This window comes from Trematomus bernacchii, unplaced genomic scaffold (assembly GCF_902827165.1).
Source record: "Trematomus bernacchii unplaced genomic scaffold, fTreBer1.1, whole genome shotgun sequence".
NCBI classification, from domain to species: domain Eukaryota; kingdom Metazoa; phylum Chordata; class Actinopteri; order Perciformes; family Nototheniidae; genus Trematomus; species Trematomus bernacchii.
The window spans coordinates 21,026,154-21,159,570 of NW_022987739.1; the positions used below are offsets into that span (position 1 = coordinate 21,026,154).

Below are 133,417 nucleotides of genomic sequence, written 5' to 3' on the forward strand. Positions count from 1 at the left end.
ACCATGCTCGGTTGCTGATTTACACCACCGAGAATTACAGGTGGTGCAGTCAACATAAAGACATACTGTAGGAGGTACAGATGAGGGGGAGGATGTACAGTGAGTCTCACATACCACGAGAGACGATGATGCAGGTCAACTAGCTGGACTGATCTGAAAAAAGTCACAAACAGCATCCTAAGGAGAAAAAACCTCAATGTTACCACTGTTGGCCAATATCCAATTATTTCTGCCAGCAGACTAAAATGTTCTGAGCTAGCATAAGATTATTGATCAACACAATAGCAATCCATAATATGTTGCATCGTTATCAAATAAAATACATAGTTAAGCTAGGCCATTCAGGGCATGCAGATCTCTGCCAAGGCTGTTGCCATGAGAGAAAAAATAATTTGTGTATCTGCCCCGTGATTCGAATCCGCTGTAAACTTTTATGGGATCTTCCTTGGACCATGCTACACCCTTCCAAAGACTTTAATTATATCTGGGTTAAATCGTTTCTCCGTTATCCTGCTGACAGACAACGGTGGTCGGCAGGGGCAAATGCACTACAATGGAACAAAACACTTCCATTAGGAGAAACGGGCTGCACCTACAAAAACTATGCAAATATAAAAACACAAATGTGCCAAAACACATGCAAAAAAAAGAAACTTCAACAACTTGGCAACACATGCACAGTGTTTAGAAAACTTCAAACGAAAAATGCGAATGGTTTACTTTATAATACTTTATAAATGTTGTAATCCCAGAACGTCAACAAGCGCTCCAGTACAAGCTGTGTGCATCACTTTTTAGTGTCCCCGTTTTGGTTGTGTTTTGAATTTCTTGCAGCAATTTATGTTTGAAAGTGCAGCGTGTTTCTCCAGTGTTTTGGCCCATTGAAGCACGTTTTACCCCTGTGGGCCACCGTAGACATCTGAAAACCTCCTTCAAGTTTTCAAAGGTTTAATGTCATATACAACTACAGTGTAGTTGTGTATATGACATTAAACCTTGAAAAACTATGCAACAATGCAATATAAATATAAACAAGACCTCTTATGACCTGTGGGATAAAACTGTCCCTGAGTCTAGTGGTCTTTTTCCTGATGCTGCGGTTTCGCTTGCCAGACGGCAGCAGACAGAACAGTTTGTGGCTGGGGTGATGGGGATCTTTGATAACCCGGAGGGCTTTCTTCCTGAGCCGCTGGGAGTAAAGGTCCTCCATGGATGGCAGCTCCGTCCTGGTGATGTTCTCTGCAGTTTTCACCACCCTCTGTAAAGTCTCATGATTGAGGGCGGTGCAGCTGCCGTACCAGGCCGTGATGCAGCCAGTCAGGATACTCTCTATGGTGCACCTGTAGAAGGTCAGGATCCTCTCTATGGTGCACCTGTAGAAGGTCAGGATGCTCTCTATGGTGCACCTGTAGAAGATCAGGATCCTCTCTATGGTGCACCTGTAGAAGGTCAGGATACTCTCTATGGTGCACCTGTAGAAGGTCAGGATACTCTCTATGGTGCACCTGTAGAAGTTGCAGAGTATCCTGGAGTCCATGTTGAACCTCCTCAGCCTGCGGAGGAAGAAGATCCGCTGTCGAGCTGTTTTGGTGATGGTGTTTGTGTGAAGAGTCCATGTCAGGTCCTCAGTGATGCTGAGGTTTAGATGAAGGTTGTAATCCTGGCACCAAGATGTCAGGGCTCTGACCTCCTCTCTGTACACCATCTTGTCGCCGTCAGTGATCAGGCCGATGACGGTCGTGTCGTCAGCAAAATTGATGATGGTGGTGGAGCTGTGTTTGTCAACACAGTCGTGTGAACAGGGAGTAGAGGAGAGGGCTGAGCACGCAGCCTTGAGTGGCTCCAGTGTTGAGGATCAGGGTGGAGGATGTGATGTTTCCCACCCACACAGCCTGGGGTCTGAAGATAATTAAGTGAGGTTCGATTCAGGTTTCCTAAACAACGGAATATAGCTTCAAACTTAATATGAGGAGCAGGGGCGTGTACATCTTATATCTTTTTAATTATCTTAAAATATTGATTTGCTGATACGAACCCAGCCCCGTAAATGTGATTTACAATAATAACTCAGTTGTCTCTTAAACTTTTGTTTAGCTTTAAAAAGAAATCTGTCACTGTTAATTTTAGGGACCTTCTAGACAAGTAAGAACATCTATATTTCTTTGGCATCATAGCAAACTTAATCTTCTAATGATAATTTTGTGATACAGAACAAGGGGGTAAGCGGAACTTGAGTATAGATGATGTTGTCAACTTAAATTGACTTGTAGCCACAAGAAAGATGACAATTCCAACCACAACGCAGCTTCCGAAGGATCCCATATATATATTAGGGCTGTCAGTCGATTAAAATATTTAATCGCGATTAATCGCATGATGTCCATAGTTAATCGCGATTAATCGCAAATTAATCGCACATTTTTTATCTGTTCTAAATGTACCTTAGAGGAATATTTTTCAAGTTTTTAATACTCTTATCAACATATGAGTGGACAAATATGCTTTATGCAAATGTTTGTTTATTGTCATTGGAACAATGACAAATATTCTCCTGAATATTTTCAATACAACAACCTGGAACCTCTCTCTCTCTCTTATGGCTCATTCCCACCATGGCACGGAGCGCGGTTTAAGTGTGCCGTGTCGTGCCGTGTCGTGCCGGGCCCGTTTTTGGTTGCGTTTCCACTAGGCCTAGTTCCGGCCCGGGGCTACTTTTTCACCTTTTTTCTGGCCCGACAAAATCGTGGTTCTATCGGGGCCAACAAGCGGGCCAACAACCGGGCTGAATATGCTAAACTAGTGACGACTGCTGATTGGTCAGAGAGAATCGTCACAATTCTCGCGCGAGTTAATCCCTAGCGTCGCATATATTAAAGGACGCTTGCAGCATTTTTGAAAACAGAGAAGCTAAAAGAAGAAATGGCAAAGAAAAGCACACCGTGGTCGATTGACGAAGTTACGACGTTCCTCCATCTGATTGCAGATGATAAAATCCAGCGGGAGCTCAACGGCGCAACTCGCAACCTAAACGTTTTTCAGGAGGTCTCTGCACTGTTGTCCGAACGCGGATTCTCAAGGACTTTCCAGCAGTGTAGGGAAAAACTGAAAAAGCTTAAAGGCCCTGACACACCAAGCAGTCACCAGAGAACTCGCCGACGCCGACTGTTGCGTCGCCGTGTTCTCCTGCGTCTTGGCCATGTGTCGCACTGGAACACACCGCAAAGACTTCAGCCGAGCACGTACGAACTGCGCATGCGTGAGTGGCAATAACTCTCCTTACCAACAGGCGGCGGTAGTGTGTATTCGTCATTCAAAAGAGGCAACAACCGAAAGACAGAGAAGAAGAACAGACTGATATAAACAAACAACAAATAGCGTGTGCGTTCCATTTTCACTCTCGTCCATCGAAAACATGTTTCGTGCGGTACTGGAGCTATCAGCCATTGGAGTGTTGCTTGTGGAAGACATTCTCAAGCAACAGTCTCTCAAGAGGCGGAAGCGAAGAATTAGGAGAAACCGCACTAAATGGGTGAAATCAAGAGTGAGTATAGAGCCATCAAGGACCACAACGGCCGGAGTGGTTCAGATAGGAAAAGCTGGAAGTGGTTCGACCTGTTGGACGCCATTTACGGCTAGACCGGCCAACGTTGGGAGGGAGGGAGGCCTGGACTCTGCAACCGCTACTGGAGTCCCTGCATGGTAAGTCTTTGCTAACGCTCTGTTATTTGCTTGAAAGCGTTGTGTCCCTATCTGTTCTAAAGCTCACTTCTAACAAACAAGTCTATTGTATCCTTACATTTATGTTCGACAACCCATGCTTTTATGGAGCCCCGAAGAGCTACATAGCTAGCTAAGGCAGATAGCATTAGCTAGAGCTATTGTTTGCTAACACCACATGTGCCATTGTTTACGTTCAGTTTTTCTTTTCTAGAGTTGTTGTTGCTATTTAGTATTGTGCTGCAGTAGTTTGTGGAATCAACAAGTCATGTTGCTGTTCTAGATGATGCCATTGGGACTAGTGAGGAGGAACAGTCCCGAACAACGGGTGATGGCAGTGTTCCGTCCACAACATCGTCATCGAATCCAGAACGGACCCCAACTCGACCAACTCGACCACAGACACCAGCCGAAGAACCGACACCAACTCAACCACCAACGCCGAGTGCCATCACGACACCGCAGCGTGTGGTTCTAGGTAAGAAATAGGCATGGCAAAACGACTGGAATTGTGACTTTTTTTAAACTTTAGATCATCCATCGTCAGTAAGTAAAATAAGCTATACCACTGTGTGGAAATGCTCTGTTACAAGTAAGTAACTAGCTAGTAAGCAGCTAGTACAATTGTGTGTGACATTGTGTATACATATATTAATATTCATTATCAACAGGCTGGACATAATGTAATTCACTTTCACAATCATTGTAAACATCTAGGGCATAACTGTCTTTAGTTCATCCTTACTGTTGTTCTGCTTATACATTTTATTCTTATATCCTTGTGTGACCTGTACCTGTCCTGTGTTTTTCATTCTTATTGCTATAATTATCTTATCGTCATACAGGCAAGAGGAAACGAGGAGGAGACGAGCACCTAGCACAGCAGGAACGGCACCTGGAACGGAACCTGGCCCAGGTGGATCGGCACTGGCAGCTGACCATGGAGGCTGCTGCCCGGGCGAGGGAGGAGGAAATGGCCTTGAGAAGGGAGGAGAACGCTCAAACTCAGGCATTTAACCTCGCCTTCCTGCGCACTCTTGGCCAGGTTCTAGGGGGCAGCCGACGTGGCCCGTCTCCTCAGGAAGACGAACCACCTCTGTAATTTAATATTAATATTATTCAGTTTCATCTCTCTTGTTTTTGTTAATTTGTAAATGCAACATTTGTACTTTCTTGTTTATTTCTTATCTTTCCTTCTTTTTTTTTTATAATGCCATGTCTTTTTATGCTGCTGCAATACAAACATTTTTTTATTTTTTTATTTGTATTGTACAATGCCATGCCTTTTTATGCTGCTGCAACAAATATATATATATTTTTAATTTGTATTGTACAATGCCATGGCTTTTTTATGCTGCAACAAAAACACTTCCCAAATTGGGATTCAATACTTCTCATTTTATCTCTTGTTGATAAATGCATCATCTGATTTCCTGCCATAATCTGATTAACAAACTGATTTTCGTGAGCATGTAAACAAAGTCACTGGGTTGCCACTCACACACAAACACACAGTTTTGGAATCCAATCATAAACTGAAATGAAATGTACACGTTTAATTAAAGGGCTTTAAATCAGCAGAACAAAAACACTGAGAATTGTGTCGTAGTCCAACGTTTAAAAAAAATTCAGATTCACATCATTTTGAGGCAGAAGTTATAGGCCTATATTTTTTCTAAATAATAATAAAAATAGGCTACTACAACTAATACCATTACTACTACTAATAACATGTATGTGGATCTTTAAAAAACAAAGGAAGCCTACAATATCATTCTCAAAAACAATTGTAAAAATAGCCCAATTAAGATCTAGAACTGAAGATATAAACATTATACATGAATTTATAAAGCAATAAGAAACACCATCAGTTAGGAAAAAGCCCATAAGATAAAAGTTAATTTTAAGAAGAGATTTAAAGCAAGAAATTGAGTTTGCTAGCTTGAGGTCCTCCTCTAAAACATTATTTGGTAACTGACACATATCATTACTTAAAGTCAAAGATTTCCTTTTATAAATAAACTGGAAGGGGGTATTTAGAAAAAAAACAGAAAGAGAAGGAGGATAAGAGATCATTTGTATGTATGTTTATAGTTTACTTTGATATTTGCTTAATTTATTAGAGAGATTTTCTTTTTATGATCTGATATTTTCTCAAATGTTCTTATGGGGCAGTACTTACTGGTGCTTGAAATTCAAATATTTACTAAATAGTCAATTCTGATAACATTTTTTTGTTTAAATCATTTGACAAACACATGTATGTGAAAGAGAAAAAAATATTTATTTATGTTCAATACACACTGACGGACACACACAGCGTTGAGACCGGTCGGGTAGAGACCGGTCTCCAGTCAGCACCGCTGCAGACTCGCTGTTTGAGGGCTTGATAACCCACTCCCCCTCCACACCGCTCCACACTCGTTGGTTTGGAACAGCACTTAATGTGGCGGACCCTCCGCGAACGCGCAAACGGAGGGGTAGTGTGTAGGGGTAGGGTGTAGGGGGCGGTTTGGGATTGGGCCTTAGCTATTCAGGTAGCGCATCAAACCCTCTCGTATTTCAGTGCCCTCCTCCTCTGCACCTTGTGCCACTGCTACCCCAGGCTCTGCTACTGCTGGTGCATCCCGTTCATCATCATAGGCCTCTCCATGACTCTCGCAGAGGTTATGCAGAGCACAGCATGTCACCACCATAGAATTGACAAGTTTCACATCAGAGTCATTTCTTTTCATGAGGCAATGCCACCTTCCCTTCAGTCTACCAAAAGCGTTTTCGACCACTACCCGTGCTCTGCACATTTTCTTGTTGTAGATCACATGTTCTGCTGTCAGCCGTCCATTGTCAGGGAACATTTTTATCAAGCGATAGGCATTGTCTCCCAGGATGTAATAGCCAGCATTCACCCCACCAATGTTCCTGGTGCAAGGTGGAAAGTAGTTGCCACGACTGGCCAACTCCCACAATGAGGACAGCCTCAAAACCTGAGCGTCATGCAAGCTCCCAGGCATTCCTGCAAACACATTCCAGAAATGTCCCTTTCCATCTACAACTCCTTGAATGATGATGGAGTGCCAGCCTTTACGGTTGAAATAGTCGCAGTGGTATTCCTGTGGTGCCAAGATGGGTATGTGTGATCCATCAATAGCACCTACACACTGAGGGAGCCCCCACCTGTTCTCAGTGTAGTCGGCCATTTCTGCAAACTTCTCCCTGTCTGGTGAAGGAATTAGTTCCGGTACTAACAACGTCTCTGCAGCAGCACAGAAGTCTTGCACACACCGGCACACAGTTGTGTTGCTCACTCCGAAAAGATGTCCAATGCTTCTGTACTCTGAGCCGGTCGCAAGCTTCCACAGTGCGATGGCCACCCTCTTCTTTAGAGGTATACACTCGCGGAATGCTGTATCCTGTCTCTCCATCGCTGGCCGCAGTTTGTTGCACAGGTAGACGTAGGTTTCCTCTGACATCCTGAAGTTCTCCACCCACTGAGTGTTTGTGAAAGATGGAACAATCACACCCCACCACTCGGTAGCTCGGTCGAGCATCCAAACACATGGTCTGCGGCGGCGACCTAACTTCTGAAATACACAAACAAAAGCATACATATTTTAATATGGAAAAGTGGTAGCTTCAATTAATTAAATACTTGAAACACTTTGGTCGTATAGTGAGCGTGAAACACATTGCTCGTTAGCGAACGTTAGCTTACCGAGTAGCGTTGTCGTTTAGTAGTGATTAGAGTCGTCCTGGAGTAGTCTCTGCCGCATTGTACGATTCCCATAAGTCTCTCGTCAGCTTCTTCTGTATTACGTCTTGCTATAAGCAGCCTTTTCCGAAACAAAGTTTGCCTTCTTGCTGTGATAAAAAACCACATACCAAGAAGCAAGGAAACGATGGCTTCCACATCCTCCACTGTTGTGTGTTTTGTGAGTTGTGTCGCATTGAAGATGACGTCACGGCAGTTTTATGCAGCGTCGCTCCGCCCGCCAAAAAGCCGATCGCCCCGCCTACACTGCGTTACTATAGTAACTACCCCAGTTCCTAAACTGTAATGGAAGCGCAGCATTAAAGTGAGCCGGGCCTAACAAGGCCTAACAAGGCCTAACAAAACCGTACTAAGTCGAGCGAGGCCTGCGGTGGAATTGCGCCATTACACTCTCTCCCAACCCTGTCTACTTCTTTGCACTGAGCCAGTTGCTCAAACAGATAAGCCTGTTTACAGTTGTCGGCGAAAATGCCGCTCCTCTGTCTTCATCTTCAGTCAAAGCATGAGACTGAAGTTCCCACTGTGGGTCAAAATAATGCGCTGTGATGTGCAGTCGACACGTTGGATGCGATCCGAATGATCTAACGCAGCCCCTCGTCCTCCACAATGTTAAGCTGTAGCCACCCATTTAGCTATCGCTGTTGTTGTCCAGGCGTCTCCCCGGCAAACTTTCAAGCGTGGTCTGCCGCAAGCGAGCGGCAGGAGCGGGGCTGTCAGCATCAGCTGTGGGCTTGGCTTGCTGTTTAAAACACCTTTTTTTGTATCCATATCTCTCACTAGAATCTCCCACCATCCAACTAACAACAACAACAACAACAACAACAACAACAACAACAACGTCAAGCCTTTGGGCTCTGAAACTACGGGGCGGGCCGAGGACAAATACACATGCGTTAATCGCACGTTAAAATAATTAGTGGCGTTAAAAAAAATTGACGCGTTAACTTGACAGCCGTAATATATATATATATATGTACATATATTTATATATATATATATATATACACATACAGTATACAGTAGATCACATATTTTGTATTCCAAAGCTTGTATACCTACACCACCTGTGTTAGTTATTACTGTAGGAAACTTTACAATAGAGGGATAAATAGAAGGGAAAATATGAAGTGAAAATAGGAGTTTGACATTAAAGTCTGAAGTCTAAATTTGACCAAAGACTGACAAAGAGCCTGAACTAACTTCAACACCGGAGCGAATGAATTCAACAGAAAAACAGTGAACCAAAACAGAACAATAAAGCCGGATATAACAGCAAAGGCTACCACAACAGCAGCACTGTGAAGGAAGAGAACATTATCAGTTAGAGACAGAAAGAATAGAAGAGCTGGCCCCAAACTGCCAACATCTCTCACCACAAAAAATACCTCTAAATGAAAAGGCAACATGTCAGACAAGTAGCTCCTCTCTTTCACAAACTCCCTTTAGTTTCTCTCTGTTTCTACCTCCTCCTCGCACCTCTCTGTCACCGAGCGAGGGCTGCCATGACAGTTTCAGCACCACGTCTTCTCCGCATGCCAGCGGCGGCAGCGCTGAGTCTGCACTCCTTCACCACAAACACTTCTTCATGCTGTTTATTTCTCCTCGTCTTTCCCTTCCCGCAGAACGATTCCTCTGCTCGGTATTAAAAAGGCTAAATGAGGGCATGCTTTTATAAGGCATGAGCTTTGAGTGTACCGCAGTTTAAGTTACAACGCAGAAGAAAGAGGACATTGTAGCGACGCTTTCTGTTACTCCGACAGTCTGTCAGATACTTGCTTTCTCTGTGATACTTTTATACATTTAATTGATGAAAACTTTTAGGAGATACGTACACCAAACTTCTACCAACCCAGGTAGAACTTTAATATTCTGAGCCTGTTTTCACTAGAGAACTGGTAGCATTAAATATTTGTTCAAAGGACATCCCATGTTTTCTTGACAAGGGAAATAGTCGATCATTCTTTTCCATATTGATGGAAACCGATAACAGTTTGTTGGAGCTATTAACAATGAAAGCATCATTCCCCTGTGCAGAAGCCAGAACAATGGCGTCAGACACAAACATATCGACAAACAAGAATGAGGTTGATGTGGTGGTTTCAACCCAAAATACAGAAATGGTCATTTGTTTCTACATATGTATTTGATTCACATGACAAATGTTAACTCCCAATTAACTGTAGCACAGCTACGTCGATGAGACATATGTGTCATTTCCCTCTGAACAAGATATCAGATCCTTGTAAAGGTATATATCATCTGAGGTTGCTATATACAGAAAAACTGGCAGAATGTGTGACCTCGCAACTAATTATTATTCCCAACTCATCAGATACGACGCTTAGAAGGGAACCTTTAGTGTCACCTTTTATATTGCAACACTTAACTTCGAAGGGACTTGCTCTGAGTGTCTAGCATTGGCACAGATGGGTTCAGATTGGAGTTAGAAGAAAGTGCAGAGCACCTCAAACAGACATTGTGCCTTCTGTGTATCAGACTGTAGCAAACACTGGTATTTCACAACGAGGGAATAAGAGCTCCACTGTAACGCCAGAGACCTCAGTCGGCTTTTCCACCTGAGATCAACTTAACCAAATGTTCAACTAACTTGGAGCCAAAGCTAAATTGGAACAAACTGAGAAAAAGATTATAAAATTAGGAAAAACTTAGCTGAAATGTAGCTAGCTAGTCAAATACCAATCCAACATCCAAACATCTTTCAGTATAGAAAGCTCTGAATGTCCATTGTAATGTTGTCAGTGAAATTCAGAAAGAAATGTTGGGTTAGCATCAACATAAAAAAACAAAAAAAAAAACACTTATATTATTATTATTGTATATTTAAACCCTTATTTAGGCCAGATTTCACATGAATGTCTGCTAGTTCCCAATCTACTGACTGGGTCTGTTAGCTGTGTGCTAACTGGAAATGTAATATTTTGTTGACTGTAGATGACACGAGTTGTGGAGGACAAGCATCATCAGACTTCGTTCTGAAAGAATATCTCGTGGAAGGAGGAATTTTGTCTATTGCCCCTTTAGATTCTGCATATAAAACATTTCCTCCTCCATGACAAATAAGACAAACAGTTATCAGACATAACACATACACGCAATCAATGTCCCTCTGTGTGTGAGTGTGAGTGTGAGTGTGTGTGTGTGTGTGTGTGTGTGTGTGTGTGTGTGTGTGTGTGTGTGTGTGTGTGTGTGGTACCTTTTAGATGTGCATCAGTCCGGACAGTGTGTGTCTGCCTCTGGGTCCAGGTCCTGAGTGTGTGTGTCAGGCTCAGTGACACCTCAGTCACTTCGACTCTGCAGCAGCACCGTCGTCCCCACCATGAGTGCCTGCGCGGCATTTTGCGGGTGCAGAAGGTGACAGGGTGCATGACAGCGGGCTGCGTAGTACTGGCACTCCCATGTCAGCTGGGAGAATCTGTTAAGCAAACAGAGATCCACCCTCAGGACTGAAGAGGAGTCCCTCAGAGAGAAAAAACTAATCCTGTGGCAAATGTGACAAAACTGTGTTTAAAACCTGTTCAGGTTCTCATGTACTATGACACTTATACAGCCACAGGGAAAGAAGAGGATGTAAGTGAACACAATAGACTAGAGAGTGTTTTATGTTAAGGACCAACACGGAGGAACAGTTCATCACAGCATCAGCTTTACAGTAGCAGATTTGGTCCCATTGCATTAGCCATGAACACATATGTACAATGAAAACGCATTTTCATGAACAGTGTGATGTCTACAATTGTAGCTGTAATGCCAAAGAATCCCCTACGTTAGCACATCCAACTAAATAAGGCCCTATATCCTATATTGGAAAATTCTGCACCTTACATTTTATTTTGCGACCAGTCTTGCTCACTTTTACAACTACGGGCAATAAAGGGTCAACTGTTATTTAACCTCCATGTCTTCAGATTGTGGGACCCGTTGGTTTGCCTAACTACCTAGTACCTACCATGGTTTAATAAAACAATATAGTATTTAGACTGTAACTTATCAAGTAAGGAAAGGAAAGTAAGGTTAAGCTGCACATCACTTGTACTTACCCTAATGACTTTGTTAATATTAGCTAATGTTGGTTAGTTAATGTCGGTATCATCCAGCAAAGCACAACAACAGGTAAACAATGAACAAAGCTTAATGTTATGATTTCATTCAAAGTTAGCAAAAGATTAAGGATGAATCTTATTTTACCTTGGTTTAATGTTCGAGATTTTACTTCAAATTAATAACAATATGCTTTAGTATGCCTCTGGTGAACACAATTTGACGTGTGAAAAAGGAGGAGGGTCAAAGCCTGGAGCTCCGCAACTAGGCCCGTTCAACTAAGCTGGAGACCCCAAAGAAAACATGCAAACTCTAAGAATAAGGAGCTTTTTGCTTAGAGTTTGATCAGGCCCAATGGCTGGCCAGTGGGTTCAAACTAGGGACTCATATTAATATTTTATAAAAACATTTTTTCTTGCCAGGGAACTGGGTGGATTTTGGTTACTTTACATCAAATGAAACACTTCACATTGTAGGATTTAATGGGGTTAAGATGTGGGCTTTTAGGTATATGTGTAAACTAGAGACTGAAGGAATATAAGTGTACAGTGTCTTTCAACGTGAGTGTGTGTGTGTGTGTGTGTGTGTGTGTGTGTGTGTGTGTGTGTGTGTGTGTGTGTGTGTGTGTGTGTGTGTGTGTGTGTGTGTGTGTGTGTGTGTGTGTGTGTGTGTGTGTGTGTGTGTGTGTGTGTGTGTAGGAAGTGAGTCTGTGGTATGGCTGCTGGCCAGGCTGAGTGGAATAATTGATTGCTGATTGACCCTCCACTGCCACTGAGGACAGTCCTCTCTACTGCATTACTGCACACACATCTGGTCAACAGCGTGTGTGCACCTTCACAGCCATGTGTGTGTATGCATGTGTGTGTTATCCCTCTGCCTACAAACCATAGGCACAAACTGTTATGAAAACGGAAAGAACTGAGGCCTGTACTACGAAGCCGGTTCAACATAACCTGGATATGTTTGAGTTACCCGGTTTATCTAATCCAAAACAAACGCGCTCTCGCTAAACGGTCCTACGACGCTGGTTATCAACTCGTTAACTCAAGCCAGCTTTGCCCTATCTAGTTATGTGCGCGTTCACATAAAAGGGGCGGGGTTAGCAACATTTGACCAATCACAAACATGGAGAAGCGTACTGACAGCGCAGCGTCATACTTCCTGAATGAAAAGTAAACTATAATATTAGACAAATATTAAGACTTTAAACATCCATGACTTAAACACGGATACGGCTCAAGAAGCTGACTCAGATAAGGAAATATATGATACATTATGATGTGATATGAATGATAATGGGACACATCAACGTCTGCACTCACAGGACTGTAGGTAATGTTACTTTGATCCGGTTACTTATGTTAACTTGTGGCAGATATTTAAGTAAGCTTTCTTAACGCTAATGTTATATTAGTCAGATTGCTCTGAAGATTGGAGGTGACATTCTATTCATTTTCACGTTCACACAGTCAGTTGATTTTTGCCGGCCGTCTTTCCTGCAACGGCAGTTTTTCTGTATTTCCTTTCTCCTGTAATACGACGTGATAGCTTTAAACTCTGCACACGGAGCTCTGATTGGTCAGCACTGAGTTGATCTCTTATTCTGGAACCTAACCTGCTCCGGACCAGGCTAGCCGTTCAGCATAAGTTACCATGGAGATCTAGCCCACTAAGAAGGGAACCAGCGCCGTAGGACCGGAAACCCAGAGTTTTCCCTGAAGTTAGCTCGCTAAGCGAAAATCCGGCTTCGTAGTACAGGCCTCTGTGTGACCTGGCTGTGACACAACAAGAATAATCGTTGGAAAATGAATGACTGGTTGATTCAGACAAAATGCTGAAAAAACACACACACACACACACACACACACACACACACACACACACACACACACCACACACACCACACACACACACACACACACACACACACACACACACACACACACACACACACACACACACACACACACACACACACACACACACACACACACACACACACAGGGAAGTGAAACATGAATGGAAGTGATAGTGGTGGTTTGAGGGATTCAGCAGGAACTCGACCCCTTGTTAAAAGGTTGACTCAGTAAATCGCCTTGTGACCACCGTCAACAGGAAATAAAATAACAGGAAAGGAAGTTCTCTTTAAGTGAATCCCTGGCAGCTCATAATGAGCTCAAACCACCACGGAGCAAGGAGGAGATATGAAAGGCACAGAAACAATCTACAGCACACACAATATGGAATTATAGTATAGCGACACTTTTACCATTGTTTGTGATATTGCAAATTACCTTGATAACAGTAATGTGTGCTTACTTTAATAGCAGTTTTACAAAAAAAAGGCCAGTCGAGCCTGACATGAAAACAGGGCTTAGACCTCAGAGAGTTAAAGGGAATATCTGGAGCTAATTTCCACATTATAGCACATTTTACCTTCTTTCAGGGGAAATGTAGCCCATTTTCTGTGATCCACCTCCCCCTCCTTGTTTAGAGATCAGCACATCATCCCGCCGCTCTCATTTATTTGTTTGTTGCCGGTTAGGTTTGTTTATTACTGTATTTTCAAAGCACGGGACAAGGTTAGATTTGCTGTTTGGGCATATTTTCTCCTGTGATAGCATGTTTGAATTTGTCTACTCAGCATGCGGCGTGTCAGAGAATGTGTGTGTGTGTGTGTGTGTGTGTGTGTGTGTGTGTGTGTGTGTGTGTGTGTGTGTGTCTCAGTTGTGTGTGACAGTATGGAGCGGGTGGAGGCAGGGCATGCGTTCAGGGGTCGCAGCAGCAGTACGGCGTCACCGGTGCCAAATTGCTTTCCTGGGTGCGTTGGGTAGGGCCGGCAGTGTGGAGCCCCCCCCTCCTCCCAGCTCTCTGCTCCAGGGGGGGGGCTCCTGGCCCCCGGGTCACTAACTCAATCACCAGATCAGGAGTAATAATTATTAATACCCCGTGAGCGTTACAAGCACGCAGGTGATTTATCAAAAATGTCGATTACATTTTGCGCAGGTTGACAACTTTTTGAAGCTGAACTCCTCCCTGGGGAGCGGGCCTAAATGGAGCACCAAAAAAAACACATCTACTGTATGAAGCAGTTTCTGCTTAATACAAAGGCCTGGCACCAGGGGAGATGTTGTTTATGACAAATTCTTCAAAATAAGAGCATCTATCACTTTCATCTCCTGGTTCTTAATGGGACAGTTTTGATCATCTGAATTTTGGATCAAACATTTCTCGAGATGTAGACTGGGAGAGGAAAACAACATCCATAGATGAAGTTGCTAGGGGCCCCTGATGATCACCTTTACCTATAGTTGGTATTCACTGAACGGGCCCTACCGGGTCACAGGCAGAGCACCTTGTGACCTCCATTGGCTTATAGAATAAGCATATTTGAGCCATTGTAACACCTAGATTAAGATCTGGCAGTCATGCAATATTGTACTGAAACTACTGCTGGGTTTTTACTACTACTACTACTACTTTCAATGTACTGAGTCTCTTTAAAGGTCCCATGACATGCCCATTTCTACTGATCATAAACGCATTGTTGAGGTCTACTAGAATAGATGTACATTGTTCAATGTTCCAAACTCACATTGGTTTCTCATACAGCGTCTCTGTATAGTATGTGTATTCACTCTCTGTCCTAAACGGCTTGTTGGAGCTCCTGACCCCCCTCCCTGTGAGCCCAGTGTGCTCTGATTGGTCAGCTCGCCCACTCTGTTCTGATGAGTCCACCACCGTTACAGCGGAACATCAGTGATTATGTGTTACAATGGCGTTTGTTAGCAACCAGAAAAGGACACCAGTAATGACAAACATATGAGAATGCTGTGTGAGGTCTGGGTGCCGTGTTGGCGGGACGTTGTGGGGCTCGCTGCTCCGCCCTTTGAGGCACGAGGAGCGGACAGTGTGAGCTGGATTACTGGTGTCGTTTCCTGGTTGCTGCGTGGGGCCTGCGAGACAGCGAGACACCGCGGAACTGAGCCTGAGCACACACACACACTCACAGCCAGGAGATCCACGGAGCCGCGGCTGAGAAAAGATAAGGCTGAATGTGTGTGCCGGCGAAGCTCCGCGGAGTACCGCGGCTGAGAAAAGACAAGGCTGAGTGAGTGTGTGTGAGGAGCTCCACGGATTGGTCCATTTGGATCTGGGTATCGTTACGTCACTATGACCAGGAAGAAAAAAATGGAAAAAGAAAAATCTCCAACGAGGCGTTCTGGGGCAGCATAGACAGGTCTTTTCTGTGTTCGAGTTTTACTCGTTACAGGGTGTACTTTGAGGGTTTGTGACTTTGCAGACCGTTTACATGCAGAAAAAGCTACATAACACACAAGGGGACGGGTAATAACCGGAAAAGCATGTCATGGGACCTTTAACATTTTGACAAATTCCAACTTCAAACGCTCCTTGATGTTGACAGTCTCCTTTTGTCAAAACAGTTCCAAACAAATGAATATGTTAAAGGTAGGTGGGACATTAATATGTTCTGCAATGTTCTTCTAAGTAGTGGACAAGTAATGATGCTACATCATAGATTTACAAGGCAACACCAAACAGATTTTCTTTTTTGGTCTGCAGAATTGTATTGCTGGATTTACTGTATATAAAGACAAACACATTTTGTTTAAGTGAACCCTACAGACTGGAACTAGAGCCAATCAAGAAAACAACAAAGTGGCTCTAATTTACCAACTCATCCACGGGGGAAAGGCCCAGGGGCACTAGGGGTCAAAGGGCCTATATAACAACGAGTTGCTGAATAGAGAACACAAATTGATTACAAACAGACCTAAGACCACCATCTAACCAAAAACGACTAAAAGGTCAGTACAATTTACCACAACGAGAACCAAAGCTAAAGAGACGCAAAATGACTTTAAAAAGATGCAAAACCAGCACTTAACGATCACAGAGGTGCAAAATGACTGAAAACAGACACCAAAATGACCTACAATTACTGAAAAGAGACACAAAACGACTAGAAACAGATGGAAAACAGTATCACAGTAATGAAAGAAAGACTAAAAGAGGTGTGAAAAACTAAAATAAATGCAAAGCGACACATTTGACATAAATGAAACGACTTCTTCAGTTTGGCTGTCTATTACCGAGGGTGGGGGCCTTCCTACTAGTTTGTGCACAAGAAACCAATTCTCTCATAATCTGTCTATGACCACAACATCATATGGGACCTGAATGAATTGCACGTAAGTGGTACAAATACCCTAATTGTCAAATAGTGAACCTAATGTGTTTGGGGGTGTAACCTCAGAGGGAGTTGCCTGCTTTGCCCTGTCCGTTATAATAAAAACAACAACAACAACAACAACAACAGGTAGAGGAGGAGGCTGAGGTTATTATCACTCTTATTAAAAGGATGTGAGTCTATATCAGCTGTGAGCTGCTTCCACAGTGTTTGTCTGGACTGTGTGTGTGTCTCTATGTGTGTGTGTGTGTGTGTGTGTGTGTGTGTGTGTGTGTGTGTGTGTGTGTGTGTGTGTGTGTGTGTGTGTGTGTGTGTGTGTGTGTGTGTGTGTGTGTATACTGTAGGTAAGCTGAGCCGAAGAGACGCTGACTGTGTTGAATCTCAGCAGCTGCAGCTCCAGACGCCAGAGACACACTGCACCGCTCTCTCTGAACGTTATCCCACCCCCACTCACTCTCTCCATCCTTTTCGCATCTTCACTTGTTTTGTCTCTCGTATGGGGCTCGGATGGACTCTGCCCTGATTTATGGATAGAAAAGCACACAGCGTAGTCACGGTGATCTCTTTCTCTCTGTCTCACACACACAGCACATGCCTGGTCCTTCATTCCCCTGCATGCTATCTCAATCCCTCTCTCTATGTGTGTGTTATATGCACACACACACCCTGACTCCCAGTGAGGTGATGGCTGTCACACTGCTCAATGTTTCCTCTGAGTCAGCAAAAACAGGAAGAGGAGGAGAGTGATGGAGAGGCAGAAAGGAGGGAGAAAGAGGAGAGATATTAAGAGAAAATAAAAATTTAAGTTGAAAGCTGAGTGTTTTGCACCCAAAAAAGATTGCATCACTCAGCAATTTAATCAGTTTAGGAAAGTTGGTGATATGAACGTTATGTAGTCTAACTTTAAGGAAATTGAACAGCTTGTATTGGTATGGCAAGGCGCATTGCATAGAGTATAAACAGGTATATAAAGGTCCCTGACATACAATTTATATGTTGTATGTCAGGGACTACGGATGGAAATTAGCTCAAAGCTAAAATCCGGCATATTTACACTTGAAGCATTATTTGTCTAAAGTGTTCATTAATGTGCATTGTCCCTATATTCAAATAAACGATTAAATGAAAAAATGAAAATAAGTGCATGTGAATGGAAGTGACGCAGTGTTTGGATAAAGGATTAATATCTGTACAGACAAATTATTTAGTTATAGGACAGAAATGTTCAAAATTACGTGTTGCAGGGACACATATTTAAAGATAGGACTTTTTAATCTTTTTTTGGAAAGACAAAAATGCAACAGTCTATTAAAAGCATCATAATAAAGATACTTTCAATACAACTAAATCTAATCAAATAAGATAGTTGTTGGGGTCTATATTGAGCAAATCTGACAGCCTGCAAGAAAATGTTTGGAATTTCTCTCATTTGACACATTTTTGTGACAGCCTTACATATTCAAGTTTTAAATATCAAGATATGCATAAACAGGCTTAAATTCACATATATCGCTGTGCAGTTATCTCACTTCCTTATATTGACATCTTACCGTATACTCTCCTTCACTTGCATGACCCTGCAGCACACACACACACACACACACACACACACTCTGTCACACACTGAATCACGGTGAGTTATGGTGTTTGAAGTGAGCCGCCAGCCTCCGGGTCTGACGGCGGTGTCACATCAGCAGCAACACGGGGTGGCATCTGTGTCAACCCGCCACCCGGAGAGGAGGAAGGAGAGAACACTTAAAGCAGTTTAGTGCGCGTGCACAAGCGCGCGAACACAAAGTGGACATCGAGGGTGTCATGCTCGCTCAAACATGCAGTGTGAGAGTTTAGCTCACCTTGTTGTTCCGTGCATGATGGCATAGAGGCCGGCTCCATCCATCCATCCATCACCGGCTGATGGGAGTAGAGGGATCCGCTGACAGGCGTCCGCAGCCCGGGCAGCGGAGCGGAGGAGCCGGGCGGCTGGTGGAGCCTCTCACAAACAAATTATAGCCGAAAGATATGACCGATGAAGAATAAAATATAGCAGATGGAACACCGACAAATTAATTAAGGAAATCACTAATTAAGAGACAAACGAGCATCAATTATTGTGTATATGTTTTCGTCTTGAATAATAATAATAGGCCTTGTAATAATAATAAAAACAACAAAATGTATAGTCTTTCAAAATCTTTACATCATTATTTTTGACACACTCGTCAACTGTCGTTTCAGATTATTTTATACTATCATAATGCAATCAATTTGATATGACATATTAATAATTCTGTTAGCCTATAATAATTAGGCCTCAATAATAATATTATAGATTATTTTACAATTAGCCTAGCCTACATACATATATTTTATACACCATCAACATGTCCGTTGATGCAGTTTAAACTCCAGTCACTGCGTTAAACTTGATTTTGTTTTTCTCTTTGTCTTATATGAACAGACTTATTTACGTACAATAATAGTAAACATTATACATTTATAAAATGCTATCTAACGGGCTTTTAGGGTGTTTAAAAAAAAAGACATTCTTAGAGCTGCAACGAAACTCGGCTGGCCTTGAATAAGAAACGAATTCGTGACAATCTTACATAAAGCCAATGCTTTTAATAATTTAGTGGCAGGAAGCCTTTTTGTTTGTTGTTTTCAAAATAAAAACCTTTTCTGCAACAATGAGGGCAGCAGCAGGCTGACAGATTTGGGACAGAACTTTTTATTAAACATTATGAAAACAAGATTCTCAACAACGTTCCACTTGGTAGGTTTTTCACTTGTTGACACGTTAGGACACGTTCATTGAATAAATATAGAAATTATATGTACAGATATACATAAACAGCACTGTGCAGAAGTTTGCTCATAGTTCTTTAAAATCTAATTTATTGTAAATAATTGCAAAACGTTGACGTCATATAAAACCAATTAAAAAAGAAATACAATAAGTAACTGAATAAATAATTGTTGGTACCTAATTGTTTTCAAAAATGAATTTGTTACAAGATTCGTTGTGATAATTTTTGTTCTTTTACTGCACGTAAAAGATCGAATATTTGGAGAGCAATACAACACATCTCATATTTATTTACCATTTTCAACTGTGGCCTTTTGATCTACAATTTCCAGCCTGTCTTCCTGTCAGTGCTCGCCACTCAACAGGTAGTCCAATCATCGGACACTTCTGCACAATATTGCACATATATCTAGGCAGCAGAAAACACACGTCTTATTGACAGAATAATGCATCTCCAAGAACAGTAAGCTCTACCGACAGGCAAAGTCTCTCCTCTTCTCAAACCAGCAAGCATCCTCCTATCAGACACAAGCTCTTATTAAGACACCGGGCTGCAGAATAAACCCGCAGGCCCTTAACAAATTCTACAAATATCCAAAGTAAAAAATAAATAAAATCGTTAAACTAATATTTTTCATCATCAGGTTGGTGCATAGAGTTTTAGCAGCGAATGCAGTCCTTGTCCATCAAATAAATGAACCTTTATCAAATTTACATCCGGGTTTTTTAACAGATCAAAGGTCCTATGAGTAGAAAACAAAACGCTTGTCCAGTTTGATCTCTTCTTAGTGCAGTATAGGCTTGCCTTTGACATTACACATGTTCAGTAGGAGGAGGATACCATATACGATTTGCATGCTGTAACATACAAACATTTGTATTAAGACATTTCGAAGAATCCAAGCAACAAAAGCTTTAAAAAGGAGAAAAAGGTAAAATAACACAGGTAACTGTTTTTTTTTTCTCTACACATTATGTACAGGTGGAAATAAATACAGTCTAAAATCTGGCTCAGTTAATCTCTTTTTGTCGTTTTTCTTTTCATTTTAAAACAATAGAAAAATTGATTGAAAATAGCAGTTGAAGACGCATCCATGTTTTTTTCTCGCAGTTAGCAGATTGTTTATGCATTTTTGTCCGCAGTCCTTGCACCTTTCCAGGGGGGAAAAGGTGGCTTTTTTCATACCCAGGCCTTATTGGTGGCAGAGGAGGAGGAGGGAGGAGGGGAAGCGTACCATGGGCCATGCTTTCCATACATGTGGAAGGATTCTGGGAGATGACTGGAGGTTACCATACATGTCCTGCATGCAGGGTTGCAATAAGGGATGGGAAACTATAGACTTGCAATATTGAAATGTCTCTTCTCCGCCTCACTTTCACAAAAAACAGTCTGTTGAGCTTTCTGGAGCCAAAGATAGGCGGTGTATTGCTTTTTCTGCTTCAGTCCAATCTCTCTTTAAAAAAATGCACCGTTCCCCTCACTTTTAAGACAAAAGCATTCTCTCTGAATTAAGACAGTCATGTTAAATGTCACAATGGTTCAATAAGACCAGGTTTTGTTGCACCAGAGGAACAGTCTACAGGCTAAGTGATCCCATGTGCCCAGCTGACAGGTTGCAGCGAGCTTACAGAAGTTCAGCCAAAACATCTTTAAGACTCAAAAATGCGCACAAGGATTACTTTTGTGCACATCTAATGCGTATTTGTTTACTTGTGTTTTTCTTCGAGGGAATAACTGTAAACAAAATACTAACGCAGAAAAAATATATAAATAAAGGTTCTTTTTTTTAAGTGGGGTGCTCAGTCTGCGTTTCTTACATGAAGAACTCGGTGTTGGCCTGTTTTCCGGACGGATCTCTCGTGTTCCCACCGGCCGTGTAGGTCCGACTGGCCAGCTTCTCGTACTTCTCCTTGTAAAGATCCCTCTCCTTGGCAAGGCGCACCACGTCCTGCTTCAGCTGCTCCACCTGGCTCAGCAGCGTGCACTTCTCGGACTCTAGAATGTGCCTCTGCTGGACGCGCTTGAAGCGGCAGGACTGCGCGTAGCCCCGGTTCTTCAGGGTGCGCCTCTTCTGCTTCAGGCGGATCACCTCCTCCTTGCTGAAGCCCCGCAGCTGCCGGTTGAGCTCCCGCACCGTCATGCTGACCAGTTGCTCGTCAGAGAAGCGGTCCTCCAGGCGCGCGTGATGGCCGTGGTGGTGGTGATGGTGGTGGTGGCCCTGGTGATGGTGACCCACAGAGGCCGTGGACAGGTCCTCCCCGACGTACTGCTGCCCGCGGAAGCCCTCGTAGGCCGGGTGGTGATGGTGATGGTGGTGCGCGTTGCCGATGAGGGCCTCCACCGCGTCCTCCGGGGTCAGGTTGAGTGCCTCGGGGTTGATGTGGTGCTGGTAGCTGGGGATCCAGTACAGGTCGTCCAGCTGAGGCTTGCCCGCGTTGCTGTGATTGTTGTTGCCGCTGCTGTTGTTGCTGCTGCTGCCGCTGCTGCTGTTGACCCCGCTGGTGAGGCTCTGGTTGGGCGGCGCGCCCGGGCTCGGAGCGCAGAAGCTCGGCGAGGAAGGCACGGAGGAGCACGGCGTGCTGATCGGGGTGGAGGACAGAGAGCCCGACGGGAGGCGGTGGCAGTAGCGGTCGGCCTCCGGTGGCTCCTTCTTCACCTCAAACTTCATAAGGTCAAAGTCATTGACATACTCGATAGCCAAAGGGCTGTTAGGCAGCTCTGCGCTCATGGCGAGGTCAGTAGCCATGTCTGTCCATGCGACGACTCCTCACAGCCAAACCGACGGCGGGCAGCCCTCCCGGTTACAGATAGCAAGGAGGAATAACAGCCTGTATGGTGTATATATAGACACGCGCACACACTCGGTGCACAGAGTTGCTGCAGGGCCGGCGGGTGGGTGGAGGAACTTATTAAAGCTGCTCGTCCCTAAGACAACTTCTATATATAGTGGCGTGAATATACGTATGCATGTAAATGAACTTGTACACCTGCCAGTTCGCGTCCGCTCGCTGCTCTTGTTGACAACTTATCCCAGGTCAAATGCGCGCTTTAATACCAGGAGCCCCCGGGGCGGCTGAAACTGGAGCCCGGTGAATTTGGAAACACCAACCTGTCTTGTCCTCGCTTCACCTCTGCAGCCCACTTGCTTCCCGGTGATTTACTGTCCTCGCTGCTGCTCGATCAGGTGACAAGAGAAGACTTCTTCGTCTTCTCCTGCTGTTGGGGTGTGTTATAAATATTTTCAAAGCATCCTCTTTCGCCCACCGCTGATTACAACTTCTATAATGAAGTCCCAGGGAGAAGTCACTGCAGCATGGCCCGGATTAAACGTTTCTCACGCACTCAGATCGGTGCAGGACAGGCGCTGCAAACGTGCGTAAAAGTTGTGCCAAAAAAAGTCCCAAGGAATACAATATACAATGCCACGTGCACTCAAAGTTAATATGCATGTAATATTAAGCAGTAGTTGCAGGCATGTGCTCCTTCTGTGAAGTAAAGGATAATCTGCTCCGGTTTGTTGTGGTCCGTCCAGAAATGTTTTATTCAACACAGCCTCGGTCCCCACGGTGCTGTCCCTCCTTACAGGGGCGCGATGCTGACCTTACGTGTTGACTGTGTGTAATATTATGCAAGAGGTGATAGATTCCAGTAGGTTTTCTCTCTCAACTTGTTTTCTAAGAGCGTCACGGTGCAGCCAGCAGTGTCACTGAGACGCTGGAAGGCACTCTCTGCTCTTATAGAGACAGCGTGGCCCGCGACCCTCCCACACTGAGGTGCGACGGGCCAATGGGAGGAGATCTCAGCAGCGCGTTTGCATTCTCCTATAGCAGAAGACTCCACCGGCAGCCGAGCAGAGCCGACAGGAGCCGAAGTGTGCCGGGCGCGCAGGGAGAACAGGTGCAGCAGCAGATCCCCCCCTCTAGTGACCGAGCGCAGGCAACTGCACCGGGCGCGGAGTAAGATGAGAGCTCCGGGAGTTTCTAAGAGAAAAATGTTTACTTGGAACTCAGTTTTAACAGTTCTAAATGTTGTGTCAGTTATGTAACGAGTCTGTCAACATGCATTTAGATTTCACAAGGAATGAACAGGACGTAGATTTTGTTCATTCATAGTATTTGTGAATACATTTATGAATTAATTATAGGGACTTGATTGAATTGATATGTCAGCCTCTTAAGAGTTTTTATTACCATGCGACATGAAACAATTTCAACTTGTAAAACTATATTTGAAACATTTTAATGACAGCAATCTTCATATGTGTGTTAACTTACATTTAATTTAGTATTATACTAAGTGTCGGCTTATGAGATCTTTATTGTATGAAAGGAAGCAAATCAAATCAAATTGTTGACCCCTGAAAAGGATATCCTCGAGGTTAAATTAAATCATTAGCAAGTGAATTGGACATCTATGCTGACACATTGAAAACATATGACTGATGGTTGTCAATGTGTTCTTACACGTTGAAAATAACTCATGCTTTGTATAAAAAATGTGATTCCAAATAAATCCAAATATATGTTTTAAAACTTGTTCAAAAATTACACCTACATAGGAAAGCGTTTAAGTAAGGCAAAAGGTAAAAACACTCTGCCTTATAAGCTTTATTAAAAACAGCTTAATGTATCTGCTTTACTCATTTAGGTCTCTGAAAGGACGCTTCTGACACCACAAACTACCAGATCAATCCATATGGATCGATTTAAGGCCGCGCGCTCGTCTGCCAAAAAAATCAATCCGCATTTCCGCGAGGCCTCGCGCTGGCTGCGCGCGGGTTAAGTATGATTGGATAGTCCTGGCGGTAGTCGACAGCGTTTTCATTCGCAATTAACCACAAATTGCATCCCGTCTCATCTCCACGGATCGACGGATAATTAAGCCCATCCACGTGCGTCTCCATTCTGGACACTTGCTTCCTTTATCCCGAAACGAGAGACAGAGGGTTCTGGGAGCAGGAAGTGTATGGTATCATGGGACTTAAACCCAGACACCGCTGCACCTGACCCGTTTAGCCTTTTCAGCAGCATTCGCCCTCAGGAGTCCCATCAACCCACTAACATGTGAGTGATATATCTGCGGAATAAAGTGCCTTATCTGCGAGAATAATAAAAAAAAAAAACAGGTGGCAGTAAGTTTAACTTGGTTTAACAGGAAAACCTTACACAACTGCTGAGCTTAACTTCCAGTCCGAAATGGCCATGAAATACAACCCCCCTGCCCCCCATACTCAAATCTGCTGGCAAGGATGAAAGGAAGTGTATGAGGATGGAAATCATATCAAGGTATTTTAAGTTTAGGTGCGCTAAGTCATTAGAAGAGATTTCTTCTCAAATAAGCAGGAGCTGGCCATCAAACGCCAAGCTAAGCACTATGCATTGAAATGGCACCTTTAAGAAGATCTGCTGTGGTCCATTCATTGTCAGGGGAAGGGGAGTGTCTGCGGCCGAGGGCTTGAGACATAAATTTGGAAGTCAGGGTTTTCATTGTTCCTTTGCATATTGGGACTTCGCTGCAAGTGCAGTTCTACCGATTTAAGCAAAATGGACATCAGCAAGGTGGGGGATCGTCGGTGGGCTTTCAGCCGGCCGGCAGCGAGCTTTGAGCCAAAGGTAGCCAGCATCCAGGACCAGAAAAAAGGGCCAGCTTCAGGAGGTGGCTCAGGGTTATCTGAGGCCCGGGGGGGTTTTGTCACTGGCATTAAGTCAGTAATGCCGCTGTGGAGGAATCAGCTTTAATTGTGCAGGGATGTGACACGCACGCATGCATGTGCACGGACAGGAAGATAACAGGCAGGCTTACTTTAGAAATCAGGAGTTTCACCACATGTACGAGGCCTCGCTTGTATAGAAATCATGTTTGTTCACCAGAGTGATGGAATGTTTTTGATCTCAAAAGGAGTGAGAAAACAGAATCTGGTCTAAAAAAAGGGAAATTAGAAACTAAACTTCACTGGTTTGTAGTTTTAGTTTTGACCCTGTACTCACCAAGGTCCTGGAAACATGATGACATCCATAATCAGCTGTGGACAGGCCGAAGGCTTTATATTACACCTACAAAGACTGGACAAACAAAAGACTGGGCGATCTGTAGGTTAAGGTAGCTAAAACCTGGAGAACAATGACGCAGTTCCATTTCAAGTCATAAGGAAAAGTGACATTTGCAGGGAGCCTGAAAAGAAATGGAGTTCAGGTAAAATGTTGCTCTAAACTCAAACGTGTGTTCCACGCAGTTTGGGTATTACACATGATGTAAAAGGAATACTTTACCCACAAAATGACCATTTGTATCTATCATGAATTCTTATAGCATGGCTCAATATTGGATGATGAATCAAAAGACAGAGAAAAGTCTTCGTGAATTTCAATAAATGCGGCAAATATTAGCAAAACTGTATCAAAATACCCATTTACTAACCCTCAACTTTTGCCATGTATTCCAAGTCTTACTTATCTTGTATTTTCACTATTTTGCAGTGACATGGATTAACACTAAAACCTTACCATTTAATTTAGTTACACATCGAATGAGTAGTGCGCCTGCCCAAGCCTGACATCTAATTGAAGAAAGCTAGAAGCAAATCAGAAAGAGTGACGGTGGGGTTATCGGGAGTTCCAGAAACATCCTGGCGGGTCAGTACCGTGCGAGCCGATGTGGGTGAACTTAGCTTTACATAAGAGTTTACAGGATTACTAACACTTTGCTGAAGAGAAGAAATGGAACAGCCATAACAATAAAATCCTTCAACACATAATGTCATCTCCTGATGGTCAACACCAACTGAGCCAGACTGGAACAGGATCAGTCCAACTTCGTCACAACAGTTTTCACATCCAACTCAACTATTATCAGCCCATCAATTATGAAGTGGGTCACCATCTTAAAAAAAAGAAAGACAGGGAAGAAAATAATCTGACAGTAAGGTCTGATATGCTTTATTGAGGTAAAGCTTATACTGAAATGTGAATTATCCATGATTATTTTCAGATTAAATTACGTACAATTGTTCTTTTCTGTCTAGGAATCTTTTGGTAGTCAGTTAAAAAGCTGTGACCTTGTCTTATGCTTGAGTATACATAATGAACAAAAGGATGTACAAGGTTAAAGCTAGCACAATAAAGTTGTGACACGCAATTCATGGCAAAAGAGCCATGAGGAAAGGAGGTCTGAGATCTGTAGCTGCTTAAAAAGGCCAAAGACGTGTAAAAAAACGATATTCGCAAATCTAAGGAACTTATCAATGATGTGATATTTGCATTTGATTTTGTTGCGTTTTAAGGCATCTCTCCATCTGGATGAGTACAATGTTATCATGACCAATAGGAAAGATGTCCTACATGCTGTAAATAAGATCTGCGTTGTAAGAAAATGCACTTATCTCTCAAAGAAAGTGAATTTCAAAAGGTAAATCAGCATGGAAAGAAAGGAGAACTTTGAACACACACACACACACACACACACACACACACACACACACACACACACACACACACACACACACACACACACACACACACACACACACACACACACACACACACACACACACACCCACACACACACACACACACACACACACACACACACACACACACACACACACACACACACACACACACACACACACACACACACACACACACACACACACACACACACACACACACACACCAGCTCTTATCAAGTCGCTCCAACACACACACTCACGGGCCGTCTCCACGGCAGCGTTAAAAAATCTTGAAACGCTTCTGCCCATTCACTTTGAATGGGGTGACGTCACTTTTTTTCGCTTTCGCCGAAATGCATTGTGGGCAGGCGAGCGGAAATTCTCAGGATTTTGAAGATCCAAAGTTGAACAATGTTCAACTTTTGAAGCTGAGGAGGAAGCGTCAGCCAATCAAATCCCGTGTACGCAAATCTGACCGTTCAAGCTCTAGCCAATCAAACGGCGTGTATGCTGGGAGAGAAATACCGCAGGTCATTTCCTCATATTCCAAAAAATGGAGGAGAAATTAGCGGTAGCGAATCAATCACCCGGTGCTTTATGACCAGACCTACCGGGATATAAACCGGAGGAGCCAGGCATGGAGGGAGGTGGCAGAGACAGTGGTAGGTTTTCGCCTGTTTTGGGGAGTTTATATCCAGTCGCGGGCGGGAGATTCATGTGATTGGTTGCTCGCAAAAAATCCTCAAGCTTCAGATACGCCCACCTCCAAGATTTTTTTAACGCTGCCGTGGAGACGGCCCGTCACACAGTGAAGAATCACAGTTGACCTTTCCCTTTGTCTCTCCGAGTCTACGCGGACAGATGATTTCTCTCCCTCCGTCTTCCCTCCGTCTCGTGCGCTTTTACAAAAAATTGAAATATTGATCTTAATTAGAGTTTGCCGAGCTCAGCAGCTCGCATTGAGGGTTTTAGACAAGAGGCAGCAGACATCTGTCTAAGGCACTTACGTCTTCAGCGCAGGAGAGGAGCATCGTGGGTGAGGAGGGGGAGGCCGGGGAGGAAGGGGGGGGGGACGTGTGGTGAGAGGAGAAGAGTGATGGCTCCCTGTCTCCTGCCTTTTCTGAGAAACATGTCGAGCTCTCCATCTCCGCTCGCTGCTGTCAATACATCTGAGAGAAAATCGAGTACACACACACACACACACACACACACACACACACACACAATGTGGTGAACCGGGCAGTATGTGCCAATCTGTATATGGACTCAAGTTTTCAGATCATCAACCCAATGATCTATCTTTTGTGTTTGAGGTTAGGTCGACCATAATGATGACACGTGTAAATGCTATCTCAAAATATGCTTTTTTGGAATTTGCTTTGGGTACAGCATGGTGTGATCGCTTTCTTTCCTAAAAAAAGAAAAGAGGATTGATATTAATCTCATGTCTTTGCATTTAGCTGGAGTCAGGGGAAAGCTAGCCTGGCAATGTTAAAAGTAAGAACATGCACGTACCAACTCCAAAATAAGTGTATCTCTGATGCCGTTTGCCCAGTTAGTGTCCCTGAGACGTCTGATGATTTAAGTTCACCATTCGGTTAGGACATATAGAGTAAAAGGGACTAGATTTAAAAGTTTATCATAAAAATGTGGCACAAAAATAGATAGCAGACAGCAACAACACTGTTGCATGAGCAAAGAGGATACGTCGTTATAAGAGACCAACCAAATCAAACGCACCATAACCTTGATTGAATTGCGGATTTCTCTAGGTTGGAACATTTTTGGAAATATTTTGGATAAGGTAAGAACACAACGAGAAGAAACATTCCAGCAAGGAATTTGTCCTATTTTACCAGATGGCTGCCATTATGGAAAGATTTCCTGTAGCTGACCCAAGTAGAAAAAAGTACAACTTTTTTTTTATCGTTATAACATTTCACTCTAAATGTGCATAACTACAAAAAAATAAATAGAAGTCAACCTTTAATAATGTACCCAAAACCTACATGTAAATTGTGTGTTGCAATTTTTGTATATTCAACCATTGACTAAAAAAACATGCCTAAACCCACACAGGTACCCTCATGAACACACTGTTTCTTTAAGCCTTGGCCCTAATCTCATTAGCATGGAGGCAGTACATATGCCTGTGTGTATTGTGTCCTCCTAGGTGTGTATTTGTGTTGCAGGCCCCCTGAGTGTCATACTCCTTGTTTGTCGCCGTGACAACTCAGTTAAATAGCGTGGTAATGCTGTAAAGATAAGGCTCCACGCTCACACACTCTCACTTACACACAAACAGCGTATTAATAGATTTATTAGCACAGGTCTGTACTAACTGCAGAGCAGGGGATGAGTTACTTATCCCAGCATCCTCTCTGTTCCACTCTACAGTCAATTATATCACATGCAAACAGAGATGAAGAAATAAATGTTGTGAGGAATCAAGGTACAAATCTTTTAAACTGTCATGCCAAAGAGGATCCTGCTGACGAGTTTACTCTTAGAAAATCTCGTAAAATTGTCTTCAGTTAAAGATAGGGTAGGTCATTCACTTCAGAAACACTTTTTGTTATATTCCATGGAATGCTCTTAACATCCCGATAGCAATGAATAAATTAAATGCTTTGACAATAAATATATACAAATATTTCATCTGTGGAAGCCGTGGCGCTGTAAAAAGCTAGACCAATCACCTGCTCCGGCCCGCGGCAGATAACTGGATGGCCTACCTGCCTGTCAGCCTTCCATCTTGTGCACAAACTTATTTCGTGCCCTCATTGGTCATGTGTGCGTTCGTGTGTGTTGGAGGAGGGGCTCTGTAAGGAAGTCTGAAGGAAGGGGCAGATTTTTTTCGGTTGTGTACTTTCAAATTCTAGCACACTCGAGCTGGTTTCTCCATTCTTACCTACCCTACCTTTAAGATTATTTTGCCAAACAATTTCTAACATCAATAGTGAATTTTTATTAAAATATTTAGTTCCTCATCCTTATGTTGGCAACAATAAAATACATTTTGGATTACTGCTTTCATTTTGGTTGTAATGTAAATCGGCATGTTTCATACTCATTTTTTAATTTATGGGACAGAATTGGTTAGTTTAAAAAGACCCATCAGTGTCAGTAACTGATGTTCCAATGCATCATAAGGTGATGTGCGATTGTAATATTACATGTGCTGGTTAGTGATTTTAATTCCGTCTGGGGCTTACATTTGAGTATAGAGTGATGCAGGGATGACATTTTTCTATAGGCGAACCCAGCAGATATACAAGGGTTGCTTTTTTTTGTTAGATATTGTATCATTGCAGAAAATAAGGTAAATTGCAAAATAAAACATTAATGATATTTAAACATCTTGTTCAGCAAGATAATCTTTACAATCGAACACCACTTTTATAGTTTCTTTTAAGCGTAAATGCTATTGCCAGAAGTGAAAAACTATGGTTGGGATATAGACGAACTACATGGCGGTTGCATGACTTCCCATCACCACCAACTTGTAATTGGATTTTGCATCAATCGATCAAAAAAAGGATTGGAATTCTATATATATATATATATATATATATATTGATAATTCTACAAGTTTGAGAATGTTTGGGAAAAGAATGCAAAATAACTAGCGTGAACACAAAGATAGGGATGTTAAATCTCTTTTGCCACGTTTTTAGCGACTGCCTTTTTTAATAAAAGCTGTAGGGGTTATTTACTGCCATTTTCAACAAGTTTTAATCTCCTTAAACATTTGTTTAAGACCCTGTCCGAGAACCTGATTCTGGTGTTTAAACAATACATTAATAAAACAATAACTTTGAGACAAGGGGACCGCAAGTACAACAATGCTAAATTATATTTAAGTTTTAGGACTTTAAATCTTATCTGGTATTCTGATTATTTTGCATGAATACCTGCTTGTCCTACCTTTATATTTTGTCAGTTTAGTTTTAGTATCTTTACATTTTGTGCAAAATTGAAGAAGACTTGAATATTTCTGCTAATCACATAGCCAAAACATGTTAAAGCCATCATGGAAGCCCATAAGGGAACAAATGGGGAACATTATAATATGTTGCTATGGTTAAGGTGCTGTCCCGAACAATGATTTATAATATATCCCTTTATGATGTAACTACCATCAAATAAGGTTTTAAATATACTGTATGTGATTGATGGTATTTTTTATAGAACGCAGAAAAAGAGACTTGTTTCAGTGTGTGCACGCATCCTCTTAAATCACACACACTCACAGCATGGTGCGGATGAAGTCACCGTCAGGTCATGTGTCTCGTCCTCCAGGCTTTAAAGTGAGGGGCACTGCTGCTTCTGTCACCACCTTCCAAAGGAAAACTCTCACAAACACGCTCGGGTCATGTGACGACACGGCCGCTCCCAAACAGAGACACACTCGCAGCCTATAAACACTCTCACAGCGCTGACACAAGTCAAAAAGAGTCTGGGAAACACCACAGTTACGAGTTCACCTTTTATTTAGTATTTTTTGAAATGTACAAAACTTGATCAATAAAATCTGCACTGTAAAACACCCAAATTGATATGTAAAACAGATAGATATATATAAAAAAAAAAACGTTCAGGCCCTGAGTGAGTTCATAGGACAGAGACACAGACACACCTGTCAGGACAAACCTGGAGCACAGAAATCATTGCTGAGTCTTTATTTTACCTCTGGTGCGTCTTTTCTCTTTTTCTCACAGCCGAGGCTTGATCTGCAGCCTTTTCTCTGCGGAGGAAAAACAGGAAATGAGTAATGGCAGGAAGATACAAGATGTGTGTATCTGACTCTTATCTTCTGTGTGTTGAATCCTGCTGAAACCCTGAGTGATGACATCTCAGCTGATGAGTAAATGAGGAAGAGGTGTGTGGAGGTGTGTGTACAGGAAATGTGTGTCTGCGTGTGAGGTCGCAATCTGGCAGTGATACATTGCGCCTAAGCTAATTTATGCAAAGTGAAGAGGAGCTTGTTTGGCTGAGTTCCACCTTTAATGAGGCTCTGGGCGGCGCAGTGTGTAAGTGAAGCAGCAGAGTGTCATCAGTATTACTTAAGAGCACAAACTATCCGGACAGACTGAGAGGAGGGACGACAAAATGATCATACCTATGTTTGAGAGTATGTGTGTGTCACAGGGAGAGCATGTAAAGTAAACATGAAGACATGCGGCAGCCCGCCAGATAAGTTCATTTAGACCAGATAATATCGTTAAAGCCATGACTTAAAGGGGCACTTCGCTTACCTGTAGTGTTATATAGGTTTTTGTGCATGTAAATGGTCTGCAAAGGCTAAAATACAAAAGTTCTCTCCAGAGGGAGTTTTCTCCCAAACACTCCCGCCCCCCTGCCTGAAACGCCTTCATTGGACTCTTTTGTTTACTTCCGTTACATAATGACATCACTATGTAACACTCGCTTCTATTGGCTAGCACTCCAACAAATTGTAGGCTAAGTGGCGGGACATCTCTAAGCGGTTGACCAATCTCAACAGAGCAGGCAAGCTAACCAATCAGAGCAGACTGGGCTCTGGTTTCAGACAGAGGGTGAAAAGAGGAGCTGCAGCACAGGCAGTATGAGAAAAATAAGGACCGTTTTGAACATCAAAGGATGTAAACATGTCACAATAGAAGAATAAAATCCCCAAATTAAGCCTGACAATTAGCATAATACGGCCCCTCTAAATATATATTATTTTCCATGACTAAAACACGATGATGCTGACAGTGTTCCTTTGGCAACATGCAATATTGTTGCGACTTTTTGAGCTAGACTAGATTAGCTAGACTGAGATGTTCAAAATAATCTCATGATCAGCGATGGTCCGAAAAAAAACACTTCCCTTTTCTGACTCATAATTGCATTCTGCGGGAAGGTGTTAATGACAAAAACAGTTTAGAAAAGGAATAATGACATGCATATTCATTGGAGGAAAAATACACCCCTGGTTTGTAAAGTCCTTAAAATATAAATAAAATATATTAATAAAAGATACAAGTCTAACACTATGTTTGACCCTGCCATCCGTTAGCTCTTTGCTGCTTCTTACATTTACACTAAGTAAATAACACAAGTATCACATTTACTGGTAACTTATATACGTATATAATAAATGCTTTCCATTCCTGAAAAGTTAGCTAGCAATTTCCAAGGATGTGTTAGAACCATGCCAAGAGACACGAGCAGCTGCAAAAAACTTAGATGTGAGCAGGACATCCTTCCAAACTCACTGGATACCGACATGAAGCAAACACACTTAAATGCAAAAACATAAACTAAAAAACTCTGAGGACACAAGAGAAAAACATTTACTGCACCAATATGATTATATTGGTGTGTGTGTGTACTGTGTGTGTGACTGGGGAAAGTCGGAGGTCAAGATGATTCGGGCCAGGTCAAAGCTCCTGCTCGTTTCCAAGCAGAAGAGACTAAATATAAAATCATGAAAGAGAAGCAGGATTATCTAGAAATGGAAAAGTAAGAGTGACCACTAGGATGCAAATCTTTAAACATTTTTTTAAAGATGATTTCCCCTAAAGGTTTTTCTTCTTTACATTCTTAGTGTCCTTATTTAGAAGCTGATTAGGTTTGGAAATACCTGTGTATGTTAAGACAAGAATGAAATATAGAACAATTCATTTACTCATTAACTTATTAACTGTCCAAATCTCATAACTAACTGCAGTTAAGATGAGATTGATGATCCTCCTCCAGCTTTCCACAAAGGCATTTACAAATCTACCGTGTCTCTTCAAATAAAAACACCTCTGTTGTCTTTTTTTTCCCCCAGATAAAATATTATATTATTACTCCGATTGCTTGACCAAATTCCGCAATAAACCTTATTTATTTGAGCAAATCCTACAAAAACGACTGAAGAACATTTTTTTCTAAGGAAGCAATATTACAATATTGATAACTGAAGTGTTTGGTAAAGTAGTGCGTGGTATAACCGGTTAAATTCATGTGAAAGGGATACAATTTTTCCTTGCGAGCCAGCATGTGTGTATCTATGTCAGTGTGTGCATGTGTCCAGCAGTCAGGGGCAGGTGGATGGTCGTGCCTGGTGGGAGGATGAGGGGGGGTTGGGGGAAGAAGAGGTTTGAAGAGGGGAGGGTTCCCTTTCTCCTAATCCTCTATCTGTCATGTCTGTCAACAGAGAGCTCAGCTGTGCCTCGGGCCAGCCTAAAACCTAAATATTATTACCTCTGTCCTCTGAGCATTATTACTCCTCCCCTGAGCATCATCACACTCCACAGCGCGGCTCTGATCATCATTATCTGTCTGCAGCTCAGACGAATCACCACTCCCCATTCTCATGGACTCTGGGAATGATCCTGGGGCTTTCAGGACAAACATGATCCTTCCACAAAACGTCTCCGGACAATTACACTCCACACTCAGCACTTTTACACTGAGTGAAGCAGTTAGTCCTCTTAAGGAACATCCCATTTGTTGACAACCTACATGTTCTTTTTCCATATCAATTAAAAAAATGTATTTGCCAATTCTGTAAATGTAAAATCCAAACATGGTCAGAATTGGCAGTTTTTATTAATCTCAACTATTCTATTCCTTTTAATCGAGTTGAGAGGGATGTGCATCATAGTTTCTCAGAACTATTAGTCGCTGATGTCATAAACAAACCCTAAATATTTCTGATTAACTAAATCTGGTGAAGAAGATGGAATTGAGTGCTTTTGTAATATCAGTAATAATCCCCACGGCACAGGAACTAAATGTGTGAACAACAATTGTATGTAGGGTAGGATAAAGTTGAATTAACTTAACAAAGAAAATGTCAAAGTTGGCCTGATTGTTTTGTGTTTCGGTCACCTTTAACCTGTGAGGTCTCAGACAGCAGCGTGACCGGGGCGTCCGCATCCTCTGGAGAGCTGGAGAGGGAGATGAAAGAGGGCAGTGCCAGAGGACCTTTGGTGGGCGTCCCTGGATCTTCCTGAGAGTCCTGAGGGATGACCACAGACAGGCGGGGCCTAGGGAAAAAACAAAAACAAAAACAAAAGAAAACAACAAATTAAACAGGATGTTAAAAGATACTAAAGATATTTGTATTGATCTCTTTTTGTACTTTTTTTCTTCTCTTATGTTGGTTATGTAGATACAGCTAAATGAAAATGGAAAAACTGTTGACCAAAATATGAACATGTGTGTATAATGAAACTGAATCTGAAATAAAAAAAATAACAAAATAAATAAAAAGATGCCACGTCCGCTGGCCAATTTCAATCGATAATTTAGACTAGTAAGAAACATCCGCAATACATACTTGGGTGTTTATTTTATAACACTTTGTCTAGTTGCCACTGTAGAATGTTCTTCCAGTAAATGTACTTAGTAAGAATTAGATAATGCGTCATTTGTACATTTTAACCAAACATTTCAGAGAATGTGTAATACAAAAAATATTTCTCCAAATGTAAGTATGTTTTAGGCTGGTATATAATAGTTCTTTATTTCTACCCTTTTTTTACCCGTTTCGACCTGCAAAATGTTATAATACTTATCTTTCAGGATTTTTTTTTCAAAAACAGTATTTTTCTCGTAATCTGAGCCATCCAATGTTTGCATTTCTATTCTAACAATAAAAGCAATGCCTCATTTGCAAAACTTGTAACAAAACAACATTATTGTCTTTAGGTAAGTAAACAACTGAATACGTTTAATGGTGGCATCTTGTAAATAAAGTGTTTACCCTATTCCCCTCCAGCGCTTCATCTTAAACGTATTCAATTCATTTAAATTATAATTCTCGCCAATTATGAGTGATATCTGTAAACTCTGCCTCCCTGACCTCTTAGCCGGCTCCTTGTTCCGGCCTCTCTTGGCCGCGGTGCTGGAGCTGTTGCTGGCACTTCTCTTGGCTCGTTGGTGGTGCTGCAGTTTGCAGCGGGCTCCTCGAGGGCAGGATCCCGACTTAGAGAAGTCCGGACACACCAGAGTGTGTTTCTTCTTACACTGGGGGTTAGAGACGGGCACATTTAGACACAAAGCCACAGGTTTGTCTTGTTTCAGCTAATACTTAAACGTATGGCTCGAAGCTGCTTGTGCTAAGTTAATAACCTTTTTTTCCAAGACCATTTGCAACCAACAGAACAAGTGTGCACTTATAATCATAAAACCTAAATAGATTGCATTTATATAATGGCCTTCCAGTTTGTGTCACCTCTAGACACTTTCTGCCATTGGGAGCAACTTGGAGTGAAGCATCTTGCCTAAGGAGACTTGGGCTAGGGATAGAACCACCAACTTCTGTTTGGTTGACAACTGCTCTACTTCCTGAGCAACAGCCACCCTTCATGCCCCTTTGTGATATAATAACATCATTGGTTTCATCATAACAAGGATGGAGTGCAGCACTTTTAAGTCACAGATCTAAACACTAAATAAAAGATACAGGCGTTGGGCGATTGGACAATTATATGGTACTGTTGTTTTGGGGTGATTTTGAGCACTTTCCCTTGCTAATTTCAGGGTATATGCAGGAATCCTGAAGTCAAATGTAATACCTTTTAAGACCTTTTTTAAGACCCTTTTCATACATTTTAAGACCTCATCGCCACTTCGAGTTTTAACCGGTTACATTGGCGACACACTTTACCTGACATTTACTATATACAGTATTGATTGTCCTTCCTCCTTATCTTCCAACCATTTGGACGCAGACTTGCATTTCCCCATAACGATGTTGTTTAACAACCGGCGTAAACGGACCTTCGCGCGCTATCAAGCAGTGAGCGTGCGATGTCCTGTTCAGATGACGTCAAATCCAACGGGATGCCATAAATAAACTACACAGAATCACACTACACACCTACGCAATGATTACATTCAGGCAGACTTTAGAATACAACCTCTTTGGACAATTTATATACTTATTGAAAACAAGCTACAAAATGTAATACCTTGGAAAATGCCGTTTAATACTTTTTAATAGCCTTAATTTTCGCTAAATTGATTTATCAACTTTAATACTTTTTAACACCCCACAGACATCCTGAATTTAATGGTGTGACTCTAAAGAATGAGTTAACTGCTTTACGTCAGCTGGCCCAGAAATCAAGCAGAGTGTGGCGAAAGGTCTGGCTACGTGAAACCTTTCAGCAACTTTCGCAATGGTATGCCTGTTCTACAGGAAGGCAACAGAAGACGGAGAAACCAGGGAAAAACAGGGAGTGGAGCCGTCATAACTTTAAATAAAAAAATTGTTGAATTAAGGGTTAAGGGTTTCGCCCGGAGAAAACATTGGGAATTCTTGGGAAACAGGGAAGGACTAATCCAAATAGTTTAAGGCGTATTCTAAGATGCATTAACATTTAAGCTAGTCATTGGTGTACAGTTGTATTTTTTTGTTAAAGATAAAAAATGGTACGAATATTTCACACACACCCACGTGAGACTCGGGGCAATGGTTGGCTTAAAACGCCCGACCCAACCTTTTAGAACGATGTTCTTGACCATAAAAAACATTCCCTCAAAGAGATTTTCTTTCTTGAGAAGCGCTCCAATGATCTCATCCCACTATGTTAAACACTTGTGTGACTGTTTTTGGAAACTGAGGACATAACCATTCTTTTGTAAGTTTCTACTTTCAAGAGATACTCTTTCAGTCACCCTCTCCTCTAACATGCACATTGAGCAAAGTGGGTCACTGTTAGCGTCATTCTGGCGAGTATTGTGCATGAGAGATTGAGCTTTCACATGCATGTTTGCAACTTGAGTGGATGACAGTGTAATACGGGTGTAAATTGGTAGCTTCATTCTCCACGAGATCCGATCCCTCCCACCTGTCAGAAAAGCTAATTATATTCACTCTGGGGTGCAGGCTGCGAGGAGTGTGTGTGTGTGTGTGTGTGTGTGTGTGTGTGGGTGTGTGTGGGTTGTGTGTGTGTGTGTGTGTGTGTGTGTGTGTGTGTGTGTGTGTGTGTGTGTGTGTGTGTGTGTGTGTGTGTGTGGTGTGTGTGTGTGTGTGTGTGTGTGTGTGTGTGTGTGTGCAGGGGTGAGGAGTGTGGTACTGGGGAGCAGATTGGTCCTGAAATAGAGTGTGTATCGGGGGATGTGTGTAAAGGATCTGGAGATCGATTTTCTGGGACACCGTGGACTCTTAGTAAATTCTCTCTGGGGCCCAGCAGCCCTGACTCGCTGCCACCAGAGCCCCTCTCAGGGCTCTCACACCCGTGTTTCTGCACCCCTGGGTGCCAGGAAGGCCCAGGGTCAGCTCGTGGACAAATGTTTCTCTGGATCATCTTATAGGGCTGCGGTTTTGACACTACATTTCGCTCCCTAAATCAGACCTCATGCCGGTGTCGATTTTATATTTGGTGTCTGACATCGCTGCTGAGCCTGTCAGGCCAACACAGGGCTAAGAAATACGCTAATGTTTATTATTTTCCTGTATTAATCGTGATTATTATATTTTTCTTAATATATAAAAAGATAGTTTTCAAAGATGCAAAAATTCTACTTTTTTAAAATTCTGATCCGATACCGTGATCCGTCTTTGGATATCTGCCAACACCAATATAATTCTGAAACCAAATAAATCGTAAATAGGATTCATCTTAACAGTAAGATTTAGTAGTGTAATAACATTACATTAGATTTAACTTATGCTTCAAAAGTCATAAAGATACAAAATCAGAACAGCAAGAAACCTGCATGTACATAAGCTTCAAATAAGCCAAACTATTTTAAGTCCTGGTGCATGTTCCAAAAAAATCATCTAAGTATATACTACAACTTATTTAGCTTATTTGGTTTTAATTTAGTGGGGTTTGAGTCTCTGACAAAAGATGTGTATTCTTTGGCCGTCTTTGGAGCCCAGAAAGCAAACATGCATCTTTTCAATTGGCGTTTCCTTGGTTCAACTTGCAGTGAGGCAGTAGGGAGTCAATTAGTTCAGAGCATGTGCACATGCTGGAGTGTATGGCTTCAGTGTATGGAGTGCAAATTGCAATGGGCGACTGTGACGTAAGTGCGATATTCGATGAGTTCTGTTAACTGTTCATTACTGTTTTTTAAAGTTACAGTTCCTGTGTCACTTTATATTTCCATATAGGATAAATGTGATCCTGGATTTTAATCACAAGCGACCAGTAAAACTTGATCTGCTGTGATACTGATGCTTTACCTCCACTGAGGTGCAATTAAAAAAAGCATTTACTGGCCCCAGGTACAATTAATGAAAAATCTAAATATTCTAACTGATTCTGTGATCAAAAACTCTATATTTATTAAATTTATTTAATTTATTAATTGCAAGCTGTGCCCTTCACATTATTATACAATTATCTTTAAGTCATGTATGGCTTTAAAAAGATAAACCAATGAATATTAACATGTGTTGCTGTTTTTATAAAATTGCACACTTTCAAAGATGGATGTCTTGTAGTGAATACAAACTGGGATCTCAGTATTGCGCTTCTCATTATTCTGATAACCATGCAGTCCAATGTGTCGCGGTACAACCTCACAATTCTGAAAGCAACTTTGCAAATCTTAAAACTGAGTGCATATCATACTTATTCATCAAAAAATGGTCCAGAGAATACTTCGAAAGCTGCTGCTATGCGGAAACCTAAAATATTCACTTTAATGTTGATGTGCACCTTTACATTTTTTACTTTAAAAAATGTATGCGTTCTATTCAACAGATAAGGGTGACGGGAACAGGGGTTCACAAAGCTGAAGCACTTTGAGTGTGAGAAACAAATTGTAAGAGAAATTGACTGTAAAAGCTCAGTCCTCTCCCTACATCTCCATTCATCCTCATTTTCATAAAAAGAGAGAGAGCTGGGAAATGGGAGGAAAAAGCTAAAGTGGACAGAACATCTTTATCCCACACCAAGTTAACAATTTTCCACTTGATTTAAAGAATGCTGGGATGTCTCTGGGGCCTATTAGAGAGCTCTCTGCTGTGCCAAAACCAGGAGGAGTCAGCACATTTACGACGAGACTGAGAGAATGAGCAAAAGAAGCAAGAAAGGAAGAGGGAGGGAGGGAGGGAGGGAGGGAGATAGAAAAGACAGTAACATAAAAAATTGACATCACATGCATTTACATCTTGGGCATTAAGCCGACACTCTCGTCTGAAGCAACTTACAGTGGGTTCAATAGAACAATAAATGAGTTCAGGTTGCTAGGGCAGCAACAAAGAGATGGTAATGTTAAGAAAATGAAAGTTCACACTGTCAGTAGATCTTAGGTCGTGTTCAGACTGATATTAGCATTGCATCAAAAAAGGCAGCCTCCTCATTCATTTCAATGAGACAGCTATTGATGCATGGGAATTGGACACAGATGCCGCTGGTGAATTATTAGCACCAGAGTTGTGTAAAATCTTCCCGAACCCAACAAACTCCAGTTTTACTTCAGGTAGCCAGAATTGGGGACGAGGGTGGATGATAAATCAGAGACCCGTAAACAATTCCGACCTTAAGCAGTCTGTTTTGTGTTCTTAGTTTCAGAGGTTGTAAATACTTGCTAACGCAACGCTGCTTAGGATAACATGACCGTGGCTAAGGAGGATCAAGGGAATTCTTGTAGTCATATCATTCCGCAAATATAAGTTTCGTCGAATTAACATCATTTTTATATTTGTGGAGAGCACCAAACTTTGGATTCATGATGGCTAAACTGTACCACAAACAGAAAAGAAAAATCAGTGCAAGAGAAGGAAAGAGGACAAAAGACAGAGCGTTGGATGTCAGAGAAATCGACAGAAGAAGACAGACAGGAAGTAAACACTAAAGGAACACAGTATGGGCTCTGGTGTTGTCTAAAGACTGGTTCATGGAACAGAAAATGTGAGCAGACTTGGACTGCAACAGAAAACTTCAATCAGTGATGCCATCATTTTAAATGACATTGCTGTCGCCGCAGTTCAAGCAGTTGGTACGCTGTGGAATGGACTCTTTTTTTAATACAATCATTTCTAAGTCAATAAAATCCTTTTTAATCAATATTGTGAGTCAAGTCATTGGAGTATTTAGTATGTGGCCGCGTAATAGGCTTCGCGTTGGGCTCAATGATCAGTGTTCTTTTTTCATTGATGACCGTAAAATAGCTTTTGCGGCAATTATCTATAAACATCTATTGTAAGGTACTTAATATTCATTGAACATGTAACTGAAATTGTAATACAGCCTACTTATGTCATTGTTGGACAAAGTTGACTCGCCTACATAGTAAATCTAAATAATTGTACACAGTGTAAGAAAATAAAAAGAAGGGTAATGATGATGTGAGGTTAGTTGGTTTAAATGTAAGGGGAATAGGAAGCGGGTATATTGTTTCCTGTATGTGAATGTGAAAGGGGTGTTTAAGTACAGCCCTGGAAATTAAGAGACCACTCCAAATGTTTCTTAAATCTCAATCTCTACATGTATGGCATCCATAACAATCCAGTGTTTGTGGAATTTCAAAACAGAGAAATTATGGTAGTAGTAGTAGTTCATAGAATAAAATAATGTACATTTTACTGAAGGACATACCTATAAATAGTCAAACCTGATCATTTTGCAGTGGTCTCTTAATTATCCAGAGCTGTGTATCATAGAAATTAGCGGGCTTTCAAATAACAGGGACAATATGAATGGCTGGAGTAACTCTCAGTCATACATGTGCACTTACAGAACAATATTTAGTTTAAACTGCCTACAATTGAAAATATGTATTTCAAAAAATGAAGAAGGCCCTGTGACATTTCTATTTGAGGGGTCCAATTAAGATAAACTGCTTTAAGAAAGGTGAAAACTACAGATTAATTTGGCTAAACAGCCAATCTGACAGCTCTCTATTCCTGTTTCAACATGCTGAATCAGTCGAATGGCCATTGATCAAATCCATTAAGAGATGACTATGGCCAAAACTATGGATGGCAGTTGGCCACAGACGCTCTGATGGCTGACTGTCGGCTTATCGTGTCAAAAACTATATGAGAAAATGGACCTGATACCGGAGCCCCATTTGAGTTAATTGGAAAATTGGAAATAGTTAAAAAAACAGCATGAAAATGTATGCTGTGAAGTAAAAAGAAAAAAGGGGACAATTATGATACCAGAGATGGATCCCGGGAGGTGGAGGGTGAGCGTGAGACAAAGCCAGGATGAGGCAGGAGGAGGATGGAGGAGGATGGAGGCGAGGAGCAGACTTAACCCCTGAGCTGCCGGAGTGTCTGCCTGGCCCATAGTGCCATCCTCAGCAGTTTTCCCATCTATAATTACTGCCTGCTATCCATCATAGAGCCACCAGAGCCTCACAGCACAGCGCTCCATAAACACACACGCAAACATACACACACACAGGGGGGAAAATCACAGACCTAAGCACTTCAGCTAATAGAATAAATATTAATATCCCTTTTGTTTTCTATACCCTCATTTCCCCATGCACTATTTAAATGAGGTCTGACAGTGTGAAAAAGCATCTGTTTCACACTCCGCGCTCCAAAAACAAGCGGGGAAAGGGGGGAGACAAAGGGAGGTGAAAACCCAAGAGGGGGAGGAGTGGAGTGTGTGTTTGAGGTGGCCACAGGGACAGTGTGTTTGTGTGTGTGTGTGTCGGGGGGGGGGGGTCATGTGTAGGTGGCTCTCTGTTACCCATCAGGCCCACAATGTGTCACTCAGACACTACAGTTATGCCATTATGGACCACCACCCTCTGCAGCTGTTGCTGCCTGTGTACATGTGTGTGTGTTTGTGTGTGTGTGTGTGTGCTTGTGTGTGTGTGTGTGCGGGGAGGATTGGTTACAAAACCACTTGTTTACCTAAGCCTCAGTTAAACTTCAGTGGAACTGTATACGTGTTGTACAATATAATTATACGTTCAAATGAAGACAGCTTAGACGAATAATTGTACTTTAAGTGTTGGCATCTACGCAGCGCTAAATACAGCTCGGAAACACTTTCTATGAAACCCATGTCTATAATGCATCAGAGACATACCCATAATGTTTTATAATCTGGGTTTAGAACTGTTTAATACTAGTTTTGAGAACTAATATATGCTTTATGACAACAATTTAAACGACTCATAAAGTATCATTATACTCCACAATTTCTGGTCACACGGATATGTTTTTGCAAGCAACATAGTGAATTATACAAAAATAAATACAATATAATCCCTTTATAATGTATTTTAATAATTACAATGATGCATTGAAGTGTGTTTATAAGTCGCTTTTTAAGTCATCATAAAATAATTTCACTTTTGTGTGTTCTGCACACTGCAGAAAAAGTGCTGCAAAATATCATAGAACGTCACCGTCACCTCACTTAACCTTTATACAGTCAATATGAATATTTATGATTATAATGTGTTTATCACCAGTGTTTTTAACTGTAATTATATAGTTCTATAAATGGAACAAAATGCATTGTGAACATGGGCGTAACAGAAAGTGTTAACTAAAATCCTAGTGAGGTCAAACCAATAGACATTGTATAACGAGAGCGGAAGCAATCACGTGTATTTCATTATACCGCAGTGATACAGGTGACGACAGTCTAACTGAATGGTTCAACACGTGTCAGCTGACCAGTGTCCAAGACCCCGCTGTGACCTGGACTGAGCGCCGGTCAGATGGTGAACAGGTGTGTGTACTTGGAATAGAGGGAGATGTGAAAGTGAAAGCCTTCTTCATGTGGGGCTTTGAACTTTATTGCTTTTTTAGCAGAGCGTCTTCTACATTTACACATGTGACAACAGGAGGGTACCCTGTGACATCTTTCTCATATGAATGGGTTATACTACATAATGGAACTAGGTTGTTATTGAGCAGTTTAGAAGAGGGACTTTTTTCTTTGTAACAAACTTCACCCACAAACTCACAACAAAACAATTGATAGAATTGGTTGATTGTAAGTTTGTTGCTCTGGTCATGCCTGGATAAAGAAATGCTCATAAAGTAATGTCACATTGAGCCTGCCTCAGATGGAATGTTTCTGGTGTGTTGTGTGCTACCTTCTCTCCTTCAGGACAGTAGCCTTTCACAAAGTCCTCACACACTTCGGCTTTTCGGGACACGTAGACGTGGCTGTAGGGACAGTCGCTGTTGTTACAGATTCCCTTCAGGAAGTAGGAACACACCGGCATCTGGAGAGTCAAACACATTTATGTAAGCAATCTAAGGATGGAAAATGTTTCATATGACTTGACCAAGAGATTGTGAAAAGAGGTATTCTATCAACAATTACAAACATTCTACTATATGAATCTTTAAATAATAACATAGACCAACACAGAGAAGAACATGGGGGAATATGAGTAGATTCTTCTTTAGATATGTCAAAATAAAAGGACTGATCTGTTATATGGAGGGGCTGAAGTGTCTTCCAGATTACTGGCAAAATGTTGAATAAATTAAAATGTGGGCATCAATCTGGATCAGACAGAATCAAGTACTATTGATCCTGAGCATTCTTCCTCAAAAACATCAGACATTAAATTGAGATTAAGAAAGTTTCCTGGTAAAAAAAAAAATCTGACATCCAAAGTTGGGCCAATAAAGAAAAAGGTTAAAATGGTTTTGTATCATAGAGAAGCTTACACAAATAAATCAGTAAAAAACATTGTTGCTATTTTTTTTCTTCTTTTTAATCTTCAATTTTCCATTTGACTTTTATCCTCCATGATCGTCTCCCTGTTAATTTGTCCAATTAGAAAGTAGCCGATGTAAATACAAATAACCCACAGAGAGCAGTGTTAAATGTGACATGAGATTATACGAGTTTGTTAACAGACATGCTGTTCTAAAAAACCCCGTCATGTAGAGTTCAGACATGTCCTGTGTGCCAAGCAATGTCACGCTGAGCAGTTAAATGACCTTAATTGCAGTTGACAGCAGCAGAGTCAGAGTGAATGTGTGTCTTGACAGCATGTGCGCAGTGTGTGTGTGTGTGTGTGTGTGTGTGTGTGTGTGTGTGTGTGCGCAGAGAGATCTACTTGTTGGTGTGCAAGGGCATCCTAGTGGATGCCGGTCTAAATATACCTCTGAAGGGGATTCGGTGAAGAAGGAAGGGGGGTTGGGGAGTTTGGGGGGGGGCGACGACTTAGGGAGGCGGAGTGTGAGAGGGACTCCACCTTGGTGGGATGGGATCAGTTCGACCTAATTAACTGCAACAGAAATATGTATCCAGGCTGCATCTCGTCCAGCTCTCATGATGTGTTTATGTGCTCTCGATGTGTGCACAGACTGGGCAAGTGGTCCCAGAGAGTGGAGGAGTGGAGGGGTCGGGGGTAATGCCAGGGGAGTATGCTCAAGAGGGTCTGGTTTCGTGGTATTTGTGGTAGTGGGGGGGGATGGAGGGATGGTGGGGTGCAGGATTCAAGATTCGGGCTCACCTATCCACACTAGTGCCCAGATCGGGTTCGGAGGGCTGCCGGGTGCATAACCTCGCACCCCCACCCCCCCCCCCCCCCTTTGAGTTCACCTCACTTCTCGCCAGGAACCCCATACAGTCCTGTTTAAGGGGTCCACATGTAATAAGAGCGGGAGTATCCTGTGGAGGGATGGGCCAAAGGTTTAAGGGTGAGGGGTAGGGGGGCGCTGTAGGAGAGGTGGCATTACAAACAGACAGCTGGGCTCTCAGCACTTACAGGCCGCAGTGTGTGACAACCAACACAGGTGCAGGGCATTGTGTGTGTGTGTGAGTGTGTGTGTTTGGAGGGTGAGGCAGAGCACCTGTTGTAGGGTTGTTTGTCTTAAGGGGGTAAAGAAGTTAAAGAGAGCTTTCCCTTTTTGAGTAGCTACACTTTCATCTACCCTTGAGTGACCAGTTGTCCAATATTTCCGGTAGGGTCCCCCTTTTTTTAAACGGTGTGTGTGTATGTATGTATGTATGTATGTATGTATGTATGTATATATATATATATATATATATATATATATATATCTATTATAATAAGAACAATTCAAACATGTGTCACTTCAGCTACACAACAAATATAACAGTTGTTGAGTGTGGGAAGTGTCCAGGATTCCACAAAAAGCTCTTTTTAAATGTTATGTGTGCACCTTCTGGGTATCATAGTCCAGTGCATTTTGCCATGCTTCCCATTGGGACGCATTTATGAATTATTATGAATATCAAATTAGCACATGTTATTACAGAAGTATGCACATTGAGAGAGAATTAGAGAACACTGCTGTCGAAAGAGCAGCAGTGTTCAGCACGTAAACCCTTACCGTTTGACTGTTTTTTTTTTTTATTGCGTGTTCAATAGCTGTAAACTATTTCCAAAGTCACTTGTTTGGTACCCATTTTTTAAGTCAGCCTGCACCATAGTTTATTACAGTACAACAGTTTAGATGGTCAAATATTAAGTACCAAAATGATTGCCAATTTTTTTAAAGTACATAGATCATAACATTTAATATGTTTTTCATTTTAGAAATCTGCTTCAGAAGTGTTAAACGCACACAATAAGCATGCACTTCAGTGGTTTGATATTGTAAAAAAAAGAAGTTCAAATGATAAACAGATATAGGGTCATACTGTGAAATTGTATTAATAATTTAAGTATTCCAACTTACAAATATTATCATTGTTTATTATTATGGCAATTTAATTAATAATCGTATAGTAGCTTGTCGAAAATGTGAATCATTATTTCCAGAGCCCAAGTAGACATTTCCAAAATTAACAAATCTTGTGGAAGTTTGAATTTGCAATCAAAATTAATCTTTTTATCTACTGAATAAATGTCGTCATATTTATATGCAGCCTAAGATTGACTGAGTTGCTGTTGCTACCCAGGAGGATAAGGTGTGTAACCACAGGTCTGCGCTGAAGATAATGTTCCATGTTGATTTATGTGCAAACCAGAGCGAGACCGATCTGTGGTAACTTACACTTTTGCCACTTTGTTTTTGTTTTCAGCAATGTTCACTTATAGTTATACACTCTTTGATAAAAAGGAGTTGACGAGATAGAAAACAAGCAATTACGCATCCTGCTGGGGTGTAGATCCCAAAAAGTGACAAGCTCTAACCTTTAGGATGTTCCCATACCCAAGACCCCCCCCCCATTGGGTTAAGTATTCCTTGCTCCTTCCCATGTCATGGAAAATGGACATGTTCCAAGAGCACAAATACAATCCTTGATGAATGTACCCAATGGTGTCATCTTATACCAACACATGTACCCAACCATGGCCTTTGCAATAAAACTGTTATTAACCGCTTAGGTTATGTGTGGAAGCACGTTACCTTCTCCTTTGCCACCTTATGGGAGAATGGGCAGGAGCCGTCTGCCAGTTTGCACGTCCCCCGGAGAAACCTGTACATAAACCACAGAAACAGGTGGGAAAACGCACAGGCTAATAGAGATGCAAAGTAAGAAGAGCTGCTGTTTCTGGAAGTGTTTTTGCACGTTGTTACAAGCTTCTTTTTAAGATATCCTTAATTGAACTCAACGTGGACACACAGCATCTCAGGGAAAATGTAACAGTAGATAAATGTTATAGCCATCAGATTTAACTATTCAGATTTGTTAACAAAAAATACAACTTCTGCCTCAGTTTGCTATTATGAATGAGTCTAAAAGCAGCAAGCCCACCATAGTTAAGTTGAAGATGTTATTTGTTATGCTTTTATTAGAAAGTGACAGTTGAGGATGTGACGGGACGTTAATAGGTAGATATATGGGGAATGATTGACAACAAATATTCCCAGCCAACCATGGGACATTGCAGTTGGATGAGTGTGGTGCATTCATAATGGGCAAACATTTAAGTTACTCTTCCCAACCCTCACTTAACGAATGCCTCTATGCGTCTCGCAAATAAAATGTGTTTTTCTTTCACTTTTTCATTGAAGTTCAACTAGTCTGGTGATTAAAAAAAGCACACATTTTAATGGGTTAATTCAGCTGTGTATAATGATTTGCTGCCGCGAAACATAATGTTGCTTGATAGCTAGCAAGGAATGTTAGTTAGCTAGCTAGCCAACAGTGGCAATTGTCACTTCCTGTGAGGGTACAGCAGTTTGCCATTTGAGACAACATTACCTGGTTGAAATTCTCACAGTGTACAACGTGAGGTGTCACAGCATAACACTGAGCAATGAAACCACTTTTACTTCCTTAAACCTTGAAGCCGAAAAATAACAACTCTTACTTTACAACTCTATTGGGTTGACAGATGACCAAAAATCCCAAGACTCATCTCTTCCCCCTGAGCCTTATGTATTAAAAAAGGTCATGATCTTGTGTGTCGATTGTTCTTTACCTGGTGCAGACGGCAACCTTGTCCGGGTCGTGGATGTAGGGACAGCTGTTGCCACGGTTACACTTGCCGAAGCGGTTGTAGTACATGCAGTACTGCTTCGGCTGCTTCTTCTGACGAGCATTTCTGATTATGGCAATGCTGCGCTGGACAGCACGGCTTGTTTCAGAAAACACAGACAGACCATTAGGATCCACAAATCAATAACAAACCGCTTGTGGTAACTAAAGAAGACAATAGTGTGCCAGGAATAAAGTTTCAACTCATAACCATGTGAGGAGCTTCGGGTTAAGGTATCCACCGTATGCTAATTTTAATTTTACAAGATTACTTCTGGCTTTACAACACTCAGTGACACTGATGAAAGGCAGTTAATGTTAGAGGAGGATCAAATATAAAAGTCTTGGCTGGATTTGATTTCAAAATAGTTCTGTTCAATGAAGAGAGCCAGAAGGATAGCCAACATACAACTGTTATAGAGTGGCGAAGTCCCTCCCCTTCCGGTGGACCTCCATGGGACCTTATTTCGGAAACATTATGTATAGAGTGGCGAAGTCCCTCCCACTTACTTCCGGGGTATGGGACCTTATTCCGGAAAAGTTATGCATTGAAGTCAATGGGGAGAGAAAACTTATCTTTCGATCCCGTTTGAATTGTGCCATGAATTACACATATGATGTTTGTCAATCTTAAAAAATCATTTCCATGTCAAAAAAGTCACAGTTTGTCGTAAAACTGTTGAAATATAAGACTATGAAAAATACGTAACTAGAAAGACTACAAATCCCAGAGTCGCGTAAGTGATGTCACAATTGTTTACCTCCACCATTCAGATACCTAAGATCAGCGCAATATAGATATAATCTATCTATATGGCGCTGGCTAAGATAAGATAACTTTAACAAGATGCCTGTGTGCTTAGTACCAGGTTGTTATTATACCAGCAATGGGTCTTGCTCGTTCTTTTGCTTCCCGTCTGATGAAACGACCAGGAGTGGCTTGATCAAGTTAGCTACCTAGCTAGTAGCTAGCACGTTAGTTAGCATTACAGCCTTGTCATTTTTATTAGCCTTAACATGAAGTAACATTAAGTAACCCAAAATGTTAAACAGTAAGAGTAGTAGTCATATTTCGTGAACCCTTTGAATAGTACTGTCACCGGTGTGATCATTCTATAATACACCATTTAATTCCGGGGGAGAAATGCTAACGCTAACGTTAGCATCGGCGATCTTTTCTACTTCATGCTATCTGCACAAATGGTTGACATTAAACATTAAAACGACCAGGCAGTTCAGAGAGAATCAAAGGAAGGCAGGCTTTGCATGACATTCTTCAGGACGTGTTTCATTGTGGTGATAGTCAATCGTTTGTTGACAAGACAGTAGTGACGGCCATCTTGGTGACGTGTGTGGTTGACCAGAGATGTACTTCATTGAGCCTTTCACACAAACAAATGTGTTACTTCACAGTTTTACGACACATTTTAATTTTTTTGACTTGCAAAATTATCTTTTAAATTGACAAACATCATATGTGTAATTCGTGGCACAATTCAAACGGGATCGAAAGATAATCTTTCTCTCTCCATTGACTTCAATGCATAACTTTTCCGAAATAAGGTCCCATGGGGCTCAACCGGAAGGGGAGGGACTTCGCCACTCTATTGAAATCAATGGAGAGAGAAAGATTATCTTTCAATCCCGTTTGAATTGTGCCACGAATTACACATATGATGTTTGTCAATTTAAAAGATAATTTTGCAAGTCAAAAAAAAAAAAATGTGTCGTAAAACTGTGAAGTAACACATTTGTTTGTGTGAAACGCTCAATGAACTACATCTCTGGTCAACAACACACGTCACCAAGATGGCCGTCACTAGTACTACTGTCTTGTCAACAAAACGATTGACTTCCCTCACTATCACCACAATGAAACACGTCCTGAAGAATGTCATGCAAAGCTGCCTGCCTGCCTTCCTTTGATTCTCTCTGAACTGCCTGGTCGTTTTAATGTTTAATGTCAACCATTTGTGCAGATAGCATGAAGTAGAGAAGATCGCTAGCGTTAGCGTTAGCATTTCTCCCCCGGGCTTAAATTGTGTATTATAGAATGATCACACCGGTGTGACAGTACTCTTCAAAGGGTTCACGAAATATGACTACTACTCTTACTGTTTAACATTGTGGGTTACTTAATGTTACTTCATGTTAAGGCTAATAAAAATGACAAGGCTGTAATGCTAACTAACGTGCTAGCTACTAGCTAGCTTGATCCAGACACTCTTAGTCCTTTCATCAGACGGGAAGCGAAAGAACGAGCAAGACCCATTGCTGGTATAATAACAACCTGGTACTAAGCACACAGGCATCTTGTTAAAGTTATCTTATCTTAGCCAGCGCCATATAGATAGATTCTATCTATATGGCAATGTTGTTGTATGGAGAAATGAAAACTAGATTTACAAAATAAATACATGTTACATTACATGTTAGACGCTTTTATCCAAAGCGACTTACATACTCATTACTGTGTCCAATCCCCACAGGAGCAATTTGGGGTGAAGTGTCTTGCCCAGGGACACAACGACATGCTGACTGCAGTGGGGTTTGAACCTGTGCTCCCCTGATCCGAACACCAACGCACCAGTCCACTGTGCCACAGCCTCCCTCCTTATGTTGAATAAGTTATTGTCACTTGTTGTTGGGCAACGTTACTAAAGTGTTGACAGTATGTGTAGCCTATTTTAATAATTACATTTTTTTATAGATTCTATCTATATGGCGCTGATCTTAGCTATCTCTTAGTGGAGGAAAACAATTGTGACATCACTTACGTGACTCTAGGATTTGTAGTCTTTCTAGTTGCGTATTTTTCATAGTCTTATATTTCAACAGTTTTACGACAAACTGTGACTTTTTTTACATGGAAATTATTTGTTAAGATTGACAAACATCATATGTGTAATTCATGGCACAATTCAAACGGGATCGAAAGATACGTTTTCTCTCTCCATTGACTTCAATACATTATTTTTCCGAAATAAGGTCCCATGGGGCGGAAGTAGATGGGCGTGACTTCGCCACTCTATAGAAGAAATTGGATATGTATGCGAAAATGCTTCTCATGAGAACAGATGAAACACGTTGGCAGTGTTTTAACCTTACCTGGCTAGATTACGAGAACTGTAGGGTCTGTTGAAAGCTGGACTCGTTAATGGGACCTGGGCAGGGCTGAAGGACCTTCCTACATGTGGACAGAGGGACATATTTCAAAAGGTGTTAGGTTTCCACAGGAAGTCAACAGCAGTAGTGGAGAGATGAAGTCCATGCCATTTCATGTTATTGTCCAGATTCAAATCATGTAAAAACACCCCAAACAATGAGGGCGTCATTTAGATACAATCCAACGTAAACTTAAACCCATGATATTGATATTCTGTACAAACTGTAAAGTCCACTGAGACAAATGTAACATTTGTGATATTGGGCTATATAAATAAACGTTGGTTGATTGATTGAAACTCCTACAAAATGTGGTTTGTTCTGTAAAATATACCAATATTATGTTTTTCTTCTTTTATATGAATGTTCCCGTCTTTGTTGAACAATTTGACCATTCGAAATTATTAGATATTATATATATTATTTTTTTGAAATTATTTCTGTCCTATATACTCATACATTTTTCTGGTTACATTTATATTTAAGTTTTGAAATTACAGACAAAAGGATGGATTGAAAAACTCTTTACTATATTTTTTTAAATGTTCAAGTTGGTTTTCTTTGCAGATCAAATGTTGTTGTATGGAGAAATTAAAACTAGATTTTAAATACATGTTACATTACATGTTAGACGCTTTTATCCAAAGCGACTTACATACTCATTACTGTGTCCAATCCCCACAGGAGCAATTTGGGGTGAAGTGTCTTGCCCAGGGACACAACGACATGCTGACTGCAGTGGGGTTTGAACCTGTGCTCCCCTGATCCGAACACCAACGCACCAGTCCACTGTGCCACAGCCTCCCTCCTTATGTTGAATAAGTTATTGTCACTTGTTGTTGGGCAACGTTACTAAAGTGTTGACAGTATGTGTAGCCTATTTTAATAATTACATTTTTATATAAACACTACCATATACAAATATTTCAAATACTTGAATGCTCCTTGAGCTGATGAGCGTGGAAGAAAAAAAAACATTTTACATTTTGAGTATTTTTGCCATTGCCCAATTTAGTACCGGTACTTACAATGCATTAACTCTTCCTACCTGACATGCTGTGACATGTTACAACAATATTAAAAGGAATTCATTTGTGACAAAGAGATAGGTAGATATTTAAAAGTGCTTTTAAAAAATTGTTTTTATCTTGCATGCCATTGCTTTATCCTAATTGAAAGATTTAAAAAACACTATTAGAATTATTAAGGTATGACCAAAGTGGAGCTGTCCGAGTGTGTTTTTTAGCCAGATGCAATAACAGTCTGATATGTGCCTGGTTATTTATACTGTGGTGGTTTGACACATTGGTGCCAAAGCCAAACGTGACATCCAGCTCGGTCTGAGTACATCATAAACTCTATGTACCCAATGCACTCAACAACACCGGTGGGAAAGGTGTTTGTGTACGGAGGGGTGATGAAGAAGTGCAGGACCTTAAACCGAACACTCATTCTGAATATTTTTTCTTGGCTGTTAATATTCTCAAGAGTATTAAGAGTGCACCCTGTTGGGACTCAAGAAGAGCACAATTACAGGCTGGTGGATCCAGACCAAAAAGCTCCCCTGGGGAAGGATGTGAAACAAAAAGTGCTGCTGGGAAGGCTCCTGAGGTGTGTTTCTGGAGGAGGCAGGATCAGTGTGTTGGGATGCCGGTCACGAGTTGAACAGAATGGAGCTCTTCAATTTGGCCTGCAGGTGTAGTTGCTACAGAATGTGTACTGTATAGGAGAGAAGTGTGTAGGAGGTGGAGGCAGATCCGGGCTTTAATCTGCACCGTCCAGTTCTCCAGACCCTCCCCCTCTCTGCTCTGACAGATGACAACTTTATTATTTCAGATGGCAAATCCAGCCAGCTCCCGTAAGTCTATTAGAGAGCATGTGGGCAGAGCTGCAGCCACAAACATGAATAAACACTCCTTTATCACCTCGGGTGCACACACACACAAACACACACACACACTTGCTCTACTTAAACCCATGTCCAGAATAGGGCTGGGTATCAAACCTCGGTACATTTTTGGTAACGACTTAAATGTGTCTGTCTGTAGCACTCTTTAACGCTGGTATTAATTACAGGACCAGTTCATACTTGTGTTGGCTTGATTTAGATTTAGATTTTGGCCAAAGTGATGTTGCGTTTTGTCCAGGCAATGTTCTTGTCTAGCTGCTTGTGTGTAGCGGATATTCAAGATGTTTTGTTAAATTAAAGAAGGAATGAATGTAGGGGGTTAAGGTAAGGGTTAGGAATTAAGGAATTTGTAAAAGAAAAAAAGGACAAGAGTTGGTATCGTACCGGGTAGTATAAAGTATTGGCAAAAAATAAAATCAAACAAACTTCAAATTGATGTGTTTGAAACAACTAATATTAATAAGCTCAGAACCCCTTGATTTGGTGTGCTTTTTAAGACACATTTTACATACTGTATATTACCAGATTAAAATGTTCCTAGACTTCAGTACACTGCGAGAATAAATAATACATTGAGAATGCCTTTTCACACATTGTGTTAGTTATATTAAACTGAAATTAAATGGTGTAGCCAATAAATGACAACACAGTTTTTAAAGAAAAGAAAAAAAAACATTCAGAAAACATCATACTTAAGCCAAGCACAGCTGATGGTACCCTCACACACACTGTGGTATGTATACTACATAATATATAACAATATAATATATGCATCCCATCCCAATATATACATTTATGTATCAAAGAGGATACAATGGGTTTTGCAGGACACAAAAGGATTTCAGAGAAAATCCACCCTGTATGTTTGGGGCTCTGTACAAACTTGATTTGCAGATTAAATATGTTTCTTTCAAGGAGTATCTAAATGTATATGTGAGCTATAAATGATCAGAGTCGTGTAATTATCATCGTGGAATGAGGAGAGATGTCAGTGGCACATGAAGTAAATTGTGGGACTGCATGAAATCTGTCATCACTTTTGTCAATGACCATTATAGTGACAGTGATAGTACCTGTTCGGTTGATGGACATGTTGGATCCCACGGTGCGGGACAGCTTATTGGCTGACACCCGGTACAGGGAACCACGAATCCAGCACATGCTGCTTCCTCTCCAGTGCTGGTTGGGTGACGATTGTCTGTCGTGGGGGGCTCGCATTCTATTCTGTAGGAAACTCCTGAAAGGACAAGGGACAGAGGAAGAAAAACAGAAAGAAAGATGAAATTAGAGATAAGAAAAACATTTGGAAAATACCCTGAAAGTTATGTATTCATTTAAAGGATTATTCTGTTTTATTGCAATGGTTCATATAATTATCCGTTACTCTGAGGTGGGAGGATACCATCCACTCCCTCAGTTCCAGCCCTCTTTTGCCTGTCTTCTCTTAGCTCTTCCCCTATATCTCCCCGCCTCACTTTATGTTTCCCATCCTCCAGTCTCCCCTCCCTCCCTCCCTCCCTCCCTTTCTCTCTCTCTCCCATGTCACAGCACTCTGTTAAATTGCTCCTCTAATGGAAAGGACGGCAGTGTGGAAATGGAGAGAATTGAAAAGAGGAGAGGAGGAAATCAATGAGATAATAGGCAGGGCAGGGGGCCAGAGCAGCGAGGTTGGCCCCTACACTGGAGCGAAGAGACCACACACGCACACACATGGTATCACAACACACTCCTGCTACAGTATGTACAGTACACACAATCACAGGCCTCCACACTCGCATGCTCCCGCATTCAGAAGTCACTCAGTAGACTTGCGTACGTGCGAGCCGGCAGTGTGTGTGGGGCTTCTGGGCGGTGGGGCGGTGCAGGGGTTATGGCGATAAATTGCGCTGTCCTGTCACTTCTATTTGGGGCGGATTGGGGCTGGTGTGCAGGGTGCCGCTGGAGGTAATTTGCTGCCGTATTTCAGATGGGCTGGAAATGGGTTTAGAGCGAGAGTTCATGCCTCCCATTACAGAGAAAAGAGAGGGTTACCCCGAATGCACGCCGCGCACAAAACAACTGACACGGAAGCTTAACGCGCTGCAGCCGGCGGAGAGCTGCTGCACTGCTGCAAATAAGAAGAAAACTGAGCCAATATCAACTATAAGATGCGTTCACGTAACACGCTCTACCTGACCGCGCGCCATAACTCAGCGGCACAGACACTCAGTTTCACTGATACAAGATCAGTGGCTGCCCTACACAGGGCAACTGCAGCCAGGGGAGCTGTAATGGAGGCTAATGTTGGAGCGCTGACTGCCACCAAGGGAGGCTTAAACAAGGACCGGGTGGCCTCGAGAGCCACAATGGAGGTTAATGGGGATATGACATGAACGGTTAACACAGACGTCGCTTAACCCTGACACAGGTCTAAAGTGATGTTGGGGGGGGGTGTAACAACCAGTCTGTTAGGATGCTTTCTCACTGTGAGAGTCCAAACATCATAGAGATTGTTTGATGAAAGGCTCACACATTAAATGTTAACTGAATTACCAGATAACATTCCGCTCAAAGTGCTGTTCTCGGACAAAGTGCAGTTTATTTGATTTTTTAGTGAGGAAAAACACGACATAGCTCTTACAATTTTTCAAGCAGCATCAGATAGGGTTAGGGTTCTGGGCCAAAAAAACCCCACGATGGTTCATATTGTGTGCATAGTGCAATAATTAAAAGTTTTGTTTCTCTATATATGGAGCATCAGTTAAAAGGGAGATATATTTCCTATAGAGCAGACCTTTGCTAAGAACAAAGGTGCATTTACATGCTCCATGAATGGTTTCATTTCATTTGTGAAGTCGATCTTCCGACTTATGTCGACATTTGCTCAAACAATGAGGCAAGTAGTTCTTCCAAATGCTGCTGACAGAAACAAGAGGACAGACTGACAAGAGAACTTCATTGCAGAAGGCAGTAAGCACAGTTGAACCAACCACGAACATATCAGTGTTTTTCTTTATTTGTCTGAAGCTAATTTCTTCACAAATTAAGTTCTCAGACTTTTGCGAAACTGTACATACAGCCATGTGAATGAGTTACCCCCGCAGGCAGAGCAATATTAGTGCAAACAGCCTCTGTGGGAGCACATTGCCTTTACAATAGGGTAATCTGTCTAATTACAAAGCGAGAGAAGGTAGAAGAAAATAAACAGAGAGCAGAATACCCTTTAAAATAGAGCAGGTGTTTTTATCTGTCTCCTGACTCTCCTTGGCCTGTTCCCAGTGATGCCCTTGACCCCTGGAGGAATATCTGTTATCAGATACCCGCCAGGCCCATCTGATGCACAAATCCTCCTCAGCTGACAACCAAGGACCACTTCAATGGGGATGTCTATTTTCCTGCTACAAGGCCTGAGTATCACATTTATCATACAACTTGCTTGACTATTTAAAGCTGCACTCATCAGTATTTATAAAGATACAATCACAAAATGTAGGCGTAAGTCAAATGTTTCACTTGCTGTGATGAGCCCATGTGAAACTAGCAACCGTTATTAGCCTCTTATAGCTCTTGGTTTTATTTTTAAGGTCAATTTACTGTAAGGTTCAGTCTGCCGCCAAAACAAGGTGTTTGACTTTTTCCCTTATAAACTATTGGCCCGATTTTCATCACATTTGGTGAATAGGTGTTGCCTTAGCCATGGAAGAATCGATTCAATGTTGGAGTGGATCCCATTCAAAGGACAGATACTCAATGTATTTTTTGACACTTTCGATAACATTGCAAAATTGGACATCTGGCCTTGGCGAAATCAAGTTAATTATCAATTGATCTAAAAGACTATTGCTTCCTTTGTAGCGCCAAGCTGCATCTTTAAATGCCTTATGCTCTAACCATAAGTCATTGACCCTCACATTACGATGAAACAAAACAGAGTAGTTAGTTGAAGGTGAAACTACAGTATGAAAAGTTCCAAAGAAAGACTTTACTTGGCGAATGATGATAAATCAAATGTCTTGCCATTCAAATTGCTTTCAACCACATCTGTATTTCACATTCACTTAGTTGTGTTGTGAGACAAAGACAATGACTTGAGGTAAATTAGACCTTTCTTAACTGTCAATGCTGCAAAGTCATACCTCCACTGTATGATTCTATCCCACATTGAATACTGTTTTACAAACTGGTCGTTTGCTTGTGCCACAAACCTGAAACCCATAGAACAGCTGTACAAGAGGGCTATCAAGGTGTTTGACAGAAAGCCTTATTCATACCACCACTGTACCATCCTTGATAAACACCATTTCTTGAGTTTTGACAATTTTAAGTCTTTTAAAAGTATGTGTTTTATTTCTAAATGTTTACATGTACTGCCCCCCCCCCCCCCCCTTAGGGGAATTCATCCACAAAAAAGCACACTGGACGCTGCACTAGGTCAGAAACCAGAGGAGACTGTGAAGTCCACCACAGACGGACCACTTTTGGACAAAATGTCCTCTCCATTAAAGGCAGCTCATTGTGGAATAGCCTCCCTACTGAGATACGGGATTGTCCCACTCTCAATAGTTTTAAAGGTGGGGTAGGTAAGTTTGAGAAACCGGCTCGAGATACACTTTTTGTTATATTCCATGGAATGCTCTTAACATCCCGATAGCAATGAATATCTTAAGTGCTTTGACAAAAAATCCATAAAAAAATATCATCTGTGGAAGCCGTAGTACTGTAAAAAGCACGACCAATCATTTTAGCCGGCCCGGCTAAAATAACTGGATGGCCTACCTGCCTGTCAGCCTTCCATCTGTGCACAAACTTATCTCGTGCACTCATTGGTCATGTGCGCGTTCGTGTGTGTTGGAGGAGGGGCTCTGTAAGGAAGTGGCAGATTTTCTCCGGTCGTGTATTTTCAAATTCTAGCGCACTCGAGCTGGTTTCTCAAACTTACCTACCCTACCTTTAAAGGTCAACTCAAAGAATGGATGAGAAACAAACAGACGTGCAATCACCGCTAAATGCACTTTAACACAGGGGTCTCTCCTCTTGCACTTTAGGTAGCTCTTGTATCTTCTCTTGCACTTTATATGTCGTAGCTGCTATATTTTATTACCATGTCATAAATACTTGTGTATGCTGCTCTTGCTCTTTTGCACTTTTTGCATATCATGTATTTTGTTTTTACAATGTTTGTAAAATATAATCTTCTTAAATGTTTCATGTGAGGGACTGCGGATGGAAATTAGCTCAAAGCTAAATCTGGCACTGTTACGCTTGATACTTTTTAATGTTTTCAGTGTTCATTACTGTGCATTGTCCCTGTCAAATAAACGATCAAATGAATAAATAAAAGGTTGCGGTACAAAAGAACATTGACTCTCCAAAAAGAAAAAAAAAGGTAAAAATGTTGAGAAAAGGAAGAAATGAAGGAGGGTGCAAGGGCATGCAGAAACTCCCCTGTGACTAGTCTGCATGCGTATACTAAAGGTGGTTGTGTGCGTGTTTGCGCACTGCTCTGACCATGCGATGCACGGATAAAGGAGAGCGCAATTCAGCACTACCGCCGCTGTTGATGAATGATCCGACTTTTGTTTTAGTGACAGGGAAGAATTTGGAGGGTCGCGCGACTGCTCCGAATAATGCTGCCCTTGTCTATTTGTCTGCAACCCAAGCATTAGTAAGCTCATATTGGGAAACAGTTACCCTTGAAACAGAGCACAGCAAAAACAGTCATCTGGCTAATTCCAACAGTAAGGACTGCTGCTATTCTTCGGGCACTTAAAGGAAACCAAAGCGATGTCGTTACGCAATCACGATCCTATCAAATCCAACTTAAAGAGAGCCGATGTAATGAGCAAAATCCTCTCTTATGGTGGGTAACACATTACAAAGCAGCCTAAAGAGTGTTGGTGTGGATTACAGTGTGAACAGCAGCCGAGGAAGATCACAACATTCGGCTGTAGGTGACGGATAGATGACTAATGTGATAAGTAATGAGTAAATGAATGAATTGGGGTATAAAAGGGGATGAATGAGGGAGTGAATGCGGGGAAAAGGAGGAGAGAAGTGAAGAAGAAGGAGCGCTGCTTCACTTTATTGCCCAGTCTCTTACATCCTGTACTGATCGATACTGAAGCACTAAAGGAGATGAGCGCCTGGACCGTGTGTGTATGTGTGTGTGAAGATATATACAGTCAAAAGTTGTCTACTTATTTGGGGGTCCTGCCATGTTAGGGGCTTAAACAAGTTAGAAAAAGACGCAAGTAGAAGCCAAGAAATTTGGATTAAAAAAAAAGTTGATTTGTGTTTGACAATAAAATAACGAATAAAAAGACAGAAAACAAAAAGAAAGCAACAGAGCAAACGCACGGGTATAGAAAATAAGAGAATAGACGACGAGGGAGAAAAAATAGGGAGGGTTCGAGAGGGATAAGGGGGAGGGTTGGGCTGTAATTTATCTGTCAGTGTGCATGCTTTACGGCTTTCTTAATTCAACTCCTGTTACTATTAATGGAGTTAATGTTGAGATTATATCTATTTTCTGGTGGCTTGGGTTGAAATACTGCAGACGATTCCCTCGCCCCTTTAAACGACCGTCCGGCACTAAATCACCGGCTACGCTTGTTATGGATGGAAACAGGTAAGAGCATGGCATGCTGGGTAGGGAAACATCTCTTCCTTTGGAATGGTAAATGATTAATTGTGGTGTTAGTGAAGGTATTTTTTATCTCAATGTTTGATTGAATTTATCAATATTCTATACGTCTTTAAATGTGTGCTTTTAAATGTTTAACGAAAAACATTTTTTTTTTTTTAGCAGTTTGTATAGCTTCTGTAATTGGAAAGTGTTGTACAAATAAACTTGCCCAATCAGACAGTTAGAGCACTAGCCAATAGAAGCGTGAGTGTTATGTACTGATGTCACTATGTCGCAGAAGTAGACAAAGGAGTCCAATGGAGGCGTTTCAGGCAGGGAGTGTAGGGGAGATAGGGCCTGCTAAATGAAGAAACTGAAGCACAAAAAGGCCCCCAGTGCTTTCTCAGTTGGCGTTAATAATCCTAAAATATCTGCCAGAATTTGGGAACCCTTGCACCACCATGCAAGGCTGTTTTTTATTAATTTGTTCCTAAAGCGTGGCCCCGGGTGTGGATTTCAGCTATGAACAGGCACAGAGATAAGAGCAGAGAACGTATGAGGACAGGGATCAGTGGGTCTGATAGGCCAAAGATGAAGAGCAGCACTCAGTAGTTAAGAGCAGAGAATATGAGCTCATGCTCCACTCAATAGCTTCAAACTGATAAAAGTAGAGGGTCTTTGGAGTTAAACAGATAGATAAGCATGAGAAAGGAGCGCATGGGTGGGGGTGAGGGGGGTAATCCACCATCCCTGGGGACCCGACCTGTCCCCCTCCTCTCCCTATCTCTTTCCTCACTTCTACACACTTGGTGATATTTCACAAGATGTCACGGGGCTCAAATTGAAAATCCCTTGATGAATCAATATTTACTGCAGCAGCTAAATGAATAGTAATAAGTCACCAGAGGCTGAGTCCGGCCACAGTCCGGGCCCCTCTGTCTAACCAAATCTGGATATCACAAATGAAGCAACACACACACAAAACAAGCACAAAACTCCTTCACTCATAAACAGGCTTCCACAACAGACACAACCAAAAGACTAAAGAAGAGTAACTTCAGCCCAATTAAGAAGAAAACACAGCAGATACATATGCTGAGGTTTTGTAGTTTTAGGAGCCGTCTCAATTTGTTTTGTGTTAATTCCTAGACCGGACACAATAACGTTTTAGAGCAGCTCCAATTCCTTTATATTACAATCAGCTTCATGTTTATCAGAACTCAGTTCTTATGCGTGTGTGTGTTTCAGAGTGTCAGTTACAGTGTAGTCATACCACATACAGTTTCCAGGAAGAGCATCCTGTTATTTTTATTACAGGATGCTTATTATTACTCTACAGATTAACAGATCATCTAATACCAACCAGGACAACCTGAGCTATCGCAAACATCAAACAGCCTGCAACTGAAGGAGAAAACAAGCTCAACACCACGTCTTTTCTTAGTGACAAAGCTATGACTAAGGCCTTTACTTAACGGGGACCTATCATGTCCCCGGGGTGTCAGGGAACTCACAAAGTGTCAGAAAATACAACCCTCTCTTTTCCGCCGTGCGCAAATCTCTAAAAACGGGGGAACAATGGAGCTGATCCAGATTTGCTGCCGATATGACCTAATATCTGAAACGTGGGCTGGCTTTACACCCACGGCCCTATCAGAAACGTTGCTATCAGAAACAATACCCGACTGTTTTGAAAGTAATATGGTCTTTGTTTACATTATCAAGCATCGCTAACACTCAGAGCCAAGCTGTACTGGAGAAAGCATGTGTGTGAAGAAGCAGGAAATAAAAAGGAACTCACCGTGTGGTAAACCCGCAAGAGAAAAAGCATTTGAGCTCCATACTGGTTCAGAAATAATCCTTGATGTGGTTTGGAACATGATATGGCGTTTAATCACGGCAGCATTTAGCTGACAATCTGCCTGTAGAATCTCCCGCATGAGCAGGCATAAGCTCCGCCACCTCTTTAAAAAAAAAAAAAAGCTTTATACCCAGAATCAGCACTTTAGTAACAGGGCTGAAACAGAGAGGTATGAGGCATGGCTAGAATGGGTGATCTGTTTGGTATTTTGAGCAAAACACTTCATTGACATGTTTTTTATATTTTTTTAAATATCTGAGACCTATGCTATTGCCTAAAAGCATGATAGGTGACCTTTAACGTTTTCCACCCAATAATAACCTCCTCATAAAGATGATTTAAAGGGGCCCTATTATGCTTTTTGGGGGGGTTTATTTCCCTGTAGTGTGTTATATTGTAAGTGTTAAGTAGTGATGTCACTCCCTCTGGGAACTTTGGGATTTTAGCCTGCAGACCATTTACATGCACAGAAACCTATATTCATTTCAAAGGTTTGAAATGAAATGAAATGAATATAGGTTTCTATCACGACATCACTACTTAACACTTACAATCCGACCTCTGCAGCTCATCCAGAATGCAGCAGCTCGTCTGGTCTTCAACCTTCCTAAATGTTCGCACACCACACCGCTCCCTTCACTGGCTTCCAGTAAATGCTAAAAATCCACTTCAAGACACTGGTACTTGCGTACCATGCTGTGAATGGTTCTGGCCCTTCCTACATCCAGGACATGGTTAAACCATACACCCCAGCACGTGCACTCCGCTCTGCATCAGCCAAACGGCTCGCTGCACCCGCACTGCGAGGGGGACCCAAGTTCCCATCACCAAAAACACGTCGGTTTGCTATCATGGCTCCAAAATGATGGAATGAGCTCCCCATTGACATCAGGACAGCAGAAAGCTTACACATCTTCTGGCGCAGACTGAAAACTCATCTTTTTCGACTCCACTTTGAGCAATAAAATGAAAAAAAAACAAAAAAAAAAACAAAAGCAAAACAAAATAAAAAGCACTTGCATACTAACAAAGCACTTATATACTAACAAAGGACTGGCTTATCTAAAGCCAGTTGAGTAGCACTTAAAATGGTTTGGCTCTATGAAACCTGATGTACTTATATGATTCTGTTTTCTTCAAGTTTGTATCTTCTTGGTTGAATGCACTAATTGTAAGTCGCTTTGGATAAAAGCGTCAGCTAAATGAAATGTAATGTAACTTACGCTTCTGTCTAGCACTCCAACACATTTAACGTGAAAGGTTACTCGGAAAGGACATCATCACCACAACCTGGTATATTACACAGCAAGTGAGTTTATGCACAACTAAATATGCAAGTAAATATGAGATTTCAGATTCTTTTACAAGCTAGTGTTGTAATAATTTATTGTGCACAATTTTCTTTTACACATTTTCTTCCAGTGTCTCAAATTTGTGATTTTTGGGTTTTATTTTATTTAATCTTAAAATGCATGAATTTGTATTTTTGATTTAGAAACTACAAGCAATTTGAAAACTCAACGTTGAGCTTTAGAGGACAAATTATCTTATTTATGGATTACATTTGTGAAAAAAAGAATAATAAAGACTAACCTTAAATTAAGTTAGTCATTACTTGCATGCCCATTTGACATGTTTTATTCACTGTGTATTCGAGACTCATTGGTAGATTAAACCTTGTGTGAGAATGCTAGAATAATAGAGGGGCTGTGGGAGATGGAAGTTAGATGAATGAAGGGGGGTTGGGAGAAAGCGGAGATAGGAGTTGTAATGACATAAGAAACAGATCCACCCACCCGCCCTCCCTCTATATCCTTCCTGTGTAAGGCGCTTCTGGTGTAAATTAATGTGAGGAGCACGCTGGTGTAAATGGTTTATTCTCTGGGTTATCTACTGTGTAAAAATGAGCGCCATAAATTCCCGACCTCTTCCACTCATGCCGCACGTGACACTGACATTAAAGACAGGGCGCTGCTCTGCACTGAGGGATATTAGCCACCGAGACACATTAAACCCGGACCTGCGGGAGGTGTGTGTGTATTTGTCTTTGTGAATGTGGATTACCTGGCAGACTGGATCCTCTTAGCTCTCCAAGACAGGGCGGGGTTGTAGTGGAGGGTGTGTGCCGTGCTGGCGGAGCCCGGGCGGGTCACCATCTTGTAGCGTGTCCTGAACACCCGAGTAGAGGCGGGGCTACGGTGAGAGGAGGAGGCGGGACCTGGGAATAGCAAAATTGGCGGATCAGTATGAAAGTCTGCAAATTAAAATCTGATCGCACACAGAAATGAAAGAAATGGTTTAACATCCAGTCAGTGCGGGAACAAATATACATCTTATGAATGCATTAAGCTCGCACAAGTTTTTCTGAGGACTCTGGCAGGTGTGCTCTTTAATAAGCTTCACAGATAAAAATGAGAGGGAATAACAAAGGCAGAATTTTTATGAGCCTAATAAATCATATGCTCTGTCTCTTCCCTCGCTGCCTTCATCCCTCCTGCCTGGCCTCCCTCCCTCCTTCTCACTTTAAGTCTCATTCGTTATATCATTTTACAGATCCATCAGAGAAGAGGCGAAAGTGTAGAGAGATCGGAATAAAAAAAAAAGAAGAGGACAAAGTGTTTTTATTTCTTTCTTTCTTTGGCTGTGTATCCATCATGTTGTTTTATGATGTCCTATGCCGGGTGACTTACTCGCACAAAGAACAGAATTTGCATTGTGAGCCGTCTAAGTCCCTGTTCACATCAGTTCGTAAGCCCATTGTGGGTAATTGTAGAGGTTTGTATCTATTACAAATTAAGTTGAGAACAAGATCAAAATAACTCAATTGAGGTGAGCTCGTTTTTCTTCAACCAATCAGAATTTGCCACAACGTCTGTAAGCAATATTCCTATGACTCATTGCATAATAACAACCTTTGTAAAATTGAAATCCTGATTTGGTTAAAGAAAATGAAAAATTCCACAAATCAACTTTTCCTATACCTATCATGACCTGTGTGAAGCATCTGACTTCGTTGAAGGGATATCACAATGTTCCCACTTCTTAAAAATGATCTTTGTGTGAACAATAGTATTACCAACTGACATAGTGGCCAAACTGACACAAATCAGAGTCCGATTATATAGAACTGTTAGCTATCCAGTTGTGCCAAGAGAAACCCAAAGGAGAAGTTTGCTTTCCCGCTTATCAATATTAGCATTCAAAATAATATTACCATTGGATGCACCTCGCTTACCAAGTAAGCTATCTATCGTTAACTAAAATGTGCATTGCAACCTGGCCTTGTCATTTGTGGCTCCGAAACACAAAGATCAAGATGGCCAAAAAAGTAATGGATTTAAAACAGTTGTCAATAAACTAATGTGTGACATCACCATGGCTACACCCACTTCTTTTATAAAGTCTATGGTACCAAGATGTAGTAAACTAGAAATATACTCCTCACCAAGCTTTACAAACCTGGGTAAAAAGCTTTGTGAAAAAAAATGTTTTCGAAAAAGCCTTTAGAAATTATATTTGCCACAAGCCTCATGTCGCTGCATGAAAATGTAAAAAGCCTTCCACTACCACAGCCTGAAAAAACGTAATGCAACATGAATCAGTTGCTCCCCGCATTCATTTAAATTATTCCACCCCCCCCAAAAAAAACACTTGCATGTAATTATCTGTACTACCTCTTCCCCCAATCATTCACTATGGTGGTCAGTGACAGCACTCTGTCTTCCTAATGAGTAGAGAAAAGACAGAGGGAAGAGAGGTGTGAAAGAGGGATTAAGAATGAGTTTATGCACCCGATGAGGAGCTCATTTCCTATCACCTCTTTCACAAGTCTTTAATTGCCAATTGTCAGGATTGTTGCCGTTTTAATTAGCGTCCAATAACAGACCGTGACCACGAGGGTCGCGGTGACAAACCATAAAATGATTCGATTTCCACTTCTACACATTCCAGCTTCTCTCCCCACTCCTGCCCCCTCACTCTTCCTCCTCCCCCCCTCACTCGTTTCATTTGTCAGCCAGGATGCAGCCCTGGATCAGTTGGCAAATTCATCTCAGACAAACATTTACTGTTGAACAAATCACTGTTTAGAACACACACACACACACTGGGCTTTGCTCCTGCACACACATGTGTATGTATGAAGGGTTTACATCGAGTTAGAATGATAGGTTATACCATGGCTATACCATTCTGATTGGCTGGCAAGTTTACATTTAAATGGGTAGAAGGGTCATTCAACAAAACACACCTAATTTTATTTTGAAAATAAAATCCTGTGTTATGATCTTGTATTATCCCATTCTTTATTTGTGTATTACTTTGTTATTTATTGTATTGCACGTTCCAAATGAATGTATTATTACATTATTATTTACTTTGGCTCTGCAGGATTTATCATTATTTCATTGGGTACAATAATATATTACCCGCAAATCAACAATCTGGGACCTGAGAACACAATATCATTCTTAAAAGAAAAACAGAGCAAGGAACAAGAGCTATCAGACGATCAGTTTGTGTTTTAAACAAACCGCGGGATTACTAAACTTATAAGAAACAGAACACAAAGGCAATCAATCTCTAAAATAACTTCAAAAAAGTGTTTCAACGATGCCATTCTTAGGGCATCATCCTTGATCAATCTGCTTTATTATGCACTGGAGGGGGGCTAGGGGCTATTATTACCAATGTTTTATGCATATTCACTTTGCATTTGAAGTCAACGGCTTAACTTGTTGTTTTGCTTTGTTTTGATTGTTCCTTTTAGCAATGTTACCGCACTCCAACAATGTTTTCAAAGCTGATAGAAATGATGGCCAAATATAAGAGACAGGCTATGATTAACTGGGATGATCATAAAGCCCAAGGCCAATGGTTATATCAAACGGTATTTTTGTTCCGTTACTGATATCATCCATATTACTAGTTATGTGGGTGAAAAGGGGTGTACTGTATGTTGTGTTATGAAAGAAAGAGAGACAGCACAAGAGCAACAGAGAATATATGGGTAAAGGTGGTGGGGGAGGGGGGTTTGTACAGGATTAGTTGCCTGGCTTGTAGTCACTTTTTCTCCCACAATCCATCCGTATTGCAGTCAGAGTTATTTGGGCGTCATGGCATTTGACAAATAGGGCTTGTCAAAGGTGTTGCCTCGATTCCCACCCTGCAAGCTCAAACACCCCCCTCACAAACCTCCCCCCACCCCAACATCCACCTAACATGCACCTCAATCTGCCTCTAAAAACCCCTCGGTCCAACATCATGACACCCGCAATGTCCATGACGATGTCACACAGCTGTTCCACCTTGTGTTTAATGACATCTATAGTGAGCTGTACTGTTGGTGTGTTTCCCTCAGTGTGCGTGTGTGTGTGTGTCAGCAGGGATGGATGGACGGTGTTGCTCTGATTGTAAACCACTGCAGGTTGTGTTGCTTGAGTGGCTCTGGGAGCAATGGGGTCTCAATCTTCCACTACAGGACCATGACCAATGAGCATGTAAGCACACACACTCACACACATATACACCTGGGGTCTCAATCTTCCCTTAATAGACCTTTGACAGTGGCCTGCCTTGCAATGTGGGGGGAGCGAGCCAAGTGGCGCCTTGTGAGGCGAAGACACCGTTTGTAGACGCATGCAGCTCGCACGCCATCCATCCATCTTTCTGACTCGCCGCTGTGAATCCACAGATAATCTACTCTAGTCGCCACGCGCAGAACACTACGCTCCTTCTGCAAGTAGAGTGCCTGTTAGCCTCAGAGTCACATCCATAGAGAGTTTTGGCCATTTTTGGATCAAGTAGTGAGACATCCATTTCTAAGATATGGGCAACCAATACAATACAAGAAGGGTGAGTTTGTTTGTGATAATCATGTCTATGGATGCACTAATCAGAACATATTAACATTCATTTAAAAGATCAACAAACCGCCTAAAAAAGCGGCCTAAACTACTTTTTATTAATCAATTGTTTTCTGTTGATTGAGCTTTAATTGACTTATTGTTTCAGCTTAAATTACTATATTCCTTAGTGTTTGTATCAGCTTTTAGTATCGCAGCATTCCCTTTCTTCATGAACCCTTCGATTTCGTACAAGGAGGTAGCTACACATTTTTATAAAAAAAGAGAGCATTGGTATAATATCGGTGTTCAGCTTTGGCTGATATCAGAAGAGAAAAGGTTGGACTGGACTGGTGCGTCCACATGGACACCCTTAAAATATGACATTGCAAAATTCTACCAACAGATGTCAGAAGGAATAAACATCCTATTTATGATAATATTTGTTGGTATAATCTTTAATGATCTGAGAACGCAGAAACTTTACAAGATAAGAACCCCATTCAGTCAGATCTTTAAATGTAATTTTAGGGCTCAAACAAAGGCGAAGCTTTAAATTACTTTCTAAATGATCAACTGTAATCATCACAGATCACAGTTTTCCTGTGAATATAGGGATCTTTAGATATACACCATTTGTATTTGCTTTAATATAAATGGTTAACATTTTATGAATGAATCGATTTTTTGTTTACGACCTGTGTACATTTACATTAATCTCAGTTGTAATAAAGGTGGAAGCAGATACAAATAAAACCACCACGATCTGCATTGCTAAAGATTACCAAATGTCAGAAGGGTAAACCAAATCATTGTTTTTTTCCCGCCCTTATCCTCTCCGTAACACAGATCAGGTCTGATCCTCTTCTGTTAGTCCAACTGAGGAATACGCTCAAAACTTTTGACAGATCACTAATGTAGATGCTGCTTATTCAACATAAAGTGGCAGATGTACCATCACATAAGTGGATCTGGAAGTGTTTAACTAGATTCCCATCCCTAAGATGACTGAGCTTCATTTAAAGTGGCATGGACTAGACTTTGAGTAAAGTTGGCTGCTACTTCAGAGCTTTCATACTTCCATGTTCTATATCTCTCTAGCCTTAGCCCTCTGACTGGGGCTACTGACAGGCCACTGCACTTCCTCCATCCTCTTAGGGATCCCCCAGTGATCCCCCTCCATACCTGACGGCTAATTCCAGGGAACAGCAGTCCCCCATCTGCCCCCTCCCTGTGACGACCCGATGGATAATAAATCTTATTATTGACAGGGCCTGTTCCCCCTGCCAGCCCATGTTCCCGTCCCCTGGGGCTCATCTTCTGACTCCCACTGCTCCTTCGCTCTTAAGGAAGACAGCGGCGCCATGCTAACATCAGATTTAACAAGGAAGTTACCACAATTTAATAACCCGCTGTAAGCCAGTGTTGGTTATGATAATACGATCTCTGTGAGTTTGACACCCAGTGATACTTTCTGACACTACCCAGAGATGTCAACAGTTTGATGGCCCACCCTGCCTTCAGAGAAGTGCATTGAAAGGCCTTAAAATTCAGCATCTTGTAAATGCATTGGAGTATGTCATGTACTCTTAGATAATGATTATAGTGTGTGCTTTGTAAGAAGTACATTTTGCATGTAGAGCAGTAAAACAACTTGTTTTGGGGAGATTGATGACAATCATTAAATGTTTAAAACACTTAAATAATACCAATATCAATCCCAAATGCTAGCGATGTCACTAAAGTCACAGATTTGCATTGCTAGGAAATAGTTTGTTGAGTTAATTTGATGTCTATAGTCAGGGGTGCACATAACTGGTACGCAGGTACGCATGCGCGGCAACAATCTGAAATGCGTAACGTCACTTGTGTCACAAAGCGCCTTTGCGTACCTGATAGGTCATCAAAACAAAACACATATTTCGCCTACACATGTTTCTTGTCAATACTCAGTGGAGTAAATTATTAGACACGTCCAAAAAAAACAAAGACATTAAGCAGCCACTTTGCCGTTTCGCTCCCTGCTAAAATCTTCAGACTTTCTATGACTGATTGAACTGGGTGCTGGCCGTGCTGCGCAGGACATAACCGACGGACCTGTGAAGCTTCACAGGAGGCAGAGGCTTAGATCACTGGACGACAGAGTTGGTCGCCGTGTGCACAGACGGAGCTGCTGTTAACGTCGGTGTGTACAACAGAATTGTACCAAAACTACGTCAACTGGCTGCGGTGGGAGACTCCCCTGTGCACATTCTGTGCCCCGCGCACACACTGGAGAACTGCGCAAAATCAGCTGATCACAACGTTCACGCTCTGTGGTCAAGCTGCTGCAGTTTTATTTACAACAAAGTGGAGTAAAACACACAGCTGCAAACTTACTCAGGCTGTTAATGGAAGAGTTTGAAATCAGACAGAGGTGGAAGAAGTGTTACTCAAGTAAAATTAGAAAAGTATTATCATCAAAATCTAGTTAAAGTAGCGACAGTAAAAGTAGTCATTTTGCAGATTGGTCCATTTCATAATAATGTATATGATATGTTTTATAATTATTGATCATTAAAGTGTTTAAAAATTAGTTTGAATGACTTTGTATACTGCAGGGTAGCTTGTGGATTTACTCCAGGTGGAACTAAAGTCTGATTTAACACTTGATTATATTTTCACATCATTCATCCACATCTGTAAAGTAACTAAAGGTATTCAATAAATGTAGTGGAAGAAAAGTACATGATTTACCTCTGAACTGTAGTGGAGTAGAAGTACAAAGTAGCATAAAATAGAAATACTCAAGTAAACTACAAGTATCTTAAATTGTACCTAAGTACAGTACTTGAATAAGTGTACTTTGTTACTTCCCACCTCTGAAATCAGATATGACTTCAAGTCATGTGATAATTTCTTAGTATTTGATCCTTCAACTTGGCCTCAGGAAATGCAAGGACTTCACAGTTTTGGCAACAAGTTTTGGAGAAAGCAAATTGGAGGCTTACAAAGAGACAGGGAGGTGCATCTTCATCATCATCTAGCATGCAAGAAGTGTAAATAGAGGACAGTGAAGGAGACACTGAGGAGGACAGTGAGGAAGACTGCACTTATTAACACCACGCTTCATGTGGGGTGAGTACCAAACGCTGTCTCCTGGTACTCATCTGAGTAACTCACTCAAAAAGTTATGTGCACACCTGTCTATAGTTGAATTTAGAACTGCAGTATTAAATCAAATGTGTTTCAAATTGTGTCAACACATATCAGTTGAGTTTAACTTATCCAGTTTTCCAAGTATTTAAAAGAAAGTTAGATTTAGAAGAGTTTTTAATGCCACTCGGAATTCAATTTAGGAGACATTTTCCTCAAACATTGATGATTACGTAATTGATTACGTAATTTTCCACCAAAGGATGCTGATAAGGCCGTTCTTCAATGTAAAATGTCGTGCTCAGCATATATCTTAGTCAAAGAGGCTAAAAAGTGTTGCAAAGCTGCAGAGTCTGAGGTCATTCTCATGGGTTCATCACTACAAGAAAAAAAAACATGTAGTTATACTTTAAGATACAGTACATGCATCCTTTAAAGTGTAACTGCACATGACGTTTATATATGACTAAAACAGAACTTCTTTCAGAGAACTGGTATAACTGTTAGTGTGATGACAGACATATGGCTTAACATTAATAAATCGCTCTTCAGTTCTGTTCTGTGGCGTGACCAAATTAACACTTAGCTTCAAGTAACATGCAAGAGAATAAACATTATTATATTTAAAAAAGTATTTCTGTCAGACACGACTGCTTGACTCCTAAAAGGGAGTAACCGTGGGCTCCAATATGTGGATGTCAGTTACACACTGACAGGCTGATGGCTGTGTGGGGCCACATACTGATACAGGGGGGCCCTGGTGCGTGCCACCAGCTGTCAGCCAGTGTGGTGGTGATGTCACCACAGAGAGGTGTGTTCAAGAGGAAGAGTGGGTTTTAGGAAGGAGAGTGTTGTGGTGGTAGTGATGGGGGGGGGGGGGGGGGGGGGGGGGCGACAAGCCTGTGGCCTCGTCTATCATCGCAGTAGAGCCATCAGCTGTGACATACACCAGCTGACCTAGCGTACCTCAGGTTTAGAAAGGTCACTCGTTTATTTTAGGGGCCACACATTACCATTCTTTACCAATGACCAGATGTAATTATATTCAAGTTTATATAAAAATATCAATCTATATGTTTTTAAAGACTGCAGAATCTGGATAAAATAATTCCACATATCAAGAGCACAATCTGGACAGGAAAGTGTTTTTCCTAATGTTGAATAATATGCAAGGAGACATGACAACATCCTTGATGAATAATTGAATGATCATAGCGCCTATGTGTGTTTTTCCAGAGTAGCCATATGCGCTTGAGCCGTATACATACATCAATAACGTAAATAAGACATGATGAAAACATGCATTTCCTGTGAACTCCACCTTGACCCTGACCCTAACCCCAGAGAGCTGACAAAATATGTAGCTGTGATCAGGAATCCATCAGGTTGTGATTCGCCACAAACATTTCATGTGTGTCCCATGACGTGCGTGTCAAACAAACAGTGTCGTGTTTGGTCAAATGGATGACTGTGGCTGTCAATCAGCAGATCCCATTAGACGCATCAAGAGAAAGAGCCTGGGGCTTTGTCCACTTAAGAACTGCCATTATTACATATTATATGTGCATTTGTTTGGAAGTGTAGAAAGTGCAGGTGTGTGTGTCCTTGCAAGAGAGGGGAAAAGCTTGGTGGGTAAGCGTGGGTCATAAAAACCTTTTCCAAGTGTGACTGGGGCACTTGAAGGTTAAGTGAGTGCATCCCTTAAGGGCAACACAAGATTCCACAAGGGATGTGAACCTCTGCCCTGACTGATACACGTCAAGACCCCCAAGCAAGTAAGCTGCCCTGGGAGCAGGGGGTGGGGGGTAGCAGAGAGAAGGCAGACTGAGTGAGGAAGAGAAAAGAAAGAAGGGAAAGACATTTGGACAAAAAGTAGCTTGTCAACGGGTCTGAAGACATTCATTTACATTAAAATGTTCTGATTTAGATTTGTTACCTTAGAGCTTTGGTCCAGTTTTAACAAATCTTGGCAAAAGGGTGAAGCATGGGCTAAAGAAGAACCCATTGAATTTTGGATATGAATTACCAGGAGGACATTAAGGGGGCAAAAACCCATCGATCTGGATCAATATATCAATTCAATGATCAATGATTCAAAGCGAAATCATTAAGACATATTGCTGGTTTGCAATCGTTAATAGCACACTCAGATAGCCTTACTTTTGGTGTAACGTTGGTGGGTGTGCGGTGTGTACAAAGCGTATTTGTTCGTGAATAAAGAATACAACTTCTCAACTCCCGTGTCTTGCCAACTACCTGCTGATTAACATGAAGGGGATAATGCACAAGGTTAGCAACAACAAAGGTGGACCGACCTCTAAGGTGGACCGACCTCTAAGGTGGACCGACCTCTAAGGTGGACCGACCTCTAAGGTGGACCGACCTCTAAGGTGGACCGACCTCTAAGGTGGACTGACCTCTAAGGTGGACTGACCTCTAAGGTGGACCAGCTATTTTCTCATTTAAGTGACAAACAACCAGATTTGACATTTAAGTTTGTGAAAACATGAGTAGAAGGCCAATTTGAGAAGCATGTGAATGCACCATTGGCCTTGTGCTCTCCGGACTTCCAAATTATAAATGGAAGTGTTCATGACATCTATCTCAAAACTATTGTCAAAATGTATGATTTTTATTGTTGTAATGTATTTGTAGTAGCAAAATAATGTTAACCTCACTGCTTACTTTGCACTTTTTTAGTACTTACAAGTAAATTATGTATTCATTTATTTAGCTTTCACTATCTAGAGCAGGGGTCACCAACCTTTTTTAGGGTGAGGGCTACTTTCAAAAAATAAAACAAGTCGGGGGCTACTTTTACCCCTTTTTTTGTTTTTGTTTTTTGCAGTGTATATATTTAGCACATTTTAACATTATGATATGCTGACCTTTAACCTTTGTGTGCTGTTTGGGTCTGTGGGACCCATTTTCAGTGTTTACTAAAAGTACATGTATGCAATTTAATTATTTTAACCTGCTTTATTTGGGGGTGGACGGGCCTCACCTCCTCTAGGGGGGTCCTCACCTCCTCTAGGGGGGTCCGGGGGCATGCACCCCCGGGAAGATTATTTTGAAATGTTGAAGTGAAATGCATCAATCTGGAGCACTTTGAGCACAACATGAATGTATGGATACAGCTCTCAACACTCAGATGAAAGGGAGCTGTATACTTTTCAATAATCCAAACATCTTTAGAATATGATCACAACCAATAACAAATCATTTAAACTGGTTTATTCTTATCTTATGTTAGCTTATTTTATTTATGCTTAATTTACTAATCACTCCCCTTTCAAACTTTTTTACTGTCCTATACACATTGGAATGATTTCTTACTTTATCTATATTAAATAGATAAAGGTGTGCTCTCACTAGCTCTCTCGCTCTCTCTCCCCCCCCTCTCTCTCTCCCTCCCTAGCTCTCTCTCTCTCTGTCTCGCTCGCTCACAGAGGCTGTATGCTCCTCCGTGTCGATGACGGCTTGCGTTAAAAAATAATAATAAACATATTTGTAAAGTGGGGGGACACAAACGGGATTTCGAAAAGAGCGGGGGACATTTCCCCCCTGTCCCAGGTGGAAATTACGCCATGCGTGTGTGTGCGTCAAGTGCAATAAATATATATGCAAGTTGCAACACGCAGAGTAAAACTCTGCCCCCCATGTGTTGTATAGGCTGGCATGATAGGCTGTTCAATGGGGCTGATGTGTGGTGTAGATTCTGCCAGAAGGAAAATCAGCGGTTGCTTTTCTTCCTGACTGCAACGCTGGTCCCGCAAATCAAGCAAGAACGTGATTGGTCGATATTCATTGTGGGGGTGGGGGGAGGAGGGGTGTTAGATAGATATAGAGTTGTAGTAAGTAGATAGAGTTCGCTATGATTTAGGTTTCGTTTATGCATAGGGTAGATTCTTTTAATTACATTTCCTTTTTTGTTTTGTGTATTTTATACATTTTGGATTTGCTTGGCGAGCTATTTTTAGAACATGCCCCGCGGGCGACTCACGTTGCCCCCGCGGGCGACTCACGTTGCCCCTGCGGGCGACTCACGTTGCCCCTGCGGGCGACTCACGTTGCCCCTGCGGGCGACTAAGTGCCCGCGGGCACCGTGTTGGCTACCCCTGATCTAGAGCCTCAACATGACCAATATTATTAGCTGTTCCACTTTACATGCATACCTTAACTTGATTCCAGTTATTTATAATCCAAATGCAGGTAGTCCTTGTCAAAAGTGTTGATACGTGATTTTCACTAAAACAATATTGGCAGGTATAATCTTTTTTTTAATGATCTCAAATATCAGGAAAAAAAATGTTTTGGTTGAGCTCCTCTTGTTTCAGGTCAACAGACTTGTACTTCCAGTGTTTCCCCTACCATTGTCTTGAAAAAAAAAATGTAATTTAAAAAAAATATATATATAGCACCAAATTGCAACTGAAGTAATCTATCTACGGCAGGGGTGGGCATTTTACGGCCCGCGGGCCACATCCGGCCCGTTGGCCGGCCTTGGCCGGCCCGTGTGAGGTTGATCATAAATTATAACATAATGAAAAAAAACAGCAACCTTTTCAAAATAAAAGCAACACAGCTGTATTGCTTGCATGGCGTAAATACTTTTCTAACTGTGTTGCTTTTATTTTGAAAAGGAAGCTGCTGTTTTTTTAATTTATTTACGTAAACGCGCATGCCGTAACAGCTACGAGTGATGCTGGCCGGCTAGTCCTCGAAATGTCCGCTAAGGGCAAAAAAAGAAAGATCGATACTGAATGCCGCGTTTTCAACAAGACATGGACCGCTAAGTATTTATTTACAGAAGTGAAAGGTAAAGCTGTGTGTTTAGTTTGTGGTGCGCAGGTCGCTGTGTTCAAGGAGTACAATTTGAGTCGCCACTATGCTACCAAACACGCAGATAAATACAAGAACCTGTCTGAGGAAGAGTGGGCAAAGGGGTTGGATGCTTTGCTAGCTAAGCTGCAAAGCCAACAACACATTTTCACAAAACATTCCACATCCAGAGATGCAGCTGTCAAGACGAGTTATGTCTTAAAAGTAAACCGTTTTCGGACGGAGAGTTCATTAAGGAGTGTTTGTTGGACACTAATGGCGCATTTCCACTACACGGTCGGCCTCGGCCACACTCGGTACGGCTCGGTACGGCTTGGCCGCGTTGGGCCTTAACAGGGCCGACTCACTTCATGCTGCGCTTCCATTACAGTTTAGGAACTGGGGTAGTTACTATAGTAACGCAGTGTAGGCGGAGCCGTGACGTCATCTTCAATGAGAAATCCAGAAACACAACACAGCCGTTAGCTGTGAGCACTCAGAGCTCACAGCTCCTTATATATGATCAGAAACTCGACAAAAGTTAAACAAGTACAAACCACAGACTGCCTGTGTCATGGTGAATACAGTCGCTGCTTTATTTATGTCTGTATAGGCCGTTGTTGTGAGTGTGGACGGTCGGGGGCATATACTGCGTTAGCTTAGCCAATCTCCATCTAGAAAAACACGAATTTTAAAAGGTTTTTCGCCTGCCGTCTGTCTGCAGACTTGACAAAGCATTAATTCATGGTTTTTACTAACCGGTATCAGTATGTTGTTATTTCGGCATCATTTTGAAACGTGTATTACAATTAAATCACGGTCAAATATGTCCATCTTGTTGTAGTTCTAGCCCTCTTGCCAGCGCTCCTCTCTCTAGTTTAGCATACTCAGCCTGACTGAGCCCTGTTTGTTGGCCCCGATAGAACCACAATTTTCTAGGGCCAGAAAAGAGGGGAAAAAGTGGCCCCGCGCCGTGCCGCGCCGGAACGAGGCCTAGTGGAAGCACAACCAAAAAAGGGGACGGCACGACACGGCACGCTTAAAGCGAGCTACGCGCTGCAATGGAAATGCGCCATAATATGCCCGGAGAAAAAGGAGGCATTTGAGAAAGTGTCGCTCTCCCGACGCACTGTTACGAGGAGAATTGAGGACATCGCGGGAAATCTGGAGCTTCAGCTGCAGAACAGAGCGGTCAACTTTGACTTTTTTTCCTTGGCTTTGGATGAGAGCTGCGATGTACGTGACACTGCCCAGCTACTCATCTTCCTACGTGGGATAACTACAGACTTCAAAATCACGGAGGAGCTGGCAGCCATGCAGTCAATGAAAGGTACAACAACAGGGAGTGATTTGTTCACGGAGGTAAATGCATGTGTGGAAAAGTTGGGACTGAAATGGGACAAGCTGGCAGGCGTGACAACGGATGGTTGTCCAAATCTGACAGGAAAAATGTTGGACTATTGAAGAGAATGCAGGATAAAGTGACAGAAATTAACCCTGAGCAGAAATTGGTATTTTTGCATTGTATTATACATCAGGAAGTGTTGTGTAAGTCAGTGTTAAAAATTAACCATGTTGTTGATGTTGTAACTAAAATAGTTAACTTCATCAGGGCAAGAGCATTGAATCACAGACAGTTTGTTGCACTTTTGGAGGAAAGTGAGACTGAACATCGTGACATACCCTACCATGCAGCTGTCAGGTGGCTCAGCCTGGGCAAAGTGCTGAAAAGAGTATGGGACCTGAGAGAAGAAATTCAAGACTTCTGTGTGAAGAAAGGAAACGACATCCCACAGCTTTCAGATGCAGACTGGATGGCAGACCTTGGTTTTGCTGTAGATGTGACTGCACTAATGAGTGAACTAAATGTCAAACTGCAAGGCAAGGGCCTTTATGTGCATGACATGTACAGTGCAGTGAAGGCTTTCATGAGAAAGCTGCAGCTTCTCTCAAGCCAAATGGAGGACAACATTCTCACGCACTTGCCAACACTGAAGGAAGCCACACCATCAGCTGATCACCTCCAGAGGTACTCATCCATGTTAGAAGCACTGCATGGTGAGTTTTCAAGGCGATTTAAAGACTTCAAAACAGTTGAGAATGAAATGAACATGATCTTTTCCCCATTTACATGCCATGTGGATGATGCACCCAGTGATGTTCAGCTTGAACTCATTGACCTGCAGTCTGACACACTTCTGTCAGAGCACTTTAGGTCAGTCTCACTGCCTGAGTTTTACTCTTCCCTGAAAGAGGAGAACTTTCCACACATCAGGAGACGTGCTCAGAAGATGATGGTCCTCTTTGGATCTACCTACATATGTGAACAGACATTCTCAGTGATGAAGTTCAACAAATCCAGATACAGATCCTCTATCACTGATGATCACCTCTCAGCTGTCCTTCGCATATCCAACTCAGACATTGAACCAGATTTCCGTGCACTTGTTCAAGCCCAAGACAGACTGGATTTTTCTCACTGAACAAGTAAAATTAACTGAAAAACAAAAATCAAAAGCACTCATTTCTTTTTGTATAAAGCTGATTCATTTCTTATCTTTAACATACTGTAAAACACCTTTTCAGTATTGGTATATTGAGCAGAATTAAGTTCAACTTATTTTTGATTCGGCCCCCCAACACAGCTCGAGTTTTTGAAGTGGCCCCTTGTAAAAAATAATTGCCCACCCTGATCTACGGGCACTTTTCACATGTGCTCTTTTATTAAATAAACTAAACGCCTATGTTATTTATCCAATGTATGTGCATGTTTCAGTGTCCACTGCTTTGCGTATTCACATTCCCCCTCCGCTGTTTCTGAAGGGTGGGGCTCCGACACACACACACACACACACACACACACACACACACACACACACACACACACACACACACACACACACACACACACACACACACACACACACACACACACACACACACACACACACACACACACACACACACACACACACACACACACACACACACACACACACACACACACACACACACACACACACACACACACACACACACACACACACACACACACACACACACACACACACACACACCTGGAGGAGAACAACCAAGTGTAAAAAAGTCAAACAAATCTGCATTATTGCCCCGAGCTCTGCCCGTTTGTGTGTGTCCCCAGTTTCAAATTCGTTTTTTATTATTTTTTTAACCTCAAGCCGTTATCGATAAAAAAAAGAAATTCAATTTTTTTTTTTTCGGGCACCCTGCCAAGGCAGTACACCTAGGGGAAACACTGACTTCTCTGAACTGACTTAGTGTTTTGTAGAGGAGCGTTGTTGTTACACCCGGAAATACTTTGTGTCTTGGATGTCTTCGTTGACAACATTCTTAATTTGGAATAAAGTAATATTGAGAAAGAGGAGCTGGTTGACTTTGTTTCATCATACTGAGTGATGGGTTTAGGACACATGCAGGACCCTACAGGACTGTGCGTCAGTCACCACAAACACAAACACACAGGGAGCAGAGATGGTCTCAGTGGTGTAGATTTAAACCAGGACGGAGGTTCTGGTTGCAAATACCAGCGCGGTACTCCATCCATCATGTGGCTGATTCTTTTGGGCCTGTGAGTGATGGACCACAGTCACACGGTCGAACGGCGGCCCCTTTACTTCTGTTTCAGCCACTGAGTGAGAGACAAGGAGGTGATGTACAAGCCCGCCGGGGGGACACACAAGCATCACAAATTTGTCCGAGTGGTAAGAGAGAATCCAAGCACTTGTCGAGGAGAGAGGGGGAAGGGGAGTGTGGGGAAGAAACACAGGACGACGGCGCTGCTCATACGGAGTCTATGGGTGTTCTTTACACTTGACTGTAAACAGATCACATCTTTCAGGGGATAAAGATTAGGCTCAGATTCAGCTGGTCCCTTTAAAGGTCGGGGAATGAGAACACCGGCAACAGCTCGCCATTTAGCTCTTACTCTTCAAGGCTATCATTTCTATTTCTCAAGATGTTTTGCTTCCGTATGAAACAAGTAATAACCCTAACCCTAACCCTAACCCTGGCAATTGAAAATTCTTAATATTTGATGGTTCCAGCATTCCCAATATGTGTCTTAAATTGTAGTTCATCTTTGCATTTGAAGTACCATCTGATTTTGCAACAGGGAAAATGTTGATTAGATGTGTTGATTATTTTAATTAATCCTACACCAATTACAACAAAACCTTGGGCAAAGTGTTCCTTAAAAAGAAAAGGCAGATAAATGTTTTTTGCCATGGCATGTCTAATTACATAAATAATGTTTGAATGTCCACATACTTTTGAGGTGAGGCATTTTATATATTCATGGTTAAACACAGCGCACATCACTCACTTAAGCGCTCTGATCAGCCTCTTTTTTATTGGTCTCTATAGCCTATAAGGGAATTGGAAAGCTATAGCTTTTATGTTTACAGCTCCTTTTCAGGGAATCATTTACCCACACAGTCAATTGTTGTACTCATTTGGTTTATTTAAGAATGCTTTGTTTTCTTATCTAAAACCCCGAACTAGCCATCATTGGAAACTTTCTGGAAAAGGGCTTTCAAACAAAACATGCCATCTACCAGGCAGTTCTTTTTTCTCTACTCCCTTTACAACATTGACAGCCCTCTATGTGACATATTCTGTATATACTGACAGCTTTTGACGATTATAACAATATGAAAGTGGCTTTCTTGAATAACTGTAAAGGTTTCTGCGTCAAATAATGTATAGAGTATACTTGCAGATGACCTACAGATTTAACCTTTGAGTTCGGATGTCATGAAAATTGCCAACTGGACTTGCTACAGAACTTGTGTCTTACTGTTTATATTTGTCAGGGGCCATGCTCATCTCAGTAACAGGGGGGTCCAGCTCTTGACATGGCACTGTATTTACCGGGGTGAGGATTCAGGGACTAAAGGTCAGGTGGGAGAAAGGTGGATGATGGCGTGATGAGGGCGTGATGAGGGACAGTCAAGTCACTTGTCACTTGGGTGCTAATTTGGTAAGGGCAGGGGGTCAAAGGCCATCCACTTTCCTCTTTCTGATCCTTTAGAAGTACAGCAGGTGCTCTAGAGAAAACATCCTCCAAAAGAAACAGACTGTCCCTCCAACTACTTTGCAACTTTCTCTTCTTTATCAACCGCAATACAAAAATGGCTTGCTTTCTGCTCACAAACTGTCTTCTCTCAGTCTCAGTTGCGGACCCTTTCTGTAATACCTCCTTATGTCTACTAGCGTGTCCTTAGCTGTGTCTGCCCTTCTCTTGTGCAGCATCCTCACCCACCCACAGCCCCCTCATTCCATGGTGGCATTCTGGGTGCAGCTGCCAGGCCCTAATTGGTCCCTTTGGGCCAGAAGAGAACTGGCAGCGGCCCGCTAAATTGCTGATCGTAACCAGGAGGAGCGGGCATCTGCTCGGAGCGCACACCGCTGCTGAACCACTGGCGTGGTCCGCACAAAAACATATACACAGAAGCATATGTAGATAAAAGGTCCTTCAAAGTCACTGGAGCTGAAAGCCTATGGTCAATTACATTGAGATTTGACTTACGACAGTCATATCATTTCCTACATAAAGTCTGAAATGATCCTAATGTCCTATGTTAGTTGCAGAATTTGCTTTCTGAAGAAAAACGACTTTCTGAAAATATGCATGAAGTGAACATTGCTTGACTACAAAATAATGAATGTGAAAATGACATTAAAGACATTCCATCAAATGTTTTTCTCTCACAAGAATGATTCCAGGTTTAGCTAGTATATTCTGACCTGCCAATAATTTGCAGTTTGTTCTAGCCTAGTTGAATAAATAAGCATTGCCTGCTGGGTGGTGTCATATTATTAGCCAGTAGGTAAGCAAACTAAGTGCAACCTCCTGTGTTGTTTTATGCCGTGTCATTTGAAACCAGTAGCACATACTGAACAAATCGCACAGACAGAAGATAGTCAAGGAAACCGGAATGGGAACAAATGTAATACAATTGCATACTTTGACTCGGGAATTCTAACTGAGCTAATGTAACAAAATTATTCAAATAACTGCAACTTCCCAAAATGGTGGCAATATCATTGATGAGTTTATCATCTCTTGACATAACTCATATTAGGAGGAGTTAGGATATGTAAAGAAAAATCCTCATCATTGTGGTAATTCAACCCATGTTGTTATGTATATCTACAAACTCATTAAAGCAAGAACACACTGACAGATGAGCCAGTGTGAAGTATTAGTGATTAAATAGCAGTATGGTAATCCTTTCGAAAATACACCATGGGTCATAAACCTCAAGTACACACTATATAGTGTCCCAAGATGGACAGCTGTAAACAGGAGGTGTTAGCAGGATCTGATGTCTCTGTGCAAGAACCGTAGACAGAAACAGGATGGAAGTATGCGACTTCTTTATTTCACTATATGACATGACCTTTCAGTCAGGTCAAAGTATTATGTCATGGTCAAGGAGTATAATTCTGACATAAAGGCGTTAGACTTTACAGTTGGTGCAGTACGTATAGCATGTAATGGATTTTTGCCCACATGGACAACTCCGAGGCTATTTAAAACATTATGTTCTTATCAAATCGGCAAACATTTACTGTTCTCTCAAACGCTATATCAGATACAAATATATTATATAAATATATTATTATTAATAAATATATTATTAATAGTATTAATAAATAAGTAATTAAGTACTTTTATTCACTGCCAAGGAATGTATGTTATCGTTCTTTTGTCAGCAAAATAAGATTAAGGAAGAACTACAATTTGGATTATCATAATACTTAACCAATTAAATTATGGAGCAGATCAAAATCATAGGGCATGTTCCGTTAACATTGCCAGATTTTTGCTGCATTCATGTGTCATTAGAATTAAATTGGTTTCTGAATGGGAAACTTGTCATGTGAACAAGTCAGAACAACAACCCGGAAACAGATTTCAACAAGTTGTTTAAACGTTCTATTTTCTGTCCATAGAGCCATCTCGAAAATGGGACCATCAGAGGAGCATGTGAATGCACCATTGGCCTTGGCATAGGTCTCATGTAGTAGATTTATGCGTTTATTTGTCTTGGTCTGTCCCTGTAAATATGCTTCTGTGGTTTGACTTTCTATGGGCAGTACTGCAAAGTGATGAGGGGATGACAGATGTCATTTAACTTTGGTTCTTTAAAATGTGCTTGTTGGTGGGTAAAATGCTAATACCTGACGGTGGACAGGTTAACTTTGGTAATACTATATAAAAAGGTATAAATACATAAGATCTCTATTGTGTTTTTGAAGTTTTCATCATTATTACAATTCTGCGTTCACATAAGAGTTTATATAGATAATGGTGGCAATTTGTCAATCAGTCCAGCATTACTGTCATCGAACAAGACAGTCAATGATATCAGTGAGTGTCTCCACAGAGACAGAGGGAAGTATTCAACAGCTAAGCCCCCCAAAGACAGGACACAAATGAACCACACACACACACACACACTAGTGGCGGACACATACGAAAGAGCCCCCCAGACAGGAGACAAATTAACCACTTCCCACAGAGCAATTCACAAGGGAGCAGGGGACAGTAAATGGCAAATGATCAATATCGCTTTTTCAGGAGCGCCCACACAATATTAGCCCCACACGTAGATACATTTAACACAAATACATGAGCAAAACATACACTAACGTGTGCAGGTATGTCAATTTTGTTTAAACACAAGCTTTTAGGACCACATGAGGAGAGTTTGATTGTGGTTTTCCTCTGTGACGGAGGAAGTCTTTATGGTTGTGATGCTCTTGTCCCTGTTAGACAAGTGGCTTTCTTCCCCCAGCTCTTTTTTTTTTTGTACTCCTCTTTAACTCTGAAGCTACAATGACAGGAGACAAACTGGCCATTTCCCCCAGAGCAACTCACCGGGGACTGCAGAAAATGAACTGCCCCAGATCAATACTATACTCTCTCTCTCACAGTCGCTCTGCTCTCCCACACAGATACACAGCAATGGCCCCACATTGCTGTGTATCTGTGAAAAAGACAATTTTAGGTTTGAATCAGAATTTCAGTATTAAATGCTTACATGCATTAAGTTATTATACTTATGTAAACACTTGTTCTTTTATACTTATTCTAACCCTAGTATTTAAAGTGAGAATCCTGGACGCTGATAAAGATGCAGGTATAGCACGTAACACCATTCTAGTATGAATACATTCATAACACAGCCTGGTTATCTGTCATTTTAAGTTTAAGGTCAACCTGCTTTAAACGCTGCAACTCAACATCACTGCTTCCATGAATAAACCAATTTACCTGGAGCAACATGGCCACATATAAAAAACAACCACACGGAGGGATATAAAGACACTGCAACTCAATCGTGTAGATCACAGCAATACTCCAAATTACTTGGTAATACTTTGAAATACAACTTTGTCCATGTATAATATTTTGTATTTAACCTGCCGTAAATGTGCATTTTTTTGTTGCCTTCACTTTTTTCTTTCCTTAGGTCTTCCGGGTGAGTAGACAAATTCTTCTTCTGGGTTTAACAACTGTGATTGCTTTAAAGTCAATACTGCTCCACCAATTGAAAATCTGCTCAAAGATTGTAGGTCAAGCTTTTGAGAGATTATTCAACCTATGATAACATAGTATGGCTGGCCAACAACATCATCTCTGACCCCAACCATGTCTTGAACAGTGAATATGAATTGTTACCATCCCATCGAGATACAGGGTCCCATGATTTAATAAGGTTAGACTGAAGCACTGTGCGCCAGTTCAAAGTGTTTGCTTTTATTGTAAGTTTGTAATAGTTTTTTTCTTACCTCCTATATATATATATTATGATTGCTTTTTATATGTTTTCCTTAATCTTTTGTCAGTGACAAAGTAAAAAACCTCAAAATATCGGTAACTGAAACCGAACCAACAGAATGGGGGAATGCATCACTTTAAACCGCTGAGAACAATTCTGTATTTCCATTGCCTTAAAAATAGCGTTGCTCCTACGTCATCACCCTCAACTTCCTTAAATGCCTTACAGATTTCTGAAAGTTGACAAGGTTGCCAATGATTATATTTGACACGAAAGCACATCTCTGGAAACATGTGTATGCATAGAGGAAGTAAACCTCTGAATTCTGTGTTAATGTGAGGTTGTGAACCTGGACAGGAGTTCACCAGTTGCTCAGGTTGCTGAGCCAGCACTACACATGTGCAGAGCCCCCTCTGCAGCTCACTGTCAGAAATGCAGAAGCAGGTTCTGCTGGCGCCCATGCATGTGTGCCCAAGTAGGCAGGTGTGCGTTCAAGTATCCGTGTGTGAGTCCAAAATCTGGCTATCACCCTGATCTAACAGGTGAGTATAAATAGTACTGCCTCCTGATTCTTGGTATTCTTGCCAAGTCTCTGCTGGAAGCCGTGATGGAATCAAAACCATCTCTGAGCTCAGAGCCGAGGCCTCCCGCAGAGTGCTGTCGCCCAATGTGGGATCACCGTCAGACACTTTTCACTGCCAGCACACTCTTACCACTAATAACCAACCATGAGCCAGGCTTTAAATTACCAACAGCCCAACTAATTATCAAAACATCTTGGAATGAATATAGTTACAAGTATTAGTATCAAAAAAGAAAATGAAACGCCAACGGTTGGTAAGGTTTTAGTTTCTAAATTGTGAAAATATGATTTTCTCTCCTAATGTATCCATCAATCACGTGTGACCGCTCATTTCTAGAGGGTCGCAGGAGGGCTGGAGCCAATCAGCTCCTGTAGAGATTATAAACGCCACACAAAAAGCCTGAAAGTGCTTTTCTCCAATTATATAATTTCCAATTCAATATCTCTGGGTTGTGGACAGCTAGACGCAACAAGGCAAGTTATTTGTAGATGTCTCCTTCGGATACTAGAAAACATTTTTTTCCCCATTACAAAATTGTTGATCACACGCCTTAGAGCACACCTAAAGGTCAATAAAAGCATGAAAGAGGCAAAAATCTAAAAAATCCTGTGCTGAAGGGAAATGATCAGGGTTTCAAACAGTCCATTTGATCAGAATGCAGGGTCAAAGTGTTGAGCGTCAATTACAAGACCAAAGATGATTAACAAATCCTACTTCTTTACTTTGGCCTGTTGTGCCAAGTATTAATATCCCCACTAGAGCCCATAGTCAGAGCTCTCCACCTTTCGATGCTAACCCCCCATTGCCCTCCATGCCAACCCCACTGGCAGAACGGCTGCTTAAAAAGGACCAGCGCTGGTGTTGCCATACCAAATCGGTCACACCTCTGCCACCGCAAATGCCAGCGGCGCTAATGCCAACTCTCTGACAGCCACGACGAAGCCACGTTGCTGCTGTAAATCATACGAGGAAGTGAGCCACTTGCTGCAATCGCAGTACGTGTGACGGACACAGTTAAACACAAACACACTTCCTCCCAAACACAGTCGAAGACTCAATTACTCTGCTTCTGTTCAGAGCAGATCCCACTAATTAAAGAGGTTAAGCATTAATTATTCAACCAAAGAGAGAGAGAGACCCTTGACGAGGGGAGGGGGGTGAGGGAGAGGGTACTGGAGGAGCATGGGAAGGGTGATGGAGGGGGGATGCGGCGCTCTTCTCGGGCTATAAAACAATCCACACCCAGCGCGGCTAATCAATACCGGCCTGCTGGAATTAGCAGTTATCTTAAAGTGTTTTAACGAGAGCGTGCTGACTGACAAACACAAACAAGCATTCATTATTAAATACCAAAACTGGGAGGGACACATGAAAACACTGAGGGTATAAGAGGAGGGGCAGTTAGCGACAGAGATTAACAGGTGAATTAAATGGAAAGAAAAGGTAAAATAAATGCATACAAATTGGATCTTTTCCTAGTTTTTGGCCATCATTTGGAGGTTAATCTGAGTTTAAAGAGTTTCTGTACAAGAATTCAGTGTATCTTCATTATACACATCACTATACATTTAGAGGTAAATCTTAAAGTGGACCTATCATGCTATATTTGAATAATATAGTGTAGGACCATACCTATACAAGGCATATTCATACTTTTTTTTCTTCAAAATACCAAACAGATCATGCATTTTAGCCATGCCTGATTTTGCTCAATTTGCACTTTTTTATCCCTGTTTTAGCAAGGGCAGATTCTGTGAGAACAGCACCATCTACAGGCCTGGCATATGTACTACAGCGTCTCCAGCGCTTTCCAACGGCAATGGCCGTGGCTGTCTCCTCCTGATTGGTGGAGTTGGCCCAATAGCCGTAGCGCCACCGTCCTGACGTCAGGACAGTGTTCAAATCTGGATCAGTTTTTATCAGATCCGTTGCAGCCCCTTTTTTAGAGATTTGGGTATGGAGGAAAATAGAGAGGGTTGTGTTTTCTGACACTTGGTGAGTTCCCTGGAACACCGGGGACACATATTCATGTATAAAAGACGTACAAAAGTGCATTTTGCATGATAGGTCCCCTTTAAATAAACAAACGCATAAGAAACATTTGATATTAAACTTTAGTAAGTAAACTTGGTCAAAGTCAGTCTGCAAAACTGTGAACAAACAGTTTGGGTGATCATTTGTCTGTTGATTCAATCTCTGTTTTTTTTCATATTAAAATTGGTTAACCTTGGAATGCGTTTAAACCATTATGGAACAAATGTGTTCCATAATGGTTTTCTGGCACAAGCAACGCTCGTCCAATTGCTTTTGCCAGAAAGGAAGAATAGCCTTCTTAGAGGTTTTTACAGATGCAAATCTAATTGTTTTGATAAGGTCCTTTTTACCAAATGAATAAATATATGAGCATTTAAAAAGGCATATGAGCCATGCAATAAGACTCTGTAGGAGTTTAACTTAATATGATTTCACAATTTAACAAATACATTCATTTCAATGTCCACTGCATTATGTTTAAAATCTATAGTTGTGCTTCTTCCAATAAAAAAACGATTAACATCTTGCCGGCTACAAACTAAAAATAAGACCCAAGTTTTAATAAACTGGAATCAAACTTCAAAAACACTTTATTTTGAAGGAGAAATATCCTTTAGTAATATTTTAATTATCCTTCTGAAGTGGAGAGTGGCTGACAGGTCCAATCTATCATTCAGTTTACACCTGTCTGTCATGTCTCCGCTGAAGAATCTGCTCCACATTTGTTCCCATCACCAACAACATTATTCCTAATGGTTAAATCTGGGCAACACCTGTAGAGAAGTCGTGGTGGGATTAAGAAGCCTACCCTCTGTCTGCAAGCAGGGAGGTCAGGGACAGAAGGGAAAGTCTGGGCATTGCGAGCTCAGAGGTATGCATGCCAATCATGGCTGGAGGCACAAAGTCAAATACCCATGGGGGACTGGGAGAGTGGACAAAACTGAACTTCCCCCATGGGAGGGACAAAGATGCAAAGGGGGGATAAAGGAAAGGAGGGACAAGGAGTACTTGGGAATGTTGGGGGGAGATAGTAAGGAGTCACTAAATAACTCAACAAGACCGGAATAGACTTTTGGGGGTTCGGGTATCCAGGCCGGTATGATTGAAATGGAAAGTTGGAATGGCTGGAAGAAAAAAAAAATGAAAAAAAAACAAACGTCAAGAAGATAAGGGATCATGTTACTCCTTCGCATGGGGCTCAGACCCTGGCTCTCAAGTTAGGATGGAGAGCCAGGTGGAGCCTTTTTTGGGGGGCATTAGATTGAAAGTGAAATAGAAAGATGGAAGTATAAAAGATAAGAGCTTATGGTCGTAAAAGCTGAGTACGGAGCTAGAAGGGATGATCCAGTTCACATGACCATACAGAATTCACTAGCATTACAGGAATATGGGTCTTGGCCCCTACTTGGCTCCACCGGCACACTGAGACTTGCAGCCAAGACATTAATTAGGGGAATACGTTTATTCCCTGTGGACAGGGAGGAGGTAAAGAAATAGAGTGATGGTGCTGGTGAGCAATCACACAATGTGAGTGACTGCAGATAGAAGACCAGAAAGAGGAATAGCATTGAGAACTGCTTGTGTAGTGTCGGAGTGTGTGTGGCCAGTGTGAGCTCTGCAGTGCTGGCACAACAACATATATCTAATGCCTGGACATCCCTGACCCCTTTAAACAACGGTCCAAATATTTGGTCTACGACATAAGATGATCACACTTGAGGCAATTTTGGCAGAGAAAGCATAGTTAAGTGATGGATCCATATAATTGTGCAAGTGTTACAGATTGTCTAGAATTTAATTTATAGCTATTATTATTTACTATTATCATCGTAGGCTTAAAGTTTTGAAGCATTTGCATTTTGCATACACGCAAAAGGGATATTTATCAGCGTGACATGTTTGGCAAAAGTTGAGAAAACTCCTTACATTACTAAAAATGTTTTCTGTTCAACAATTAAATCCTTTACGCGCGGGGAATTTGTTTTCTTCAATCCTAAAACAGCCGTTTTCCTCATAATACTTTCAAACGGAGCACGAATATAATTGGGGAAGGGGGATTATTTTTCGTTTGGAATGAGGTACATTCTTCTGAGCTTTTCAACTGCAAATAACGGCATCTATACCAATGACATTCTGCGGACATTTTCAAACCATAGACTGTGGTATAGACGAGGGATATGAAACCACAACACAAAGGCTCCACTGTCCACACCAAGACACCCACAGTGTTACTCCTTTTTTGCTGTAAGCAAGACAAATGCTTTTCCAGGGTATTCTGTGGGTGTGGATTGATAAGCGGGAAAATCAAGAAAACAAACAATTGTTCAGAAAAATCTCATGTGAAACAACCAAGACTGCAAGAAAGCTTGTGTTTATGTAGGAACTAATAGCACCAATTAAATGTAGTTTCTTACATGGCCTTTAACATACCAGTCTAAAGTTGACTAGAGTACAAGTCAATATAAAAGGTTTTTTTTCTAAACTCAAAATGAAACCCCCTACCAAAAAGGGAAAACGAGGAGGGTTCTTTGAATACTGTTTGAGATTAATCCATTTAAACTCTGGCTCTGTAAAGCCTTTACAGGAAGTCCCTAAGTGAACCCCTTAAAAAGAAGATTGCATTACGTGATTAAACAGAAGAATTTATAAACCTCCTAGAAATGCTCAACACAACTCCTAGATCATAAAGCATCCTTCGTGTCAACAGCCGTGCCCAGAGCCCAGATAACCCTGCCCAGGCCTTAATGACCAACGACCAGTGACCAATACCACCACCCCCTGCCCCTGTCTCTACCATGTGTACATGTCCGCATGTGTGTGTGTGTGGGACATAATTAACATGCCGAGCGCTCTTCAGGCTCTGTGCTCGTCTTCCCACGTAAACGGCAAAACCCCCAATGATTATTATGGTATCACGTCAGTGTGTGCAGACATATGGAGGAGAGCTGGGGGGGGGGGGGGGTGGATATAGGGTTACTGTCATTGGGACGGGGTTACAGCAGGCTGAGGGGCTAGGCAATGATACCAGCATGTTCTCCAGCTGACAAAAGGTGAAGATTTATGGAGCTTCTAATGGCCTTTTTCACTTTCCCCTCCCTGTTACAAGAACACACATGCTTTATGTAAGGCAAGAAGCAACACAGGGCTGTACAAATATTATTATAGAAAAAGGTTTACGCTATGTTATTGTAAATAAATGTTACTTTATGTTTATATATAAATATATTTATTTTATTTCAATTAATCTAATTTAAAAAAATGATTGTCCAATTTTGTTATTTAAAGGGGACCTATTATGCAAAATGCACTCTTTAATGTATTTTATACTTAAATATGTCCCCGCCCCGGTGTGTCGGGGAACCCACACAGCGTCAGAAAATAAAACCCTTTCTCCTTTCCTCCGTACCCAAATCTTTTAAAAACGGGGGTACAATGAGTGGATACAGATTTGCTGCCGATATGACGTAATATCGGTGGCGGACCCACAGAAAGTTGCCATCAGAAACAATGCCTGACGTGTTTTGGACGTAATCTCGTCTTTGTTTACATTAGCAAGCCTCGCTAACACTCAGAGCTAACCTGTACTGTAGAGCACATGTGTTTAAAAAGCAGGAAATAAAACAAGGAACTCACCTTGTGATAAACCTGCAAGAGAAAAAGCATTTGAGCTCCATACTGTTTCAGAAATAAAAAAAACTTCACAGACATGTTTTGTATAGGTATGGCCCTACAATATATTTTTCCAATATAGGTCCACTTTAACTTTTATTTTATTCTTAATTTGGGCAACCATCACGAAAACCAAAAAAATAATAATACTGAGGTGAGATTTTGCATCATGGCTATTGGGTTTGGTTTTCTTTCCACAGTGGGGAATATTCATAATTTTTATCAAAACTTGAACAGAATAAATAACACTTTTGGGGAATTGGCATGCACCTTCTTAAATACTGAAAAGATTGATTATCATCAGGATTCATATCCCTAAGTTAAAGATGACAACGCCCCCCACAAGCCATTTACCAATAAATGACACACTGCCTGCCATGTGTTCTCAAATAATTAGTAAGGCTGTTAGGGTTTCTGATTTATTTAGACAGGCTGGCACATTGACCACTCCTCTGGATACCAAGACAACATTTACCTCCTTAACTGGGAAGGAGTCACAGTAATCGCAGGCTAAAGTTTCGGGACTCAATAGTATTGATGACACATTTCAACACATGCCGCTCAGACCCCCTCCTCAAAAATGCGTGGGATAAAAAAATGGCCCGCACGATGCCAAACACCACTCTGAGCTAATCTTAGAGATCCATCAAAACAACACTACAGACTGCTGGAACATAAGGCTGGGATTGGATTAATTAATTAATCCATTGTGATTATAGCCGTACACTTGAGGAGGTTTTACTTTTTAAATGGCTGACATTTTGATATCGATTGAGTAAAATAATCATGTTCCTTCAAAAAAGTGATGGGACGGATTCAACCCAAAAGCAGTTGACGTTGCTCCTTTAAAATCAGATAATTTTTCTTTCAAAGATAAAAATGTTTATCTGCCGATTTATTCATATTTACATTTTGCTAAATTTGGGTTCAAATATTCCTAAATTAAATGATTATTGCAACCTAGCCTGGATTTAGTATAACCTTTTGTAGCAATTTGAAACTTTGAGTTCACTACTCCCCGGTGTCCTCGAGGCCACGCGAGGTCCATCTGCATGTTCATCTCCAACGAGTCAGAAATTAATTATGGCCAGTTGACAGTTTGATGAGAGTACTTGGAATGAGGAGGGGTCTTACAACACGGATGGGTAGGAGTAACTCATGTGGACGTACTGTAGGTACAGGGGTCTGGTCACAGCCCTGCACGGCTCCCAGGGTCCACAGAGGTTAATCAAAATGCCAAATGTTACCGTGCACCGCGGCAGAGAGCTATACTGGGCCGGTCCTGCACAAGACACCACCTAACGGGAGAAACTAAATCATTCACGTAACCAAATAGGCACACTGTTAATAGCAGGCACTAGGGCTGTGCGATTATGGCAAAAATCATAATCACGATTATTTTGGTCAATAATTGATATCACGATTATTAAATACGATTATTCATCGACTTTGAAAACATCCATTTATTGAACTTTAAAACAAATACAAATAATAATTTGAACAGTATCTGTTTAACTGTTGATTACCCTGAACGTATAATTCAACTGAAAAACTTTAAATAAATAATATCAAAATAATAAATACCAATAAACAAATATTTTGGAGCGCACTCCAACAAGCTACTAATCATATATAAATATGATAAATACAAATAAATTAGACCAAAATAAATTAGATCAAATATGTTGCAGTGCACTGTCACAACCTAGCAAAGCAAAATAATTGTTTTATTCGATTATGTTGTTTTCGTAATTGTGGCAGGCCAAAATCGTAATTGCGATTAAAATACGATTAATTGCACAGCCCTAGCAGGCACAACGATACATGCGTGTAAAGGCAAGCTACTTTTCCTCCTAAATGTTCCTCTGCCTAAATCATTATGGTAAATGCAACAACTCTGGATGTGCCATTCATTGCATGTGTGTGGGCGCACGTGTCACAGACAAATGGTGACAGATTTAAAGAGAAAGGAAGAAAAGGAACTCAGACAGAAGAAGACAGAGGTCCACCTGTTTGACACAGAGAGCCTGAGAAAGTGCCCAGGAATGAGCAGAATGCCAGTGTGTATGTGTGTGTGCATGCATTGGGTTAAGGTCCACTTGGTGAAAGAGTGTGTGTGTGGGTGTGTGTATTAGGTTAAGGTCCACACGATGCAAATGTGTGTGTGTTGCCCAACTGATAATACTATGGTGGCACTGGAGAATGGTATTCAGAGAACGGTATGTGGAAAAGCAGCTGATGGGAGAAGCACACTCACACACACACACACTGACAAACAAACCAATAAAAGTCATTTGACCAATAAAAAGTTCAGAGAATATCAGAATACACATACATTAGATATAGAGTGACGTATACACATAGCAACACCCATGTTGTGCTGTGTATCCAAAACAAACAAACAAACAGTGGGTTAACGTTGTCTATAAGCTGCCTCTGCATGCGTGTGTGTGTCAGTGAGAAGGGAGCAGCGGACAAGTGTCTGCGGTGTCAAGGAAAAGTGGGAGAAACTGGAGCAAGTGTGAACCAGAGAGTGATGCAAAGAAACTAACAAAAATAAACACACGTATGTCGTGCCAAGACACAAATTGAGAGACGGGTAGGATTACGGTCCAAAGACAAACTGTTGGCTGTGTGATTCTTTGCTTTATATGAACTGAAGCATACATAATATCAACATTTGAATGTCTTTAACATTTGAAATTACTTTGTTAACTGTTCATTAAAAGGATTTTACATCCAAAATTCCTAAAAGTGAAAGGTTGGGATAAACCATTACTTTCCTATATGTTTAATAATGCACTGCTTCAGTAGTGTCTACCTAGGGTCAAGGGTCAGTCTTTAATGACAATTTAATTTAAAAGGCCCTATTGTGCTTTTAAGGGGTTTCCTTTCCTGTAGTGCGTTTTATCGTTTTTTTGTGCATGTACATGGTCTGCAAAGGCTAAACGTTTATAATTATTTTTGAAATGTTTAAGTGCATTAATGCTGGGAAATACCGAAGTGGCATGGAAGAACAATAACCTGCACAACAACTATAACAACTGGATGCAGGCGTTTAGATTTTGCTGGTGTGTTGCTCTTCAGTATAACACATCACTGCTCTGTCTTTTCTTTAGAGAAAACACATTTTCTTATAAAAAAAGGTTTTAGGTTTTAAAGCAGGCAAACCCACATTTTCTTTAAGTGTAACTTATTTATGGTTTACTAAAATCGGAGTGAGAAACATTCTGCCCCCATCAAATGGTTTATGATGTCCCTTAATTATCATACAGCTGCTTGTTTGTTTCATGTGTGTTTGCATGTCTGTCCATACAGTAGTGTGCTGCACATACATGTCACTGGAGAAAGTGGGAGATGTCGAGAGGGCAGGACCCTGATGCAAAGCAGCACGTATGATTTATGGGGAAATAAATGGGGTCACTGTAGGCACGGTAACGGGATCCCCGAAGGAGGGGGGGGGGGGGGGGGGGGGGGAGGGGGGGATTCTTTTGTGGTTGTAATGGTTCCACGGTATCTGGGGGTGGGGGGGCAGCATGTTGGTAAGCTGATGCGGAGAGCAAAGGTGGCATCACTGCCACTGTAAAAGTGTGTGTGTGTGTGTGTGTGTTTACAGCTGAGCAGTACAACTCGAATAGCCAATGGATGAATCCGCTTCTAAATACTAACTCAGTAACAAGATAGAGTCATGCTACAGTTAAGACTGCACTATAAGAACAAAAGTAGTCTGCATTGGTACCTGAAGACAAACGATACATAACAGGACCTGATTTAGTGATAAATCTATGAGTTTCAAGATGTGAGACACTATTTTACACAAAAAATGATTTCTCCCTCAGTCTTGATAGTCACAATATAAAAAGTCAAATATTCCCTCCATTCAAATTGTTTTACTCACGTTTATGTCCCTTAAAATGTCTGTATCTGTGAACAGTTTTTCACTAGGTGTTTAACATTCCTCTACTGACGGGGCGAGTTACATTCAGTCAGAATAGCAAATTGCTGTCATACAAATGCCGACCCTTATCTTCGCAAAAGCAGTCTTTGAAACAAGACTGGCAAGCAACCGAAACCCTCCAGCAAAGAGAGGCCTTACAGAGCATGGATGTATAAAGAGAACTGGATTCAGCGTGTGAGTCGGGCCTGTTTATTCCTAAGAAAGTTGCTCAGTGGTGCAGGATAGCAGAAAGGGCCTGAATTTAGGAACAACAAGTATGGAGACTTAGGTTCATAAAACAAGCGCTCTTAAGCACCGCCTCCAATTCACTCCGATACGGCCAGTATCAGCTCAGTCAAATAAATGGTTAGGGAAAATAACTATACATTTGTCTTTTAGCTAATTTTACAACTTTTAGAACTGATCTTTATACAGGCTGCTCAAGTGGGTAGTTGATTTACCTCAAAAGAAATTATCCACTGATTTACTTTCCCATTGTAAATCAATGGGAGTCCATACTGACACAGAATATGTAGTACTCCTGTTCGACTAATACAAAAATTGGCTTCAACTTCCGGCGGGTTTGTGCATGTGAACTTGACCCTGAACTCTCTTTCCACTCTACCTACGAATGACAATAGATATTTTTGTACATTTCAGAACCATTGCCATTTTTTCAGGCAAAGCCAGTTACAAGACTACAAGGCGACGTAAAAATAAAAGAATAGTCTACCAGATTGAAACTAATGGAAACCAAAATACAGTGTTATAATATGTATATTTACAATATACAATACCATATACCTCTATCTATATGCAAAGTCTATTGACTCATATTTTTCAAATAATTGCATATCTGCCGAAAGCTGTCACTAATCCCTATTGAAACTGCAAATTGGTTAATCAATTAACAACAAAAGAAATTGGCAAGGATACAAATAAATAGGTAACAAATAAAAACATTTTACTCAAACACATACCTATAAATAGTAAAACCAGAGAAGCTGATAATGCTGTATTGGTGTCTTAATATTTTCAAGAGCTGTACATACATGTTGCACTGTTGGTAAAAAAAACCTAAAAAGACAACCGGAAACAGGAACATTTTAGCCGACATTTTCAAATAACAATATTGTTATTTTGCAGCCAGGGGTTATAACTTGACGAACTGTAACATTTGAATACCTTGTTAAAAAAGATATATATCAATCGTGTGATGATTTTGCTACATTAGCTGTTTCGATTTTATTTTATTCAGATGAACTCTTTTGACATTAAACTTCAGACCTGGAAATAAGATTATGAAGAAAACGGCTGCAGTGTGCAAAGTGATATGCAGTAGTGGGCTTAAAAAGTCACAAGGCATATTAGCAGAACGGTGAAGACAGCTACAGAGAGGAAAAAGACTGAGTGAGACTGCGTGAGAGATGGTGAGGGAGGAAAGAAAAACCAGAGTGAGATAGAGACCTAAAACGCTCCCGAAGCCTGTCACATGGGGCCCGAAGTCGCACGGCTCAGCACTTCCTCTTGTAGGTCCGTCCGCTCCTGACATTTATCTGCTTTATTAGATTATCTGGGCTACATGGCTCATGCTGGCACACGCACATGCAGATACATACATTCACGCGCACCTCTCGATTCATTACAGCGCTAACTGCTTACTTTAGGTTTATGCCCTCTTTAAATTAAACCACAGATAACCACGGGAAAACAGAAGGGAGGAGAGGCTAAAGCTGGCCATTGAGGAGGAAATTAAGAAACATTGTTTGGGAGTGTATTATCATGCATGTGTGAGTGGTCATAAGGTTGCTTTTTAACGGGCTCATCTATAGGGACTCTGCTTCCCATCATTAGTAATTCAATTTGCGCTTTATTAGCAGCTCTTATCGGAGGCACAGACGGGGCAGCTTTCCTCACTCCATCTTCCTCTGCACTCCACCTTTTCTCCTCTTGATTCGGAATCCCCTTCTTTAATTAGAGACCCATGTGTTCCTGCTGTAAGCCGTTCAGGGTGTCCACATGACACGGAGAAATGATGGAGAGGAAAGGAAGGGGGGGGAAAGGACGTGCAAAAAAGTTACAGAATCAGAAAAGGAAAGGCAGAGTGATAGACACAGAGCCATGGGGACGAATAAAGCCTAATGTTAATAGTGATGGCTTTTTCTAATGTCTTCTGACTTCATTGAGTATGGGAGATTACACCAAGATGGGCATGAGGCGTGTAGGGTACACGCAGAATGACCGGAGGGTTGGAGGGGCAAGAGGAGGGGGAGGGAGGAGGGGAGAGAGACGGAGAAGGGAGGGAGGGCTGTAAAAACAATGATTGCTTTCCATCAGGTTAGGCCTATATTCTACAGTTCGTTAAAACAATCCAATTTGCAAAAGGATAATTATGCATTAGCTCCTTTTTATCTACTGGAGGGAGAGCGGTGCCAGGGCTTGATAGCGGTGGCGCTGCCTGCCTCCACCTCTGCAAATTACCCGCTATCGGCACTTGTTCGCCATCACGGCTGAATTGGGCAATCAATTAAACCCCCCCCCCCCCCCCCCCCCCTTCACCTCCTCCTCCTTTTAGAGAGTGCCTGTGAGCCTCTCTAGTGACAGCCAGATACACAAAGCCCAGACAAGGAGGAATCCTCGGATGTGAGCTGTTGCCCTCTACTGGAGACAGCTGGAATAATGGCTGGAGGGCCAATTAGTTGTCTCTCAATTCTATAAGACATAGCTTATAATCATGTGTTGAGTATGTGGTGTGTTCACAGTGGAAAAAGAATAAATCGGTAAATACTAGACTCCACTGTTTTGCTCTTTTGATAACGCTGCACAATTTGCATATATTAGACTCACCCTATCTCATTGCATTACATTTTAAAGTAAATAAGAAAACTGCAACTACTTTGCATGCCTGTATTAATGTTATTTTTTTGCATTATTAAATTGTTTATAGATTTTATTTTATTTTAAACTCCTTTGCAATGTTTTGATAACCTGCTACTGCAACAAAATGTGTTTCCAAATTGGGATTTATCCGTTCATCCATTCTTCCATCCATCCATGAATATTTTTTAAAACATATTTATATCAGCCTTAAAATCTTAGGAAAATCTTTCCGGTGAAATACAGGTTTTTTTGGAAACTAACTGCAAAAACAATGTATAAGCATTTAGGGAAATACAGAATACGTTCTACAAGTATGCAGTATTCTGAGAACACTGGGGCACAACACAAGAACTGAAGCAAGACATGTTGCCAAAGTATTCCCTTTGGCAACAAGTAGTCACTAAAAAGCAATATATTAAGACACAAAGAACCAACAAATAAATCTAACAGACAATGTCCTACTTTGTTCAATTGAGTGGAAGTAAAGCCACTAGAACAAAGAAAAAAGAATAGTTCCAAAGACTGAAGCAAAGAGCGTTCTGATGATACAACCCCTGACTGTCGGTTTGAAATATTTTATGCCAACTTTGATACATAAGAAAAACCTAAAGACGTGGCAATGCTCTGATAAAAGGGATGCAGCACAGACATTTATTGTAAATGTAATAGAATATAGAGGAAGTCGTGCATGATCCTATAATATGGAAGATTAAATAAAGACCCATCTGCCAAATGTGCCCTTATGTGTGAAGGTGCCAAAGCCGAGCAGTCTGTGTTAGTTCCATTTATTTATTTTACCTAAAATACATGTAAACATATACTTTTTTAAATAACAGAACAGTTTACCAAACCCAACCTATTTGGGAGAGTGCTGTAATAAAAAAGGTATCTCTTTTATTTTTACTTTTGCCCCATTTGTTCTGGGAAATCTAGTATCATGGGAGGTGTGAATCATTACAATGATGTTAATAGCAGCATTAGACGTAGCACTAAGATAGAACAGGCCTGCAAAATAACCATTACCAGTGAAACTAAAAATAATATTATCAAATCCTAAAACTAATAATTATCTCAATAATCACTCATTTGGTCCTAATGTCAGGAGTTTTGAAGTGGTTGATGGACAGTTGGTGAGTTAGTGGCTAAAACAAGTTGCAATAGCACCACCAACTGGCCATCCAGTGTAACTCTAAACTAAAGAGTGGGTGGGAAATCAACATTATATACAAAGTTATGTTGCTGTGGGTCTTACTGTATGGTTGCTGCGATCCCCATGCTTGTGAGTGAGGGAGAAAAGAAGGAATATTTTAAAAAAGAATAAAAAAAATAACAATAGGCGCTTTCACACCGGAGTACTTTTCCCAGTATAGTTCCGATAGTTCTTGAAATGTTGCGTTCACACCAAAATAATCCGGAACTAGAATTTAGTTCATGAGAACCTTTTCACCCCTTTTCAGTCCCTGCTAGAGAGCAGGGACTTCCGAGCGATTTACTCGGAAGCAGCTTCTACTGAAGCCAGTCCCCAACTCCGGGGACTGGCTTCAGTAGAAGCTGCTGGGAGTCCCAGCAGCTTCTACTGAAGCCAGTCCCCAACTGCGGGGACTTCCGGCCGGGGACTTCGGGTGGCAGTATACGCCGTGAAGTTGTTTGCGGCCTGCCAGTAAACCCAAAGCAGAAGAAGACGAAGTGACGTCAGCGGCTTCATTTGCCTAATCCTCCCTCAGGGAACTTATTCCGGTGTGAACGCGATCTGCTCTTTGACTTTAGTTCATCAGAACTGAAGAGTTCTGATGAACTAAGTACTGGGAACTAAGTACGGCAAAGTACTTGGTGTGAAAGTGCCTAATATGGTTCTTACATTTCTATCAAATATTGCACACTATTGTAACCTCAAACTATGTAATGTGATTTGCAATATAGGAACATATGGTTGGCAACTCATAACAGGGAAAACTGTCCATTAAAAAACAACCTAATGAAATGAGCAGAACTAAGTCTATACTATCACTATCAACACACTTGTGTCAATACTGTTAACATTGCACATTCCTATATACTGCACGAGTTATTTGTCATAACGTTCTTATTGTATTTGTTTATTTAATTTCATTGTAAACATTTCTTCTTATTCTTTACATTTTTTATAGTATTTTTTGATGGTTATCTTTCATAGTTGTATATTTGCTACATTTTAGCAATTTTTTTTACCACCTTATTACTTTTAATGTGTTTTTGCGTGGACCATTACAAACAAAAGCAAATTCCTTGTATTTTATTTATTTTCTATGCTTATTAGCTTTTATCCGTGCTTGCTTTTGCAGTTGTTGTGTTTTAAAGGATTTGGATGAATGTGCTTTTAATGGTGCATCTGCTTTAATATGTGCTGTGTGTTTTTGTGTGCACTGACTGCTTACGTGCTGTTATTGTGCTTATGTGCTCCTTTATACTTTGTTTTAATACCATCAACCTGCAAGCTAAATCTGGCACATTACATTAAAGGTGGGGTAGGTAAGTTTGAGAAACCGGCTGGAGATCGCTAGAATTTGAAAATACACAACCGGAGAAAATCTGCCACTTCCTTACAGAGCCCCTCCTCCAACACACACGAACGCGCACATGACCAATGAGGGCACGAGATAAGTTTGTGCACAGATGGAAGGCTGACAGGCAGGTAGGCCATCCAGTCATTTTAGCCGGGCTGGCTAAAATGATTGGTCGTGCTTTTTACAGTACTACGGCTTCCACAGATTACATTTTTTTATGGATCTTTTGTCAAAGCACTTCAGATATTCATTGCTTTCGGGATGTTAAGAGCATTCCATGAAATATAACAACAAGTGTATCTCGAGCCAGTTTCTCAAACTTACCTACCCTACCTTTAAGTTATGTAATCAAGTGTCAATTAATGTGAATTGTCCCGTCTTTATAGGTAAAAAACTATTATATAACAAAAGAAATGTCTAAATATTCCCAATAAACCTGACTGATTCCTACCTGTCCTTGCTGATGTGGGGGAGAGCCGCCTCAACTTGTGCCTACCAAAAGACACCAGCTCCCTGGAGGGCGTCCTCCGTCCTCCTGTGGGACTCCTGGCGTAGCTGTGCGTCCGACCGCGGGGGGAGTGCTTCACCGCTGACGGGCTGCCCCCCTTCTCTGAACCAGCTCCACTGTAGTTACAGGACAGAGGGCAGAGGAGAAACATGTGATCAGTAATACATCAGAAGCTACTTTTATCCAAGTTAAGTTGAATAAAATACAATTAATTAAAGGTCTATTTTTAGGCATATATTATGGGTCTCAGATATATAAAAATATATAAAAAACATGTATGATGTGTTTTGCACAAAATACCAAACAGATCAAGCATTTTAGACATCCCTCATATCCCTCTGTTTCAGCCCTGTTAGAGAACTGCTGATCTGGGTCCTTAGCTTGAACAAAAAAAAAAAGGGGAAGGAGGGGGAGCAAATGCCTGCTAAGAATTCTACGTGATACTCAGCTAAATGCTGCCGTGATTAAATGCCATATCATGTTCCAAACCACATCAAGGATTATTTCTGAAACAGTATGGAGCTCAAATGCTTTTTCTCTTGCGGGTTTACCACAAGGTGAGTTCCTTTTTTTATTTCCTGCTCTTTTACACATACTCTCTCCAGTACAGCTTAGCTCTGAGTGTTAGCGATGCTTGATAATACCATATTACTTCCAAAACAGTCGGGCATTGTTTCTGATAGCGACGTTTCTGATAGTGCCGTGAGTCATCGTGAGCATTTACGATATTAAGTCATATCGGACCTATCGAATCTGGATCAGCTCCGTTGTTCCCCCGTTTTTAGAGATTTGGGTACAGAGGAAACGAGAGAGGGCTTTGTTTTCTGACACTTTGTGAGTTCCCTGACACACCGGGGACACATATTTATATATAAAAAGACATCAAAAAGTGCATTTTGCATGATAGGTCCCCTTTAAAGTATATGCCATACTTTACTACCTCCATCTGGCAAAAGACTTAGGGTTGCATGATAACTAAATCAAATGTATTGAAAAATGCAATATGGACAAGTGCAATTTTCCAATAGCAGAAACCACAATATGTCTTTAAGGCAATATATCTGTTGATAAACCATTTTGAATTAAGTTTTAAGGAGCTGGGGAGAAATAAAACAAACATATTTGTTTGGTAGAGATTATCTTAAAAAATTAAATCACCCCATGATCATTTTAATATATGTTTCAATGATAATAATTCTAAATGATCCCTCCAATAATGTGAATCAAATCGCAATAGCAATACCAATCTGAATAATTGCAATTAGTTATTTATTCCAAAATGTGCAGCCCTAAAACAGTTATTCTTAAACATTTTATTTTATTTTTCATTCGTCTTGGTGTAGAGCTAAGACACACGTTACTAGAACTTACCTACTAGCAGACCTCCGAATGATTTTCATTCTGCTGCGGAGCTTGAACCCAGCAGGTGAGGAGGAGGGCATCAGGGAGGTGCGTTGGGTTACAGACGGGGAGACAACGAGCCCTCCTTTCACGCCTTTGTTGTTTTTTTCAGACGTCCAGTGGAAGGCAGATCTACGACGGGCTACTGCCGCCACTCCAGTCGCTGCAGCAGAGGAACTCCAGCCTCCAGCCTTCCAGCGATAACGGCTGCTCAGTGAGGAGTTGGGAGAGGAGCCCGCAATTCCCTTTTTGATCTTAGGAGAGGGAGTGGAGGCTGCTCTGGGTTTCTTGGTCGTCTCTCCCTTCTCCACGGCTCTCTGTGCTACAAACATGGATTTTGGCGATAGTGACTTTCGAGGGATTCTAGCCTGGGCTCCAGCCGAGGAGGAGACCCATTTGTACTTGGAAGTCTTTGGGGTTATATTGGCGGAGCTTATCTTTCGAGGTAACTTCTTAGTAGGCGTTTTCTTACTGATTGCCAAAATGGGGGGGCTTGCACCTGCGACCCCAGCTTTTGAAATTGATGGCGGGGCAACAGTCACAGATTTGCCTTTGGGTGACGGAATGGAGCTAGCTTGTTCGGGCTCCACTTCTTTCTCCGTCTGGCTTTTGATCCAAGTGAATTTTGATTTTTCTGTAAAAGATGCACCCGTCTGGCCCTTGCTCGATTGATTTGTGGGGTCGGCAGACGGTTGTTTTGATACTTCTGAAAGCCCAGAGAGAGGCGGTATGGCATTAGCAGTTGTAAGAGTTGCTAGTTTTATCGTAGTAGCAGTCAGTTTAGTCCCAGTGCTGGTTTTGCTCGTCAGGGAGGGTTTGATCTGTGCTTGATGGTTGCTCTGCAAACTGGTCAGGGTGTTGGACTTAACTGAAGGCGCCACTTCGGCAGAAGCATTATTTTTCTCTTTAGGCAGGAGAACACGCCTGGTTTCGGTCCTATCCTGAATTGCTGGCGTCTGTCCCTGAAGCTTTTCGTGTTGAACACTAGTGCCTTTTTCATCTTCAAGCTGATAAACAGCTGCACCAGTTTTTCTAAGAGTATCACTGTGTTTTTTCTCTGTTGCAACTTCCCCTAATGATGAAGCGGCAGTTGTGATTTTATCACTCTTCTCTCCTCTGCTGTGACTGGGCAGTGAGGTGCTGTGAGATACACTTTGGGACTGTCCAACAGAGGAGGCAGAAGCTGATGTGTGTACTACAGAGGACTGGAGGTTCTTGTTGCTCAGGGAGTATGTTTTCCTCCAACTTCCATGGCTGTGAGGAGCTAACTGTCTCCCTCTGGAGCTGTCATGATGATGGACAGATGTGCTGTGACCTCTTCCCCGGGCTGATGTTGGAGCTTCTGGACGCCTATGCTCATCTCTTGCAAATGGAGCGTCTCCATGGACACTCTTGTGAGTATTGATGAGATCTGAGAATGAGAAAATAAGTTATTCAGTTGTACAATCAGATTACAGATTTATAAAAAAAGAAAAAGAAAACAGAGACCTTGTAAAGAGTTGGATTTATACACAACATTTGTTTTTTCTTTATAGTGATAGGATATGGTTTAGCTTTAGCTTGTAGATAAAAGGAAACAAACGAAGGACCAAAGCAATATTTCATACTGTAAAATGTAACGTTAATTAAAACAAAGCTGTTTTTTTCCTGTAGCGTTCATCAGTTAAGTGAACCGACCGTTTACCGTAATGCTTTGCATCTGAACATGTGGCTAAACTAACCTGTTGACACATTAACATCTAACTAGAATACCCTAGCTAGCTAACTAATGCTACATATTTTTTACATGTAGTATATTACGGATGTTAAATCACTGAATGTTGTTTATAAGATAATAACATGATAAAAGGCACCAGCGTGTCGTCTTAAGACGAATGTGCGGTTTGAACTGGATGCTAAGCTAACGATAAACTTTCATTCTTAAATGCTTAAAAACGCGCAACATTCACACGACAGCTCTGAATTTAAAGGAGACAACAATTAAAACCTGTTTCCTAACCCGCCTGGTCACAAACTGTTAACGTTTAAAACGAGGAATTTACTTTGTAAAAGTTCAATTTCCCTCTTCAGTGCTTCTCTCTCCTCCATGTTTACTACTTAATGTCTTCGTCATCAACCTACGACAAAAATAGGCCCTTCCGGATGATGTCAGTTAAACCGCCCAATCACAGAACGCCTTCAGAGCGGATACTGGTTTTTTGCCAGCCCTTTGTCTTGTCTTACAGGTAAGATTGTTGCCAAAGTGCCCTGTAATTGTCTGCGATTTTATTTGACATGGTTAATAGAATTGTTTGGGGACTTAACTTTGATTGTAGTTAAAGCAACACAAAACCATCAAATGAACAGAAGGCATTTTAAAGTTTATTTGTATTATTATTTTCAATGTTTCCCAAATGTCATGTGTCATTAAATATGAGTTGTCTGTCAATCAAAACCACAGTAATTTAGACTAGATGCATTATAAAGTGACAGCCAATGAATTTACCAATACTAACAGAAATAAGGCCCGCGCGCCAAAAACATAGCAAGGAGTTCATTTCATTTAATTTAATTTCAAACCTTTATTTATCCAGGTTGTATCCCATTGAGATCATTGATCTCTTTTTCAAGGGAGACCTGCTCAAGTAGGTTCCACATGAAACATTAAAAACATAAACAGAACAACAAAAAGGACATCATACAGCATCATAATTGTTATTGTTATATTGAGTTATCTTGAAGTTATGGAGTGTATTTATAGGTCCACAGCATTTGCTGAAATGCAACGTGATAACGTGTATTTCTGGTCTTGGTAAGAAAAATAACACAGCCTTGCTAGTGGAACTTTTTCCCAGAAGATTGTTCAAGTGAAAACTGTTCTCATATCTGCCAGTGGATTATTCAGTGTGATTGAGGCAATACAGTCATTCTAAAAAGATAAGTTTGTGTTGTAAAATGTTTAAAACTGTACGCAAAAATAATAGGAATCCAGTAAGCATTGTTATGAGAATACAATTCCAACAGAAACAGAACCCTAACTAACCCTAACCCCCCCCCCAAAAAAAATGAAAGTGGGAACAATTTGAAGAAACTTCCGGGAGAGAGAATGGTTAGTGATCCTTCTCCCTGCATTTACAGACACGCAATAGCTGTGTTTGAGACTTTATATAACCGATTTACACACAGCACCACGTGAATGGTTATTGATTGTCTGTAAGACCGTACTGGGGGCTCTATAGTCCAATCATCATTTGTAAACGACTTGTGTAAACTGGCTGTCAACTGATTTCAAAACAACGGCGTCACTATTATTTTATTTCTGACATTAATTATATCTTTCGTAGAACTTCGTTATTGCCAAAAGGTTGTTCAAGTAAAATTCAATATTTTTATCGATGAGGGCGCTGATGACGACTGAAGTGAAATGAAACGGGAAGTGAAAGTTAAGGCTGCTGGTTTGGACATAAACCAAAAAGAGCGTAGATAGAAGAGAAAGCAAGGCTTAAAGTTGCTTGAGAAGTGAAGGTAAGGCCTACTTTGTCACTATTTCTCCTGAAAGTACGAAACGAGTCCGTACTTTCTCACATACTTAATGCTAATATGTGACCAATATGGTTTATTTTGTATTCGTTTTTCTTTGTTTTGGACTCGCTTTTGGGCCAATGTGTTAGACCCATTTGTGGTGGTGGCGTTTCGACAGGGAGACTAAGAGAGAAAGTATTATAGATATAATTTGTGACGCACCCTTAAACGTTTATTTGATTCCGACAGCTAGTGCAGTGTTGTTGCTAACGTTAGTTAGAGAGAGAGCTAGCTTGAGTGTTGTTGTCCACACAATTCATATGAAAAGTACTGTCATTGTAGTGACGCCTGTGTGTGTGTGTGTGTGTGTGTGTGTGTGTGTGTGTGTGTGTGTGTGTGTGTGTGTGTGTGTGTGTGTGTTTACAGTACCCTGCTCATCACCATGACGTCAACAAATTACCTGTACTTCATCGTAAAGACAAAACCTCAATTCCAAGGACTCATAAATGCTGGCCAAATATGCTACATCAAGGAATCCATCTACAATAAAAAACAGTCAGTCGGAGAAAGGTCTCCATCTTCTGCAAAGTTGCCCGTCTTCCTTCTTGGTTCAATTTCAAACTTAGATTATGATATAGAGGTGAGTAACATGGATAAACTGAGTGCACAGGAAGTGGAGCTGCTTCAGGCCCTCCCTGAAGTCGAAGAGAGGCTGACCTGGTTCAGAGAGAGAGAAGCTCTTCAAACAGCTCTGGGACTCACACTGGGAACTCCTGTGATTGTGGAGGAAGGAGGAGAGAAGCTCAGAGGCATCATTCGCTACATTGGACCGATTACAGAGACCTCATTGGATCTCATTTCAGGAAAGTTCTTTGGCATTGAACTGCAGGTGGGACTTTAAGGATGTCTGTTTAACCAGATCATATATGTATTTTCTTTCCTGCTTTCCCTGGCTGAAATACCCATTTTCATACAATTTTATTTTAGGTTAGATATATACTTTTGATATTAAAAGCATCAACCCAACAATGGAGCTGAATGGAATTGGATTTGTGACATGCAAAGAAAAACAAGTGATTAAATATGGTGATTTTGCACCTTAGATTATGTCAGAGATAAAGATTAATGGCTGATACCACTAGTGGATGTTGTTGGTTGAACTTGTATATATTCTATCAATCATTAACAGTAAAATGTACAGATCCATTTATAGAGGTATTGAATTTGAAAATGTAAGGTATATTATTAAGCAGTGCTGCTATGCTTCTTTCTCCCCAGGGGGAAGACAGAGGGAAGGGGCCCACTGATGGGTCCTACAGAAGCACAACCTTCTTTGCCTGTGAGAAATATTCAGGCATTTTTGCCGCGTTCTCCAAAGTCAGACCTGTGGTTCCCAGCTCCTTGTCACCCTCCGTCCCAAAGCACTCTGCACAAACTGAAGCAGAAGGGCTAAACGTGGGGGATAGAGTCACCTACTTCATCGATGATAAATGTCGGCATGGAATGGTGCTGTATCTGCAGGGAGATTCTGTTAAGATCTCTACAGTGAGTAATATAGCATTTTTTTAAATGTAAATAGCCCAAAACATTTCTCAAATGGTCTCCACGCATTGATTGTCCTTTTTTTTACTTTTGTAACTTAGTGACATCACTATGTATCACATGCGCTTCTATTGCTAGCACTCCAACACACTGTACGTGATTTGCTATGGGGCGGGACAACGCTAAGCAGTTGACCAACCACAACAGAGCCGGCCAGTTAACCAATCAGAGCAGACTAGGTACTCGTTTCAGACAGAGGGTGAACAAATAGTGAAAAATAAATACCTTTTTGAACATTAAAGCATGTAAACATGTCACAGTAGAGGCACAACATACAAATGTGAAAAATAAGCACAATAGGGCCCCTTTAAATATGTGATATGTTTTGCTGCTTTTTAAAATGTTGTTTAAAAATGCAGCCATTCCTTAGTGCTCTACTCGTCTGGTGAATAAAAGACACCAGTCACGCTGACTTATTCCTAATATTTGTTAATATTATATCAATATGTATATATAGTTGATCTTATTATCACCAGGGATCCTCATAGCACTGTAGCTTCCTGGTTCTTTGTGTATACTGTAAAGGGGATGCTAATACAACAAAAAAAGTGTCACTTCCTTAAGTACAAAGTGAGCAATTTGCATTACATTTACTATTTGCCATTTTGTGTTTTTTCAGGACAAAGATGAGTCTGGAAAGAGAGGGGGCGAAGTAGAAGTTCCACTGCATGAGGTTGTTAAGGGGGAGGTGCCTGCAGGTTCGAGCCACTCCTTACATGATAAACTTTGAAACTATTACACACATTTGTAAAACCTCTGACCCAAATGTATGTTTCACCGCAGAGCCAGAGAGTATGGTTGTTGATTCACCTCCAGAGGAACCAGACACTGAGGATCTGTATACGGATCTCAGCGTGAACTCTGTGGTGGAGGTGACTCTGGGTGATCGCAACTCCTACGGAATCATCCGCTGGATCGGCACTCCGCTGGGTCGACAGGAAATCATGGCTGGACTAGAGCTGGTAATATTTATACCCAGGCCTTTCGCTTTAAAATGTTTTGTTGGAAGATATATTGTCACAGAAATATCTGCGATAAACAATATTATTCTTATTTTAGGCCCCAATTCTATTTGAAATTTGCCATCTGTTCAAGTAAAGGAAACTCATAATATTATATTGAAATAATCTCCAATCAAAAGTTAAAGGCTGACCTTTCTGTGACAGTTTGTAAAGGTTCTTCTAATGCATGTTACTGCTTTCCATTTCATTGTGTGTGTATTAAGACAACTCTTATGTGTATCCATCTCCAGGAGGAAGACAAAGGAGTGAGTGATGGTACTATCTTTAAAGAACGTTTCTTCAGTTGTCCCAACAAGAGAGCTCTGTTTGTGAAGCTGCAGTCCTGCCGTCCTGACTCACGATTTCAGAGCGCATCAGCAGATCCCTGCAAAAAGATGCCGAAACTTGAAGAAACAGGTCAGAACAACACAGATGAAGTGATTTTAGTTCAGTTTTGAGCATTACCTTGCTTAGAGTGGTGTTATGTTGTTGTTTTATGAAAATCCATGTATTTCTCTAAAGTACGATTCTAAGTCGGCAGTGGACACATTGATGCTGTGACCGAGTGACAGAAAAAAACAATATATTTTTATGTTTTATTTCCAGTCCCACATAACTGGAATATTCTGGTTGTTTTTTAAATAGTATTTATTTTATTTTGATTTGATTAAATATCTTATAGAAATACATTCAATCATTTCAGATAAATAATCATTTTAGAATGTAAAATAAAGAAAACCTGCATAGTACATACCCATTATGATTATTATACTAATTTAAAAAACAAAACAATAAACCTATTTGTATAGCACCTTGTATACATAAAATCCAGCACAAAGAGCTTTACAATATATCATTTAAACCTCAAATAAACATAAAAACAGGGATAGAATGACATAATAATGGCATATAAGATACCATTAATATTAAAATAGAATGCATTTTAGATAAAACATATAAACCACCAAATAATGTTAATATTTAAATCAGTCTAGGCAGACGGAACATATACATTTAAAAACACTGCAGCAGCATTAAAGCGCTGATAATCTGTTCTCATGTTTTGTTTTAGATTTTTCCATTACGTTTTCACAAGTGAAAAGTCAACACTACACCCGCATTCATCCCCACATGCATGTGTTATGTGTTCACCAATGTGTGTGTGTGTGTGTATGTGTGTGTGACTTCAGAGAGAGAGACGGAGCACAGTGCAGGGAAGATGGAGACTGTCCCTCCTATCAGCACAGAGCAGGTTAAGCACATTCTGATTGGACGGATGAAGGGGATCCAAGGCCACTGCAACTCCTGCTACATGGACGCTGCGCTCTTCAGGTCAGGACCATGAAAATAAGACAGTAAAAAAATAAATAATTGTAAGGTCTTTATGGGAAATTCAGCTGGGTTCATCTTATTTCTTATTCTTTTATGTGTTCAAAGTTACTCGTACAGTATGCTTGAACTTGGAATATAGTCCTTGCAAAAAACCTTGATTTTCAACATAATCTGTGAGTCATGAAAACCAATAATCCTACACATTTGTTTGTTTACCTCTGCCGTTTCAAATCATGTACAGTATTGTTTACTGTCCTTTATAACCATTCTCAAGTTAGATTCAGATCACTCCAAGAGTACCTTTTATGTATTTAAACATGTTTTTATACATACTTAAATATAAAAAAAACTTTTTCTGTGTGTGCTCTCAGCTTGTTTTCCTGCTCCTCTGTGTTGGACTCCATGCTGTTTAAATCAACAGAACCTCAAGACGCCCCGATTCAGAGAACACTGCTCCAGGACATTGTTAATCCCCTCCGCAGGTGTGTGTTTACATTTGTTTAGCAGAGCAGTGAATGTTCTTTACGGTTATTCATTAATGTATCAATTCTGTTGTTGTGTTCTTTGCAGTAAGGGCTTTGTGGAAGGGCGTCACATCATGAAGCTCCGGCAGCAGCTGCAGAAACATGGCTACAGTCACTCCTTCACCACGGATGAGAAGGGTCAGTTTGATCTGGAAGCTTTTAAATACCTGATTTGTTTTTTCTAACGTGACTTTGCTTTTGTCTTTCAGATCCAGAGGAGTTCCTTACTGTCATCATGCACCACATTCTTGCTCTGGATCCTCTACTCAAACTGTACAGTTACACCACATTTGCATAACTTGAATACAATTCAACTTTTAAAGAAAGTTACAATCGATCTTTTACATTTCCCTCCCTCTCACATTTAGCTCAACAGGAGGTAAAGTGCAGGAGAGTTACTGCTATCAGATCTTCTTGGACCAGAACCGCCTGTTGCTGCCCACCGTGCAGCAGCTGCTGGAGCATTCCTTCCACACTGCAGCACTCAAGCTGGCAGAGGTAAACTGTCCACACATGTCCACAGTATGGAGTCGTGCAGTAGTGACATATTTGTTATAGGCCAACCCGGAAGTTAGCATCGCAAAGGCACCCTTGACAAAAAAGTCAATGGGATTTTTTTATTGGGTTTTGGATTATAGCAGGAAATAAGATCTGTGTTAAACACACATTTAGGATAGCAGGATAATCTCCACATATTAACACCACTTTTATAATATTTGAAGCATAAATGCAATTGCCAGAAGAACATAGCTAGCTTAAAGCGATAACGAAATAGATCAGATGTTCATCTATGTAATGTTTAATGACATATTGTATGCCGTAGCAAACGTGAACATATTTGTTCACCTTGACTGTTGACTTCCAGAAGAGGGAGTCCGGAAGAGCTAAAATGCTAACTCATTTCCGTGTCTAATTTCTAGGCCCTCCCATTTGACATTCCTGCCCTCCCCCAATAAACACGTTTTTAATTATTTATAAAAAATGTAAAAAAATCTTTTACATTTTTTTTAGGGCTGTCAGTCGATTAAAATAGTTAATCGCGATTAATCGCAAATTAATCGCACATTTTTTATCTGTTCTAAATGTACCTTAGAGGGATATCTTTCAAGTTTTTAATACTCTTATCAACATATGAGTGGACAAATATGCTTTATATGTTTGTTTATTATCATTGAACAATGACAAAATATTCTCATGAATATTAAAACACAACAACCTCTGAACATTACAAATATTCGCCTCAATTCAACTGGAACCTCTCTCATACCAATAATACTGTGGTGTGGTGTGTGAATGTGTGTGTGTGTGTGTGTGTGTGTGGTGTGTGGTGTGGTGTGTGTGTGTGTGGGTGTGTGTGTGGTGTGTGTGTGTGTGTGTGTGTGGTGTGTGTTGTGTGTGTGTGTGTGTGTGTGTGTGTGTGTGGTGTGTGTGTGTGCTGTGTGTGTGTGTGTGTGTGTGTGTGTGTGTGTGTGTGTGTGTGTGTGTGTGTGTGTGTGTGTGTGTGTAGTGTGTGTGTGTGTGTGAATGTGTGTGTGTGTGTGTGTGTGTGATGTGTGTGGGTGTGTGTGTGTGTGTGGTGTGGTGTGTGTGTGTGTGTGTGTGTGTGTGTGTGTGTGTGTGTGTGTGTGTGTGTGTGTGTGTGTGATGTGTGTGTGTGTGTGTGTGTGTGTGTGTGTGTGTGTGTGTGTGTGTGTGTGTGTGTGTGTGTGTGTGTGTGTGTGTGTGTGTGGACAGACAGAGACTGTGATGGATCGTTGGAGCTATGTGCAGCTCAAGGCATATATGCTCGAATGGGAGCTGCCTGGACGCTGCAATCATGTTGCGCGTACTATCCGTGCTGAGTGTGCTGACTTTTCGTACAATGTCCCACTGTCTGGCTACCTGCATAAAGTCAAGTGCTCGGCGCAGTTGTCGGCGAAATGTCATTGAAACAGCTCCTTATATCCGTTAGCGCAGCTAGCTAGCACCAGATGCTAACAACAACAACACCACGTAAGGTGTGCCTCGCGCGAGTCGCGCCACACATACACACTCCCTCCCGGTCCTCCCGATGGCCAGTCCGGGCCTGCCGGTGAGCGTGGAAGTGTGGTCTGCCACAAGCGGGCGGCAGGAGCGGGGCTGTCAGCATCAGCTTGTCGATGGTATTTTACACTCGATGCGCTCTGAAACTACGGCGGCCGAGGACAAAAAATACACATGCGTTAATCGCGTTAAAATAATTAGTGGCGTTAATTTTTGCGTTAACGCGTTATTAACGCGTTAACTTGACAGCCCTAATTTTTTTTAATTATAAATAAACTGTGAACTTTAATGCTACGATGTATGTGATGTCAGATAGTAATATAAGAGTAATAAATGAAAAACAGGTATGAAATACTAAATGACAGTAAAACAAGAATACAGTTTAAAAGGGGAGTGATTTGTAAAATATCCATAAAGAAAAAATAAATCTGTTTACAGTTCTGTTTCATATGGGTGTTGAGAGATGTATCCATAGATCTCTTCATGTTGCTCTCAAAGTGCACCAGATTGATGCTTTTGACTTCAATATTAAATAAAAAAATCTTCCCGGGGGAGCATGCCCCCGGACCCCCCTAGAGGAGGTTAGGTCCACCCCCCACTTAAAAAAAAATAACATTTTACCCCTGCTTACACCTATATGCTGTGGGCTGATTATCGAGCCTTCATTGTAACAGTCGCGGGTACACTGTGTATGTGTGTGTGGGGAGTGTTGCAGTAGAACATTCCTCTGTAGCGCCGGTACCTTAATGGGAAACCCTACATGTTTGAGCACCCTCTATGAAACATCAAGCTACCCCACAGCACCCCCAAAAGAAAATATCCGGCGTTGACACTGGCCGCGGCACATGGCGGTTTTGTGTGCCCTCCCATGAAAATCATATGCCCTCTCTGTGGATTTGTTCTGGCGCCTGGTCTGTCCTCATATCTGTTCAGAAACTAGACAAAAGTTAAACAAGTACAAACCACAGACTGTCTGTGTTATGGCGAATACAGTCCCTGGTTTATTTATGTCTGTATAGGCCGTTGTTGTGAGTGTGGACGGTCGGAGCATATACTGCGTTAGCTTAGCCAATCTCCATTTAGAAAACACGCATTTTAAAAGGTTTTTCACCTGCTGTCTGTCTGCAGACTTGTCAAAGCATTAATTCATGGTTTTTACTAACCGGTATCAGTATGTTGTTACTTCGGCATCATTTTGAAACGTGTATTACAATTTAATCACGGTCAAATATGTTCATTTTGTTGTAGTTGCCAGCGATTCTCTCACTAGTTTAGCATACTCAGTCCGGTTGTTGGCCCGGAAAGAACCTCGATTTTGGAGAGCCAGAAAAACTACCCGCTAGCCGGAACTACGCCTAGTGGAAACTCAACCAAAAACGGGCCGGTCACGGCATGCTTAAACCGCGTTCCGCGCTGTAGTGGAAATGCGCCAAGACTCATTCCTGCACCACTTCACTGAAGAGCTTAATTAGTGGTTTAAATGCATTTTTATTAACAAAAGTACGACTTTAGCAATTTGTATTGTGATTTACCTACATCCCTGTCATTATTTTCAGCCTGTTTCAATTAATCATGTTTATATTAAAACAAGGGAAATGGTAGGGATCATTTTCACCATCCATTTTTCTCGAGGTAATCAGCTGTTGTTAGTTAGTAAATCTGGACATAATCTGACTTTAGGTCACTTTTTAAACCAACAACAATTCAGCTCAGGGTTTATTTGAGTGGCAAAAGCTGTAATAGCCTAATTATTTTGGGTATTGATACTTTTGTCGAACAATAACTTATAGTGTAACCAATTAAGCAACTATTTGTTTTAAGATAATTATTATTTATTGTGTTTATGATACTCAATTCCTGAATAAGAAATATAAATAACATACGCATTCTTCATCTTCTTTCGTCAGGGAAACTGATGTTTCCTTTGGTTCTCCAGTAGATGTCTCTGTTGGTCAGATCTTCTCATCTCCTGGAACGAGTACATTTGTGTGTGTAATCTTCATTATTTCATTTTTATATTGACTGCAGGCACCATCCTGCCTCATCCTCCAGATGCCTCGCTTTGGGAAGAAATACAAGATGTTTGACAAGATCATTCCCTCTTTGGAGCTGGACATTACTGACCTCCTCTGTGAAGGTACCAGTAAACACACACACAACACATAGACTGACATGATTTAATAAAAATGGACTCAACATGTTGCGTGTGTTACAGGTCCTCAGCAGTGCATGCTGTGTGGAGACTTGGCCAAGCTCGAGTGCTCCGACTGTTTCAAAGAGTCCCTTTTCAGCCACACAGGATTCAAAATATTCTGCGGGAAGTGTTCAACTCAGGTGCGCTTTGTATCATTGTCTGCCATTAACACCAGCTCTGTTCAAATATATATATGTAGCTAAGGTATTTCTGAATCTGTTTCTATTACTCAGTTTTTTTATGTAAAAAGTGTTTTCGACATATTTGCTACTGATAAGCATGGTGAAGATTTTGCATAGAACAACATGACATGCATATCCTCTATTGATACTGTACGTAGCTTAGTAAAGCATGTAGTGCTAAAATACATTCAATTAAAAGGATAGTTCTGATGTCTTTAAGTGGGGTGGTACAAGGTACTTATCCACAGTCAGTGTATTAAATGGCAGTATGCATGGAAGAAAGCAATAGCTAGGGTCATCAGCAACTTAACACTCAGTCAACTTAATTGCGCGCTATATTTAGAATATTTTCTCGGAGTCACACAGCCATTTCTGATGGGGAACTGGAGCTTTTATATATGCTTTATTAGAAGCTAGCAGGCTTCTTTGGAAGAAAGAGTTGAAGTTATTTTTAACTCAAGGGACAATGAATTCACAAAAAAATCTAATCAAAGCAGCGTTCTGCAATGCAAAATCCAGTTTTTTGTCAATGGAGTCTGGTGGCTTTGAAAAAAGAAGAGATAATCGGGAAATGCCCTCTGCGAGCTAGGTCAATTGGTGAAAATATTCTAAATATAGTGTACGTGGCTAAAATATATTTAGCATTTATTTTATACAGTAGATTTGAATACTTTTATTGTCCTATGCACAACATCTTCTGCGTGGTTATTGGCTATGAAAATGCCCTGTTATGCTTTTGGTGTGTTATATGGGTTTCTGTGCATGTAAATGGTCTGCAAAGGCTCAAATCCCAAAGTTGCTCCTCCCCTGAAACCCCTCAATTGGACACTTTTTTTTCCGTAACAAAGTGAAATTTCTAAGTAACACTCGCGCTTCTATTGGCTGGTGTTCCAACACATTATAAGAGGCGTGTGGTGCAGTGGATAGAGCCTTGGTATGGGGATCAGATGGTCACAGGTTCAAACCCCACTGCAGTCAGCATGTCGTTGTGTCCCTGGGCAAGACACTTCACCCCAAATTGCTCCTGTGGGGATTGTCCACAGTATTGAGTATGTAAGTCGCTTTGGATAAAAAGCGTCTAACAAGTAACATATAATAATAAGATAGCTAACCAATCAGAGCAGACTGGGCTCTGGTTTCAGACGGAGGGTGAAAAAAAGTGCTGCAGAACAGGCAGTGTGAGAAAAATAAGTTTGAACCTTAAAGCATGTAAACATGTCCAGTAAAGGCACAAAATACAATGATTAACCTGTAAATGAGCATGACTGAGACTCCTGCAACATGCAATATATATTCACCATGAAAAGAAAAAGACATACACATTTGTAATCAAATGGTGCAATACACCTAACGATGCAATTAAATTACAGCAATAAGTGACCTATATACACAAAGTATAGAATAAGATAAACAGAATATGATTGTAACTATACAGTAGAATAAATACTATATACTGTACTAATAAATATATGTAATTTTGTTATGATAATATTGTTTCCTTAACCTTGGATAAGTATCTCATACTGTAAAACAAAATCCAGATTATCCCTTTCAGTAAATATACCAAATCTTCTTTTGATATACTATGAAAAAAATCAGCTGCACGCTAACTGCATGTGTTTCTTTCCTTAGGTGCACTCTCACCCTCAGCGCAGGTCCCATCAACCCACCGCCCTGGATATTCCCAAGGCTTACCTGGCCAGCAGCAAACCTCACACTCTGATCAGAGACAAGCTGGAGCTGTTCGCTGTGCTCTGCATCGAGACCAGCCACTACGTGTCCTTCATCAAACACGGACCCAACAGCAACGACTGGATCTTCTTCGACAGCATGGCAGACAGACAAGGTGAGCCGTCGGTTTGGATAAATGGCTCTGTAGTGGAGAGTTAGAGATAACTCAGTGTTGGCACTAGTTTTGTGTCTATCACTAGGTTCACCCAGGTGTGTCGGCCAGAACACCACTTAAGGCCAAAGGTCCAGAATAGAGGAAATGAGGAGCTAAGATGAGGCTTGACTTCTTTACTTATTTAGGCAGACATACAGATATTTGTCTGTGTGTGGTTTTTCCTACAAGGGAAATAAACCAAATACAATCAATATAAGATAACTTATGCATACATAAATAATATACATAATAATGCCAAACCCTATAGAAATAATAATCTAGACAAGCTATAATACAACATGTCTCCCTTCTCTTATAATCATAAACACATTAACATATAATGTCAAACACTCATTACGAGGGACACGCAGAGATTCAAAGTTAAGCTACCGCTAATGAATAATGTTCCACTTCCGGTTGGCGGAAAGCGGCAGCCGATGCTCTTATTGTGAAACGCTACAGACATGCTACTTCCGGTAGCCGAGTAGTGGAGCAATAAATGAACTGTAAACACATAATATCTCACCTTTAACGCCACATAAACATTTATCCACATAAACTACATCCTATTACATTAATAATAGGTCTGTGCCACTCAACACGGTGTATATACACCTAACTTTGAGACAGGAGTGCCGACTCACTTGACGAGTGACTTAGGCCTCCTTCACACGGGAACGTTTGCGTTTATGCACAGTATGCGTATTCAAAAAAGTCTTCCGTTCACATGCATTCGTTTCATTTAACGTGTCTGTTCAAACGAGACCGCTGGAAACGCTGTAGTACATATGCTGGGACTGTAAGTGGCGCTGTAACTTCCGCCAAAATACACCAAAAGCAGCGAAGAAGACTACGGAGCAGCCCCGCAGCAATGTTGCCATGGCTACCCTTCTGTTTAGGCCCCGCGGTGTATTTAGCAACATGTAGTTCATGTAATTCTCCATGTCCACTTGTTGCTGATGGTTGTGGTAGAGGAGCTGTAGATTTTGCACTAATATCTGTAGCATGGTCAGTAGCAGTAGCACTAGCAGTAGCTACTGACAGGAGGAAGTGTGTGTGGCGATTGCTGGTATTCAGCGGGATATAGTCATTTCCTCAGCATATGGATAAATGCAACGGGGAAGTTAACTGAAAGAAACCGAATCTGTGGATATTGCATCGACCGACCAAGAAGCACGTCTCCGTGGAGAGGATGCGCTCAGAAAGAGAGATATTCTCTACAAACACCGGGTGAGATCGCTCCTCTGGGACACGCCGGTCCTCTGCCTACAAACATTTCTCTTTTTGCCGCCGACGGGCGCAGGAGCAATGAACAATAATGGCCTGGATTAGGCAGTAAAGACAAGTTTGGTGTATCGCAGAGCGGACTGTTTAATTTTGTTTGTGTTGTTTGGCTGGAAAATTGTCAATATAATGGATCAATGCATGAAATCTGACTCTGTTTATTTTGTTTAAGGAGTATATTGTGCGTTAACAATTCTGGTTTGCCTTTTATAATATTATTTCATTCAAGAACCCCTTGTGCGTTTAATTAACACAGCTATTTTTGATAGTTGCTACAGCAGTGAGCAGGAGAGGCGGGGCTATCATTATTTTTTCAGGAAATATTCGTATAGAGGTGATTACACGGACTCGGTTGACCCCCCAGAGCGTTTCGTTTGCAAATCTATCCACCTTGGGACCCGTTATCGTTTGTGGGGTCCGTTTCTATCGGCCTCGTGTAAATAATAGGGCTATACGCACGCGACACTATGCAGATACAAGCAGTTTTCTCCTCGTGTAAACGGCGCCTTAATGAGCAGCCATAATATATATGCACGCAGCATGCACAGATCACATGAGCACGGAGACTCTGCATTAAGCCACATCGGCACAGAAGTTATCACAATAATAATAAAGTGTAGAACAACATAACAGACAGCACTGTGGACAAACACTCACGTTCATTTACGCACACAAGGCGAAGATTAAGACGGCATAACTTTCCTGCAACTACTGACGCACATTACCCTCTGATGTATGACGTCACCCAAAACACGTGGGTTAGCCCCTCCCCACTATGAAGGCACAACTTAACAGGTATAAACTCTGTATAATAAAATAATATATATATATCAATAACTATAACTTTGGGGCCTTTTCTACAGGCTCATCACTTTTACAACATTTACACATGTATTCGGTGGCTTATTTGTGCTTTGTGTTCAGGAGAAAGCGACGGCTTCAACATCCCAGAGGTTCACGCCTGCCCCGAGGTCGGCACATACCTGGAAATGTCCATCGCAGAGCTGGCCAATCAGGTGCCTCGAGACATGAAAGGTGTGGCCAAACGTCTCTTCTGCGACGCCTACATGTACCTGTATCAGAGCCCCAGCATGTGTCTCTATCGCTAAGCCGACGCCACCCCATAGCTTTCTTTTTGCACAAAATGTAAAAATGGGTTTTGATTTGTGGATTGGTTTGATATTCTTTTATGAATGTGTGGTAGTACACACATGATCATTTAAAATGTGTATATATAGAATGTTCTGCCCTGGTTTCTGGAAATGTTTTGTCAGGCTTAAATAATTTATATTTTCTGTGATATTTTAAGAAGATAAAGCAGAAACTGACATCGCTTGCTCAATCATTTTTGCTCAAAGAAATCATGGCATTGCCAGAAATCACTGACGTGTGTGACAAATGTTGTACACTTTGATATTGGGATTGTGTAGATTTCCTCTTGGTGTTTGATAAGCTAAAATGTTTATACTGAAAGTGAATGATTGTAGAGGTTGAAAAAGATTACCAAAGAAAACAGCCAAATAATGATTTCAGAGTGGCGGTCTAATAAATGCAACTTAAAAGTTCTATTGGGAAAACACCGGTTTTATTTTGATATTAATGTTTTCTTAACAATATGGGGTTATAAAAAATAATTAAGTTTCTATTTATAGATGCTTAGATATCTTTGGTTTTCAGAAAGACCAAAAATAATTTTCTTTTGATGTTCTCATATAAAACAGATAATTAAATGGCTATGGAACTTATCTTGCATATCTTTCTTAACTGTCGCACACAGAAGCAATATGACTTCATGTGTATATACTGTATAATACTGCCACAAGGAAACCTGGACTGTATAGTATACTCCTGGAGGTTCTTTACAGGTTTTTTAAAGGTTTTAAATTATAAACTCAGAGTATTAATATCTAAAGATAAAATAATATCTAACTCAAGACAATGACGTCACATTCCCTCTGTGTGTCCCTGAACATTCTCTGAAGTTATTATATACAGTATATATTTATGTGAACCTCTACAGAATTTCACTGGCACTGGAGGATTTCTTGCTTGAAAAGCCTCCGTTGGACACCTTTATTTAATTCCGTAACATAATGACATCACTATGTAAAACTTGCGCTTCTATTGGCTAGAGCTCCAACACATTGTACATCTAAGGGGCAGGACATCTCTAAACGGTTGACCAGTCACAACAGAGCCAACCGGCTAGCCAATCAGAGCAGACTGGGCTCTGGAGTCAGACCGAGGGTGGAAAGAGGTGCTGCACAACAGGCAGTAAAATACAGCAGTTTTTGAACATTTTTGAACAGAAAAAGAAAGACCTTTTCGAACATTAAAGCACCATGTCACAGTAGAAAAACAAAATACAAATATGAACCTTATAATGAGCATAATATATCATTTTTAATGTTTTGTTGATTTCATTAAATTCACCATGGCATCTTTTACTGTCTTTGCTGGTGCAAATGTCTCACACTAACTGAACCACATCATCTTTACTGTCATATTCATATACAGTCCAAGACCTGAAGCTAATTCGATTTTTTAGGGAGTAATTCTTTAATTTGCCAGTGAGTCATTTGCAATGCTATAAAGGTTGATTGTGGGCTTCCTAGGCTTAATTATTGGAACCCTGTCTTTTAGTTATTCTTTTAGTGCATATTCCCCTGAGTCACATTGCCCATAGCCACACTTATGTAAACATAGGAGTGTATTAAAGACATAAACTTGGATTTTTCAGTTTGTCATCAGCAACATTACAAACACTGACATTATTACATGTCTGGGAGACCAGACTTCTGAAGAAAAATGTGTTCGTATTGACTTTCAAAATTACTTGGTTGGAATTGTTTCCCTAATTAGGAAAACGGGATGTAAGTGCACCTCAGATCCATGCTGTGGCTTTCTGTCAAATGTAATGGGGGTATAACTTTTTACTTCTCTCTCTTTGTATACCATGTCAAATGGCAGGCAAAAGCCAACTTGTTCTTCAGAGGGTTAAATCAAAAGCTTTTGTTTTATAATGGACATAGCCAATCAATCACATGTTAAAAGCACGGATAAAATATCTTAATGAATAATAAATAACATCCAAATATTTTACATGCCATTATAAAAAGATTTATACAAATAGTGTTTATTACATTACATTTCATTTAGCTGACGCTTTTATCCAAAGCGACTTACAATAAGAAAACCATTTCCAGTGATACTCAACAGGCTTTAGATAAGCCAGTCCTTTGTTAGTATATAAGTGCTTTGTTAGTATATAAGTGCTTAGTTAGTATCTAAGTGCGTTTTTTTTTATTGCTCGAAGTGGAGTCGAAAGAAATGAGTTTTCAGTCTGCGCCGGAAGATGTGTAAGCTTTCTGCTGTCCTGATGTCAATGGGGAGTTCATTCCACCATTTTGGAGCCAGGATAGCAAACCGACGTGTTTTTGGTGATGGGAACTTGGGTCCCCCTCGCAGTGCGGGTGCAGCGAGCCGTTTGGCTGATGCAGAGCGGAGTGCACGTGCACGTGCACGTGTATGGTTTAACCATGTCCTGGATGTAGGAAGGGCCAGATCCATTCACAGTACCAGTGCCAGTACACTGGTACAGTGCAAGTACCAGTGTATTGAAGCAGTTACCAGCAAGTACCAGTGTATTGAAGCAGTTACTGGAAGCCAGTGAAGGGAGCGGAGGAGCGGTGTGGTGTGGGAGAATTTAGGAAGGTTGAAGACCAGACGAGCTGCTGCATTCTGAATGATTTTATGAACAAAAGCTCAATGTGAGTCCGAGGTTGACTGTCCTGTTAGTTACTGTAAACGACACAGTGAATGGACTCTGTGGCAGCAGGTGACGTGTCATTTCTTGGAATAATTGACCATTTACAGCACAAAAAGAAATGTTAATGGATTTTACCAACTTGTCACGCTGCTCAAACCTCAATGAGAGACCCACTGTGATAAGCAGAGAAATTAAAAATGATTTGGCTGTTGGTGGAAACTAATTATTAAACAACAGAGGGAGGTAACATTCATATGAATCAGTTAGCTTAATGTTTGTTTGACAATTAAGCTAAAACCTTAAAAGGAGGCCCTATTATTCAAATGTTCAGGTTCAGTTCTAGTGACTTGAAGCCCACTTCGGGATTCGTCCCGAACGTCCCGATGGTCAGTCCGCCACTGGTGGTAAGCCAGTGAGGGATCACACTTCTGCCCTAGCATCACTAGGGTAACTTTGCGAATCTAGAAGGGATAGCATGAACCTCCTCACATATACGTAAGCCCTCCTAAAATAGCTCTTCACTGGTAGGTGAGAAGAATGAAATATTCAGGTAATTTATAATGGGGGAGAAGCCTTTAAGCTGAAGAACAAGCTCTAGGAAATAGTGGCTTTTGTCCCCAGAAGCCACACCAAAAGCTCTTCTTGTTCTTTTCCTCCAGTCTCTGTTCATTTCCTTCTAGTATTGATGCATTAAATGCAGCCTATGATGCCTAAATGTTTGCAGCTCTACATAAATTGACATGCAAATGAACATGCTCTAAAACAGCTGTCAGTTTAGTGCCTGAACTCCTTACTTAATGCAAATTATAATTTCAATCTCAATGTATTCGTGTCACACAACCAAAAAACTTCTCATCTCTTGTCTTTTGTGTGTTCTCAAACATATTCAATCTCATATCCACCAAAAACTGACATAAGGACAGGTTGTGGGTTTGCCGCCATTGTTTGTGAATTCTCAACTGCCGAAAACACACATTTCACTGCTGCATTTTTTTAAAGCAAAGCAGCGGAACATGAAACGAGCAGGAAATTACTGTAACTGCCTCACACACTTCAAAGGCACACAGTCACATTTATAACCTTGCTGGGATGTGAAACGTCTCTCACACTTAAGGTACAACAAACTGCTGCTTTGTCAGCTTTCAAGTGTGCTCCGGTGTCATGCCAACCTCAACTTGATCAGTGCTACATTTTACGTGACGTGAATGTGCACCAAAGATTGTTACATTAAAGATTTCGTCTCCTCAGCTCTAACGTCTCATCTTTTTTCAAACGATGCCTCGGTGGTAGTTTGTCTTCATTCCGAGATGCTTTTGATCATGCTGTCCATCGTGTTTCCCTCTCCATCTCGCTGTGATCAGCTCTGTGGATGACCTCTACAGTAGGAGTGCTGCGCTGTGCTGTGCTCAGCGATGAGGTGGGGTATTTTATATACCCCGGGGGCAACAGTCGAATACAGCTAGCGGAGCAGCCTTGTGTTTAATCTACGGCCCTGCAGCTCAACATCCCACACACTCAGCATGTTCAAACATATTCATCATTATGCAAAAAACTAAAAGTACACATCCTGCATGTGTGTGTTTACATAAAGGGAGAGTTGTGTTTGTTTGAGCAGTATAGATGAACTATTCCTGGGTTTATTGAAAGAAGATTATGTCTGAATAATAAAACTCACAGAGCCCCTAGCAGCAGACCTTTTTTCACGTCAAAGTCAATAGGACATTTCTAATCTTGCGAAAAAGATAACTTGCACTTACAGTAATGTACACACATGTAGAGTTAAGCTGTCCATGGTACTGTGAAATACAGTATATCATGTTCATGTACAACTTGAATCAATCCCTTTTTAGAAATCCTATCAATACCTTTTTTCTCTGATGTTTGATACATTTAAAAAAAAAAAATTATGTATGATGTTTGCCTTTTTTCTGGTCTTTTTGTCTTATTTGAAGCAAATGCCTGTTATTTGAAATGTGCTATATAAATAAACTTGACTTAACACAAAGGTAAAAACTAAAGGAAACTCTACATTCAGACAACTAAAACATAAAAAAGGGAGTCTTACAATAACAGAAATAAAACAAAACACAGCAACAACAATGAAATGTGTATAGGTAAAAAGATAAAAACATACATACTATACTCACATACACATGCAGTTTCATAAAAAAAAGAAGCTTTCAGCGGCAAAGGTTTCTTAGACTGTGTGTATGTTGAAGGGTGGACTATAAAACAGAGGGTGAGTCCATGCCATGACACTTCTAAAAGTTTCTGTTTGTTTTGGAAATGCTTCTACCTTCACGGCCTTCTTTACTGTGGGGTTCCTCAGGGCTCTGTTCTTGGGCCTCTTCTCTCCGTAAACGCTTCAACTAGATCCCCACGTTAGGAAGCACAGCATCTCTTTCTTTTGTTTTGCTCCAAATACCAAGCTATATCTCCTGCTCAAAAGTCACACACCTCGGTCATTGCAGCTTTTATTTGACTGTTTCCAGAAAATATTATAGACTGGATGTCTCCAAACCCTGGTTCTACTTTTTGGCCAACCTAAATCGAACAGATATCTTTGTGGTCGACTTGGCCCATTTTCATCCTTTCCGGACCATGTGCACAAAACTTTTGTGAGGATTTTTGCACAAGAGAGTCAGTCTGTCTTCACTCTTATGGTTGCAGTATGAGCAAAACACATTTTTATCAGATCCCCATGATGTATGTATATTGTTCTCTGCCAGTTTCGATCAATTTTAGATTTAGATTTGTCTTTAAATAACTCCATATGTTAGCTACCTCTTACCCATCTGACCTTTTTTAATTCCCTATTACCTAGCTGGGTCACTCAATTCTGGTCAAGCCTCAGGCTTTGCCGAAGCTCAGGGGTGAACAAACTGTCAGAGCTGCCCTTTTATAAGTCATTCAAAGTTCAACATAAGGCCAACCTCTTTGGTTTTTGAATGCACCATACAGTACATTGCCACCACTTACCTCACATTTATAGATTATTCGTTATTTATAAAACAAATTACTTCATCAATTTGATCTTGATCTCTATCTGGGTATATGCATGTGGTTGTGTTGTTTGTTCTGTTAACATGCTTTCCTGTGTTTGTAGAGCAGTTTTATTTGAGCTTGAAAAAAAGTGTTATAGAAGCAGGTCAAGGCTTGTTTCAAACCTCTGTGCAAAAGGATAATTGATAATTCAACAAAAAAGAAGAGTTTATATTTCCAAAAAACTAAATGTTGAAAAACTACACCTTACACGCCACTGATTCCTACATGTGTAATATACTGCTCTACAATACATTGTCAGCCGTTGTTATCTATTTCAGATCTGAACACATTCATCATGGTTGTTTGCAGTCAGGAAGCTTCTAATTGGAAGGGGAAGAAATGCTATCAGTCTTGATGGACTGGAAGTCATGGTGACGTCTTTTTACCATCACTGACACAGATTCTGATAGATCATTACAGATCTGAACTGGATTTCAAGAAACATCAACTTGTGTTCAATTACATACCTCTTTCTGTAGATGTTTGAGTGGTTGATATTGTCACTAAGTTGCCATGCAACTTTCTCATTCAGTTTTATCCTTTTAAAGGCTTTATTAAGAATTAGTTTAATTATAAATGTATTATTGCTGACCTAAATTAGAACTGTCCATTTTCTTCTGCCTTTTAATAAGCCATTTGCATTAAAGGTCACGCATCAGTTAGTGCTTTTTATTGGCATCTTAAATCTGCTCGGAGTCCATTTTAATCACTTCAGTTTCCTAAAACAGTTCCTCTTCTCCCATGAGAAGAAAGGCTTTTATTGCCCGCCTCTCCACCAGCGCGTGAGAATTATGACTTTCATAGCCTTATGCTCTTTCAATTACTTATCAGCATTAGTGCTCATAAATGTGTCATTAAAGCAGACATACTGGCCTAATACAGTTGTCAATTACAGAGGTCTGTTTGGCTTTTTTCTCTCGAGTCTGGGATAATTCACGGCAGTGTGGATAAGGTGATCTTTAGATATTATTTGAGATTTGTATGTCACCAGGACCGGTGGGAATGTGCTCATCATGATGAGCATATTACTCCCATATTGTCATAAGAAGTATTCACAAAGGGGGCAGCTGGTTTTGGCAGCTCGGAAAGGTTAAGGCCGTCTCATTTGCAGCTTCACAAATTCTCCCATATTGCTGTTTTCTCCTTTATACTTCAGACAAAAACCCAGGACCACTGAGACATGTGACGGGAGTAAAGACAACATGTGAATGAGGAAGTGTTTGATTGAAAAATGTAGAAAGTGTCATAAGAAGTTGGCTGCATGAAACATGATAATGATGGATTATATGTCTGTCTGTTGACATGCTCAGGGAGAAAGTGCCCCTGTCACTGCATCACAATCCATCACAATAAACAGAGATTAGTTTACCAATAATGGCTCATTGAGATGTGGCTTTTAGGGATAAAACCACCGATCGATCCTCAGCAGGCTCCAGGTCCATTCATGGCTTTATAACGAAAACCACACAAACATCTCTTTACTATGAACTGCGCAAAAACTCTCATAACTGACATTTATATTCTGATATTTATGTTCTGAAAATATCTATTAGGGGTTTACCGTAAACTTTGTAACAAGTATTTGACCCCAGAAAATAAGTTCTTCTGGTGATTGCTTGAATCTTTATCTAGTGCCATTATGATGAAAATGCCTTTCAGTTTGAGAGTTGAAATGATCGTAACAACTCTAAATCAAACAACATTGATGAAACAACAATTAGAAGGGTAAATGTGATAGAAAATAAATATTTTATTATTATTATATACATTTTTTCATGTCCCAGATTTCCTCAAATTTGTATAGAAATCTGTTCAATGGTTGTCAAATATTAGCATGATTTCAGACTGAAAAGAATGCCTGGTCAATGTGATTATCAGCCACAGTACCTAACAAATAACCCACCATAAACCCATCAAATTAAGCATGCATGTGTTTGAGGGTGTTGGGAATAATGCATTAGAAGTGTATACAGTGCTGTTGTAATGTGGTGAGCTTTAATGCCCATTCACATGTTGTGATATGCTCTTGAATCTGATGCTGCACTTACATGTAACACATCATCCTATGAAAGGCAGCCACTGTAATGGAAAGAATACGAACCATGTGTACGTATACTTCAGAGATAATGATGACAAATGAGAGGTTTCGAGTGTTCAATTACGGGACATCATCAGAAAAAGGAAGGAAATGCGCACGGTTGTGCTTGTTCATCTGATTAACAGAGTCCTGTGAAACTCTATAGCAGCCGAGCTCCATTATTTAGAGTGGCAACATGTAAACAGGAGAGATCAATGAGCCTCTCTAAAAGGCTAGAAGAGTCAAGCTTTGGAGGGGGTTATAATTAGGAGCCAGCTCTGTGTCTCCAACCTGATGCGCTCATTAAAAGCTGCTTACAAGTCGGGCCAGGACTGGAGACTATACAGTACAGTGTTTACACCAACAATAGTTTATGTAAGATAAGATTTGTTTTGTTAGGTGACTGAATCACCATTTTGTTTCCCCTTTCATTGGATTTTAATGCAAGATACAGATGTTTGAAACTAAGGCTGGGCTCAGGTTGGTTTGGTATATTGCTTTTTTAAAGAAATCTGGGAGTTTGTTTGGTGTCCCTCAGAGGTGTTTTGATCCTTAGGGCCAACATAGCTAATCAGTTTAAATGAAAAATGTAATAAATTGGTCATTATTGTTTGTAATGTATGACAAGCTGGTAAGAGAACTCAGAAGGTTTTCTTATTACCTGATTCCTGATATATAGATTTGAAATCTGACGATCGATGTTGTTTAAGATCCAGCGTTAATATATTAGACTGTTAACTGCTAACCCTTCTACAGTCAGCTGTATAGAACTAGCTTTGGCAAGTTTTTTATTATCAAGTTATATGGGAGAGCTTTTCTCCTTGACTTTGCATTCAATCTACTTCTAATGTTGGAACATAGTTCAATTTAACAGTCTTTGTTTCAATGTTAAGTGTCATGCACATATAAAGAATAATGTTGCTTGAATGACTGACAGGCTTCACAGCTTCTAGTCTCACATCATATTATCTGACCTCTACATTTATTATAAAATATGTTTGTATATGTCAAACTTAAATCAGCTTCATATAAATGAATGTCTTCAAAATCTGAACTTGCTCTTCAGTTTTCTGTGTACATCCTGACTCCTGACCTCGGTCAGGACGTATCAGAGGGGAAAAAATACTTTTTATTCTGAAAGGTTCCTCTCAGTCAGCAGGGACAGACCTTCTGCTGCTGCTGTTGTCAGTCCTTGTGAAGATAATGCTGATCGTATTCCTTTTTAACAATGCTGTTGTTGCAAGAGCAGCTCCACTGTGGTTAGGGTTAGGGCTTTGAGGACAGATAGGTTGACTGGTAATACTGCAGAGAACTGTGTGCGGACTCACCAATAAACCAACTAAAAAGTATTTCTGTGTAAATTATTGTAATTATATTCAGGCTTTGCATTTATTCTAAGACAACAGGGATTTAGCACCAATTTTGAAGATAAACTTCAGCTCCGCCATTCAAAGCAGCAACCCTGGTTCTGTAGGCTCTTAATCTACACAGCTCTTAAACTCAAGTAAGGAAAAATAAATTGATAATAATATTCATTCATTTAGTCGCTTGAAGATCCAATTATCACTTTATCAATAAAAACAAATGGAATGTCCAAAGGTCTCATATAGACATTTAAGTTGTATTTATTTAAAAATGTCAACTCAAGCATTGAGCAACATTCCATCTAAACAAATGGGTGCTCCCAAAGCCTTTAGGTGGTACAGTGAATTAAACAATGTATCTCTCAGACTATTAACTAGCCAACTGTTAACTAGTGAAGACTATTAGGCAGAACATTGTGCAAGTTATAATCGACTAATGTATGTAAGACAACCAGCTAACCAATCAGACCTGTCTGGTTTCAGACAGAGGGTGAAAAGAGGCGCTGCAGCACAGGCAGAATGAGAAAAAGAAAGACCTTTTCGAACATTAAAGCAGCATGTCACAGTAGAGGCACAAAATACAAATATGTACCTCTGATTATACATGTTTTAACAAAAAGTATTTTTTTTGTTCTTTTAGGCTTTTTTTTCAATTCATAATATGAAAAAAATATTAAACAACTTCACTTATTTGACTATTGTATCCAATTGACCAAACTGACCATCCTTGGATCAATGCGAACAAAATGTCTGGTTTCCTGGATGTAGGGAGAAAATAAATGTACTACTCCTCAGACAAAAGTTCACTTATTTCCATTACCCTTGTGACCATCCTACCATCAATTCTGTCCAAAACATTTGGGCCAGATGCGCAAATATAAAAGCTCTTCCCAGCAGGATACTACTCTCTGCGATACAATTAAATCTGACCTTCAAATGCTCTGTGAGACCCATCGTAAAACACTCCCCACATATCAACTCAACATCAAACTCCCACAGCAGTTTAACACAAATTACAAATGAGGAGACTCACATTTACTTTGACTATTTGGCCAAAACTCTTCTCTGAGATCATTTCATGATAAAACCTCTGCAGGACACAGTGAGACACACGTTAATTTATTGTCATACTGTAATTGACAACACAGGGAAATGTCAATAAACTTCACAGAAGTGCAGTTAAATAGTTATTTTTGTCACAGTTTTCTTATTCACAGTCTTAACATTCTTTTTTTTTTTATAACCTAAAGAGGAATGAAAAAAATAACAGTCAAAGATTATTGAATTGCCTTCCCATCCCAGTATGAGATGTCATTTAAACCTGGCCTAACAGCAATATAAATTATGAAATGTTGCATTATAATGTCTCCCGGTGTATTATCATTCAAATCATGTTTACAAAATGTCCCCTCAGAGAGAAGTCTAAAGGTTATTACGTCCTGTGTGTCATGAAAACAGTCAAAGGCAACATCAAGAGCAGCCATCCCTCTGCTCTCATATGCCGTGGAGACGTGAAGCAAAGAGTCAGGCTTCAATTGGATAATGAGCAGGGGCTTTTACATTTCCTTTTTTATTTTGGTAGCGTCTCGTTTGTCTCTTGTTTCAGATACTTCACTTCCTTTCACCTGTCCCTCGTTATCACCCTGCTTTCATGTATTTAGCATATAAATAGAAAACAAACATTGAACCATTGGCCGTGGTCATATTATTTTCGAGGAATGGCGCTCAGCACTCTTTTATAAGCCAAAAATATATCTCTTTACAGAAGTGGCCCAACAGTACTAAAATAATATAAGAGTAGATATTAAATGTATTTATAGGTAAAAGTGAACACCTTGCAAACACTGAACAAGATCCACCAACCGATGATTGATGGGTTGAACCAAAATTAGGTAGGAAAGACACAGAGATCTCTATCTGTAGCCAACATTAATACTAATACTAACATATATAAAACAAGACTTCTGGACCCATCAGAAAACAAACAACAAAGGAAAGAAATGTGACATCAAACACAGACTCATGAGCCCTGAAGGAAAAATTAAATGAGCCATGGTTCCCGCCCACTCTTTGTTGGTTTTCCTTTAATCAGGCCAGACAAGATACACCTGGGAGAAAACACAAGACATCATTCCAATCCTACCATAACCCTTTCCACGTCCCTTCCCAATAACACTGCATTTGTGTGTATTAAGTGTCATTCTGTTCCAAATGTGCCGGGAGCAGATGTTTTAAAACCCTTAAAAAGCAAATCAATGCTGACGTTTTATGTCTATCACTAATCATGCTGTGTACCAATAGTTTCATGCAAACATTTCCACATACATCTGAGCAATCTAGATAGACATGTTATATTGTACAGACAAAAACAACTTAAAGGTTACATTGTATGAGTTTGTATCTCCATGGTTGATTGCACCTATTGTAGGTTGTCTTGGATAAAGGTGTATATTAAATACAAACAATGTGATTAAACCCCTTTTTGTGTTTACAGGTGTATGTTACAGAGAGACAGTTTCAAAACCAAGCAGCTCATACACTATAGAGTTAAATACAAAAAGTATTAAGAAATAAATGTTTAACTTAACAGCATTAATGACCATGGCAATGCAATCCATTGGAACGCTAGAACGTTCTTTGCAATGGGTCAGGCAACCATTCTGTATTTCTGCTTTAAAGAATGATGCTGTTTTTGATGTGTAATATGTTTTTGCAGAAATCTTTCATTTGTGTACCTGCTCTTTAGATTTATGTGTACATCCTGACTGTGTATATCTGTATTTCTGTTTGTCAACACAATGAAGCACATCTCATTGACAAGCAAAGAGCCCTACACAACATTGTGTCAATTAAAAATTTGAATTCGGGAAGTATTGGATGTTAAGGACCAATAAACATAAGGGAAAGGGTGAAGGAGAAGGAAGGATGTCATCTCGTAGGCTGGTCTGAAGGACTTCTCTGAGGACACTCAGGCGGGTTTCTGTCTAATCTGAATACAAGCCCCGAGTGGACGGTACCACTTGGAAAGAAGTATGCACCATATTAAATAAGAAGGGATGAGGGGTGAAGGGAATAGAGGAATAGGGAATGTGAGTAACAATGAGGTAGAAAGGAGAATGTAGGACTGTGTTATGGATAAGAGGTCTTGTTAAGACGTGCTCCAAAACCTATGAAGTAAACTTCATGTGTCAGGGTGTTACTTTTCCGGAAGCTGTTCTTCAGTATTGACTCTCCCCCCAATACATCATCCAGCCACAGCTGGTTACACACTGACACTAGTGACCTTTCGTCTTGTCGGAGCAACAATCTGCATAACATGAGCACAAGAGAAGACTGCAGGTCTTTCACATAAAGCTTGCTATGTGCAGAATGGGATGGGATTATAGCATTTTTCCAATATTATGTTTTTGTGAGACAGACCCCTGAAGAAGAACTTGTCAAAGCACTCATAGTGGCCACATGAATAATGACCTGAGTAAAGTAGACATTAAGATAGAATGAGGATAAGGAGGTCGAGTAGGTTAGAAGCGTTAATAAAACAACCCATTGGAAAAATAGATCGCTGTTTCCTCCCGTTTCCAACCAGCAGCCGATGTTATTGTTTTCGTGTTAACCATCATCCCTTTTTTGGTTAAGAAAAAGGAAAAGGGTTTTTTGATAAGGGTCCGTTGTGTTTTTCTAAAGGAATTGGACAAACAAGTGTTTTTTATGGAAACGTCAGGAAATAATAAATAAAGATTATAAAAGGGGGGATGCAGGGGAGTCAAGTAGCAGTGTATCTTTTGATATCATCACGAAGGAAGTAGGAAATTCTTTAATTCCACCATAATTTTATTAATTTGTGTGCAAACAAAAACATGTTCTGATCTGTGGACATTGCAAAAAGGAAAATGCCATAAAGTCGTTAAAGAAATTACTGTATGTTATGGAGTGACAGTGATGTAGTAAAGACAAGAATAAGACAGCTATGATGCCAAATCCAGTGGCGAGCCGTCAGGGCCCTCTAGGCCCTCTCTGAGGGCCTAAGATATTCTACAAAATAATATTTAAAAACATTAAAAAAATATATATTTATTTAAAATATATTTTTTTTAAATATTTTTTTTGTTATATTTTTCATTAGTTTTGCCAAAATAACTTGATTTAAAATAACATTTCCAAAGAAATAAATCCTTCGAATCTGCCTATTCAGTTTCTGTTTGAATGTGAAGGGTTAAATGAAAGAAGCTCCTTTAGCCGTCTCTGCGAGTTACTGTGAAGAGAGGAGCTGATTGGATTGGTGGTCCTGCTGTAAATTCACAGAGGGCCCGCTATAGCAACTGAACGAGAGAGTAATGTCAAATGACAGTACAATTGACCAATCACATCTTCCCTCTAAATGGGTGGGTTTTATTATCGCGGACTTTATGACAAGTTCCGCCCGCTGTGAAGCTATTTTCTTGTTTCCATAGCAACAACAACTTCCTGTCAACAGCGTAAACTCGCCTTCAAAATAAAAGCATGCCAAATTACACTTAAAGGCCCGGATACACCAATCTGACAACAAAGATCTGATACAGACGGACCCCGACTGTTGTGTCGCCTCGCGTCTCTGCGTCTTGGCCATGTGTCGCACTGGAACACACCGCAAAGACTTCAGCCGACGGCCAAGAAGCACGTACGAACTGCGCATGCGTGAGTGGCAATAACTCTCCTTACCAGCAGGCGGCGGTAGTGTGTATTCGTCATTCAAAAGAGGCAACAACCGGAAGACAGACTGCGTGATACACCGAGAGAAGAAGAACAGACTGCGTGATATAAACAAACAACAAATAGCGTGTGCGTTCCATTTTCACTCTACAATGAGAAGCTCATGGGGCTTTCCCGAACCTGTGTCGAGAGCTGGAGTTAAATGAAATCTCAGATTTGCCTTCTTAATAGTTTGTTTGGGTCCCTCACTTCCGTTTCGCTTCTCATGCACTGATTCGCTAGCTGAACAGCCAATCAGGGTGATTTATTTTGCCGACTGCCTTTGGCCGACTGCCCAGGGTTTTCGGCCGAAAAGGCGTCGGCCCAGCTGAAAAGACCCGACGGTGCGGGACACACCAATCTGAGTAGGGCGTGTCGACGCTCATCGTCGGCCTGACGCCCACCGACGCCGATAATCGGCCTGGTGTGTCTGTGCCTTTAGACATACAACTGCAACGAAAGTAACAAACACAATGCAATATCCTTTTCAATTTCAAAGAACACAAATTGGGTTATTTACAGGTGTTGTTTTGTGTGGTAGAGGGTCGCTTTCATTGATGCGTTTTGCACCCCAGGCCGTTGTTTTAATATTCCGCTGAAGTATACGCTGTGACGGGGGGGTGGGGGGTCAGAGGGCCTAGGTATAAAACTCACGGCTCACCACTGGCCAAATATATCCCTAATGATTGAAAGTGTCACACAATAACTTTTATTTTACACGAAAAGCAGCGATGAAGTTTTGAGGTGAAGAGTGACACATCTGTTTTATTGATTTCCGTTTCAGATCCAGAGCCTCACAGTGTCTCTGTGGGCTGTCTGGGGACATTTGCAGCTGCAAACAGCAGGAGTCCAACATT

The 133,417-nt window shown here is 41.0% G+C and overlaps 4 protein-coding genes across 5 annotated transcripts; 1 reads left to right on the forward strand and 3 right to left on the reverse strand.

Moving 5' to 3' along the window:
• Window positions 1-6,242: 6,242 nt before the first annotated feature.
• LOC117495134 (protein ANTAGONIST OF LIKE HETEROCHROMATIN PROTEIN 1-like) lies at window positions 6,243-7,187 on the reverse strand. Its single transcript, XM_034146241.1, has one exon. It carries the CDS (start codon window positions 7,185-7,187, stop codon window positions 6,243-6,245), a length of 945 nt encoding a protein of 314 aa, XP_034002132.1.
• Window positions 7,188-19,469: 12,282 nt separating this feature from the next.
• Window positions 19,470-23,217, reverse strand: mafaa (v-maf avian musculoaponeurotic fibrosarcoma oncogene homolog Aa). The gene has a single exon (XM_034146403.1). The coding sequence runs from the start codon at window positions 22,308-22,310 to the stop codon at window positions 21,378-21,380; it is 933 nt and encodes a 310-aa protein (XP_034002294.1). The 5' UTR covers window positions 22,311-23,217; the 3' UTR covers window positions 19,470-21,377.
• Window positions 23,218-31,499: 8,282 nt separating this feature from the next.
• zc3h3 (zinc finger CCCH-type containing 3) lies at window positions 31,500-104,164 on the reverse strand. Of its 2 annotated transcripts, XM_034147748.1 has the most exons (13): window positions 104,093-104,164; window positions 102,021-103,461; window positions 100,593-100,765; window positions 98,851-98,874; window positions 63,932-64,085; window positions 54,476-54,639; window positions 51,437-51,515; window positions 48,273-48,428; window positions 47,254-47,323; window positions 44,007-44,138; window positions 35,836-35,999; window positions 34,860-35,017; window positions 31,500-31,758 (listed from the first exon to the last, which is right to left on the reverse strand). In XM_034147748.1, exons 1-13 carry the CDS (start codon window positions 104,136-104,138, stop codon window positions 31,727-31,729), a joined length of 2,793 nt encoding a protein of 930 aa, XP_034003639.1. In that variant the 5' UTR covers window positions 104,139-104,164; the 3' UTR covers window positions 31,500-31,726. The 2 variants fall into 2 exon arrangements, with proteins under 2 accessions (XP_034003639.1, XP_034003640.1); XM_034147749.1 differs by lacking the exon at window positions 98,851-98,874.
• Window positions 104,165-105,274: 1,110 nt separating this feature from the next.
• cyldl (cylindromatosis (turban tumor syndrome), like) lies at window positions 105,275-119,322 on the forward strand. Its single transcript, XM_034147253.1, has 15 exons — window positions 105,275-105,554; window positions 105,978-106,440; window positions 106,830-107,096; window positions 107,773-107,851; window positions 107,937-108,115; window positions 108,406-108,571; window positions 109,345-109,486; window positions 109,858-109,968; window positions 110,057-110,148; window positions 110,220-110,283; window positions 110,379-110,508; window positions 114,061-114,169; window positions 114,248-114,366; window positions 116,041-116,254; window positions 118,502-119,322. Exons 2-15 carry the CDS (start codon window positions 105,994-105,996, stop codon window positions 118,684-118,686), a joined length of 2,304 nt encoding a protein of 767 aa, XP_034003144.1. The 5' UTR covers window positions 105,275-105,554; window positions 105,978-105,993; the 3' UTR covers window positions 118,687-119,322.
• Window positions 119,323-133,417: the final 14,095 nt, after the last annotated feature.

What these genes read in the sequence shown, in the direction of transcription:
- LOC117495134 (XM_034146241.1), bottom strand. Translation starts at nt 7,187, where the DNA reads ATGTCAGAGGAAACCTACGTCTACCTGTGCAACAAACTGCGGCCAGCG.
- mafaa (XM_034146403.1), bottom strand. Translation starts at nt 22,310, where the DNA reads ATGGCTACTGACCTCGCCATGAGCGCAGAGCTGCCTAACAGCCCTTTG.
- zc3h3 (XM_034147748.1), bottom strand. Translation starts at nt 104,138, where the DNA reads ATGGAGGAGAGAGAAGCACTGAAGAGGGAAATTGAACTTTTACAAA. An exon ending in GGGATCGCAGCAACCATACA is followed by an intron (nt 64,086 to 98,850) that starts GTAAGACCCACA and finishes TGCTATTCCCAG; the next exon opens with GTCCCGCCTCCTCCTCTCAC. An exon ending in ACTGTCCTGAAGGAGAGAAG is followed by an intron (nt 36,000 to 44,006) that starts GTAGCACACAAC and finishes TCTAACCCCCAG; the next exon opens with TGTAAGAAGAAACACACTCT.
- cyldl (XM_034147253.1), top strand. Translation starts at nt 105,994, where the DNA reads ATGACGTCAACAAATTACCTGTACTTCATCGTAAAGACAAAACCTCAA. An exon ending in GCCGAAACTTGAAGAAACAG is followed by an intron (nt 108,572 to 109,344) that starts GTCAGAACAACA and finishes GTGTGACTTCAG; the next exon opens with AGAGAGAGACGGAGCACAGT. An exon ending in ATGGACGCTGCGCTCTTCAG is followed by an intron (nt 109,487 to 109,857) that starts GTCAGGACCATG and finishes GTGTGCTCTCAG; the next exon opens with CTTGTTTTCCTGCTCCTCTG.